The sequence below is a fragment of the Zootoca vivipara genome, chromosome 2 (genome assembly GCF_963506605.1).
Source record: "Zootoca vivipara chromosome 2, rZooViv1.1, whole genome shotgun sequence".
NCBI lineage: Eukaryota > Metazoa > Chordata > Lepidosauria > Squamata > Lacertidae > Zootoca > Zootoca vivipara.
Genome location: NC_083277.1, coordinates 59,625,715 through 59,745,556, shown reverse-complemented (window position 1 = coordinate 59,745,556; position 119,842 = coordinate 59,625,715). Strand labels below are relative to the sequence as shown.

The 119,842-nt window shown below is 41.3% G+C and overlaps 1 protein-coding gene across 2 annotated transcripts; it reads right to left on the bottom strand.

Annotated features, from left to right (window-relative positions):
* Positions 1–15,194: 15,194 nt before the first annotated feature.
* Positions 15,195–82,585, bottom strand: CLINT1 (clathrin interactor 1). Of its 2 annotated transcripts, XM_035105762.2 has the most exons (12): positions 82,318–82,585; positions 47,616–47,720; positions 46,958–47,054; positions 45,315–45,423; positions 44,273–44,437; positions 40,551–40,728; positions 34,285–34,525; positions 29,667–29,739; positions 23,256–23,342; positions 19,429–19,724; positions 18,376–18,580; positions 15,195–17,567 (listed from the first exon to the last, which is right to left on the bottom strand). In XM_035105762.2, exons 1-12 carry the CDS (start codon positions 82,356–82,358, stop codon positions 17,218–17,220), a joined length of 1,947 nt encoding a protein of 648 aa, XP_034961653.1. In that variant the 5' UTR covers positions 82,359–82,585; the 3' UTR covers positions 15,195–17,217. The 2 variants fall into 2 exon arrangements, with proteins under 2 accessions (XP_034961653.1, XP_034961655.1); XM_035105764.2 differs by lacking the exon at positions 23,256–23,342.
* Positions 82,586–119,842: the final 37,257 nt, after the last annotated feature.

Here is a 119,842-nt window from a genome sequence, read left to right as displayed (position 1 = left end):
GTATTTTGATCGAAAATGACTATCTTCATACCCGGTAGATACTTACTGGAAACAAGCTTCTCCTATCCAAAATAAGGATTTTCTATGGTTGACTTGATAAATGCCTCTTCTTTTGCTTCCCTTGATCGCGCCAACCAGATTTGTAACATCAGACTCAATATAATGTGTCCTATGCCGAAGACAGTGTAGTAATCCTGCTAGCCTGTTTGTTCTCAGTCTTTGTTAGTAGGATAAAGCCTTACTGTTGGATAAAAGGAATCACAATATAAAATGCTGGCATTGTCAGCTCTTATTTTATATACATCAGAACCCAAAACCCATCTCTGCAAACATTCTTTAAGGAACAGAAAAGGCTTTAACTTTTTTTGCTAGTCCATCCAAAATTATTCCTGATGTACTCATTACTACTGTCCACTAGATGGCAATAGTTTAAAGAGAAATGACATTAGCCTCTTTCACTACAGTCTATAGAAGGTTGGCAAAGCACAGGGAAGAGCATTAGATGCATATGTTTGTTTCAGCCAAGAGCCCAATTTAAAGTAGAAAGAGAATCTTGGAGGAGTTTTGGATGAAAGAGCTGCTTTTGCTGCTTGATTTGATACAGGTAATTTTAAAATAAAGTAATATAGTTTAATTAGCTTTGAACACACACACACCAATGACATCCTTTAGTTTTATATCTTAAGAAGCAAATGTTTCCATCAGAGGCTCTTTGAACAGAGCCCAGGCGGGTGCATATCAGCTCTAAGTCATTATGCAAATTGCTAAGTAGAATAGCCTTTTGCAAACATTTCAGCCAAAACCTTGGATTTTTCAAGTTAAGGGGGGCAGTTTGGATACCCTATTCCATTCCCACTCATTGCATCAGATTTATTTATTTATTTATTTATTTATTTATTTATTTTATATACCTTGAGGGGCACATGAGCAGTTCCTTGAAATGTTTCACCAGAATCATGCAGAACCGGCCTCCGTCTTGCTTCTGTGGTGCAATGTATTTTATGGCATATATGTATGGCGCACATCTGCCACAAATAGGAATGTCACTCTGATGCACCTTGCAGTACTACCTACAGAACTATCTGTGCCTTGGAATGGTTTGTTGAGGGCAAAACCAGATGCAATGTGAGGGACATGTGATCAGATATCCTGACATGTTTTAATTTGCTTAGACGTCGCTTTGCAGGTACAGAGGCAGCTGGTTTGGATGGGGTCCATTACACTTTGGGGAAAGGGGGTAACGCTTTCCTTCCACACACAAAAATATCCCCCTTCCTCAAGCTGCAGAGGGTTAGAAGCTGAGAACAATATAGGATATTTGGATAGGACCTGTATGTGTGGTTGCAACACAGAATTGTGTGTATTCCTTTCCCTAATTTTCCTGTGGTTTTCTATCCTCTCCACTGCAGCCCAAATGCAACATGATGTGTTAGATGCATATTTCTCTCGCAACATATTTTTATTCAATGCGGCTGCAAAATTGGGGGTATGTTCTCCTGATACCACCACAAATTCCAATCCAATGAGGACCAGTTAGACATCACAGAAACTTCCCCTTTGGCTGTCAGTAAAATGCAGCGTGCACACATAGTTGCCTTGAAACCAGCTGGTGCTACTGCAAGCCCATCTCTTGGAAATGAATTTCCCTAGTTTTGAAAAAGACAGAGGCTGTGAATACTGTCCAGGCAATCCAATACAGTCATACCTCGGTTTAAGTACGCTTCGGTTTGAGTACTTTCAGTTTAAGCACTCCGCGGACCCATCTGGAACGGATTAATCCACTTTCCATTACTTTCAATGGGAAAGTTCGCTTCATTTTAAGTACGCTTCAGGTTAAGTACAGACTTCCGGAACCAATTGTGTACTTAAACCGAGGTACCACTGTAGTGTTATGGAAGTGGCAGTGAGTTCAATGGGACTTACTCCAAGGTAAGTGAATATAGGATTGCTGCCTGAGTTATATGGAAACTGACAGCTTTGAATACTAATTTTGCCTGATATTATGAGCTCTTAGTCAATTCATGTGTGTGGATTTTTGTCTGAACTTCTTACCCAATGACTTCCTTGTGCAATGAAACTGTGGGAATTAATTTGTTTCAAAAACTGCATAGAGCTTGTCAGCCTTCATTGGAGTGAAGATGCTCAGAGTTTGCCTCTTCCATTAGACCGCTATTTAATTAAAATTTCAACTCCTTAAAACAGGTCTTCAAGTGCCTCATTGCATTGAATTGTAGTGGGTAGCAGAGTGTGAATCATTCTCTATGAACCAGTTTAACTCTCAGCTCTGCCTTTATCACCCACCATCAGCGAACAAACAAAGCTCCAGTTTTTGTTACAAAAGCTGGTGTATGGGTTTTCAGTCAGCAGTTTCTCAAAGAGAGAGAGAATTCAACAGGTTGCCGCTCTTGGCCTCAATAAAGACTTCAAAAGAACGTGCATCTATTGAGAAAACGAAACAAAACCAACATCCCATAGTGGGTTGATAATATAATTGCATGCAAATGTCAATAAAATATTAAGGCAATCTTCTGCTGAGTTGGGGGAAATGGCATCTTTGTTTCGCACAGAGCTCTGCTGGATGATACCGAGATTGGTTCTTCAATCAGTATAATTTATTTTATTTATTATTGAACAAAATGATTATAATAAAACCTCTAAGCAGCTTACAAGAAATATTAAAATCATTGGTGAAAACATTTTAAAATAATTCAAAACGTTTTTAAAATAATTAATTTTAACAGTAAAAACTCATCAACATCTATGTGTCTGGATAGGCTTGCCTATCATACTGGCTAACAAAAACAACTTTACTGCTAAAGTATAGAAGAGGCGTTTATACATCTCAATGAGACAACCTAGAGTTGCGCTGCTTCACTCTGACATTACAGAGAAATGTATTAAGCCTCCTCAGGTATTTTGGACAACAGCACCCATCAGCCCTGACCATTGACTATTTTGTTAGCTGACATTAACTCATTAAGGAAAGGAACAACAACAACAACAACAACAACAACAACAACAACAACAACAACAACAACAACATCCCACCCATCTTTCCTCAGCCACTAGGCGTCTTCCAACACATATAAAAACATAAAACATTACACATTAAAAACTTTCCCATATAAGGTTGCCTGCCTTCAGATGTCTTCTAAAAGTTGTATAGTTGTTTATTTCCTTCACATCTGATGGAAGGGCATTCCACACGGTGGGTGCCACTACTGAGAAGGCCCTCTGGCTGGTTCCCTGTAATTTCACTTCTTGCAGTGAGGGAACCGCCACAAGGCCCTTAGAACTAGATCTAATTTCCTAAATGCGTTAGTAAATACAGTAAATAAGTCATGGTTACTGGTGGAGCCGACATGCTAACTTTGCGTAGATTGCTGTTTTCCATTGTCTTCTTTGTAAATAAAAGTTAAGGTTGATATTCCAATTTAAGTGAAAAGCGGGTAGTATAATATTCTGGAGTATGTATCTTGTGATGTAGAAGGAGCTGGCAGGAAACAATGGCCGCTGGAAGTCAGCCTCTTAACTCGGGGATTTCGTAAGCTGTAATTGTGTTAAGGGCAATAAGAGCTCCAGCTGAATACAGTGACATGAAAAGAAGTAGCCAGCAAACAGCACTGATTGCACTTCACCCACTGTAAGCTTTAGAATGTCGTCTCGGGAAATCCAACCACACATCCTAAGCGAAGAAAGTTAAGTCAGGTTTCAACTGGCCCTGCTCAAAGCAGAAATGGAACCCCCCCTCCCCCTTGCTATTAGCTGTGGTGGTGAAGAATATCACTGTCAAGACTGCTCAGAGAACAATAGGCAATCCTGCAGTAGCTAGAGCTGTTTCATTCAGGCACAGAAAAGAAGCTAAAGTTCATTTGCCCCTGAAAAGCTCCCCCCATCTCAGGCTATGTGTTGAAACCAGAAATTAGTATACACCCAGACACACGAGGTTTTTGGTAACCCACCCTGCCATCACCAACATTTTGTAGAAAAGACTAATTGCCAAGTACCATATGCATGTGGGACCATTAGTAATTCTGTAGCTATGCAAATTAAAACAGTGATGTATGATTTATAGCTTTAATAATGTTCTGAAGGCTCTTAAATTTTAATCACTTGCAACATCCTTTTTAATATTCAATTACTTTATTAACTAATTAGGTCACTTGCTGAAAAAGCACATAAGGTTGGTGCTATTTTAATATCAGCTGAGCCTCACAAAATACCTTTGAAATGGCGTCAATGGTTTATTTATTTTAAACAGATCATTAAGATGCTATCATTAATAAACCATTTATAGGCAGGAAAGCCCCCCAAAAAACCACAACCCCAAATTGCAACTGCTGTGTCCAGAGGCTTCACCACTGGATAAGAATAGTCACTCAGGTGCGAGACTCGGAGGCTCCTGGATGAAGAGGAAGATTGGCTCAAGTCATAAGAGTAATCTAGGGTTCCTGGTAAATGGAACCGTAGGGCTAGTGATCAGTTTGCAAATATTCTTGGAAAGCACACACAGTGCTAGTGACCAGAAGCGCTGCCATCTCTGCCTTCCTTCCTCTTGGGAGAACATGGACTTGGGAACTGTCATTCATGCCATGGTGACCTCTAGGATTGATTACTGCAATGTGCTGCATGTGGGATTGCTCAAGATGGTTGGGAGGCTATATGATGTGAAATGCCTGGGTGGTAGGTAGGCCACCAGGACCATACATGAATCTGTGGTTGGTTTGTTTTTTACAAGAACTATTTGAGCCACGCTGCCTTTGCTGCTGTTTTATCTTTGACTACTTTGCTGATTCTAGCATTTTACTGGGTTTTACCATTTTGAATATTGTCATTAGTTGCTGTTGCTTATTCATTTTACTGCTGCTTATTTCTGGTTTTTAAATGTATTGTGTTGTGATGTTAGGGGAAGCTGCCTTGGAAGGATTCTAACCCTAAAATATTGGCTTGTAAATATTTAAAACAGAAAGCCAATGGGAGCCAGGTGCAAGAAAGATTCGATTAGCATGAAAGAGCAGGGTACCACTGGGCATATTCTGAGACTAGGAGTTGGTTTTCCCATACCAGAAGTGAACTGAGCTCACCGTCCCTTTTAAGCACAAGTCTTTCTTCATTTCATCAGCCTAATTTTGGCAGGAAAAGTCATTTTGTTGCTACTGTTGGTGAATTATTGAGAGTGAGAAGCCCTTTATAATCTATTGCAAAATAGCCAGAGGTCTGCCAGTAGTTTCTAATATCCCCTCATGCCTTATTGGTTCAAATGAAAGTTTTGTCTAGCTCGGCATCCTGCTTCCAACAGCAGCCAGCCAGCAGTCAAAGAAGAGCCTATGAGCAGACATGAGAACAACTATAATTTCAGTTCAGAGATATACTTCCTCTAAACATGGAGGTTCCATTTGGCTACCATGGCTAAAAGCTGCAGTTTCCCTGTAACCAGCTGTGTGGCTTGGGGACATCAATTCTTAAAGGGCACCTTTCTCCATAATAATTTCTTTTCATCTATGGAAACTGATTTGCTCAGGGTTCCACCTGTCTATGAAGTACTGAAATTTGCTAGGGTATGTAGAGTGAGGTTGCCTGACACATCAGACACCCCCCCTTTAAAAAAAAACACCCTCAAATCTTTTTATTCTTCTTCTGAAGGCAACAAAGTCTACACAGAGAATTTCATTGCAGCAGACTCCACCCTCTGTCCTCAAATGAACTAATTGTTGGTTCTCATCCAGATAATCCTTGATCAGAGTTAGAAAAATCACAGTTTATTCATTACTTCTCCAACATGTATGGCTTCCTTATGCTAGAAAGAAAGTTTTAACCACAAGTAGTTTCAAATGCTGCATATACCAATAACGTCTTAGGAAAGGGGATTCATTTTCCTAAGTATTACTTAATCTTCAACATTTCCTGGTAAGCCGACCTTAATAAACTAAGCGTAGAACACAATCTTAAACTTATGCAGAACACATTGGGACCATACCTTTTTCCAACACTTAATCTTCCTTTTTAGAAAATGTACATATTTTCAAACTAAAGTAAGCACTATTATTTTCTGTGCATATAATAGGTTTTCTGCTGCATAATTTTGTTTTTCTCTCACTTTTCTTCAACGCGTCTGATGCTGGAATCTTAGACATGGCCTTTGAACAAAGCTACTTTGGGGAAATACGAGACTTTTTAAAAACACAGAAATGAAGCCAGTGTCTTGTTCTCTGTGTTATTCATGTATGGTAGCATTCCGTTAGGGCTGACATACGTCCGGATTTTCCGGGACACTACTGGGATTTCAAAGGCAGAATTGATGTCCAAGAAGAATTCCCAAAAGGCGACACTTTGTCCTGGATCTTAGGCAATTCAGACCTCAGGTCTGAATGCCATCTGTCCCATAATACATTCATTACATGGCCTTGGGGGGCACCTTGCTCAATTCCCCCATCACCACCAAGAGGAAATGGACTTCAACAGACCAATATTCAGATGCCATTACATCTGAACCAGCAAACCATGGTTTACAATTCCGATTAGGAGGACGAAAGCAAACCACAGGTTGCCCATTTGAATGTAACAGCAGATAGTGTGTTGTGAGGGAGCTGGGATGGCAGTGAACAGAAACTCTTTATCCAAGCCTCAACTGCCCTACTTTCATCCATATGAGGATAATACAGTGGTACCTCGGGTTACAGACGCTTCAGGTTACAGACACTTCAGGTTGCAGACTCCGCTTACCCAGAAATAGTACCTCGGGTTAAGAACTTTGCTTCAGGATGAGAACAGAAATAGTGCTCTGGCGGCGCAGTGGCAGCAGGAGGCCCCATTAGCTAAAGTGGCACCTCAGTTTAAGAACAGTTTCAGGTTAAGAACGGACCTCTGAAACGAATTAAGTTCTTAACCTGAGGTACCACTGTATTGGGTTGTATCTAATGGTGTCACTCAGCTGATGGTAAGACTTCCATCAGCAGAACAAGATGTAAGCCATTTTTAGCAATCTTCCCATCACCCAAATCTGCTCTGGAGGGTTCCTCAACTGAAAGAAACCTGACCACCAGCTGAACGACAGCATTGGACACAGCCCACTGTTACAGCTTGCCTGACGGTTGCAAGGATTGCAACATCATGTGAAGCACTTTGAGCATTTCACAGCATTGTATATAAATTATATAACACTTGTTTTTTATCCTTCTTTAATTGTGTACTACAGTTCCATCTAACTTCAGCTGATTGATTAAATGGGATCTGAACTTATAATCAGAATGTTGCCCTCGTCCATTTCTGATGACATTGGGTTGTATTCAATGTTAGTGATACTCATAATAAATCTACTGAAATTACTGGCATGACTAACTTAAGTCTCTAAACTCCAAGGAGTCTATTTTGACTAGGACTAACATACAAACAACCCATTGGTTTGCCAATTACAGAGACTAAAGGTTGTTATGTTTGCTGTGTCCAAAAGTTAATTCAAATAAGATGAATTCTGTGGCAACTGCAAATACAGCATATTGCTATTGTGGGGTTTCAAAGATTTTAGTCCATTTGTTTGGAAAAACCGGGCAAATTCTTTTCAAGTTATAATAAGCAATTCAAATTGGGGGGGGTTAAAGCTTAACAAATTTCAAGAAACACTGCCAAAAGCACAGCTTTTCTTTGATTAAACATAACATATTTACTTATGTATGATAATAGCTTTGCGACCCTGTGCGGATTTCAGCAAAAATCAGAAACAAGCAGGAACACATGCAGCCTCAGGGCTTGTACAAGTCCTACATAATACCTGCAGTTTTGAAACCAGGGGGCATTGTACCCCCCAGAGTTAGGCTGACTTAGAGGCATCCATCCTTTTCACATCACTAGTACATTATTTCAATTCCTTGTCCAATTCTTTCACCTAAGGCTTGGGGCACATTAAAATATCATATTGGTTTACTACTTGTCAAATGGGATTTCTTAACCACATTTCAGGACATAAACCTCCCAAGACAATTCACAAGCATTTTTCATTAAAAAATAATAATCAGGTGCTATTATTTGTATTAAATACAAATTGCTGAAGTTCAATACAATTCCCTAGACATCATACAACAAACCTCATATAATGAAAAATACAATCTGTGGCACAAAGGGCCAGTGTGTCTGGTTGTTAACCAGAAGGCTGGTGGTTCGAGCCCACTCAGGGACGGCTGTGGGCAGGATTCCTGCATCACAAAGGGTTGGACTAGATGACCATTGAAGTCACTTCAAAATCTGCGATCCTATGATTCTAATAATTAAAAAGATTAATAAAAGCAACATAAAATGTCCCCTAAGAAGCAGAACAAAACGAAGTACAACTTAGCCTATACTACAAGAGCATAAGGTTTATTTAGAACCACAATAAAACAATGAGATCCTAGGCTTTGTTTTATAGCACAATTTTTAAAGGTGTGGGTGCACAAAATGGTCTTCATCTGCACTGAAAAGACCTTTCCCTCTTCCCTCCCTGACCATTTTTCCTTGTGTGCCATATTTCTTTAGATTGTAAGCCTACAGGCAGGGGACTGTCTTAATTAATTGTATGTAAGTCACTCTGGAGCCTTTTTGTCTGAAGGGAGGGATACAAATGCCCTAAACCAGGCATCCCCAAACTTCAGCCCTCCAGATGTTTTGGACTACACTTCCCATCATCCCTGACCACTGCTCCTGTTATCTAGGGATCATGGGAGTTGCAGGCCAAAACATCTGGAGGGCCGCAGTTTGGGGATGCCTGCCCTAAACAAACAAATAAAGTGGCAGGAAACTGTTCGGCAACTACTGGGGTGCTACCACAGAGAAAGCCCTTTTTTCTAGTAGCCACCTGCCTCGCTTCACCTCGCCTCACCTCATTTGGTGGTGGCTCATAGAGTGAAGCCTTTGAAGAGGATCTTAAGGTTTGGGTAAGTATATGCAAGGAGGCAATTTTTCAGTAAAATTACAGCAAGCTCCTGATTTATAGGCAGCAAGAAGAAAAGTTCAAAGAACAGCACTATGCGGATTGAAATAGGAAAGTTTTCAAGGATCTCTTAAAAGCCATTAAAGATGGGCCCATGCATATCTCCTTGGGAACATTACAAGAGGCAAACAGCAAAAATTTGGCAACTAAGCTAAACCAAGCTTTTTAAAGAAGCAGAAGCGGCTTTGTATCACTTGGGCCTGGTGCAAATTTGTATCCGGCCAAATATATTTATTCACCTCTTTTATTACAACCTTCTCTAAGTCCAATGAAGCAACAGGAGAGTTTCTCCAGCCAACCAACCCATCTCCATAACCCTCCCCCTACATTGCCCCCCCCCCCCGGCATAATTCCAAATCTGTGTTTATAATGGAAGGGAATAAAAAAGGGCTAAGGAAGGGGCTAATGTTCTGAAACAGGGATGGGGAAGCACATCATAGAATCATTGAATTTTAGAGTTTGAAGAGACCCTGAGGGTCATCTACTCCAAGTCTCCATGGCAGACGGACATCCAACCTCTGCTTAAAAATATCCAAGGCAAAGGACTGTACTACCTATCTCCATGGAAAACTATCTGGGGCTGCATTCCACAGTCGGTGACACACAATCACCAAACACTTGACACAGACACAAAGCTATTTCCCCATTAAAACACATGCACACATTTAATTCTTAGTAACTCCTGTCAAGTTTCACCTTCTATTTCCCCAAAATGCTTTGGGAGGGGAATGTAAAGAAAGATATGAACACTTTTGATCTGTTCTGTATTTGCAAAAAAGTTTTTTAAAAAATCATTAAAAATTATGGAAAACAGATGCAAATAACATCAGGTCGCAGCTGAACTGCAAGCCTTGCCTTACCTAGACCCTTAGACCATCTTTGTGAGACCTCAAGATCCCCTCTTTGAGGGACGCTGGTGTCAAGGGTGAGAGCCTTTTTCATTGTGGCTTCCCATCTGGGGAATGTTCTCCCACCTAGCATCTTCTTTAGCACATTCACACAAAAAAACCTGATTCTCCACTGCTCATTGTCTTCAGTTCAGCATCCAAAGCAAGATGGGGGTGGGGGTGGGTGGGTGTTGCTGTCGCTAAACAATTTGTTAAACCATTCTAAATATGAAAGCCCAGCCAATCTACTGCTAACCACCAGCAGATCCTAGTTTTATCTTTTGACCACCCCAATACATAGCACTGCTTTTTGAAAACAGTAGTGCAGTCTCCCCTAGCCTGGTGGCCCTCCAGATATTGTTGGGACTACAACTCCCATAATTCCTGACTAGTGGTAATGCTGAATGGCTCTGATGGGAGCTATAGTCCAAGAACATATGCAGGGACACAGATGGAGAAAGCTGTAGTACTGGATAACAGGTTCCATCTGAACTCTTACTGGCTTGGAACCTGGAAAGGAAGCAGAAATATATGTATTGCATCCAGCACACTCTTATCATAGTAGATTAATATGCCTTATGCTGGCATCAGAAATCAGACTTTGCTGTGCAACTATTGAATCGAATTGTTTTATACCACAATAGGAATTAAATGTATTTCTTTGCCCCTGTGAACATTTCCAGGAAGGGCTTTAAATGATAAATCTGTTCTCTTTCACATCAGCATGTTTTATTGCAACCACTATCTGCCTACCCATTTATTTGTAGGCTCTTTTTAGTTAATTTGCATTGTTAAAATAAGCCGGTTTTGTAGAATGTAGAGAGCACTGTTTTAGTGGTGTAAAGGAACAGGGAGATGCCAACTTGAAAGGATACTGGCGCCCAGCATGCAGCTGGGCACCAGAAAACGAAAAGGGAACAAAACGAAACAAATACTCTTGCCAGCGCTGCCCATGCTTCACAATGGAAGGAAAATCGGAGTTCTGTTTGCAGAGACAAAGGCACGGGTACCAAACAGTTGACTGTTAACCTCACCAGCCCAATTCAATGTGACAGTGACACTTCACAGCACATTGCATCCAATCTCTTTTGAAGCTGACGAAGATTGTTTCTGTTTTATATCTATTGGTTTATTAATGGACCACAGCCTCTTAAACAGATGCATATTCATTAGGTAGCCAGCTGTTCGGAGGTTCCCAGATGTCGAATGTAGCTTTGTCTTAGAATGTGTGTGTGCTTTTCTTTCTTTTCTTTTTTTAAAAGCCCCTTATCATGAAACAAAGTAATTCAGGCCTATTAAAACAGCTAGTTAATTACTAAACTGGTACCTTATGGCACCCAGTCATTCTTTTGCCCCTTTTTATGATTTGAGTCATAAAAACCCTGGGGACTTATTTAAGAAAGCCATCCAATACTTTAAAATGAAACACTACAGAATTTTAGACTCCTTTGTGTAATTGTATCTACTAGAAAAACTCACCTAAATTGGCAGTTGAGTTATACATTATGGGCCGAGGTCAGAGATAGCACAGATTCTCAAAACTATGGGGTGGAAGCCTTACCCACAATAGCCTAGAGAAACAGAAGTAGGCAATTTGCATTCAATCTCTGCTGTTGCCATTGAATATTGGACTTGAAGATTGGGGGGAAATGCAAAGAGAAATTCTAGCATGCCTATGGGAGGTTATGGTACATGCAGGAGCAATATACATGGTACAGGTCTGTGCCGTAACTGGGCGAGAGGTATTCATGGCTCCTTTGTAATGATTTGTTTCATACAGTGAATTTCCCACACATTTGAGCAGTGCTAAGTCCCTTTTCAACATCAACCGAACCCTTCAACTTGAATGGGGAAGTAGAAATCCAAGAACTTTACAGATATAATACCGTAGCTGCCATTAGAGGAATTGCTTCCTGCAGCTACAGCTCTGCCCTGCCCCATTCATGGTTTTTATTTCCCCCACCCAAGCAGGCAAAAAAACCACTGGTTTGGAGCAGAGATGGCTCAGTAGGATGCAAGAGCTCTAAAGGATAGAAGAGCCCTAATACCTAGTGGCTATAAAATCATGGGACTACAATGCATGAACATTGTTACGTAGCTGGATTCTGTTGCATAAGTAAAACCTTATCACACAGATATGCAACCAATCATGAGAGTCTCTTTTTAAGAATTTCTTGTAATCATAATTTCTTACCTTATGTGACTGTTTTGCTCCAGCTTTACACAAACACTGGCTAAGGGCAGCTTTAATTGGGAATTTTCATTTTTCAGAGCCATTTTTTCTGCATTGGTGTTTCAAGACATAGCACTCCATTCCATGCATTATCGTCACATACAGCCTTGTCAGAACTTGTCAGAAAGTGACACAGAAAATGACCATGTTTGATAGACACCAGTGTTTGCCCAGTACAGGACAGGCTGATCTTCCTTTGTTGGTTTTCTTGCTGGAATAGCAGTTCATGGCTCTTGTTCCTTTGGCCAATGGGTGGGGTCAGAAGGATTGCAAAATTGGTTGTGAATGGGAGTAATGAGGGAGGAGTTTCTTCCTGGCAGCTGCCCTCCTCTTCCGTGGAAGGTCCCTCCCACCCACTGGATAAAAAAATAATAATATTCCTGATGCTCATCGATCAGAGTTTAGTTAGTGAAAAAGTAAAGGAAACATATTTGAACGCTTTTTGCATTTGCCCTTCTTTTCCTAAGTGTCAAGAGTATCATATTCTTACCAATTTGACAGCTGAAAATTTATAGCCCAGTTGAATGCCAATTGAGCCCTAAGTCAGTCATCTAAGTGGGTTTAGTGGAACTTATTCCCAGGCAAACAGGCACAAGATTGCAACCATAATAACTATTGGAATACAAATTAAATTGAGAGAATAAAAATTGCCTTCCAAAGTAATTTGTAACTAAAAAGCGGCAATTTGAGCACATTTCAAATCAAAGCTTTTATTACATTTCATGTTCTACCTACACACACACACACACACCTCAATCTGTCTCAATCAATCTCAAAGTAGCTGTCTTACTACAAAAGAATTTCAGAAATAGACTGGAAAGAGAAGTTGCTGAATTACAACTTATCACCAAGCTCAAAACCATGGAGGGACCTGGTTTGAACAGAGATATCGGATTCTTATCTCATTATACATGATAAGCGATCTTCAGCCATCTCAACCCTTGCTTTTTCATGCAAAACCATTTGCAGTCATTTTCGGTCATCAACAGCTATCAGTCAGTCAATCACCCACTTCCACCACCCTTCTGAGTGATCCCCCCTCCCCTCCCCATCCCCACCCCTTCTCTACATAAGTGCTTGGGGACTTCTATTTCACTGTATCTGAAGAAGTGTGCATGCACACGAAAGCTCATACCAAAATAAAAACTTAGTTGGTCTTTAAGGTGCTACTGAAGGAATTTTTTTATTTTACTATTTTCCTTGCACCTTCCTCTGGTCCCTATTCAAGCAGTCAGCATTTTGTGCCAAATGAACAGGTTAAATCCTCATCAAGCAATTTTCTTTGTTCCCCAACCCCCCCTTTTAATTTTTTTTTAAACAAACAAAAAAATCTACTTCTGCAACCATTGAGACTCTTCCGAGCCTGCTCATGTTTGGATGTTGCTGTTTGGGCTACATAAGGATCTAGAATCAGAGTATGATCCACTATAGCAGTGGTTTTCAACCAGTGTGCCGTGACCCCCTGGGATGTCTTGAATGATGGTCAGGGCTGCAGTGGGCAACACTGGCCTCTGTCCCTCTTTTCTTCCCTCCCTCCTCTGATGCCCTCTTGTGTATCTGCCTCCCAAAGGCTTGCACAGCTGTTTATAGCTGCAGCCCTGGCTAGAAGCTCTGCAGTCAAATGGTGCCTCTGGGAGGCACCTCTCTTTGGGTGGGGGCAGCTCAGAGACCAGGGACAGCAGCAGCTACCCAGAGGACTCTCAAGGAGAGGAGAAGAGACTGAGGGAACACTCCAAGGGAGGGTGTTCAAAAAGGGTGAGAGGCTGCCAGCTCTGCAGGCAAGGGGTGACATAACTGGGCTCCTGAGCCCCTCAGCGTGCTTGCAGAAAGAAGGTAGTTGGTCAAAGGAGCCATGGACTCAAAAAGATTGAAAACCTCTGCATTATAGGATGACAGTTGCTGCACTGAATACCTAGGTAAGATAAAGTGTCCTGGAATACACATCTCTGGAAACCCGAGACCTGGGAGAATATAAATGGTTTTAAGCGCTGGTTACATTTATTGTTGATATCACCTTGAGTGCAGGATGCCTGCTTACATTATGCAAAAACTTCATTGATAAATCCCTCCTGCCCTCCTCCTCTCCACCAGAAGTGTCAAGCTCCTCTTTGCTGATGGATCGAGATGAAACAGATGCTGCCATAAATACTCTTGTTTAGTGGTTTCAGATGCAGTTTCTGTTTTGTAGAACACACTGAGTGCTCAGGTTATCAGCAAGCGTGCACCTGTGCCGTTTATGCCTTTGCTAGGTCTTAGTGTTCTGCGATGGCATAGTAAATGCATTCCGAAAGACAGCCTTACAAAAAGACCCAAGCATACTGCTTAAGTTGCATACAACATGATCATCTATTTTGGGTGGAAATTCTATATCTGACACATACCAAGTACCTGATGAATGTGGGCCTTGTTGCCTTCTTTGTACAATCTTTTCTTATTTTTTACCTGCAAGTCCCATGACATCCCAATGTGAGCCTATAAGGCCTTATTATATTGCCAAGCCTCTGAAGGTTGCTTTGCAACTATCTGCTCTTTCTTTTTCCTCTGAGCATTTGTTTATATTTGGGGAATTTGTGAGATCTGCACGCCAAGGTGGATATTCTTGATACCACCATCCATGGTGGTTGGTTGAACTTAACACGATTAAAGTAGAGAAGCAAGCTTCGGGAGTATACACTTTTATGGCTGTCCCTTTTCTTGAAAGTTTGACAATACATTTTTCACAAGCAAACACAAGTTACCGTATGCCCTAGCACCTCGTGGCCAGGTTTAAGAGGCACTGGTTTTCAATGTTTTTTATGCCTGCTTTGAATGTGTCACTGTTACTGTCTGGACCCCTTTGGAAAGCAATAGGATTCAATCCCAACGCAGAACAACTACCAAAATACTTGAAGAGTTTCACAACATTTCCCAAAGAAGTAAATCTAGTCCAGTTTCAACAGTACTTGGTTCCAACTTGCTTTTTGAAGCATTCTTTTAAAGCCTGAAGAGGCACATCCCAGCCTTTCATTGTATTGTATTGAGAATTGTATGGAGAATGCATTATTGGAGTTTGGTGCCTTGACACTGTAACAGTAGAACGAGGTTTTTAAAAACAGGTTGGACAACTCCTCTGTTCCCCCTGAAAACTGGTTTGCTCCCACCTCCTGCAGTTTTGTAGGTTCATTTTTATTTTACTTTTTTTTTTTGCTTTTGCTTCTCAACATCTGTCACAAGACAAAGTTATGAAGACAATTCCCACAAAAAGTTCAAGGGTTTCAAAACTGGAACTGAAGAGAAGGCGATCTGTCCTGCACAGCCAGTAAAGCTTGTCTTGATTACTTTGATGTAACAACACTTGAAAGCTCCTATTCTTTGAAACTAATTTAAACACATTGAATTGTTGAAAGATTAAAAACCGCAGTCAGCTAATTACACTCACTCTCATCTCTTATTCAGCAAATGAATCACTTTTCATTACCACTTAGCTGAAGTACATGAATTTCTGCCTAATTAGAAATGTTGTAGATGGAGCATTAGCAAGGCTGGAGTGGGTCAAGATATCTGCGCTGCTTCATTTTTAATTCCTAACAGTAGAGTCAGATAGGGAAGGCGGGAGATAAAAAGTCATTAAACAATTTTAAATTATTTATAAAAATTACTTTGCCCAAATTATAATTATTTCTCCCCCCCCCAACTGCTCTCATGAAATGTCAAATGGAATGAAAGGAGAAGCAGCCCCAACACTGTTTTTAATGAACACTTTAATGTTATGTATAACAGAACATTATGAATACAATGGAAATAAAGTTTTATCAATTTAATAATAATAAAAAATATCCAACATAAGAAAGGGGAGCCAATAAAGTTTTATACCTAGAATATAGTACTCATTCTTAGTAGCAGCCCTGGCTCTGTGAATATAAACTGAACCTCTGCATCCCAGACTAAAAATCATGATCTGTGTTTGAACCTAAATACAGAATGATAGCAGGAAAAGAAAAAGCCTTTTATTCATTCATTCATTTCCTTTATTTTCATCAACTCATAAAATCTGACTGCTACAGGTTTCCTTTAATAATAATAATAATCTATATATTTATTTATTCATTTATATATATTTATTTAATCCCTTTCTATTGAATTCCGCAATTGCTAAGGCCATATTTACATAAAACAAATGAAGTCACCAAATGTATAAAATTTAGAATCCAATGCTGTTGGATTAACAAAAAGTTTAGAGGTGTTCTTTATTAATTTAAAGATGCTGTTTCTCTTGTTTGTGTTGCAAGAAAAAAATTCTTGCATTTTGACTGTCAAGTGATGTAAACAGTGACCCCAGAGACCCCAAGGGAGGCTGCCACTTTTCACTGGAGTATGGCTGCAGAAAAACCACCCCAACCAAAACCCAACCATATATATATATATTCTCTAGAGTTCTCTGAAAGGAAACCATACAGCAGTCTGAATGAAGTTTCTACCAGTTCTGCATTGCGTATTAAAGCAGAAAGAGGTAGGAAAACCCCACCGCTCCCACCTTATTCATCAGCAAATCGCTTAAAGAGGTCTATAATAAAAATTTGGATAGCATAGCAGTGTTGCTGGAAGAGTAGCAAAAGTATATATACATTCCAGGTCCCTTTGAATTAGCCATAATCACATATGTAAGCCATTTTTTTGGACAAAAATATATATATATATATATATTCTTATAAAAAATTGATCAGCATACTTTGACTTCAAATTTGACTCAGTGGTAGGAAAAGGAACGGATCCAATTATGATAAATAGATTCCAGGAGGGGAAAAAAGAAATCAAGTATAAAATTAGATTCACACAGATATACCCAGCCCCCAAATTCCAGAGTTTCCACAAGTTTCAAAGTTAAAACTGGTTCTGCCATCTAAGAAAGGCTTTTAATTCTCTTGTTAAAAAAAGTGATTGCAATGTCAACCATATCACTTGATGGAGGACGTCACCAAAACTTGAACAAAAGTAGGTTGGGAGTTTACAAAATGACCTTTGGGTTCTTTATGTGGGCTCCTTTAAAGTAAGCAATAAAAGAAAAAGAGAAAGCATTTGATCAGCATTTTCAACCCTTACCCCAGCTTTATTTGTGCAGCTAAAATCCTTCATTCAATCTGATTGGTTTACAATCTTTATTTGCTAAAATTTGCAAAATTTGCAAAGGCATCTTGCTTAGGTTGCACAGTTCCGGGACTCATGGAGGATGCCACAGCTATATTAGTAATGCCCATGCCTGACAAACCCATTCCAGAAGTTGGCATTGCCATGTTCACATTCATTCCCAACATGCCCTGATTCATCATAGGTGTGCCTCCCATGGAAGCCATCCCGATCGTGCCAGTCATCACAGTGGGCATTCCCACAGGAACAGGCCCGCCCATCAATGGGTTTGCAGGAGGTCGAGCAGGCATCATGCTGGGTGGTGAGTTGAGGCTCATGGTTGCAAAATTCTGAGACATCACATTCATCGGTTGTTGCATATCTATGGGGTGGAAAAGAAGTTTTAAATGTTAAGGTGATTTTTAAATGATATTTCTATCATTCAAAGAAAATGCAAGTATATTCCCACCCAACATATTGGCTGCATATTTTTTAAAAAAGCTTATAGTAATTCTAAGCTGATCCTTAAAGGCACCATCTAACATATTTCTATATGCCTGACAACTGAAGTCCAGCACAAATCCTAGTTGTCATAGTTCCCCTTCCTCTCAATTCTCTTCTTCTTTCTCCACAGCCTAACCATGCTTTGTCTAGATACCCACTTATTTATTATGCTCAGGGATCCACAAATACAGTGTATTCCTTCTACATTAGATCTTTTTAAGTACAACTTTACTAGCACCTGGTTTAGAAACTGAGGGAAAGGCAGAGGGAAATGAAAATTCTGTAGAACAAGAATCCTCTTTCACTGCTTGGGGGCTGACAGTTCAAGAATTTGGGAGGAGTCACCACAAAAAGTTTTTAAAGGCTGCACCATATCATTAGATCAGGGTGAGGAAAATTCAAAGCACAAGCAGGCTGATATAGTTTGTGATCCATCAAGCTGAATCCAATGAATGGCTGGTCAATCAAAAGTTGTGCACACTCAAGCAAGAGAGTTTTTAAATAGTAGAAGGCTACAAAGCTGCATATAATATACTCTGGTCATGAAAAAGAGACAATTTATAGGTGCTGAGGAAGTCTAGTGTTTTGGGTGTTTTTTTAAAACACCCACCCACACTTTGATCAAGAATATATTGTGAAGAGTGAACTCATTGAAATACATGCACCGCAAGAATTGTATTACTTACTTTGTTGCTGAATCATTGTGTTGAGTGATGGTTGCTGGGGCTTGGAAGGCTGCATACCAGGAACTAAATTGTCCAAACTGATATTTACACTAGGGTCTGACCAAGTGGATGGCAGGGTTTTGCCTACATTTTTGGGGACCATCTCTGTGCCCATATCATAAAGTGGATTAGGCTTCTGTATCATTGGGTTAACACCGTGCAAAGGCTAAAAGCATTAAAGAAAGAAAGAAATAGATCTTTAGAGTTATGCTACGAATTGCCAAGAGTATTTTACAGCTATAATTTATCAGAGAGAGGAGTTCATCCAGTCTTCATAAAGAGAAACAGATGGACATTTATGTTCTCCTAAGAGAACTGAAGAAAGTTGAAGTTCATGCTCATAAAATTCTCAAGAGCATCTCTTTAAGTACTTTACCTATCATCTGGTAGTCTTCTGGAACTGTGCCAAGAGTGGTAATTCAGAAGTGCCTTGCTCCCCCCTTACCTAAAAATACTTTCTCTGAACCATCCTTCTATTTTAGATGCTTTGGAAAATTAGTTTTCTTCTTCTTACATTTACAGTATATCCCTCCTTTCTTCCACCATGGAACCCACACAAGTAATTCCCATGAGGTCTTCTTGCACTGACCAGACCCTGACTTGATTAATTTCAGTAGGTTAGTGGCCTCATGCGACTTCAGACCATACCTGATCAACTAGTTGCTAAGTTTTCCTAGTCAAAAGACTTGTTTTCAACATCCAACTACTCTTAAACTGGGTAAAACTATATGTGAGCCAGTTTGCCAGAAACAGGTGGCACTGCCCACGCTCACCCCCCTTGCTAAAATCAAAGTGCCACAAGTTTGAAGTCTACCTTATGTTCTACAACTCTTAGATTACTTTAGGTGCTTCCTCTCACAATTTACTTGAATCTTGAAGAAAAAAGAGGGGCCAGTGAAGCAAAAAGGCAAGAAAACACTTTCAGAGCTACACAAAAGATGCTTTAAGTTAAGCGTGTGTCAAAACTATCCGTTGAGTAAACAGTAGTCAAGGGACAGCAGAACAGCACTATACCTGTGACCTTGACATAGGCAGATTAATGCTGACAGTGCTGGAACCCATCATAGATAAATTCATGCTTTGGGAAGAGGTCATGGTGGCTTGGGATGTACCCATCAAATCAAAGAGGTCAGAAGGATTTGAAGCAGCTGGAGGCTGGCCAAGGCTCTGCTGAGCAGAGCCACCAAAGAACTCAACAGCTGGCTGAGCAGAGCCACCAAAGAGCTCTCCAGCTGAAGCAGCAGGGCTTGGAGAGGTTTGGTTGAAGGCACTCCAGTCGCCAAACTCTCCATTCCCACTTGCAGTTGTACCTGGGGAGGGAAAAGAAAGGTAAGAGTCTTTATGAAAAGCACAGAGCAAATGCCACATTCCATGAAGTGAAACAAATGAGAGCCGATGTATGTCCATCCAGATTAACATCTGCAGGTAGGATCTCCATCTGGACATTACTCTCCCTCATGAATATTCCAACAATTTTAACAGGATAGCAAATGGGGGGGGGCACACACATGAGAATGAAACAGCCACACCAGTGCTAAAAAGTATGGCTGGTTATGTGCCACCTGTGGAGTCCACATGAGTGGGACATAAATTTCCTAACAGGAAAATCTGCAGGATCCACTTTCAACACATAAGAATGTGGCAGGCACAAGAGACACCTGAAGCACAGCAGAAGTTCAGTATCTAAATTGCCAGTAGCTCAAAATTGGGAGCCTTAAGCAAAGCTATGAACATTAACTCATTGATGTTTTGAATCAATCACTGTGAACAAGGCTGGTCTCACAGTCGTAAGAAGTCATAAAAACAGCAATTTGTTCAAACTCATCTGATTACATATACATTACTTGCTGTATAGAGTTATTAAACCGGTACAGCTAAGTGGGATACCAATAAAATAATGGGTTTTCAAATTCAGTTGCCTCAGGGTGTTTATCTCACCTCTGTTGTGCTTGTTAACAGCATTGTGTCGTATTTATTTAGCGCTCTATGGGAGCTTTGATAAATATGCATTCAAAGCTCACACATGCTCTCAAATCTTTGTACAGCATGTGCTTAGAGAACTGCAAGACATTTAGTTCTTTTAATAAAAGTCTGCCTGTCTTTACATATTTTAAAAATACACATTTTACTTGAATAAACTTGTGAGTGAAGCTCCAAGGTGTAAAGATAATGAGAAAATAGATGTCTGGTTTTTAAAGTGAATGAGCTTTTGGTATGATCATCAATTGCTAGCCACTGGTGAAGTGCAACAGTTTTGTAGATCTTACTATTGTAGCCTGATGCACAGACAAAGGCACGTAGGGGCATACATGCCAGCACTGGTTTTCACACAGTTGAACAACTTGCAATTTACATTTAACTGTTAGGCCTCATCAGTGCAGACGGAAAAGAAAGCATTCAAAATTTTAAATCAATGTTCACCTGACAGGTTTAGGTCTGAGAGATAAGAGACCCTGCTGATTTCAGAATAATCTGGCCTGTACAGCCAGCTAGGAATTAGTGAACTACAAACCTGCCTATTACTTAGAATCTAACTCACCTAATCTTAAAAAGGTTGCAATAATTTACATTTCATGTCAATACTTCGTAATAGTACCTGTTCGCCTGGGTATAAAACCCTTGTTTTAATTAATTTCTCCTCCACAGGTGGATTAAAATTTAAGTAAGGAAGGGCAGGGAGGGAAAAGTACATCCATCGCTTATCTGTGCACTACAATCCACTTTAACGCAAGTACTGGGCTAGAATTCATTAGCTTGGGGCCACAGTGAAACATTTTGCTTTGATCTCCCTTACAAAAGGGCCTTTATTGGGAATATTTCAATTAGTACTGCCTATTAAAAATTTAAGCACACTTAAAGTATTCCTGATGGATAAGTAAATGCTGATTCTCCAGTTACGGGATGCTCATATCCAAACACAAATAAAGGAAAGGGGGAGAGGACAGAGGCATTTGATGCCACTCTTCGGGGAACTTTACCAAAGATGATTAATCAGCAAAAGATTTCGGGGGGGGGGGGCTTTATTGTTCAAGAATGATTAATCATTGCTGGCTGCTTGCATAAAGGTGATTGGTGGAGATTAATCATATTAACACTGATGAAGGAGTATTATCAAGCTTAGACTGCATTATTAGCATAATAGGATTTGAGCACCACAAACCTAAATTTTCAATAACCTGTAAAATCAAGGCAGAACATTATTAAAGCTTCAAGTATTTAAGGGCACAGTTCTCAAGTCAAATCCTATCCCTCAATACAATGCATTTTATTACTGATGGCTGCAAGAAACACCACACTTTCTTCTATGCAATATGCTTTGTGGTAGAACAATTGTTTCAGCTACTGCTAGGTTCAAAACTCTTTGAACAATCCCAGCTCTGTTGACCAGCTATCCTTCCTCAGTAGAAAAACATTCATTCATTGTCTTTTAAAAAGTAATTTGGGTAACAGCAATTATTATAGCAGTGTGGCAAGAATACAACGAAAGAGTAATTTAGGGCCAATCATAACATTTGTATAAGTTTCCTCACCCCTACAAGGAGCTCTTGCTGTGAAGTTTTTTGGTTTTTTCTCCCCAGTGGACAATTTTTAGTTTGTGTGGAACTTAAATAAATCAGTACATACAAATTAACAGGCCCCCGTCCCCACCCTCTTCCTAGACATGTAACAATCCTGCCTTATGCACAGCATCTATTGTCAAATTCTAAATGTTTCCTGGGTGAATTCTAGCCTTCTTCCAAGAGAGTACTTTAATATAAAATGTGGACTTGTAACATACAATTCTTAAGAGGCTTATTGCAGATTACATAAAATGTTACCATTACAGGTGAAATGGGATGGAGTACACAACATACTTATACTATAGCAATATCTACAACTCAGCATTAATTGGAATTCATTGTTGGTACCTGTGAAAATCATTCCAGCCCAGTGTTTCAGTTAGCTTCAATTAATGTTAAAGGTGTTTGTGAGGGGAGACAAAGTAATGATCATTACTGCTGCATTAATTCATTTAAATTCATTTTGGTGCTTGTAAAAATCATCCCAGAGCAATTATTTCGTGTGTGTGTCCTCTTTGCTGGGTGTGTGCATATGTATGCTGCTCGTCCCCATCCTTCACCTGGGTGGATTTTGCAAGTGTGTGTGTCCAAGTGCACACAATACTGTATATGCAATCCTCAAAGGTGTAGAAAACGCTTGAGGTGGCCCTTGAGCTGGAAAAGGTAAGCCACCCCCGGGCGAAGGGGCAAAGGAAAAGCTCATTCCTCAAGTTACAGGTAGGTAGCCGTGTTGGTCTGATGCAGTCAAAACAATTTTTTTTTTTATAAAAACCCTTCCAGTAGCACCTTTGTTGTTGTTTAGTCGTTTAGTCGTGTCCGACTCTTCGTGACCCCATGGACCATAGCACGCCAGGCACTCCTGTCTTCCACTGCCTCCCGCAGTTTGGTCAGACTCATGTTCGTAGCTTCGAGAACACTGTCCAACCAGTAGCACCTTAGAGACCAACTAAGTTTGTCATAGGTATGAGCTTTCTTTTTTTGGTATCTGAAGAAGTGTGCATGCACACGAAAGCTCATACCTATGACAAACTTAGTTGGTCTCTAAGGTGCTACTGGAATGATTGTTTTATCTCATTCCCCAAATAATTAACCCCTCTACCCCGAAAACGGAGCTGATTTTATAATGAAACTGCATCACAATACAAAGCAGCAGAATCTAGCACCTTTAAAATGAGAACTCGACATAGAATTTAATCTATTTTGGAAGAGAAGACACTTTCAAGTAGCAAGAGACCAAAATTTGAGAGGTCGTTTTTCTGTTCCACTCCCTTGGCACTGTACCTTGTGATGGAGGGCAGCCAGTGGAGGCAGAGGCGGCGGCAGCAGAGCTAAAGTCCGCAAACCCTCCGAAGGGGTCAGTGGCTCCACCTACAACCAATCAAAGGACTTGTTGTAAATTAGTGAACACAGCCCCACTCCAGTAGCAGTTCACATCAAATATTAAATTTTATATTTAAATATCTTGTACGTGGTGTCAAGATATACAGTTCTGGGAAACGGTGCAATCCATCAAGCGTATTGAAACTCAGTTCTCAGGGCACAGTTCTCAAGTCAGATTATATCCCTCAATATACGATATTTTATCACTGATGGCTGCTGTACAAGGATGGTTGTCATGGTACAAAAACTGAAATATGTGGAAATCCTGCAAACTGGGCTGCAGGAACAAAACCTGGGTGTGCATGCAATTGTACTCTTGTGCTTTCCTTTAACTAGTTTGTGGGGAGTTTCCACCCTCAACTTTTTCACTATTCTGGCATGCACAAGCATGGAAGAGAGCACCATAAACGATCATGCATTAAATGAAGATTGATTCAGAAGGGTGATAGTCCAATCAAAACAAAATGTCACAAGGCATATACATGGCTGAAGTCTTTCTTTCTTTATTTTTTGTACACAAACAAACCTGTCAAATCGAATTATGCCTGCTTTTATGGTTCAGTTATATCCCACCACTTGTACATCAATGAAAGTGGTCTATATTCAACTTCGTAATTTAAGTAATAATTTACCAAGGTTGCATGGAACGCAAAACTGGTGAAGAACCAGTGTAGGCTTGGAAGAAATATCACACAGTAAAGATTAATGCAATTCTAATTCAGGTACTAGATATAAGAAACAGAATAAGTTTTTTATTGGAGAAATGCCTTTATTTGCTTATTATGTTGCATAGAATGAAAAATTTAAAAAGGCCTCCTTACATGTTAAATCTTGTGAGACTGAAAGCAGGAATGAATTGCACAGGATTTCAGATTCAAGGTTTTAATGCATAAAACTTGCACTGGTATTCATTTTTTAATAAGTTTGCTTCCTTTTCAGAATAAGAACATTAAAAGTCCCAGTTGTAGATACTAATGATTTATTTACTAAAAAATACAGTATCTTTACTATTCTTTCCTACACAATTTTTATCAAAATAGTAAAGATTCACAGCCTCTGCACTGGTCATTGTTCTGTACATCTCCGTGCGTCAAGTTTAAGGAGCAAGCAAATAGGATGATTGTCGCAGGTGGGGATGTCTGAGCAGGAATGGGAATGCTATACACAAGGAGCGCTTCATTTAATCAGAAATGCTACAGTTCCAACAAAAACCACCCCTCCCAAGCTATTAGCCCTAAAAGGGAAGCCCCCATTCAATTTTTTAAAATAATTGTGGACATTAATTGGCCCTCTGAGAGAAATACATACAAAAAATAGGCACTTTCTGTACATATTTTTTTTCTGTGAAGGAAAATGTCTGGGTGAAGCAACTCTCCACCACCATCTCTTTAATAAAGGGCTTTAGGCTTCTATTTGGCAGTTTTCCCCTCTGAAAGTACCAAAAAAGTGATGCAGTTTGTCCTTAAAAGATTTCACCTCTGAACAGTCACACCCTTCCAAGGAGTACCAGCCGCTCAATTATTCTGCTTTTAGTGTTTGCGTACATTATATGGGTTACATCACAGCTGCTTAGCCTGCAGTGCTTAGAAACTAGCCAGGTGGGACTGTAACATCTGTGTTGCACTCAAACACCACCAGGGACAGCTTCCAACATCTGGTGCCATTTCTGAATTGTCTTATCGCTGCAAGACATTCTGCTCCATCTGCTGCTCTCAACTCGGTTAATTAAACTAGAACCATCGCCTTTTTAATAAATGGCTGGCAGTAATAAAAGGAACAATTCCCTTTCTAATACATGTGTACTTGTATTTCTTTTTAATGCCATTTTACTTTAGTCAATTATTAGGAAGTCATACTTCATTTTCAGACAGGAACGTCTCCCTTCAGAATGTACACGGATATGTTATCGAATAGGAGATATTAACAACTGCGGTAACAAGACCCTCTTAAAGTCTTATAATAGGTGAATTATGTTGTAGAGCATATCCAAAAGACAGACAGATTGGGCATTTACCAGTATAGATCTTAAATCATTATGGGAAGCTGTGATGGAGTTTTATGCAAAGATAAGCATCATTTTTATCTAAGCACTTGAGGATGCTTCTGGATTTGCGCTATCCAGAAGATAGAAACAAACAGTATTTACATAGCATTGCATGGCATATGCAACCACGTGCACATGTCATGTCCGTAAACACTAGCATACTTAAATGATTACAAATTTCAAGGTGATGGTTACTTGAACAAGCAGTGCTAGTTTAGACAATATAGGTAAATGATACCAAATAATCAATTTAAAAGTAACAATAGTATGACAAATGCTTAAGCCAGTTAAAAATCGGGTGAAGTCATTTGGGATTAATCTGCTTCTGCACATATTTTGGGGGGCCCATGCTCCATCTAGTTGCTTCCTCAGAAAACACAGAACTTTTCTTCAGAGCTAACAGCAAGTCTATGAAGATGGGTTTCTTAGGATGCAGTGCCAGCACAGTCACCTGGTGCTGTTAGTCGTGCAACAGGGTGAGCTAACAGCTACCATTTCCATATGAGGCACTGCACAAAGCTGTTTCATTTTCTTTTTCTATCCTCTATTAAATGATGGAGATTTGTATTAGGCATTTATCCCCCTTCTTGGGGAAGAAATGCTTCCCACTGTCTTGGTGTGGACTAGTTGCTTGGCAAGCACCTCCACAAAAACATGAGATTTCCATGCCACTGTCTTTACAAAAGAGACCAATGCCTATTGTGGCCTCTTTGCTATTTTGTGTGTGGCACAAGCTAATGGAGCCAAGCTCTTTACAGCAAGTAACACACTGGTTGGGGAAAGTGACCTCCTTAGGAAGGACAGTGCTAATCTTCACAACATCATTAGCTAGCCTCAAAGACTCCCAAGTGAGAGCTGTCGTTATAAATTAACTCCTTCCATCTGTCTCCTTAGGGCAGTAGAAGATGCTATTTGTGGTGGCCAGCTGGTAATGTGTCTCATCTCTAGGACATCTTCTAAATGCTGATGTGGAAAGAGCGGGTAAGCTTAACTTCCACTAAAGAAGTGAAAGCAGAATAATTGGCATTAGTCAAATGGCAAATCCAGAAAAGATTTCTCAAAAGAAAGATGAGCATGCTCTGTTCTCACAGCAACAGTCTATGTGATCAGGGTTTTTCCAGATCGGGATTTAAATTAATAGTTGAGCACTCCTTCAAATTATGGGATACCAGCTGTGGCTGAGATCCAAAGAGCTTCATACACAACTGGAAAACTGCTTTGCGGTTGGGGGCATATTCAAGTCAAATCCTATCCCATAAATCCTCTGACTTTCAGGAGATACTTTTTAGGAAGTTGTAAGGGAGTGCAATAAAAACAGGAGCTTGAAAACTCGAACCTATTTGCCTCTTGGGATTCTCAATCTGTTTAAGTTGTTGCATCAATTTTAGATTTGTGGAGAACAAGGGGAATATCAACATTATTTATAATAGATGATCTACCTGTAGATAACTGGAATGAAAATAGAACATTTTATTATATCCAGACATGTTTCAAGTGTTGTAAGAAATGCTCCTCTCTCTGTATTTATTTGTAAGACCAAATATATATGCACATATGCTATTGTCAATATTATAAGGAGGATTGAGCAATCTGCCCATTAACACCCCATTTACATATGAGGCAGTGGGAAAGGCAGGTAATACAGCATCAATGCAAGGAAGATCAAATACAAGGCTAACCTATTTGAACAAAGGTGCCCTTTAGATGAACTTGTAGCCACCTAAGTGTCATTTCAATGCAGCCTGAGCTGCATAGGAGCCACTCAGAGTAAAGTGTTTCCCACACAGCTGCAGATGTGTCTAGAACTCTAACCCTAACCCATCGTGTGTGGTCTAGAACCCTAACCCTAATCCATCCTTTTCTTTATCCACAGGGATGGCTCCATAGCTGCCAAGTTCTCCCTTTTTTTACGGGAAATTCCCTTATGCTGAATAGGCTTCCTCGCGAGAAAAGGGAAAACTTGGCAGCTATGGATGGCTCTCTGCCTATAAGATTATCAGGACTTTAGTGAGTGCTTCAAATCAGTGGGAGCCCAGTTTTCTCAAACAAAGTCCATGGTAGTAGAGAGGTATGGGTCATGTATGCAATGGCTCTCGCTACAAAGCTTAACAGAAACACACAGTTTCAGTGAACCATACATGAAAAATATTGTATTCCAAATATTCTATCACTGTAGAATACTCCATATGCCAAAAATGAAGCAATGTCTGTCTACAATGTGTTATGATCAGGTTTTAAAGGGAACTATGAAACCAGATGGTAGAGAAAAACACAATTAAACCTAAAAGTACAGTAGAATGTTTCTAAGAAGACTGAGATGAAGAACTTAAAGATGTTGAATTCCTGCATTAAAACACAACTTTAGGAAAGTGGAAGGGTTGAGCACTGTTCATGTATGTTAAAAACCCAGTAAAAAAATTACGGTAGACAAACTGAAGAGATATTTGCTGGGGAAAGAATCTCAATGCCCAGTAACAAAGACTCCGCAAAGAGACTCCTTAAGTGTCTATACAATCACAACAAACTTTTATTGCCCTAGCCTAAGACCATGGCCTCATCCAAAAAACAGTCTAGATATACGTATTTCTTAATATCGACAGCTTCCAGTCACATTTGCTGCCATACACCTACAAGAATTCAGAATCCAAAAGCATACTAAGTACAAGGATATAATGCCGACTCTCATTCTCTAGTATACTCAGAGGAGGAGAATTCTTGTGCCTCTGCAAAGTTTTCAAAGCTGCTGCTTGCATTTTCTAAGGAACCCTTCAAAAGCAGGGACTGGCAGGGGGCAAAAGGATAAAGCTTAACAGCTGTGGCCTAAAGTCCTGCTTATGAGGAGATAATTTCATGTTGTTATCACTATGTAATTGGTATACACAGGGAAAAATAATAATAAAATAACAGTAATCCCGGGGGGCAAAAAAATGGTTGTAACTGTTTGAAATGTTGCTTGGGTTTAATACATAGAAGTTCTAGATTTAGCCAATCATTAGCCAATCATGTATATACTTGCTGCACCCAGAGAAGAATTCACACTAAGATGTTTGTGCAAGGCTTACCAAATGTCCCCGAAATGCCAGCTGTTTATGGGTCATGGGACCTGTTTGCACAAGGTGCTTCAATTTCATTTAATCCCCCCTTTATTATCCCACACTGTTCCAGAGCATCCCCTGCCCCACTGGAGCATCTTTTTAGCTGCTGTTGGAAGAAGATGGCAGGAAAGTCTCCTTGCGGGAGCACTTCTATGGAACCAGCCCCATGTTGAAAATTTGTACAAGAGTAACAAATTCTGGCAGAATCATGACAGTTCACATAGCCCAAAAGTTACAACCAAACCACACCTTTTCAGAAGCTGATTGTATTATAAATGGGGTGTGTGTGTGAAAAGGAGCGGAAAATAATCTCTCCACTAACAACGTTAATGCTGTGTGCTGAATCTGTTGAGAAATTCTTCCTTCAAGAGAAAGCACTGTTTCAGTTACACAGCTCTTAATCCTCTTCTTAGCTCACAGGTAATGTGGATTATAAAACTGCAGCAGCTATCAACATTCAGCCACCTAATATAAGATTGATGATTCTACGATCATGCCAGCAGAGCAGTGAAGATATGTAAATAGATCCATCTTAATATTTCATGCCAGCCACAGACAATCTTCCTTACTTTGTCCTCATATGGCTATTCATTGTTTTTTTAAAAATATACCAAACATGCACTCCATTATAGAAAGTAACATTTACTTTACTGAAGCCTCAGTTTCACTAGTTGCCTACAATGGAGTGAATGAATTGAACAGTTTTGAAGGGACCAAGAAACATAGTTATTTCTGAGGTCACCCAGGAGTCAATGGACAGGAAACAAAAATAAGAAGTAATAAGGTCACTTTTGTTGTACACATTAGATGTGACTTGTAAGTCAGCTACTCTCACCACTGCCTCTCTCTCCATATGTAACACGAGAAGTGTTGAAATCTGACTGGATTACATGCTTTTAAAATTAATTATGAATAACATTGCATTTCAGCCACCAGAGTTCCTGACAAACTGACTTAGCCGTGAATCTTTCTAAGGTGCTATGGTTATTATTAATCTATACAATATGGTAATTTGCATGTGGTTCTATGAATAAATACACAGCTCTACATTTAACTGACTGGTACCATTTTCCTTCGTTCCTAATGCACATTTTTTTTATTTCAGAAGTAATAAAATGTACTAGGCTCAAAGCTACAGCTACTGCTCAAACAGAACACAGAAATACATTTTACCTGTTGAGACTGATTGATCAGTGCCATCAAACAAAAGATCGACCAGGTCACCGGATGACTTGCTGCCGGGAACCTAAGGACAAGCACAAATGAACTGTTTTAAGAAATATGGTTATGAATATGCAAAGGTGTGTGTGTGTTTAAATTTTTTAAAATTGATTTTATAATAAGACAGCATAACAAATCAAAACATAATACAACAAAATAAACACTAACAATAAACAATACAACAATGACAATACTTAAATTTCTTAATTATCCATCTCTTTTCTTAACATTGTAGGGTGACTTCCTCAGATCCCCCCTTTCTGCGCTTCACTCTAAAACATCTTTAGCAATTTCTAAATCATAATTTTTACTCCATTGTGTATCTTATTTTTACATCATTTCTTACTTCATCTATTTAATTCATTTATATAACTTTTTCTTATTCACTAACCACTACTCTACCCCTACAGCCTATGGTGTGTGTGTTTTAGGCGGGCATCTGAATGAGGACTGTTTGTGGCAAGGAATTGGAAAACTGGAGAGAAATACAGATGTATAGCATTTATGGTAGCCTGCATCAAACATTGGTTGTTACTGGAAATCAACTTATATTAAGAGTATTACAAAACTGAAGAATATAAAGGAAGTTTTATTATTGTGCAGTTTGATAACAAGGATTCTTAGCTGTTACCTCCCATCAGACAATGTGTGTGGAAAGGTGCAAAAACATTTTTTAGAAAACACACCCATTCCACATAACTATTAAACATAGCAGAGGCTGAACCATTTCTTAAAATATTCCCCACCTTTATAGTTTTGCTAACATGCAAAAAAATTCATTTTGAGACATTCAAAATACTAGAAACATCATTTGGTCAATTGTAAGCTGCCTAGAGTTTTAAAGCTTGATATCTTTCTGCTTATAACTAAATTTGTATAGCCTTTTTTGTGCTTTACAATAGTTTTTAATCCTCTGGTTATTACTGCCTTACCTCTGGGATTATTCCAATTAAAATGAAAGGCTGATATTAGGAGTGTGATGTCTAAAGGCACCAAAGAAATTCAAAGTTGACTTTGAGATTTGAACTCAGCATCCCAAGCATGAATATATTTAATTGGAAGTAACTTCTTCATTTCCTGAAGTAATTACTTCTAAGCAACTATGGTTAAAACTGCATCCCACCCCAAGTAGGCCCTTCTTCTTTTCTTGGGAAATTGGAATAAAGTGACTGTTATACCAAAGGTGGAAGGGATATTTTAGGTTCTGCTTCTTTGATAAAATTAGCAAAATGCTAGATTCCCGAATACTAAAAGCATAATTTAAGAAATTTCTGTCACAAAGTAGAGGTAGTATGATTTCTTCTTCTGCTACAAGGAAGGAAATGTATTTACCAACACAATCCATGCATTAAAAATCACAATATTATCTTGTTGCATGGGTGCACTTTATCATTGATGACTAAATCCTAGATTTTTGTACACGTTCATAAAGGACGGCAATGGATGAAAAGTTGCTTTTCCTGGAGCACCATGCCATTTTAATAGACCATAAACCTTGGCACAAAGACAAGTACATCTATGGTAAACTCTATGCACCTGGGGGGTTTCTAGAAAACTTGCTCATTACAACATTAGCGATTATGCAGACACAGGGCTCACTTTAATTTTCTTTTTAAGAAGTTCCCTCCAGTACACTTGTTGAAGACTCTGACTCTTGGGTGGATGGGGAAAATACTTGGAAGCAAAAATTTTTTTCCAGGATAACAAGAGGGGAAGGATGCAATATCAAACTTAAGGTTGCAATCCAATACACACCTGCCTAGGAGTGAACCATTGAAAATAGCAAGACTTCCTCCTCAGCCAACATGTAATGGACTGTACTGTAAGTGCACCTGTGGATTTAATGAAGTTTGGGAGCTCACTGGAGAACAAAATTTGTCCCATCTAAGCAGCAAGCATGTGCAGTAGATTCTGAACTTGGGGCGCAACTTGGAGAAGTAGAACTTACCTATGCCGCAGTGCACCAACATCTCTTTGATCCTGGGCCCCCAGCCACTACACATGCAATAACTCACACAGGCACAATGTCTGCCCAGGGTAAAGACATGAGGCATAGAAACAGTGCACAAACAGGGAAACCTTTCCAGTTTAAAGCACAACCTCTAGACATGTGCAAACCCACATGGTTAAGTTCTTCTTCCTTGCCCTATGCCAAATATACTAAATTGGTAGCAAAGTACATGTCTGGGTATGGCCTTAAAGGACAGGGCAGACCCAGAATTAATCATTTCAGGATATAGTAATACAGTGGCCCTGCCATGTATGCAAGGGTTCAGTTCTGGAGGTCCTCCCACAAAGGCAAAATCGCATAAAGTTAGGAACCCCCAGAGCCCCAACCCCCGCAATCACTCCCACCTCTCCAAAACAGACCTTGCTTACTGGGCTCTGACAAGGTCATTAAAGGGCCCCGACATGCTCCTCATGCCTCCTTTCCAAAGTCTGATAAGCAAAGCAGAGGGCTTAAAAAACTTATTAATTAAAAGAAATTGTACCCCCACAGTTGCTTCCAACAGAACAAAATACAAATAAAAAAAAATCAACTACACAAATTAATTAGAACTTTCATTTCTAGATCACATATTTTCATGCCTTTTTGTTTGAATCAGAGTTTAAGCTTTCTCTCTTCTTAAAGTGACATTCTTATACAAAGATCCTTGCCTTTTCTGAGGGCATCTTCAAAATAAGTTATTGAACAAAGAACACTAGATGCACACGTTAACTGCAGACAATTTAGATGTAAAGGATCTGCTTGCTGGTGGATCAGTGCACTACCATATGGTCTTTAATTTAGGGAATACTTAAAATTTGTGTACCATCTGATTATAACCTCACTAAGTTTAACCATCAGAGCCGTCAAACTGCTGTTTCTACAACTGGGCTAATTCAAATAGTCAAATAGTTACAGTGGAAAGGGAACACTATAGCTTTTCTTCATTGTTTCCTGACTTCCTTCCTAAGTAGCATCACTTTCAGAGACTCAGCAGTGCCAGAAAAGTAATATGCATCCTCTTTCCCTCCATCTATGTGGGCAAGGGAAAAAAACCCCCACTGCATTACGGCAGAAGTAAAACATGCTTTCACATTATGGTCTTAGTGTACTTACCTATGTAATATAGATACAATCTCTAGTATTCTAGCTTCCCTGAGGCTGACATGGGAGTTTTTAAAACTGCCCATCTGTTCACTTCATGTCTTCAATCTCCCTGCAATTATGAGCTTGACAGATTCCATCAAACAATGACTTCTGATTCCCCTGGTCTTCAGACATTAAGTGATCCTTCCACTTCTGGAGAATGCTTGCAAAGGTGTGGCAACAGATTTTATCTCTTTTCTCTACTTTATAACAAATACTGTAAAAACTTCCAACTGAACTGAAGAGGTGGAATGCTCAACCTGGATTACATTCAACATACATTATACTTATGTTGTGTTTGATAACAACCTGGATTACAATACAAAATGGAAGTAACCCTAACATAGGCGTCCACAATTTTAGCCTGGCTAGGTTCCAGCCCCAGGCAAGCTTGGTAATACTTGGTGGAGGTTTTGAGAGTGCCTTAGTCCAGCAGCAGCCAAGGAAGCCTCCACTTCTCTTTCCTGCTATGCAGGAGGAAAGGATGAGAGCAGGAAAGGATGACAAGAGGCTAAGCTACTCTTCCGCAAAGTTGGGAAGAAGGATGCTCACAGTACATAAAGCAAGCGAAAAATGCCAAATCCTGGACTGGTAGGTAATCACAGTGCTCCATAGTAGGTGGGTCCTTCCTGTGACAGATGATTCAGTAGTTTCCCTGTCTGCTGAAGTTAGAAACCTAATGGAACGCCTAGGTCCCTCCGCCTTTACTCCTTGATAAGTAAGTGCCAGAAGCAAGGTGATTCTTCTGCTTCTGGAGAGGAGACATCTAGTCATGCTGATCATGCTTTTGCAACTTCCAGGATCAACTACAGGCAGCAACTATTTTAGGCACATCTGATATGTGTGTGTGACCACATGCACATCGCACTGAACCCAGAAGTGAACCAAAAACATCCCCAAAGGGGGCGGGGCAGAGGGGCCATCTGCAGGCTTTTTCAATGGCGTTTCAAATATATTTGATTTCAATTAAACGTGTGGTGCCTTGGAATGTAACCCCAACATAAATTGGGAGTTGCCTGTACAGGTAAACAAGTTCTACATGGAGCTTCCCTTGAGACTAAGAAGTTCCAACTAGTGCTGAATGCTTATGTCTCTGTGTTGAGAGGCCAAACATACTTAAACCTATTCTACAGCAACCTGCCCTAGTTACCAGATAGTTTCTTACCTTTGAAGCCCTTCACAGCTTGGGATTCAAACACCCTGGAGACTGTCAAAACCTGTATCAACCTAGGTGCTGCGTCATTCTTTGGTCTGAGCTTGTTCTATATGCCTAAATCATATGAGATGAGGAGCGACTGCTTAACCCAAATGCAGTCCCAGTGCTTTCAGTGAATTACTCCCTGTGGCACACTTGAAGACTCCAGATTTATTACCTTTAATGAAAACAGTACTTGATTAGGGAAAATGCAAATTCAAATGTACAGTTGTGCCTCCTACCTTTGCTGTCGATTGCTGAGTGTAAGCATTCTGGTCTGGACTTCCTTTGTCCCCTGTGTAATGTGCAGCTGCTCCCAGGTCAATGGTTTTGGAAGGATTTGCTGTGCGCTTGTGTCTGGTGGTGGTGGTCTCTGTGGCTTGTGTAATATGGATGTGTTTTGTGGTCACTGTCTCCTCCTCATCTTTGAATTCTCCTTTAGGCGATTTACCTTTTCTAGATCTCTTTTCCTCATCGCTATCACTGTGAAGGGAAAAAACAACAAAAACCACATTATAGACCAAAAGGCGAACAAAAGAACTTGAAAAGGTAGATAGCAAAGGTATCTTGTCATCAACATCTTTTTGATGACATCTATTTACAATATTCATAAAGTTTGTGCAGACCTCACAGTGTCTGCCTCCATATATCTAGTTACAGGTAGGATAGCTGTGTTGGTCTGCCGTAGTCGGAACAAAATAAAAAAAAATCCTTCCAGTAGCATCTTAAAGACCAACTAAGTTTGTTATTGGTATGAGCTTTCTTGTGCATGCACACTTCTTCAGATACATTGAAACAGAAGTCACTAGACCCTTATATATAGTGAGAGGGTGGGGAGGGGTATTACTCAGAAGGGTGGTGGGAATGGGTGATTGGCTGATAGGTTGACGACTGTTAACGACTGCAATTGGTCTTACAGGAAAAAGCAAGGGGTGAGATGGCTAAAAATAGCTTTATCAAGTGTAATGAGATAATAATCCAATGTCTCTATTCAGACCAGGTCTCTCCATCATTTTAAGTTTGGTAATAAGTTGCAATTCAGCAACTTCTCTTTCCAGTCTATTTCTGAAATTCTTTTGTAATATGACAGCTACTTTTAGATCTTGTATATAATGTCCTGGGAGATTGAAGTGTTCTCCTACTGGTTTCTCTGTCTTGTGATTCCTGATGTCAGATTTATGTCCGTTTATCCTTTGGCATAGGGTTTGGCCTGTTTGTCCAATATAGAGAGCTGAAGAGCACTGTTGGCATTTGATGACATACACAATGTTAGAAGATGAGCAAACAAATAGTCCTGAGATGGTGTGTTTGATGTTGTTGGGGCCAGTAATGGTGTTGTCCGGGTGTATGTGGCAGCAAAGTTGGCATCTGGGTTTATTGTAGGCTCTGGTACCAGTGTCCATGTTAAGTCTGGTGGTTGTATTATTGTGGGTGAGGAGTTGTTTAAGATTGGGTGGCCTTCTGTAGGCAATGAAAGGTCTTCCTTCCAGAGCTTGAGAAAGAACTGTCATTGTTTAGGAGAGGTTGTAGATCTCTGATGAGGCGTTGAACTGTTTTAACTTGGGAACTGTATGCAATTACTAGTGGTGTTCTGTTATTTTCTTTTTTGGGTCTGTCTTGCAGCAAGTTCTCTCTGGGTATCAGTCTGGCTCTGTTGATCTGTTGTTTAACTTCATTGGGTGGATATTTTAGTTCTAAAAAGGTTTGCTGTAGATCTCTTAGATGAGAGTCTCTGTCTGTAGAGTTGGAACAGATGTGGCTGTAACGTAGGGCCTGGCTATATACAATGGATTGTTTGGTATTCTTGGGATGGTAGCTAGACACATGTAGATATGTTTGTCAGTTGGTTTACGGTATAAGGTGGTGTCTATATGCCCATCCTGTCTTTTTATAGCTACCATCTTCTAGCTACCATCCCAAACATACAGTTGACGCAAATAGCAGCTTCTTGCAAAACCATGGCCTGCAAACTGAAGAACAGGCTTTATCTTCTACCTTCCAGTGCAATTCCTTTCCTTTCTGTCATCAGCCTTAATCATGATTTAGCAATACATTTATACCAACAGTAACTAGTTTTAAGGCTAATGCCAGCTTAAGCAGTGTTTGCAAATGCACTTGAAACCATGATTAGGATAGGAAGGAACCCAGGCTGGTACAGTGGTACCTCGGGTTACCAACAGTTCTGCTTACAAACACTTTGGGTTACGAACTCCACAAACCCATTAGCAGGTGCCCAGGATACAAACGAAATCTGCTTCCGGGGCCACGGGAGGCCTATGTAGGGAATGTGCATCTCGGGTCAAGAATGCTTCAGGTTAAGAATGGACTTCCGGAACGAATTCAGTTCGTAACCCGAGGTACCACTGTATTGGCACAGATACTATGCTATACTATTGCTGAGGCCAACAAAGAAATGGAATTTGGAAATTCATACCGGAGGCAGATTTCTGATTTGGATATCATAGTTTGCAACTTTATAAATTGTTTTGAAGAGTCATTACTTGACCAGTGTTTTCGGCGAGGGGCAGGTTAAGTCTCCAGCAAAATTATGTTAGCCAGAGCTGTACTTTTATTTGGAAGGTAATCAATTTTTACATTGTATGTTGTTTTTCATTATTAAGGTATGCAATTGGTACAGGGCAAGATGCACTGAATAACACATGCAAATGTAACTTGAAATATAACTTTGAAAGGTTTCTCTGTTTCAATAAGCAATAGAGCACTGAGTCACCTAATTTCAGAAAGGCTGTCTTGTTGTCAGCATGGAGGTAACACAAACTGCAGTATGCTCTGTGGGGTAGCCTTTGTTCTCCACTAACAATGGTTCAGGCTTTGCCTATTATTATTATTACTTAGTTATGCCTCCCACTGCATCTCAGCATATTATCTGCTTGCCAGCAAAGGTCATTTAATTCATTAAGATCAGTGAACATAAATACCCAGCATTTCATTTTCTATTCCAACAGAGATTACAGATGCAAAGTAATAAGGGGGCCTAACAGCCCCAACCAAGTGTAGAGGGAATAAATTTGCCAAGCACTGTTGCAGAGCACACTCTCTTCCTTTCAAGAGGGTTTGCGCACAAACGCAAACCCCAATGCGGTGAAGAAATAACGGAGCAAGTGTTTCTGGGTTTGCTGCCCCCACACAAAGTAAGGCTCTGCCAGATTCCATGTAATGATTTTACTTATTCATTCCTGTCCCATCTGTAAATTCAGAAATCTCATGACATAATCAAATCATTACGAAATATAACAAATACAATGCTGATACAAAAAGAGAAGAAAATTAAAAGCAGATAGCCCCCAAACCCCTAAAATTGGCATTCATTAAAATATCATGCTAATAAAAGTATTGACCTTCACCTATATCAACAGTGAGCAACTGAGGATATTTCAGTGTTAGGATGCCATCACTGAAAAGGCCCTGCCTCTAGTCATCAATACCCCAACTTCCAAAGGCAGAGCTGGGACCACTGAGAGATGGGTTACAAGGGGTACTGATGTACCAGTCCCAGAGCCAGCTCTGAGTTGTCATTAAAAAAAGAAAATCTCTGGAAATAAAATTGTGAAGGGAAATGTACAAGGATGCTTCTAAGTTATTTCTGTGAGAAGAGCCAGCATGGCTGCTCCCACCTTTCAATGTTTTTAGCCAATGAATGAAGTCAGAGCTATGACTGATGAGTTGTTTGAACACCAAGCAGTAATAATCCTTGGAATTTTGAAGAGCTGCTGTTGTTCCCTCCTCTTTAGTGCACTTCTACAGCTTCTGTCTCATTTTCCAGTCCTTAGAATCTCTCTAGTTTGCCTTCTGTTTTTTCCTAGCAAACTGAGTGGTAGGTTGTTAGCCTAAGATTAGGTACTCCCTAGAAGTTCTTTCCTACAAATACTGCTAAAGAGTAAGTTTATACACTCATATTTTTCTTCATCCTTAAATTCTTTAGAAAGACGTATTTTGTGCTCTTTCAACACTTGATTTTTTAAAAATAATTTCTGTTCTTTTTTTAAAAAAAAGAAGCATAATGTTACAAAACATTGTTAGTTTTTTCTCAGATTATGTTGAATAAATGTTCAAATGAAGTTCAATTTTTCTGTGGGTGGGGAGGGGGGGAGTGAAGACAAGAGTTATTTTCACTCCTGCACTTTGTACTATACCCTGCTATAGTAAGCAAAAGCTAAAAAATATCCATCATGTGAGAGTATATTCCTCAAATTTCCATGTAAAATGAAAATATGCTGTCTTATATTTTGTTAGAGAAACAAAAATATAGCCATGGAAACAGGAAAAAGGGCCCAAATAATTGTGTGTGTTGCCATTTAAAAATCTCCACACATCATATAAAGATTCAGAACGGAGTGGGATATATTGTAGATTTAGTCTGATTTGATACATCTGGTTTAACATTTAATACACTGCTAAATTCCCCTCTCAAGATCAATTCACCTTTCAAAAGAAAAAGAAAAAACCCACTGGAAAGAAGTACAACTTTAGCACCTTAATGAATTTTTTTCCAACATGCTGTTGTGAAAAATATTAAATATATGAGAGCTCCTACTGCTTTAATCTCATCCAGATGAGATTTGTGTAAAGGCTTCCACAGCAATATCAGAAACTATTAAGTATCAGTTTGATCTACTGACGATAAAGTTCAATCCACTTGTTGAACAGATCAACTATTGGAGTTTGCACAGCAGGCAAAACCTCCAAAATGTTTTCCTTTTAATGTAGAGTGCATTTAATGATCTCATAAACAAGTGTCCACTGTACTTTATGAAAAGGTTAGCTGAAAAGTAAGCAGCCATTTCTTTAAGCTAAGAGAAAGTAGCAAAATGTTCTATCTTTCTACTTTTATGACTTGGACACATTCAAAACAAAAAAGGTAAGCTCTTTTCCTCCGTACACTCTTAATAATCTAAAAAACCCAAGATACCCCTTCACTCCATTTTCCTGCTAAAGAAAAAATTAGGCCCCTACTACAGCAGTTCGAAAGCACGTCAAAGTGCAAGTAGATAAATAGGTACCGCTACAGCGGGAAGGTTAACGGTGTTTCCATGTGTTGCTCTGGTTTGCCAGAAGCGGCTTTGTCATGCTGGCCACATGACCTGGAAGCTGTACGCCAGCTCCCTCAGCCAATAACGCGAGATGAGTGCCGCAACGCAGAGTCGTCACAACTGGACCTAATGGTCAGGGTTCCCTTTACCTTTTACAGTTGAGACAAATGAAAGCTTTTTTCTGGGTTAGAACATACAGCTTCTCTACGGAAAACTTCCCCAGAGTTTTTGCCATTTTTTAAAATGCAACAATCTGAAAGTGATTTCTTTATTTTTAAATGAAAGCCAAGATGATTGGAATTTTAATAAGCTATTCAACAGGGTCCTGATTAGCCTTACAAGTGTAGGCTAGCAAACTCCAGAAGGCAATTAAAATTGTTGTGGGCTACATAGATTTGGGATGTCTCATGTAATGTGTTGTCCACTTCAAGTTGTTCTATATTGCCTGCTTTGTGTTGTGCCCGCCTGCAAGGAATGGTCACACCCCTTATTACTGAAATAACGGTGCCAACTGTAGAGGTATGCACATGTAAAAGAGGTAGAAGAACAACAGAATCCAAACTAAATCCTATCTCTTGTGATTTATAGGGTCTCTTGGACATCTTAAAAACTTGGATTACCAGGGAGGCTGCAGATCTTCTAGCTGACTCAGATGAGAGCCAGATTTTCATTGAGTTCATTGCAATTTCTTCTTGGTACTTTGGCCACTGAAAGACTAGATTTTCCAACAAATTACCTACAAGAAGGAAATCTTAAATTCTGTGCTACAAAATCTACAAGGCTATGACCAGAAAAATTCACAAAAAAAAATACAACCATGTGCTTAACTATTATTCTCATTGGCTAAAAGAAGTGTCCTAGGACACAAAGGGGTGGGATCTAAAAAAATCCATATGCAGAATTGTATTCATGGAATGCTCACACTGACGGAAGGAGGGAAGATTATTTTTGCTGATTTCCCTCTTACTCCTCCTAATGCATAGCAGGTGGTTGGGGGACTACATGGGAGGAGGTGCAGGGACTTGTAGGGATAAACAGGCAAATCTTTTATTGCTGAATTCCCTTGTAAGTCTCCACTAGGTCAAAGGCTCTTCCGTGGGCAGAAGGAACCCTTTCGTTTAGATAACGGTCTACAAATTTCCAAGCTATGAGTGTGCTTAAATTTAATTTATAAAACAGCATGGGGCCCTGAAGAAGAGATGGCACAATGCTAAGTGAAGAAATCACAATGGTACCCATTCCTTTTTTTAGATGCTTAAACCACATGGGGAAGCCAGCCCATATGTTTTCAGCTTATTCTTCCATAGCTATAAGGACTCTAATGCTTAAAAGATGAAAACCAACATTTTCAGGATTTCATACTTATCCCACAATTACAGGAAAGAAACTGGGAAAAGCTAAAAAGAGGTTATGAAAAGGACAATCAGTGCAGCAACAATGTAAAAATAAGTAAGTACCTGCATCTTTCTGGAGAATCCTCTCTGTCTTTCCTCCGGAACTTGCTGATGGTGTCATCAATTGTGCTCCCAATTTTATCACTCAGCTCACCTAACTTATCACTGAATGGAAATCCGCCTTTGTTTTTATCCCATTCTTCATCCCACTTGGACTTTGGCTCAGTATCGTATCTTTCATCTAAATAATATAGGTAGATAGTAAATATTAAAGGGGGGGGGGAGATTTAACCAAAAATGCCGCTAATTCTTGTCAACAGACCTTTAACAGTTTTCAAAGCAAACAGAAACTTTCATGATGCTGCAGCAATATTATTACCAAGAGAAAGCATGTTATGCCAACAGTTAATTGGCCCAAAATGTATTCAAAAAATGTTGATGAATTGTAAGGCAAGGTATTGAAGTTCAGAATAAGACCAGACATTGTAGGAGCAGGCTAAAAGGCTTCCCTCGCCGAAAGAAATGAACCCTGGCTTTATGAGCAACTTGTGAGAAATGAACCTGATTTGTTTTCTAGCCAGGCTGCCGTAGAAAACTGGAAACCTTTCAGAGATATGTTTCAAAACCTCATGAATACAGAAGGTTGTACCAAACCCTGCAAGACAAGTGTGAAAACAGCTGGCAATATGTCTAGCCTCAATTGCCAATTTTAAAGGCTCTTTAAATCTATTAAGGAAAATGCAGCATCTTATCCCCTTATGGGTTACTAGGGACACATTGATTTCTCAACATTGTATCGACACCAAAAATTTGCCACCTAAACGAAATTTGCTTCACAATGCCGAGAACAGAGTACTCCCAACTAGCTGCTAAGTAAGAGTATGAGACGGCAGCATTGCTCAATTGTCTTTTAAACAGTGTCTCAATTGGTGCAGCAATAAAACTGCTAGCACATTTGCAAAGCTTAGCAGGATTCCTGCACCAGAGAGAGCTGGACTAGATGACCCTTGGGATCCCTTCCAACTCTAAAATTCTATGATTCAATGAATCCCATAAGGAATTTTAATCATCAATTTATCTTCTGTGTGCACTTCTTATTAAAAAGTACCTTAAGAGCTAATATATTGAAGCTTTAAAACTATTTCATTACAAATCCTCCTGCATTAATCAAATTCCTAAATAAAACAAAGGCTTAGCTTACCAAATATTCTAAAGAAATATTACAGATGTGTAAATACAGATGGGGCATCTTGGTGAGATAGCTCAGTTGGTAGAGCATGAGACTCAACCTGAGGGCTGTGTGTTCGAACCCCACACTGAACAAAAAGATTCCTGCATTGCAGGGGGTTGGGCTAGATGACTCGTCCTTTCCAACGCCATGATTCTATGTTTCGCCTTCTGTGTTAATGCTCCCATTATCTGAGCCATGGTGATTCATGACATCCACCTACCTAACTTCTCAGAGGGACTATCCTGCACACAGTGACCCACTCAAATCAGGAGTATCCTACTCCTAACCGTGATGGTGCATATAGTGAGTTCACCCTGATAACACATATGCAAACCCCACTCTAGTTTATACATAAGCAACCCAGCTGATTCAAAGCACATTAGGAATCCCAGGTGCAAGGCTACACCATTCACATAAGTGGGAAACCTCTTTATGGATGGTAGAATATAAGAAGTTCCTGGAGCAGGCCATTGGCCCATCTAGTCTGTCATCCTCTTCTCACAGTGGCCAACAAGATGCCCAAGGAAAGCCCAACAGCAGGACATCCCCAAGCTATGCTCCCTTTATAGAAGGAGGATATTATGCAGGTTGCTTCTGGGGTGGCACGTCAAGTCTCAGTTCCCCTCTGAGGAAGGTACGCCTGACATTGTATTCTTTATAGTTCCAGTTTAAGACGTTTATTTGCCCAGCTATGTGAAATTATTGTATTTTCAACTAGCTGATCAGCCTTACTCCGCTAAATTTTATCGTTTTGGGTTTCCTGTGTTTTTTTAAAAACATTCCATTGTAGATTTTAAATTTCTATGCATTTTCAAAATTTCTATGCATTTACATTTCTATGCATTTTCTATTAATAACACCCCCACTGTACCATGGCATCAGAGTCCTATAGAGAAATGGGTTGCAATGAGGGTTGTATAACCCAGAATATGTATAAGCAAGCTTCTATGGTTCAGCTACCTTGAAAGGACCGAGTTTTTCTGTAAGAGATGGAGTTCACTGCAGGGAGTAGATCCCCACAACTTATGGCTAGCAGACAGACACCTGTAACTCAAATACTCTACAACACATTGGGCAACCCCCCCCCTTCTGACCTCCTATTCAAATATCCTATATTGGGGTTTTACAAGATAAGGAAGGATTCCAATGGGTTCTTCTTCCCACAGCCAAAGGCCAAAGACTTTCAACATAATCTGTCACTCTTGTTCATTGTGGTTGGAACACGAGCTTTTTGGGGATGGGACTGGCCCACACAGAAGCAGCTCCCATGATGCAATGGTAAATATAAGAATCAGGCCTCAGGGGAAACTAGTTCAAAAGTGTTGCCTTATAATGTTAGACAAACATTATCTGCAGTTTCGAGATCAATATTGTTCCACACACAACGCTGAATAATTCCAGACATTTTTACACTCCCCCCACACACTTAGCCCTGAAAAAAGTATTCCCCCTGGTGCAACCCCATGTGCTACAAAGTATGTGTATGTGCATATGTGTCACAACAACAAATAGGAATGATCCACATGGCCAGCTTGCCTACGTAATTGTCTTATTCACAGAGACATCTGAGCCACATAGGAGAGCATAATGGAGAAGTGGTCCCTTGAGTAGTGTGGGGTGGGAGAAGACAGCTTTGTTTGCAGTCCAAAGCACTCGACAGCAGTAGCAACTGTTAGGAGAGTCCGAAGCTAATCACTGTTTGGATACAAACAATCTGCGTTGCCAAAGAATCCAATAAGCTTATCCTTATCTAGCTAACTGTAGGGATTTTGAAAGGAATCTTAATACAAACCTCTTCCACTATATACTGTATTTTTCTGTGTATAAGACAATTCTTTTCTTCCATTTTTTGACTCAAAAATGGGGGGGTCGTCTCATATACGGTTTTTGGCAGGGCGATCAACAACTTTGAGTGCTATTGCCCCCCAAAAGCTGAACAACTTTGGCAACCTAAAAATATTGATTTAATTCTGGGTTCAAAAAAATTGGGGTTGTCTTATACAAAGGGGCGTCTTATACATGGAAAAATAGGTACTTACTGTCTCCTCTATGCTATGAGCTAAGGTTACTTCTCTCTGTGTCTAACTTTTTTACTTCCCTCCTCAATGAAAAAGCTTTCAGATCAATAAAAGCAAGACAGCCCCTGCCCTTGGGATTATAATCCAAAAAGACACAACACAAAAAGAATCAGATTGGGAGAGAGAAGGAAAAACATAAACTCAGGCACTGCTTCTTAACGTTACGAAGTTCCAATAAGGACCCGTTTTGGTGGAAACAGTTCACAGAGAGGAGCTGAAAGGAGCTAGTCTCTCAGCAAATCCTGCTTCCCCTTTTCTCCATCTTCTGCAATCTGAAGGAAAGGCTGTAAATTTAATCTGCTAATCCCCCCTCACTGTTCAGTCATATGAAGGTCTACTTCCTTCAGATAATGACACCTATGTAGATTGGTGATGGCACTCATATATTTTTTAAGAACATGTATTTATTATAGCATATCCACAAAACCAAGCTAACAGTGCAATATGCCAACTACTGATTACAGTGGTGTACTCACTGTATCTGAATCCTCCAGCATTGTCTGAAGAAACCCCAATGTATTTATCTTTGTTTTTCTTTGCCTTTTTCCTCTCTTCACGAAGTCTATCATCGTCCTGGGCAAATTCTACCATTTCTTTCACCTTCTGACGTATATTTATACCTTGGTCCTTGCCATTCTCATCTGTGTGAGCGTATATAAAAAAGAAGCAATTTAGTAGAAGCAGTTAACCTCAGGCATTAAGTACCCTGGAAAAAATTAGATATAAAAAGAACACAAAATATTTTAAGGTTATGGTATTCCAAAGCAATTCTCTGTAATGAGTGAACAGCACAATTTTTTTTATAACCAACATTTCATCTTAATCTAAGGGGTAGCATTTGAAAACAATGTCAACTGAGGAAGCTTCTTAAAAGCTGATGATCCTACTAAAAATATTTAAAAAGATTCAAAAACAGAAACACATTTTCTGTCAATTTTAACCCATTTAAAGCAACCTCCTCTCTCAACCTTTATGGGCAGGAAGTTTTTATTGAAAATACTAATTGCTATATTTCTGTCTTGCTTCAAAACTGTATTTTAAAAATGCTGTCAGCCCGAGTGCACTACAAACTAAAATTTGCTTCACTTCTCTAAGCCTCTTTCTTATTCAGAACACACACTGGCCTTGCTGCCTTTCCACTGTAAATATTATTTGGTGGGAGGGGGAAAAACCCCAGCTTCAAACAGATGTGTATGTTTTGGAGCTCTAACCTTTTCTTCCCATATGATTAAAGCTATTCCTTTACACACACCACAGGGGACCAGTCTCTAGTGCATATTTTAATATAAACCCGAACACTCATGTTGTGTTGGTTCTGTTGTTATTAGCCAGTCTTTTCTGCAAGTTCTTGTCTTCACTAATTAATACTCTAGGGTCCCACGTCTTGAATTCTGCACTCTTCACACAACCGGCAACAGTCACATTCTAATTAGAGCGGGGAAGCTTCTAAGCTGGTTCAGGTGACTGACAACTCCAACTACTGTTTTAATTTGCTTATAAGATTTTTCTATCGCTCACCTACAAAGTGGTAATTTTCCAGGGATCGCAAATCATAAATGTGTTCTCTGGCACTTGTAACAACACGCTCTGATCCGTTCCTTATGAGGTAAGATAGGAGCAGCAGAGACTATAAAAATACAAAGCACCTTATTATTGCATGAACAAAAGCCATCAGTATTTTTAACTGCAATAAAAAGAGAAGCCTAAATGCACAAAAATTAGTAAACAAAAGCAGGATTTGTTCCCATTTAAATAAGCCACCTTGAAGATTGTTGCTCCTTGAAGCAAGAACCACTCATAATACAGTGGACAAATTTAAAACTGCATTTACTCACTAAGACAAAAAATGTAGAACATTAAATCATAAGTTATTTGCCTGAAGAATGTTCTCCAGGAGGGGGAAATTATGGTTAAGGCAATTTAAGACGAAGGAGGAGGAAAGAAAAAAACACCCTGAACTCTACAGAATGAAACAATTTTCTTTTGTGTCTCTCTCTCTTTTTTTGCAATTGCCTTATTCCCAAGTGTTTTCCATTTAAAAGCATTTTTATGGCAATTTATCTATGTAGCTTTCTGCAGGAAATGTGTTGATGTATGAAACTCACTATTTTCAGGTAAATTTAAACAAACTTCAAAACAAAAATAAAGTTGAAAAGTATTTTAAGTTTGTGAACTTCCTCCAATTTCCAGGCTTTCCCTTGATTTCGAAATCATACATAAATAAGTCATTTGGATGCCAATAGATGCATGTTTATAAATGGCAACGATCTGAAACCAGTAGATAAATTTCAAGTATCCTTAAGAATGTTAAATCCTATGTATGATAGCATTAAAAATTAATTTATATTATGCTGCAGGGAAAACAATTACTATAAGGTAAAACCTACCGGGGCGGGGGGATAACCTTGCCTGAGAATTAAATACATTCAGTGTACAATATTTTAAGTCTTAAGGCCCTTTTCAATGCTATAGGAAACGGGGGGGGGGGATGTATCATTATGCATATGCTGAATTTAATTGAAAATGCAGCTGAAAGAACACAAGGGAACAAATACTTTATGGTGAACAAGTAACTGGCTTTCTCTTCAGTTAGTTACAAGATAAAATGTAATTAGCAAAGTTGTGCATTGAGGGGAGTCCAGTACAATGTGTGAAATGTATTGGTGGTAAGTGTATGTGTTCATTTCCAGATTGCTTCAAATGTAAATTGAGTTGCAAAAGAGACATTCAGAACAAATATCAAAATGAGGGTCTCACTAGTAGGCCAGTAAAAGGGTTATTTCCCAGTTTTAAAAGATCAAATTACAGACAAACCTCTATTCGGTATTTAAAGCAGTAATAAAAATAAAAATTGCTGGAAGGCATTCATTAAAGAGTCTTTGTAGAGAAAAACCAAGAAAATCACTGTTTTTCAACAGAGACTTCTTATCTAAAAACATAACACTGGAAAAATCAACTTGGTTAAAATCAAGCTTGTACTAACTGCACACAAAGGATCCAGAAACCTGTGAAATTTAGCATGGATATTATGTTAATGATAGCACAAAACTGAATTAATTACAATAGGGCACTGTTGTAAAATTAAAGCATTCAGTAAGTGCCATATTTAGAACAAAATTAAACCTTGAAGAAGCTCATAAAAAGTAATTTTATATACATACTTTATAAACTCTCCGCCAGTTCTTTTTGTTGTCTTTCAGCATTCGTGTCCAAAGCATGTTCATAAGTTCCGGAAACTGTTCATACATAAAGGTAGCCCTAAAAACAAAAGAAAGGCAAAAGGAGGAATTAGCTGTTTTCAGGAAAAGTCTGCTAGGCCTGCATTTGACAGCAGGTGGCAGACTTGCTCTAAATTAGAGTTTCATTCCCAAATACAGAGCTACCTACTGACATTTGTACAAAAGCATTTCATATATAGAATTACTCACTAGATTAGCAATGCCGATAAGGTCTCTCCCCCCCCCCAAACAACGGAAATAATGAAGAACTAGAAGTTCCTTGTTATCTTAGCCCATCATGCCATTCATTTGCCCTTCTTGAGAAAGCATTTATGAAGGAGCACCAACTTCCTAATTTTGTATTTCTAAAAAATGCTTTGCTAGACCCCTACCCGAAGGAAATCTTATCTCCTACAAGTTACAATGCTTCGTGAAAATAGGTTTTAATAAACAGTTGCTTGTGGCCATCATTCCGAGTACCATTAATACTGATCTCTCCATCTCATTTATTCTTCAGAAGTGGTGAAGCAGGAACAATTTTTACATGTATTTCTGCATAAAGATGTACCTTCCTTCACTGCTGAGTCAAATTATCACTTACTTGGCAATCTCTCCCATGAGTTGCCCTGAAGGTCCCCACGGATCATCGTTGGTTGCTTCTCGAACCTTAGACTCGATTTCTGAATAATTCATGACCACATTGGTGCTGCAAAAACAGAATTAAACACATGCATAAAGATTAGCATCAAAACTGAGAAACACATGAAAACTTAATAATGACACTAGTGGGTACCTTAATGAGATACCTCTACAGGGTGGGAAAGAACACATCTTTAGTGGAGAAGCTACCCCGAGGACACCGCAACACATTTAACTATCTTTAAGAAGGTTTTACTATTCCATTAGCCTTCCAGAATATAGCTTAGAGACTAAGGATTGCATTAGACTTGGAACCATTCCAATAAAAAATATGGCTTATGGACAAATTAAAAGTAAAGCTGAACCACTGAAGACTGGCCATTGTTACTTTGCTTGTACATATAAACACATGGATGCTACAGCTATTTACCACACATCTAGAACTGAATCAAATGAAACACCCCTATGATGAAAACTAAACAATAGGTCTTATTGTAGCAGCTGCCAACAAAATTAAAAGAACTGAAGTAGAGGCACCAAGTATCACAGCCTGAAAAAGGTGGGACAACATGGGCAAAATCCATACAAACTCCTGTCTTCACCTAAAGATGGTTTTAAATATCATCTACAAGGATTAATAAGGGACCCAGGTGGTGCTGTGGGATAAACCACAGTCTAGGGCTTGCTGATCAGAAGGTCGGCGGTTCGAATCCCTGCAACGGGGTGAGCTCCCATTGCTCAGTCCCAGCTCCTGCCCACCTAGCAGTTCGAAAGCACATCAAAGTGCAGGAAGGTAAACGGCGCTTCAGTGCGCTGCTCTGGTTCGCCAGAAGCAGCTTTGTCATGCTGGCCACATGACCCGGAGGCTGTCTGCGGACAAACGCCGGCTCCCTCGGCCTATAGAGGAGATGAGCGCCGCAACCCCAGAGTCGGACACGACTGGACCTGATGGTCAGGAGCCCCTTTACCTTTTTACAAGGATTAATAAATGAATGCAGGAACCAAAAATGAAAGGTTTAGTATCAACTACATTTAGTACCTTATGGCCAATACTAGGCCTTTTATTTTTCTTGTATTTCCACATAAACCCTTTTAAAGAGAAGACTTGGCTAATTAGTATGCCTTTAAAATTTGCAAACACACATTCGTCCCCATAGAATATTATGCTCCACAGAGTAGGCAACTAGGAGAATGAAAGGGAGAGATTTGCCACATGAGGATTTCAAAATGAGGGTCACTTTGGAGCCGCTGAGTCTGAAATAAGAGACATCACCCAACTCGGGAAGGAAGAAAACGAGCACATTTATTTCTCTATGCTAAAAACTGCCAAACTGGCAAGAAACTGAGATGTACTTTCAGATACAGCCTTGCTACTGGGAAAGTGGCAATATTTTTTCCATTTACATTGCACACAGGAATGCATGTACTGTTGTATATAATATGCTTTCCCTAGTCCTCTTTAAGCTTCTTCATATATAATGTGCCCTTTACAGACACGTGTGATGGACAAGGGGAAAGAGACTCTGCAGAGTATACAGCTATTTATACTATGATATGAAAAAATATGCTGAAGAGAGCTCTCATGGATTCTCCTATCCAGAGGCACAGGCTTCAATGAAGCACCACCAGTGTCCAAAGAAATTGCTACGCTATATTTAAGAACCTTTTGCTACTGATCTTGAAATTTCAGATGATGCAGGGTATATCTAGAAGACCTTAGCAATTACTGGCCAGTCTCCAAGTTTTCAGTCCTGCAAAGTTTTCCATTCTTCAACTTATGATTTAGCAGGAAGTTGTGGCTCACTCCTTCAGACCCTCCTCCATCTATTTTAATAAAGCTTCAGGCTACTTTTGGGCCTGGATGGTATTTCTGGATTTTTCGGCAACTTTTGATACTAATGCTCCATTTTTATTTTGGGATCTGGTAGGCAGGCATCTCGCTGTGGTTTTAAATGAAGTCTTAAAACTATTTTCAGTGGACAAAATTTAAAATGAAATCCAAAATGGGAAAAGAACGCAAGGTGTGCATTAGAAGTGGCTTGGGCCAGTTTGTAGCAAGGGGTGCTCATGGAACTATCGCTGCTCCTGGATGCCTGGCATTATGGGGATGATATCAATTGCATTTGACACACCAGATGCCAACATGGAGAGTGAATCCAAACAGGATGGTGGGACAACTCCAGTGGCTCTGGGAAGAGATTATGAATATGTTAACGTTAGCTATGTTTGCTGGCAGAAAATGCTCCTAAGTTCACTTTTATGATCCTCGTGAACCACTTGATGCTGGCTGTGGGCCAGTAATAAGTTTTATTCAGGAACATCCAGTATCTAGTCAAGTCTCTTTCAGAAGAACAAGGTCCTTTTTACAGATATCCATGTCTTTATAGCTGGGGGTAAACTATTGCACTGTACTTCACATGGGATTGCCCTTGAATTTTTTTGTCTTCAAATTGTACCAAATGCTGTCCAATTCCTGGCAGTTGTAGGAAAATGCAATAATTAAACCGCAGCAGCAGCAGCAGCAGCAGCAGCAGCAGCAGCAGTTTCTATTCTATTGCAGGTAAGTTTCTATTCCTGCATCAAAGTACATTTTTAAACCTAGGAAGGGCTTCACAGCTTCTCAGCCCTGCACTGATTAGCGAATGTATGTTGCTCTGCCAGTACTTCACATATCCCATGTTAAAACAAGCTAGGAATGTAATGGTTAGAGGAGGAGGAGGAGGAGGAGGAGAGTTTGGATTTGATATCCCACTTTATCACTACCTGAAGGAGTCTCAAAGCGGCTAACATTCTCCTTTCCCTTCCTCCCCCACAACAAACACTCTGTGAGGTGAGTGGGGCTGAGAGACTTCAGAGAAGTGTGACTAGCCCAAGGTCACCCAGCAGCTGCATATGGAGGAGCGGAGAAGCGAACCCGGTTCCCCAGTCTACCGCTCTTAACAAAATAGTTGCAGGACAGTATAGACAATTCACTTTGGTGATGGCATCAAGTTTACAGAAAACATTCCAAAGTGAAACCTGCCAACACGCCGTCGCCCCCAAACACACAGACACTAGGAAAAAATATGAGATATTTTTACTGCAGTGGTCTCTGTTGTTGTTGTTATTCTAGGACTGTTTTATTAGGATTGGTCTACTGATGTTTAAGACTTACTAATTTCCTGACACTATCATTTGGCTTAATTTTATTTTATTGGTATTTTAATATGCTTTGTAATTCTGGATTGCAATGATAAGCAGCAAAAGAACTTGATTTTTTAGAGAACTTAATAATTTTAACAGCCATAAATCCTTGAAGCCAAAAGCTAAAATTCAATTTTATCTATTCCATGCCTGAAGAACAGGTAACCTGCATGTTTGAATTAAGTCAGTCAACAAATGAAAACCATTATTTGCACCAGAATGTGTGTCAAAACAGATCTGTATGGCTGCAATTAGAACTATTTATTCTCTTTACTATCATCCCACCAAAGCACACAGTTCAAGGCTATGGTTCTGCATTCCCCTTTTAGTAGAGACGCATATTAACCTAATGCTATTTTTAATTCCCATTCATATGGAACTGGTTTTCAAGACAGGCATCTGAGGTTTTATAGCTTTCAGTGCACTAGTTTCTTTGTCCAATGTAAGGAATACCTGTGGATCAAATGGGAAAGGTTCTGTTTTTACAACCTTCCCCAAGCTCTTGTTTGAAGGGCTGGAGGAAAAGACTAAGATGAAGTGTTTCCTACATTTTTCTAGGTTAAATGCTCAAGATTTTCTAGGTTAAATGCTCAAGATATGCAGGAAAGAAAAGCCACAAACATCCATTAACATGCACCCATATCAGTTCAGTTAGGAGTGATTAAAAAGTTCAGGAGTAAAGCAATCTGTGAGGAAGTTAAAAGAGCAGATTGGGGAAATTTAGAACAACACACAACCTAACTACTAGTTATAAACAGCACTAAGTAAGGCAGCACACTCTATCTCTGAATCCATCCTGCTATAAAAATATTATTCCCAGCAAAACAGGGAAAAGTACTAATAACCCCTCAAAAGAGATGTAGCATTCCAGAACAAAATCTTCAGCCGCATTTCATTCAGCACCAAACGTAAACCGAGGGGCGGGGGGGGGGGAGGTTGTGTAGTTTGGCTATGTTCCAGGTCATTTAAAAATAACTATTTCAAAAAAGGTGGAAATCTAGTTTTATTCTTCCTTTCCCATGTTTTCTATGGCCCTCAATCCATGCCCTACCCATGATGCCTGTGACCTTTAGAGCAGCTTTTTTTTTTAACTTCCAGATGTGAGGGGGGAAAGTGACTGGTTTGATTGCCAAGACTTCCTGTGATTGATATAAATTTGATATCTGAGGACACTTTCAGACACCAGGGGGGAGGGCCTCTCTGGTTAGTTTATCCTGGGCCTCTTCCAAGGAATCTTGCTGGACTTCATAGAGAGAATTCTTTGCAATGGGCTACACAATAGCTGGATTGACAAATGGACTGAGCACGTTATGCTTAAAGCCTGCTATAATCCAAGGCACTGTCTGGCAGGGACCAGCCTGTTATTTTAAAACCTGAGCAATTAGAATATTTGTCACGAACCATTAAAAAAAAGTCCACATTAATAAAACTAGATGAAACTCACTTCTAACCCCATTACTGTTTCGGCAAAATCAATATGGTATGTAGCTATAAAAGAAAGCAGAAGTTTAAGATAGGTTTAATCCTTATTTTCAGCTTCTTCTTTTGTGAGACCTACATGAAATGGGTTCTGTAAAACCAGGAGCAGCTGGCGAATTAGTTACCCAGAATGTGTATGCTACTCTTGAATCTCCTTTGCCTGCTTCTGTGTAATATATGAAAAAGCTGACAAGACCACAAAGATAATTTGTGCCAAGTTTATGAATAGAACACTGGTAAACAAGAGCGCCCTGCTGTTTAGTTGAAAACCTGCAAAGCAGAGTAGCTAATTTGGAGTAACCAACCTACCGGTAATTCAAACATCAGTATTTAAAGTAAGAGTATTTTATTTATTTATTTACTGGATTTATATCCCAGTCTTCCTCTCGAAGAAGCCCCAGGCAGCCCAGTATCCCAGAGTCACATATAAATTTTCCATCAAAGCCCCTTGATTCATGTGCTATGAATGTCTAGTTCTTGCCAGCTTGGGTGGCTATCTAATATTTCATAGAATCACAGTTGGAAGGGACCCTGAGGGTCATCTCTTCCAACTCTCTGCAATGCAGGAATCTCAACTAGATAATACATGACAGGTGGCCATCCAATGTCTGCATAGATGCCTCCAAAGGAGGAGAGTCCACCACCTCTCATGGGAGTTGGTTCCACTGTGGAACAGCTCATACGGTCAAAGTTCTTTCTGATGTTTAGTCAGAATCTCCTTCCTTGTAACTAGAATCCACTGGTTCAGTGTCCTACTCTCCGGAGCAGGAGAAAACAGACCTGCCGCATCCTCCATGCAACAGCTCTTTAGGTCAGTGTTTCCCAACCTTGTGCCTCCAGATGTTTTTGGATTACAATTCCCATAATTCCTGACCACTGGTCTTGCTAGCTAGGGATGGTGGGAGTTGTAGTCCAAAAACATCTGGAGGTACAAGGTTGGGAAACACTGCTTTAGGTATGTGAATATGACTATCATATCCCCTCTCAAGTCTACTCTTAGTCTGAAGATCATTTATATCATATAAACATCTTCCCATTAAGTGTTCTCTTCCTTTCAGAAAAATAGGATTATATTCAACATGACTAAGGTAGGTTGGTTAATTTCAATGGGTCCACTGAGTAAAAGTTGATTACTACCTATAGCAGTAATAGCGAACCTTTTAGAGCCAGAGTGCCCAAATTGCAACCCAAAACCCACTTATTTATCGCAAAGTGCCAACAAGGCAATTTAACCTGTATATCTCATTTTTTCTGTTTGTTTCACGTTTCTTCTTTATGACTGCTGCTGTAATAAATAATCCTTCATAAAAGTGATTGCACTACATTCTTCATTAAATTATCTTTCCAATGATATCTAATTTTATTGTTTAACTCAGTGCTTTTTGCCTTAAAAAAGTTTAGGGGTACTCTCATTTTGACTCAAGAAAATCACCACCGGGGGGGGGGGGGGGAATAAATACAGTCATACCTCATGTTACGTCTGCTGCGGGTTTTGTCTTTTCAGGTTACGGACGCGCCAAACCCAGAAGTCCTGGAACGGGTTATGTCTGGGTTCAGCGCACGTGCAGAAGCGCTAAATCGCATCATGCATGTGTGCAGATGCGGCACTTCAGGATGCGGCCTTTTCATGTTGCAAACGGGCCTCCGGAACGGATCCCGTTCGCAACCAGAGGTACCACTGTACAGTGGTACCTCAGTTTTCGAACAGCTTAGTTCTCGAACTACTTGGAACCTGAACACTTCAAACCCAGAAAACAGTGTTCCGGTTTTGGAACTTTTTTTGGAAGCTGAACGTGCACTGTTCTGAGTATAACTTCCGTTTTGAGCGCCGTTTTGAGCGCCGTTTTCCTAGTGAGGGAAGGCTGGCTGGGCGGCAAATGAGCAGGCAAGGGATGCCGCCGCCACCCCCCACCTGCTCCTGCTTGCAGGCAAGTAGGAGTGGGATCAGGCTGCTCCACTAGGCAGTGTTGCTGCTTGCATGGGAATAGGAGCTAGATCAGGGCTGCTCAGCTGGGGAGGTGCAGGCTCCGTCAAACTTTCCAGTGAGGGGTTCGTGGCTGCACTCCCCTCAAGGAACCCCCCCATTTCCGCATCAGATCCTCTGCAACCCCGTGAAGGCAGCCAGGCTGAATAGTTGCTGGGGTTGGGGAAGGTGGAGGCAGCCCGGAAGCTGCATCAGAGCCCCTGCACCACCTAAGGCAGCCAGGCGCTCCTCAGCTGAGCTGCCTGCTCCTGCTCCTAATTGCGTGCAAGCAGGAATGGTGGCGGGGATCTCTCAGTCCGGAGCCTCCACTCCACTTCTGAGAGATCCCCACCTCCACTGCTGCTTGTACACGAGCCCTCCTCTCCTCCCCCCCCCCCAGCACAGAAGCTGCAGCCCTGCTGGGGTGACAGTGTGTGTGCCCACAGAAAGGGCTCTGAGTGCCCTCTCTGGCACGTGTGCCACAGGTTTGTCACCACTGACCTAAGAGTTGCCATACATTTGTCTGTCTGTCTGTCTCTCTCTCTCTGTGTGTGTGTGTGTGTAGAGTGTGTGTGTGTGTATACTCCATACATATACATATACACATATGCACACATACCTTCCTAATCTTCATGATTTCTGACCTGATCATAGCAGCCTCATGACTGAGGGACATGTATTATTATAAATGCAAAATATGCACAGTCCTCAAAGCTCCCAGTGGGTCAATCATGTGGTTTGCTAAAGGTACCTCTAGGCTTCTCTGAGGCAGCTTGACAGAACTTCTACAACACTCTCAAAACAAACACCCAAGTGGAATGGAGCCCATAGCTGAAAACAATTACATTAATGCAGGGGAAATGATATCAGGTTTTTTTTTTTTAGTTTCCAGCAAAAACAACAACTCTGGGCAGAAAGTTTCAAACACTGTGAGGTAAAAGTTTGACAATGAAGCCTGAGCGTATACAATGTTCTGGGTAATAGGGCTTCCCCTGAAGACTCATGTAAGTGTATGGAGTTTCTCTTCAAGTGTGTGCATACTCCACATTTAGGATTTGGATAGGGAAGGCTCTTTTAAAGAATGATCTCAACTGTCGAAGTGCACTTGAGGCAAGCCTCTCTCAACACGCATGTGAATACAAATACTGTATAATCCAATCACTTTAAAGGACAATGTCCTTAAGACGGTTTTTTAAAAAAATTCCATATAAACAAACAAACAAAGCTCATTTATCCAGAGTTGCCCTCCTATTAATGGAAGGGCTCTCTTTATTTGTGCTAGGACTCTGCTCCAGCAGAGGTCAAACCCAACCTACTGTTCCAGAGAATCCCCATTCTCTCTGGGGAAGCTCTGGAGAGCACACAGATTAAGAATGTGCTGGGTGAAAATCCTTTCCCTCCAGCAGAGTATCGTGTAAATTTGTCAGAATCCAATCCACTGTCTCTTTAAAAATAACCTCTGAAGCAGTCAGGGAAACAAGCAGCGGAAGTGGGAAGCATGGTTACAGTTAAGTTTTTTATTGTACCATGTATACAAAAAAGCAATTGTGGTATTGTGCATGCATGAAAAATATAGACAACAAGTATATGAAATCTGCAATGAAATATTATTGATTCTGAAGTGTCTGATATTTGCTCAAATCTTGTTCATCCATGTGCAAAATAAATATATAGTTTAACCCTCATTGCATCCAAGCAGCATCCAAACTTGTACAATGTTCCCCAAATCTTGTTCTGTCAGCTCAGAGTGACTGTCATAAATCTAGTGGAAATCTTGAAACTGAGGCTGTAATCCTAAACACGTGTCTCTAGTTCAGAAGCAAGTCTCATTGAACACAGTGACTACAGCACAGTCATTTTTTGTTAGTCTTCATTCTTTTTATAAAAAGGCTGCATGAAGAATTGACAGCTTCTGGAATATATTTTGCATATCTTTTGCTACCTTGGATTGTAGGCAACATTTATAGTTGAAGTGTGTGCTTATATTTCAGGATTTTCGGGTTTGTTGTACTATGAGTTGCAAATGCTGAACACTATAAAGAGAAAATTGTAGTTGCTATTTCACTCATCTATTGTATGAATTAGTACATGAGTCAACCAAAATAGCAGGGAGGAGAAAACATGCATGTTTTGCAATATTAAGATAACATTTGCAATGAAAGGCTGAGTGCCTCATGTTTCCCCGAGAACCACTTTCCACCCTTTAATACTTTGGTTATTAAAACTCTTCAAACACAGAAGTTGCATTTTTAACAGGTAGAGTACATAAAACATGCTACAGAATTTTCTGTTTTAAATCAAAATCAGGTGGGTGTTTTTGTTTTGTTTTTTGCACTTAGTTTTCATCCATTCAGTTTGATACAGTAACATAGTAGAAGGTTGATGTTATACACAGATGATAATATCATGACAACTATATTCAAAGCACATCAAACTCTATCACAAAGGCAATTTCTGTGGCAATGTTATTTTAAAAATGCACTCTATGCAGAGGTGGGCAAAAGGCAGATCAGGATCTAGGATCTCCTAACAAACCTCAGGGTGATTAGAAGCAGACCAAGGATTTCCATTTCCCAAATATTTTAACAAGGGTAAACGACTCTCACTGCCCCCATTATACAGTGGTGCCTCGCTAGACGAATTCAATTCGTTCCACGGGTCAATTCGTATAACGAAAAATTCGTCTAGCGAATCCCATAGGAACACATTAATTGAATTTCAATGCATTCCTATGGGAAACAGCGATTCGCTAGACAAATTTTTCATAAAACAAATTCATCTAGCGAGGCAACCTCCGCTAGAAAAATCTCTTCCTTAAGCGAAAAATTGTCTTACAGGGCATTCATCTATCGAGGCACCACTGTACTTCTAACATGAAGAGAGAGAGAGACTGTGTGTGTTTGAAAGAGAGAGATTTTGTGTGGAAGACTGAGCTCAGTTCAAATTTGGTACTCAAAATACAAATTCATAGACTCAGAATTTTTTAATTCTAAGTAATGTTGTCTAACTGGCCCAGTTGGTGGATCTCTCTGTTCTATTAAAAAACAAAGTGGATGCAGCAAGCCTGAAATAAGCCTGAAATCTACCCTCCTTTGCTCTATGTATACACATACATTTTTATTTTTGGTTGTGTAATGTATAGCTGCATGGGGTGAAAAAGGGTATATCCCTACAGTATTTTAAAAACATTTAATGGCTTAAAGTTTATCCTTCTTACAGGGATAAGAAAACCTGATTTTAGATGGTCTATCCCAGCCATGGACTAGTTTACATGCATGGATGGTGTTGCTATCCTCCCACCCAAGTTCTTCTGAATTAGCTGTGTCTGTCAATAAGAGTCTTATTATAAGCAGTTTTCCAGAAATATTTTTTTATTTGCTATAAAAATAACTTATGTAATGCTTCTCCAGCTGAGCCTGAAATGTCTTCAACAGAGCATTTAATCAGTAACACGAGAAACTTGGGCTCAAGAACCCCAGCACTGTTCATAAGCCACTAGAGGCCAGCAAACCATGTGAGAAACATTAACATTGACAAAGAAGGAAAGTTGTGTAGTTTAGCTGTATTCCATCTCCTATGAACTGATTGCCATGGCACCACTTCTGCCAGAGAGTAAGAACAAATTCGCCAGTCTCTCAAAAATTTAAGATGTTCACATTGCACTTTCCAGGGAAGCTCACACCCAAAAGATTACACATACAAATTAAGGCTGCAAACCAATAAATAAGATCATTAAAGGTGTCAGGAACCATTTCTAACAAAATATATTCACAAAACAGCAGATACACAAACAGGTACAGATACATTTCTGCTTCATTTCTTTTAAAATAATGAAGGAGTGTGTTTGCATGCATGTTAAGACTAACAAAACCAGAAAAAAAACACCATGGCCCAGAAGCATTTTCACTGGATGGTAAAATCTATGTCTTCCATCTGCATTCATATTTTTTATTTAACTTTGAGACACAATGACATCATGGGGGCATCATCAATGTGTCTGCTGCATTCACGTGTAAAGCATGCACGTGTTTAATCAGAGAGAGGCATAAGCCCTCTCATATCTTATCTTCCTGCACCTGGTTGCTCCAGGAACTTCTCTCTCTTTCTGGCATCACTAGTGAAGTGAGCTGATCTGATCTGGGGACTGTGACAAGCAGCTAGAGAGCAGCGGTCTTCAATGCCATATGCTATGACGACTGTTCAACTGGCCTTTGGAAAGGAAACCTAGCACTACTGCAAGGAAGATCATCACCCTTCTTCTTCAGGTTCAAGCTGCTGTTTCTAAGGGACTTAGTAGTCCAGCTGCAACAAGAAACCCTTACTACCATCCCGGCTCTAAGTATGGAACTTGTCAGCAGTTCCTCACACACGTAGTGGGGCTGCCAATGTCCTCCAAATAACTCTGAAGCAAAACACAACTATAGCAAAGATCCACAGGCCTCTCCCCTATTCCAAATTTGATGTCTCATGAGAAGGAACATGATTAGAAAAAAAAGATAAAGGGCAGAGCCTGACCAAAAAAGGGAGGCAGAGAATGATCTCGTATGCACTTAACGCTTAGCCATGATTTGTTTAGCTTAACTACGGTTTATGGAACTATGGAATGTGCAAAACCAGTCCAGCAAAGCCATGTTTTGTTGTTAGCTTACAAATCATGGTTTGTTATTGCTGTGGTTTGGTGTTATGTCTAAAACCAGCAGTCTTGTTTAACTATTATTGTTCATTTGGCAACTGCATCCCAGATACTACAAAGACATAAGGCAAGAGCAACCGGAAAACCACCCAAACTCTGGAAAAACAAGACACAGTGGTGTTTCCATGGTTAAAACAAAGCATAGTTTTATTTTTATGTTTACACTGCAGCCACTGAGTTTCTTCTTGTGTTTCTGCTGTGTAGGAATTGTATAGAGGAATAAAAACCAAATAAAGTGCATAAGTGTGAACTCGCCCTTCAGCAACACCGAGAAGCCTGCAACTTGATTTTTAACGTTATTCCTAAATCTTCAAAATTGCTTCCTAGTAAGCGTGCTGTGAAACATTTCTCCATCTGCTTGCTACCAAGCCAAGAAATACCAGACCATTCTACAAGTACCAAAACACCAACAATTATCTCTTCTAACCAACAATGCCAATTTCACCCCAGCACTGTAAGAATCAGGTTTTTTTTATTTCCATCTTTGGAAGTGAAGGTTCAATAATTTATGTGGCAGATGTGCAAGACAAACTGAAATGAAATAGATAAGCCAAGAAAAACATCCTGATGTCTACAACTGAGTTATGGCTTGGGGGAGGAAGGAACTATAAAAGCTATTTCCTGCTCCTCACAACTTTTTGTGATTTAAAAAAAAGTACCAAGAAAACAAGAAAGCCCATTATTCAGAACCCCTCTTTCTAAGCTTTCAGAACAGCTGAAAACTGAGATCATAGGTTTCATTCTGGTCTCAGCCCACAGCGCTAGAAACTCTTCGTTGTTAATGAAGAGCTTCCCTTTCAAGCTGAGTGTTCAGGTTATGAAACCAGTCTCTCAGAGCTTCCACATTTATCAGAATGGTTTAGAGAAGTTTGAAAGATTAAATATGAAGGTGAGGTCTTTTAGATAGCCCTTTGATTAAAGCTATTATTTTTTTGGCAGAGCTCTTTAAAGGCCACAAAGGGCTTGCTTCCTGTATTGTAAGGGAGGAAGTTGCCTCCTGCTGGTAAGGTTTTAAAAGTTATTTGGCAGAGGGGAAAAATCCCATCAGATTGATCTTTCCTATCCATTGTAGGTCATTTTTACCAATGAATAGAGAATGAACATAGGACAAGAATGTGAACTTTGTCCTTTTAGCACTTTAGCTCCTTTAATTCTTTGCCTTTCAAGCCTGTATCTTCTCATTCACTGTTTTTGTCACTTTAACCTTAAGTACACCATGAATTATGTTTCAAGGTGTATTCTTGTGGAGCATTCTGCATCAGGTGAACTAACAATTTTTTTAAAAAAGCAAGAGATCCTGTGGCACCTCAGAGACTAAGTGATTCATTGCAGCAGAACCTTTTCATAGCCAAGGGCCCACACCGAGTCTGTAGTAACTTGCAAGAAAGTGGGGCACTGGGTTTTAAAGCATACACTTCACATTGCTGGCCTAGTGAAGGGGTTCTGATCAGGTAGGCTGTACCCTGTCTATGTGTCCTTTGCAATGTGTACTCAGCAATTTAAGAGAGGGAGGGAAGACCCCAAAGTAAGCCTATGCACTGAGGAAAGCTGAATTCTGCAACTGAATTAAATTACAGAAATTCAGCCTTTTAAAAAATCCAGCCATGAGAATGCCAAGGAGCCACAAATAACACTGAAGCTCCACCCGCTGAGCTTGTGTTATGTCTTTCTGTGTGGCCCAAAGACTATAGAAGATAACAATCATATCTTCTATTTTGGATTTGTACAGACAACATTATCACAGTAACATTTGTTTCTTCATTGTACAATAAATGCAAGACTAAAGCTAGCAACAGAATGGGAAACCATGCTTTCCTTCTATGCGAAGAAGCCAGGACGAACCATCCTTCAGGGGAAGATCAAGTGTCTACTCTCAAACTTAAATTAAAGCACAATTCTTCATTATGTCAAAATTCAGGAAAATTGGGGCCTTCTAAAACTATGTTTAGCAAAAACAAGCAAACATAAAACAATACAGTGATACCTCGACATCTGAACGACTCGACTTCCGAAGTCAACAAACCCGGAAGTATTTTTGCTGTGCGTGCGTTCTGCGCCTGCGCAGAAGCGGGGCGCACAGTTGGCGCAGGCGCAGAACGGGTGCTTCAACAACCGAACACTTTGACTTACGAAGAGCGCCGTGGAACGGTACCACTGTAGTATGATCTAGCTGGAACTCTGAACAGTAGTGTGCCTGTTATAGGATGAGGATATAATGCAACTCCCCCCCCCCGTCTCACTTCTAGTAATGCTAACAAAGCGCTATACATTAAGTGTCTTGAACTCCATACCCTAACTGCATTATATTTACAGAAAGGTAGGAGACCCAGAAACATGTGTTTGACAAAAAAGAATCTGGCATGAACACTTTTACAAAGTTTGCTACTCCACCCAAAAACGTACAGTAAGGTGTACCTCATCTTCATACAATGTTGTTCAATGGACAATCTTAAATGATGGCCTTTTGATGCCTGGTAATGAGCTCCCTTGGTAGGGTTCCATTAGAGATTACACCAAGCTTTGCTAAGGAGATCAAGACCATGTGATTAAGTCCTACTGCCGGATTACTAGTAACAGAGCATGCCAAAGAAAGTTATGAAAGTAAAAATATTGGGGAGGGATAATATTAGCTGAATGATTAAAATACAGGAGACATCGCTTTACAACACCAGCAGTTCCAGCCTTTGGAGGTAGAGAGCGAGAGAGTAAAAAACAATTCCAAAACCTTGAGCATCACAGGAATTGACTTTTAAAGTTAACTCAATCTGTTGAGCTAGTGGGTGGGGAATTTAGAGCTGAATTTCACAACACTGTTAAAGTTCATTGTAAATTTGCAACACTTCAATGCTTATGAAATCAACTATACATTAATCCTTCTTACCTAAAGCACTGGTACGGCTCCTAACCAGATTAAATTTGAGCAAGGCATTAGCATCAGACATTTTTCAATACCATTATGTTCCCACTTCTGACCAGAACAGAAATTTCAAAGGGTGGCTTTTATGTGTGAATGTTCTTATTCACCAAAGACTGCCCCTTCAGACAGGACTTCATTTTATTTAGCACCCATGTTAGTTTCCAGGCAGTTGTTCGAAACTCCCATTGTTCTAGAGCATTCTGCGAGAGGGAATTTCATTAATGTGAGAGCAGTTTCTGAGCTCTATGCCCATAACCTAGGTTTAAGGTGCCATTTAGTTCCTGGCATTCATATCTGTTTCTAACACTGTTTCCAGGGTAGTTATCCTAGTATTTGGAAGCTGCATAATCCTCACATAACTTCCTGAACAGTGAAATTTTTAAATCAAGTACAGTACTATTAAAAACTCAAGTGCAGCTAGTTCTCTTCCATAGTCTGTATGTCTGCTCTGGAAATTCTCCAACATCCTGCCATGTGAATATCAACCCCCCCCCCCCAAAAAAAAACACCAATAGCATAGGGATCACCACACATAAACCATAAGAACCAAAATAAAGATACAGAAAAGAATAAAAGCAACAACCCCCCTAAGTAATACCCCAACCCAAGGAGAGTAGTTCCACCGTTTGGGGTTTCTATAGCCCTCTATAGCCCTCTCCTGGGCCACCAATTCCACAGTGGCAGAACTACCAAGAAAGCCTCTTCTTGCTGATCTTAATACCAGAGAAGGTTGGTAGGAATGGAGATGCTCTTCCATTGGCAGGGGTTGTAATCCAGTCCCCCTTCTTTTTAAGTCTCGAAGTATACAGAACAGGCATCCATTTGGTTTCAAAAATAACTACTCAAACTAGCCTTAGAAATTTTTTAAAAAGTGTCACTGAGAATTACTACCCAAGAGCAATCATCAACTAAATATACAGCTCTTTATTTCCTTTTTTTTACTTCTAAAAATTGGTAACACAATTCTAGACAAGGGATGTATGTTGTAAACTGCATACTAATATCTTGGCATAAAACTGTACACCAACATCATATTTTTCATGATCAACATTAAAATTTTATCTACAAGAGCCATCAGATTCTTCTGGCTCTGCCTATTATGGAAACAGGTACATAGAGTTGGAAGAGAACACAAGGGCCATCCGGTCCAACCCCCTGCCAAGCAAGAAACACCATCAAAGCATTCCTGACAGATATCTGTCAAGCCTCCACTTAAAGACCTCCAAAAAAGGAGACTCTACCACACTCCTTGGTAGCAAATTCCACTGCCGAACAGCTCTTACTGTCAGGAAGCTCTTCCTAATGTTTAGGTGGAATCTTCTTTCTTGTAGCTTGAATCCATTGCTCCGTGTCCACTTCTCTGGAGCAGCAGAAAACAACCTTTCTCTCTCCTCTATATGACATCCTTTTATATATTTGAACATGGCTATCATATCACCCCTTAACCTTCTAAGTTCCAGGCTAAGCATACCCAGCTCCCTAAGCCGTTCCTCTTAAGGCATCGTTTCCAGGCCTTTGACCATTTTGGTTGCCCTCTTCTGGACACGTTCCAGCTTGTCAGTATCCTTCTTGAACTGTGGTGCCCAGAACTGGACACAGTACTCCAGGTGAGGTCTGACCAGAGCAGAATACAGTGGTACTATTATTACTATAGCCTGGCGTGCTATGGTCCATGGGGTCACAAAGGGTCGGACACGACTAAACAACAACAACAACATTACTTCCCTTGATCTAGATGCTATACTCCTATCATTCAAACGTAGGAGAACTCCTGAAATTCTTGCCAAATGACACTTAATAACTAGAGCTTCTTACGCTATTATGATGACCGTAATTTAGCTTTTCCACTCTCCAATCTAATTAAGGATAAAGAGACTGTTAACGTAAGAGAGAGACATGGCAAACCGCTTGAAATACTTGCTTTAAATATGAAAAGCCGAATTATAATTGGCAAGTGTAAGCTCTTTTTTGTAGGGCCCAAGGTTAAAATTAAAGTCTTCTAGCTTTTATTAAAGGTAACACGTTATTTGCTTCCCAGAGTAGAATCTATGAAATGGATCCTAAGTTCCTGCGAATGGGATACTACTTCTGGTTGTGAGCTGGGAGAGTGACTAGGATTTCACCTACAGTCATACCTCATGTTGCATCCACTTCAGGTTACGTCTTTTCAAGTTGCGTCCCATGGGAAACCGAAAGTACTGGAACGGGTACTTCCGGGTTTCGCCGCTTGCGCATGCGCAGAAGCACTAAATTGTGTCGCGCATGTGCATAGATGTGGCGCTTCTGGATGCGGACGCTTTGAGTTGCAGACGTGCCTTTGGGACGGATTACGTCTGCAACTCGAGGTTCCACTGCATTCCCCTTTTCACCATCAGCTCCCTGTGCCCTCCAAAAATCAGATTTGGGGGGTTGGGAACCACCCAGAACAACAAAGCAAATGACAGTGGGGGCTGCAAAAGAAGAAGGGGGAAATCACTGTACATTACCTTCCACCCCCTTCTGCAGTGGGGACCTTCACTCGACTGTGTTTCCAAAAAGGGAAACACAACAAAGGGAAATGCTTCTGCTATCAACTACTACCAGCAACTGCAGGTGATACAGCACATCCTTAATCAGAACGATCCAGGGTGCTGACTCGTCCTAAATTTATTCATTCTTCAGTAACCATTTTGGCTCTGGTGTGTAAAAGCAGCCTATAGTAGCTAGGTAAAGGTAAAGGGACCCCTGACCATTACGTCCAGTCGCAGACGACTCTGGTTGTGTTCATCTCGCTTTACTGGCTGAGGGAGCCGGCATCCAGCTTCCGGGTCATGTGGCCAGCATGACAAAGCCGCTTCTGGTGAACCAGAGCAGCGCACGGAAACGCCGCTTACCTACCCGCCGGAATGGTACCTATTTATCTACTTGCACTTTGATGTGCTTTCGAACTACTAGGTTGGCAGGAGCAGGGACTGAACAATGGGAGCTCACTCCGTCATGGGGATTCAAACCTCCAACCTTCTGATCGGCAAGCCCTAGTCTTTGTGGTTTAGACCACAGCACCACCCACACCCCTATAGTAGCTAAGGACCCATCTTTTAACAGGATGCAGAGTTTTGGGCAATTCTCCAAGCCAGGGATGGGAACCTCCGGTCCATGGCACTAATAATGTCCACCAGGCCTCTTAATTTGGGCTGCAAGACATTTTTGTGCAAACTACAGCCACCTTTCAATCACCTGATGTTATACAATGTCAAGGACAGAGATCTATTACTGATGTAAGAACTAAGTGCTAAAATCAGAGCTAAGGGATCTCTTATCTCCAATCTTAGTGCTAAGTGCCACAGTGCTAAGGCAGGAGATAAACCTCTGTCTGTTCTCAGCATTTCTCTTCTCTCTGACCACAGCACTAAGATGAGAGGTGCTTGGTAAAAGGCAGAAGCAGAGGTTTATCTCCAGTCAAAGCACTGTCAAGAGTGCAGCACTAAGATAAAAAATGAGCCTGTGCCTGCTCCCATGTTGAAATTTGAATCATCTGACATCACAGAACATCAGGTGATGGAGAGTGGGCCAGTTTTAGATGCTACCCAATGGCCATTCTCTACCAGACTCCCTGCCTTTATATTCATTGAAGACATGTCCTCAGGCACAGCAAGGGGCAGGCCTGCTATTCTTAGCCGGATTCAGCCCTTCCTCCAAACATGGAAACTAGGGGTACAGAAATGCAAAGCTTTGCCCTGGATTACATTTCTTGGATATGTCTGGAGTACTGGTTTTTAATTTATCAGTTTTGGAAGTATATGCAATATAATCTTCCCTTCCTTCAATCTGTGGTATCTTTTGTGTACAGTCGTACCTTGGAAGTTGAACAGAATCCGTTCTAGAAGTCCATTCAACTTCCAAAGCCTGGCTTCTGATTGGCTGCTGCAAGCTCGTGTAACCAATCAGAAGCCCTGTTGGACATTGTTTCCAAAAGAATATTTCACTTCTGGTTTTCAATCGTTCAGGAGATGGAACGTTCTACTCCCAAGGCGTTCGGGAGCCGAGGTATGACTGTACTATATATTCTGATCTTTGAGATAAACTTTGCCTTCCTTTTTATTGTCCAAAAAAAGGTACTTACCTTGCTGCTATGGTAATAATTTCTATCTTACATCTTATTAATAATGCACTTTTTAATTTGTTAGTAAAAATTCTGTATTATAAAATGCTTACCAGAAAGCAGTGCAATGAGCTGTTCAGAGTAAATACAGGTTCACATTTGCTCTGCAGTAACTATACCAGTGGCTGCATTTTCAGGAAGTCATGAATTTCATTCCAAATCCTTTTATTATTTCAACTAGCTACAAATACAACTACCGGTAAGCCTGCTAAACAAGCCTCCATCAATAGGCATTTGCAAAGTTGTTTTCTTTAGGAGGCTACACCCTGCTTATCATCAGAACAATGTAAGTCTCCTCCTCTTTCAGATAGCATTTGTAAAACTGGTTGCACCAGCTGCTTAAACAACCACAAGAGTCCTAGAATGACAGCTTGTGACAGTTTCATTTGGCATGTTTTTCATTCAACAATCAACCAAGCAAATTCATGATAAAATAACCTACCAGATGGTAGCCTGGTTTTAGTGTAAGCTTGCCTAGCTTCCAAATTCTACATGTATCTAACCTTTTCAGCTAGACCCACTAGCTAGTCAATAAATTTTCAGTGTGATAAGATGAATTCAGTACACCTCTTATAACAGTAAACTTCTATATTGTGAAATCACTCCAACAGTTCTGCACAACAAATCGGAATCATAATAACCATTACTATATAAAAAGTCCTTGCCATTACAGCAACGTAACAGGCAATATATCCACTAGCAACTAGCCTCATTACATCAGCATCCTCCAAAAGGATGAAGAGGCAGGTCCTCTGGAAAGCTCTCCAGAACTATTCCATGCTCAGATATTTGGGGATGTTTTCAGGAAGTGGGGGAGCAGGAAACTCATGGATGCATTTATAGACATTTGCACATGATCACAGTTATCACTTATTTCTGGAAGATACTAGAAGAAGAAATAATTATCAGCATGATATATAATCAATATATACCAGGAAAAAAAAATACCCTGCATAGCATGTCTGGGGAGAATTGCTAGAGTTTCTTCCTTATCCAGCTGTTATTTCAACTTGTGTTGAACTTGAAGGAATGTTTCACTTTTAAATGCTCCTTTCATTCACCAACGTATTCATTAGTCAAATGAAGAAATACACTGACTAGTCAATCTCTCCCTTGCCTACAATGTGAAACATATTTTATGCTGTAAGATGGAACATAAGAACATAGCCATAATGTTGAAACACCCTCTAGGGTACTATGTGGTTTTAGGGCCATTCAGTTTTTTGGAAGTCCCAATGTACAGAGGACTCGTGAAGTAACATGAACAAAGAAATGTTAACCATTTGCCAGTACTGCACACTAATCTGAAAAAAAGGTTGAGGAAAACTTAAGACTCAAGTGATATATTAATAAGCCAGAGTAGCATAGCAAAGGAGGCGGAGGCTCTGAAATTAAAGATGAGTATTAACTTTCAGTAGAGTGGTTTCATGTGAAAATAAAGTCAAACTGTTTATTTCATAGGAACGTGGTATTTTACCAATTTTGAGTCAAAATATAAGATATAAAAAAGACTGGGTTTTAACAGCAAATTTGAAAATTGTTCTGCATGTTAAAGGTGTGTTGCTAAATTCCCTTTACTTCAATGATTACTTCAAGCAGATGGCCTTTAATGTCACCTCACACATACCGCCACAGTGGTTTTATGCTGTCCTGTTAGGCCATTACTATCAGCATCACCACTATTCTTACTCTCACCTGTCAAATTAAATGCGTGAAGTCCAGAGGCCTGGAACAGATGACTGGTTTCTTAAACGGGCCCCAAGCAAAAAGTGGAGGGATTTATTCTCCCCTTGATGTACGTAAGAAATGTTAAGGCAGTACAAAGCAATTCAGAGGCGTTCACTGTTGGTCACATAAAACCATCATCATGTAGTTACCAAAAACTACAGGGAGAAGCAGAGCATGAAAAATTCTACTCTCTCACCTCAATAATGAAGCTTATTCTTCAATAAAGGGCCAGGGAGAATTAATGCTACCCCTTTAACATCTTCACTTAAAGTGAACAAAGAGGCTCATGCTGCCACATACCAATTAATCTAAACTTAACAGTTAGTGCTTTTCACTAACTCCACAACCCATGCTGCCCTTTCATTTCAACTAATAGCCTTCATGAAGAAGTCAAACTATTTAGCTTTAATTTAGACAACTTCAGTGATTGCATAGAAGTTAACTGCTGAAAGGAAAAACAACCTTGATTAGAAATCAGAAAGTATGTTAGAAAGGTATGCTAGCAACGAGTCTGAGGCTAAATGCCTTACTTATGTACACTGCCTTGCTTACAATACACAGCAGAAGACCAGATGACTTGAAGGAATTAACAGTTTCCTGGTTCAGGAAAGTTTAACCATGGCTCTGACGCAACCTTAATGCCATGTGACCACCCAGTGAGTTCAATCTCTCTTTTTGTTGGTTATTCCCAGAACACTTAACAACAGGAATACATAACTTCTGAGTGCCAGATCCTTGACAAATCTGGTTCTGCCACTGGTCAGGGACAGGAGGTCAGCATTTGGCATATCACGATAAATAGTAGGAGGGCAGCATTCAGCTTAGTGGGTCACAAAAATGTCTGACTGATAGAACTAGATGATACGACTTCTTGAATGTATATTGATTAAGTGGTTTGCACAGCATTTTAAAACCAGCCACAAGCATTATGATCCTTCTATCTGATGAAGAAGAAGAAGAGGAGTTTGGATTTGATATCCCGCTTTATCACTACCCGAAGGTGTCTCAAAGCGGCTAACAATCTCCTTTCCCCTCCTCCCCCACAACAGACACCCTGTGAGGTGGGTGGGGCTGAGAGACTTCAAAGAAGTGTGACTAGCCCAAGGTCACCCAGCAGCTGCATGTGGAGGAGCGGAGACGCGAACCCGGTTCCCCAGATTACGAGTCTACCGCTCTTAACCACTACACCACACTGGCTCTCTTGATAACCCCATATCAAGAGTTTCATAAACTAATGATCTTTCCTCAGACATCACCTTTTCCCAGATGATTATGTATTTCACCAGAAGGCATCAAAGGGTAGGTGTTCTAAAACTGACTATGCCCAGTCCCACTTTAAGAACAATTTTCTGCCGAGTTTGCTGCTTTTCTGCTTGCAAGGGAAAACAGCAATTGTCATCAAATGATCAGATTCCTGATGTTTAGTCAGAGTCTCCTTTCTTGTACAGTGGTACCTTGGTTCTCAAATGCCTTGGTACTCAAACAACTTGGAACCCAAACATGGCAACCCGGAAGTAAGTGTTCCGGTTTGTGAACTTTTTTTGGAAGCCGAACATGCTCCATTTTTGAGTGTCACATTTCCATTTTCAGTGTTACGCTGAGGCTGTCTCTTTTTGCTATTTATTTTGTGTTTTTGTAGCTTTTTTTCTGTGACTGTGTGGAACCCAGTTCAGCTACTGATTGATTGATTGTGTGACTGCAGTACATTGTTTATTGCTTTCATTTTATGGATCAATAGTCTTGTTAGATAGTAAAATTCATGTTAAATTGCTGTTTTAGGGGTTGTTTTTAAAGGTCTGGAATTGATTAATCCATTTTGCATTACTTTCTATGGGAAAGCACACCTTGGTTTTGGAACACTTTGGTTTTGGAAGGGACTTCCGGAACGGATTAAGTTTGAGAACCAAGGTACCACTGTAGCTTGAATTTATTGGTTTGGGTCCTCCCCTCCAGAATAGGAGAAAACAAGCTTGTGCCATCTTCCACAATCAGGACCAACAGGATATAGCTGACTAACTATGGCACGCATAAAGTGGTTTTGTGTTATGCCATGCTGCCCACACAGCAGCTATTTTACTATAGGTGCCCACAGCACCCTCTCAAAATTTTAGATGTGTCTACTGGTCCAAAAAGATTGGTAACTCCTGATCTAGTGCCACTGGATTAGCTATGATGGAGACTGCAGCTGAAGTTCGTTTTTGGACTCTGATTATTGGTTCAGGCTAGGAAATTCTAGAAGAAGCAGGTATCTGAGAGATCACCCTAACTGGTATATGCCCAGAATATTACTGCTTTCTGTAGGAGGGTTTCTCCTTAAAGCCCTAAAAAATTCTGAAGCCTGCACCACAGTAGCTCATAGGAATGTTTTCAGTGTGAATGTCCCTGTTTGTGGAACAGTTTCCCTACTGAGACATGACAGGGAACCCCATTTGTACTTTCATGAAACACAATACATTTTTTTGTGAAAGCTGGATGAAAAGGTTGCGGCTTAGGTGTTCAACTTTAATTGCTTTTTGTACTTTTTTAAAAAACAGAATTTACCTGTTTTTATTATATTGTAATAAATTATTATATTTATCATATGTTTGCAAATCACATCAAGACATATATCACATTGAGACGTATGTAAAAGGAAACTCATTCATTAATAAACAATAATATCTGAGTTTAACCCCCCCCAAAAGGACAATGATTTACAAATAAAGCCTGCGTGTGTGTAGCAGAGAAGTGGCACTAAAGCGAACAGGACCTGAACAGGAACTAAAAGGCCACATGGGAAAAGCCATGCATGCAGAAGCCTGGCAGATAGAAGCAAAGAGATGTCTAGGTTGCAAAGAGAATGTAATTAGAGGCATGCTTTAAGAAGCAAAAGAAACACACCCACCTTTTAAAGCCTCTTGTGATAGTGGCAGATTCAAGGTGTATACACTTAATTTTTAGACAGAAGTACTTCCCCAAAGAGGCTGCAGGTGGTGCTGTGGGTTAAACCACAGAGCCTAGGGCTTACTGATCAGAAGGTCGGTGGTTCAAATCCCCGCAACGGGGTGAGCTCCCGTTGCTCGGTCCCTGCTCCTGCCCACCTAGCAGTTCAAAAGCACGTCAAAGTGCAAGTAGATAAATAGGTAACGCTCTGGTGGGAAGGTAAATGGCGTTTCCGTGTGCTGCTCTGGTTCACCAGAAGCGGTTTTGTCATGCTGGCCACATGACCTGGAATCTGTACGCCGGCTCCCTCGGCCAGTAAAGTGAGATGAGCGCCGCAACCCTAGAGTCGGTCACAACTGGACCTAATGGTCAGGGGTCCCTTTACCTTTACTTCCCCAAAGAAGCACTAACTGAACTAGTTTCCAATATGTTATCCAGATCAGTGCTCTCTTTGGTAGTGAATACTTCGCTGAGCTTCCAGATACAAGGGCATTGAGAAAATACTGCCTGTGAAAACAACCTGATAAGACATTCTTATTTTATATGGATGCATTGTCTACCATGTTTTTAAAATCTCTTTATAGAGACCTCACTAAGTTCCTTCTCTTGTTTGCACCACAGGAGAGCTAAGCAGACACAACTAGGCTGGAGAACTATCCACACTTTGCATGTAAATGCACCATTGTTTGTTTGGTGTGTGGTTTGTTGTTGTGTCTTTTTTTCCGGAGAAAGCACCAAAATAGGTCATTGTTCCTCAGCATTATCAGCAGCTGGCGAGGTTAGCTCACACAGCGGAGGGTTAAATGCCGCCTAAATATCATGATCAAGCTGTCCCCTTGCTTTAAGATTGATGTCTTATGCTGACCCAAATAAATCTTGAACACAAAGTAATGTTAGATGACTCTGTAAAAAGGAAGTTTTCAGGTAGGTTAAATAGGAGGAGATAAATATGAGGCTGCAATTTTATCATCAGCTGAATAATGTAATCTGACAGATCACTCATCATAACCTTTATATATGATGTTTCTAGGCCAAGAAGTAGAACCTACTCACTAAATAGCTCATACCATGTAGACAACTCAAAAGACACCCGCTCTCAAAAGAAAATATGAAGAAAATATTTTGAAATATTGCAAACTTACATCCTCTCTCACTATTGGGGTGGCAACCTAACAGTTTGTAATGCAGTGACCTATAACCAAACTGCTATTACCATTGTACTCCCAACTTTACTGTACGCTTGTGAAACATAACCACTTATAAAAGCCATCTCTAACCCCTCAAAAGATTTCATAACGGTGTCTCCGAAAATTTTTACATATCACTTGGGAAGACAGGCAGACTAATGCCAGTGTACTGGAAGAAGCAAAGATCACAAGTGTCAATGCAATGATTTTTCAACATCAACTTTGTTGAATTGGCTATGTTGTTTGAGTGCCTGATTATCATCTTCCAAAGCAACTACTCTATTCCCAACTTAAGAATGGTAGGTGTAATGCCAGAGGACAACAACAGAGGTTTAAAGACGCTCTCAGGGCAAATCTAACAAAAAATGTAGTATAAACACGAACTGGGAAACACTGGCCTGTGAGCGCTCCAGTTGGAGAACAGCCTTTACTAAAGGTGTTGTGGACTTTGAAGATGCTTGAACCCAGGACAAAAGGGAGAAATGTGCTAAGAGGAAGGCACGTTTGACAAACCCTCACCATGATCAACTCCTGCCCGAAAACCTATGTCCCCACTGTGGAAGGACATGTGGGTCCGGAATTGGCCTCCACAGTCACTTTCAGACAAACTGCTAAGACCATATTCATGGAAGACAATCTTACTCAGCTACGAGTGATCGCCAAAGAAGAGACCATTGAAATAAATTTGATTATGGCCCAGAAGTAAATGGAAATGAGGCTAGAGGGGACAAGTAAAACTGGCTTCTCAATGCTCCTGGAAGAAAACTGGGTATCCTCATGGTTGTAGTCATCAACAAGTAATTTATGAGCCACCACCAAACATGAACCAAACAACAATGGTAGTTAGTAATAGGTGACTGAAATAAGAGATACATGATTACAAGAAAAAGTACAAGCACATACAGCCCATAATATGAGGAAATGTAAAGAAAAAGTGAGACTGTTAAGTAAAACCTAAACACAGGACTGATTTAGTGAATAAATCTCAGTGTTCTCAGTATTCATGAATACTATGGTGTCAGATATGTATGAAACTTCACTACTTCACATCCAGAAGTTCTGAATAACCCATTTCCAGGTTTTGTTTAAAAAAGAGACTCTTCCAGGAGTTATTATTATTATTATTTATTTATACCCCGTCCATCTGACTGGGCTTCCCCAGCCACTCTGGGCAGCTTCCAACAGAATATTAAAATACAATAATCTATTAAACATTTAAAGCTTCTCTAAACAGGGCTGCCTTCAGATGTCTCCTAAAAGTCTGGTAGTTGTTTTTCTCTTTGACATCTGGTGGGAGGGCGTTCCACAGGGCGGACGCCACCACCAAGAAGGCCCTCTGCCTGGTTCCTTGTAACTTGGCTTCTCGCAACGAGGGAACCGCCAGAAGGCCCTCAGCACTGGACCTCATATGTACAATACATGCATGTGTGTGTTTGTTTCTTTGTACTTTTTAAGCGCAATATTAATTTTGGCACTCTTACAAAAATTCACGTCTTTGTTTTATTGAAACTTATTACAAACCTGCTGTTCAAGACAGCTCTATCAGCTGCTGCATTCTATGAATTGCATTCAGCTGTGGCACTCAGCTGATGGTAAGGCTTCTGTCAGCAAAACACAGGAGGCAAATATCAACAATTCTACCCCACCTCTGCAGCCCCCATGCCCTCCATAAATCTGGTTTCAAGAGACTTCAAACCTCTGGAGCAGATTTTAAAGCGGGGTGGGCTGCAGTGTGGGGACACTGAAAATTGCTTCCTTCCTCATTCTACTGACCTTACCATCAGCTGAGCAACAACACTGCATACAACTAAACCCACCACTCTTGAATACAGAATAATGCAAGTCTGTACATGCCTACTCAGAAATTAGCCCCTGCAAATTCAATGAAACTTGCTTCCAGGTAGGTCTTCGCAGAATTGCAATCCACACATATCTTCATTTTGCCATTTGGAAACCTTCATTTTGTGTGCCGTAAGTTTGTTATTATAAACTGGGTTTGAAAACAGTATGTACAGCCTGAGGACTGCCAGTGGGGACAGGTAAGTGGTCAATGCCTTCTTACAACAAGTCAGGGTTCCAGAATGCCTAAATGAGGCAGTTGGGTTTTTTAAGCAAGAAAACATAGAAAAGAATGTTGCTATAATGTAATTATGAAGTAGCAATAAATCTGTATAGTCAGTTAAACTTCATTAGATTGTGAGCCAGTAGTACATCATTATCATATACAGCGTGTGTCATGGTAACTGGAGATAAAATTAGCTATCCTCAACTCATATTTATTTATATCCTGACTCATCCAAGTAAATAATATATTCTTGTAAATACTAACATAACTCAAGTTGATTATAATTTATAGAGAAATAAGCATCTGATAGATCCATGACGTCTTATCTTGAAACTTCAAGCTAAGCTTCATGGACTCAGAAAATGGCAGCTTTGAATATTTTTTTCACATGTACATGTATCCCTTGTGTGATTTTATGTTCATGTACACACACAAATATTTTCAAATGCTCATCAATTTTTTCACTTGATGCAGAAGATGGAGAAAGCAAGTGGCATGTAAGGGTTAGATCAGTAATGGGCAACCTTTTGAACTTGGTGTGTCAAAATTCGCCAAAAAACCAAGCATAACTTGGGTGGTGTGTCACTTCAAGAAAAAAACCATAATTTCACTATATTTATAGTTTAAATAACAAAAATGTATAATTGTAATATATAACTGTATTTAACAAACAAAAAACTAATTATTTAACCAAACCAAACCAAAAACCCCTTATTTATCACAAAGTGCCCAGAGTTGTTGAGCTTTTTTGGGGGAGCTGCTGCCCAAAGTTTTGGAGGTTTTTGGGGAGTGCAAAAGTTGCTTTGCTTTGGGGGGGGGATGCCCCAAAGCTGCTGCACTTTTTGGGGGGGAAAGAGAACAGAAATAAATGACGAATAATACTTTCGCTGTAACTAACACACAGCACCAAAGCGCCAAAAAACCAGCACAGAATGGGTTAAAAAACGAACGCTGTTACACCCAATCATAGTCTGCCAAAGCGCCAGAAAAAACAGCACAGAAAGGGTTAAAAAACCAATCTCTGGCTACCAGCAACAACAAGAACAACAAAGGATCTGGGGGTTTAACAGCGGAGACAAGCTGTAGCGGAGACAAGCTGTAAGAGGAGCGGGAGAACAAATGGGGGAAAAACAACAACAACAACGACAACAACAACAACAACAACAGTGCGAATGGGCCGATGGGGCACGTGCCAGCAGTGAGGGCTCTGCGTGTCACGTCTGACACGCGTGTCATAGGTTCGCCATCACTGGGTTAGATAGAAGCTGTGTTGCACAAAAGGCTTTACAACCATGGTGAAGGAACAATATGCCTGGAAGACTCACAGATTGCCCTTGGAAGCACTTTGCCAACATCAGGGCTTTGTAATCTAATCAAATGCAGCGTATCAAATGACTAACAACTGTTTCCAAACATTGCTTTAAAAGGTAATTTCATTTAGCACCCTTAAAGAAAAGAAATGTATGAATTTTCACCTGTTTCCCCAAAAAGTCAGTGTTTTCCATTTCAGCCATCAGAAGACAAAGGGAAAATAACATTCCTTCCTTAAGTTCCTTGGTTTTTCCCAGGCCTTCACAAATCTGCTTCACAACAATGATCTGGAGATTACACTGTATGTTTGTATTTTGGAAACAAATGATACTGGAGGAAGAACAATCATTTGTTTCCATTGTACCAAGACTCTCCCATTTAAACCATTAAAAACCCAGAGTTGTGGCTAAGGCAATGAACCTTGCTTTATCTGAGCATGCGAGTGCACTCTAGCACAAAGGATACAGAGTTCATTTTCTAAGCACTTTACCTTCTCCACCAAGTGACCAAAAACACTTGCTAACTTTTTCAACGTCTGCAGGTTTTTAAACAATTTTAGTGAAAACCAAGATATGCAGGTTACTTGAACTGGTAGACAGCTTCATGAGAAACTGTAATGCAAAATGCTTTTTAAAAGTCACAATAATGCCCCTTCAGAAACGGCAGCCACACCTTACTTCATGAAGTGCTTTTACATCCCTGTATTTAGCAGCACTGTCAGCAGTGTGCAGTTAAACATGGAAAGGCCAAGGGTGGAGGTGGCATGCAGAGATAGCATTTAAGAGTACCTGGGAAAGACTCTTGAGTTCCTCCTATCCGAGATAAACCACTATTCCATAAGTATGTACAATCTAGATTCCAGGGGTTGTAGTCAACCAAGGTGTTCTATTAGCACAAGGACATATGCCTGCACAATGAGACTTTCTCTCCTCTTCCCACATACCCCAAAATCTGTTCCAGGGAGTTGGGGGGGACACACACCCTCAGAACAGACCTGAGACAGGCATATGAAGTCCTTGCACTAATGGGATGACTTTGTTCAATAGAATCCCCAATTTCCATACGTGTTGTAGAATGATGTCTTAATACAAAGAGGGAAGGCATCAGATCTACCAAGTCCCCACAAATCCATCTAGATCTCTGTTAAGACCAGATATTCTAAGACAGGCATAGGCAAACTTGGCCCTCCAGATGTTTTGGGACTAAATCTCCCATCATCCCTGACCACTGGTCCTGTTAGCTAGGGATGATGGGAGTTGTAGTCCCAAAACATCTGGAGGGCCCAGTTTGCCTGTGCTTGCTCTCTAAGAAGATGCGCGCCCCATATCTGTTATTTTGCGTTAGACATGATCATACCATGAAATGAATGACTGGTTGTTCCATTTGGAACAAGGTCCCTATACCAGCTGAAAATCACTACCTGTGTCATTGCAACAGCTTGGCAAGCAGCTCCAAGTTGTTACCAACAACATAGCAGTTGCCATCTATTAAATATACAAACTCAGGTAGGTGAAATATATTTGAGCAAGAGTTTATCACAGAAAGTGAAGCATCCCCCTGTGGCGGTTCACTCCACCTGCACAGAACCCCCGAACGTTTGATGGTCCGTTGGTACCTGCACCAACCATTGATCAATTACCCGCTGCCACCAACTAGTAAATGCCAGATAATCTCTTCATTCACTCCAATCAGGGATAATGTTGGAACAAACTGTGTTTATTGAAATTCAGTACATAAGCATGTGGTTTCCAAATGAATAGTTCTTATTATCTTTAATAACAAGACTTATACAAGCCTATACCTACAGCTTTTAATCAATCACAGTTCCAGACTATCTCTCCCTTCTTTTTACCTCACTACCTCTCTCTCCCCCTGCCCCTCTCAGAACGCCCCGCCACCCTTCCTCAAACCTCCCAGAACCCCCTCTTCTTCCCAGGGTGGGTTTATATAGTCCTCCTAACTCCGCCCCTACGATTCTAACTGGCTAATCCCTTTAACTCCTTCTATGCTGTCCCTAAATTTGGGGTGATTGTCACACACACACACCCCACTCTAATTTCTGTGAAATGAACCATGGAATCCCATTTTAAAAGATAAGAAGCTTAACAACAGGTGGATTGTTTTCTTCCCAAATCTGTATGCATAATGCTTTAAGTTAAGGGAAGACAGCATGATTCAGTATCTTGCTCAACAAGTCTAAAAAGGAGGAAATTCTAAACACGCACATTACAAAATACTAACTATAACTGTGCAACCAAAGTGTAGAATTGGAGTGCACAGAGGTGGATGAAGAAAAAGACTGTCATTCTTCAACACAGTTAACAGCGAAGTCAGACCAAAAGAATCTACTATGAAATCAGTCAAGTAGTATTCATTATGGAGCTGTCACATGAGTCAACCACCATGCAGTACCCAGATCATTCTTGATCAAGTAGGTTAGAAAGATTTAAGTTATCAACTTGACTAAACTCTGCTTAGCTTAGGATAAATGTTTCTCAGTGTTATTCGTTATTTGCTGCTGTGCAATTTCACCCAGTTAATAAAAACTGCTTCAAGCTCATAAAAATCAAAGGTTATGTTTGTTCAAATGTTACAAGTTTAAAATTAACTTGAAAGACTGTAATTTAGCCCAGAAAAGACAAGTACACTCAGATGAGAGGGCTGCAAGCAGCAATTACATCTTCAGGCAGACAGTACCTCACTCTAAAAATCGACACACTAGAGGAATTCTTGTATAGCTCTTGTGGTATGTGGCACTATTTCCATGATGAATTATTTCTAACTCCGCTGTATGTGAGCTACTCCATTGGAAGCAGAAGGGATAAAATGAAAGATACAAAATCCTCTTGACTATATATAGCAACAGCTACATAAGCTGGTTGGTTGGAGCCCCAAACTACTCCATAGCATCCTGTGGCAAGTACAATCTTTTCTTTCACTAGTTTTTCCCTCCACACTGAGAAGTTCTACTCAACTCTGTAAAATAAAAAAATTCCTTCAGTAGCACCTTAAAGACCAACTAAGTTTTTATTTTGGTATGAGCTTTCGTGTGCATGCACACTTCTTCAGATAACACGAAAGCTCATACCAAAATAAAAACTTAGTTGGTCTTTAAGGTGCTACTGAAGGAATTTTTTTATTTTACTTCGATCCAGACCAACACGGCTACCTACCTGTACTCAACTCTGTATTATTAAAACCAAGCATCACCTTGAGCAACAAGTTTTACAAACCCTGTGTTTAATGGACATAATCACAGGGAAGTATGAACAGCATTGCAGCCTCAAGGAATTAAGATAAATCAACAGTAGCAACTTTTAGTCAGAATTCATAAAGGAATTATGCCAAGCAGAGGGGAATGAGAAGATAAAAGCATTCCCTTAAGCCTAAAAACAGAGGTGGGAAATAAGCAACAAGCATACAAACAGAAGTTTTTGCCCCTTTCTTAAATCATCTTTAGATGAAACATTGCCAACTCTCATGCAAGCTGGCCCATAAAATGAGAAAATTACATTGAGATCCTTCAGCAGGTATCCCATCTTCAGAGTTTAGGTGGGTAGCAAGCAGTGAGGGGTTGTTTTTTCGGTGAAGGCAACTTTCTTCTCAGCATATTTGCCTGGTGGTCAGTTATCTTTTTAGACAACAGACTCAGACTGCCCTGTTCTGCCATGTTTTTTTATATATATATATATTTAAGATCCCTTTATTAGGTTTTTAATGTGCTGTTTGTTGCCTTTACTGGCATTTAATTTTGATAAGGAATTTTATTGTTTTTATGATGATTTGCATAAGCCACTTTAAGATAATTTATGTTGAAAGGAGGGATATATCCTATAAACAAATATAGGGGCTACTGGTGGGAGCAACAATTGACAAACACTTAACTAACTGCCATAACCTGCAAGCTAGTTGGGGTAGGCATTTGTACAGTGCTGAGCACAAGAGTATGTGAACCAACGTCTTGTTAAATAATGCTGACAATGCAGGAGAGCCAAAGCAAATTGGAAACAGCAATCCCAAGTCTCTAACCTATCACACTGGAGGGAGTTTGGCTGAGGTGGATGTATCTAAAGTGGTCCCTGCTCTGCTCACTGAAAGTCCAAGTGAGCAGTATCTACACCAGCAGCAGCCAGCATAAAGCTCTGAAACAGCTTTCAAGGGTGCAAAGGGGGCAGAGCTGGAAAAACCAAGGATCTCTTGAATCCCAAGACAGACAAGCAAGCTGCAAATTGCAGTGCAGGGGAATAATCTGGGTCCATTTGCTGGTGTATGAAAACAACCTGCTTTTTGGCGGCTGGTGCACATGGGGAGGCTGAGGATGACACAGTGACTACACCATCAGTTAAGCCCAGCTGTTGCGAAATAAGTAACACAGTGTCAATTCAGATATCGAACTTTGCAGCAAATCTTAAACACATGGGGGGATTATGGGTATACTGAGATCATTTCTCAATCAATATATTTTCAGCTTCATGGTTTCTGTGAACTTCTGGAAGAATCCAGTAATGTACGTCAGATGCTCTGTGTGGTTTCAAGGTCAGAGTAGGTCTAAAAATAAGCAAGCCTTTTAAAGCCAAGATTGATGTACATGAAAGCACTGTTGTCTTCACTTAGAACTGATGCTATTCTTTGAACAAATGTTACCTACATTCTGCCCTGAAGTTAGCATAGGGTTCTTTTTATACAACAGCAGAGAGCCATTTTGAGCTGTCTTTAACAGTGTTGCAGGCATTGCTTTCTGAAAAGTTACCCAAATCCCAATCACATGTCTTCTGAAAACTTTTTAATGAAGCTTTTAGTGCACTGGCATGCATTATGTCTTGGATTTCAGAGTATTTTTTGGAGGGGCAATTCTTTTGCCCAACTATGATTCAGCATTCCTATTATAGGTAGGATGATGAACTTGTAGCCCTCCAAATGTTGCTGGATTCCAGCTCCCATAAACTCTGATCACTGTCTAGTGACAGAGGCTGATGGGAGTTTGAGTCCAACTACATCTGGACGTGGGTGGCGCTGTGGGTTAAACCACAGAGCCTAGGGCTTGCCAATCAGAAGGTCGCTGGTCCAAATTCCTGCAACGGGGTGAGCTCCCGTTGCTCGGTCCCAGCTCCTGCCAAACTAGCAGTTCAAAAGCACGTTAAAGTGCAAGTAGATAAATAGGTACGGCTACAGCGGGAAAGTAAACGGCGTTTCCGTGTGCTGCTCTGGTTCACCAGAAGCGGCTTTGTCATGCTGGCCACATGACCTGGAAGCTGTACGCCGGCTCCCTCGGCCAATAACATGAGATGAGCGCCACAACCCCAGAGTCGGTCACGACTTTACCTAATGGTCAGGGGTCCCTTTACCTTTACCTACATCTGGACAAGCTATAGGTACTGCAACGCTACTATATGCCAACAGCTGACAACAGCATCTTACCTTCATTTACAACATATTTGCAAACCTGTAAATACAAACTACTACAGGAACAGAAATAAAACCTGTGATATACATTCTCCAATATTAGCTAAGATATGTATGTCAAAGTAAATTACTAAATTTGAAAACACTCACACTATCCCACCATCAATGTAACAGTGTGTACAGAAATGTTAAATGCTCTGTTTCCCACATTCCTCTGCTCAATTACTATGAAACCAAGGCTTCTTTCTCTTGTGATAGATAACACAGCAATTGTCTTGTAATGTTTTCACTGCAGAGAAGCATCTGTAACTCACAATTATTAAAGCACCAACATATTTTGATGGATTAAAACACTGTATATAGTCTCTTTAAATATCAACATTCACAATGAACACTGTAACCACAAAAGTTCACAATGTGTCATTACATATATGGAAATTTATTTAGCAAATGTTCTCTTCACAGGTCTCTAAAAGTAAGCTTTGCTTCTGCCTCTACAGAAGTTTCCACTGGGTAGTGCAAAGTAGTGCAAGGTGCTGATAGCAGGAAGAATTCAAGGCATGCTTCTTTTGCCTTTTCTAACATTGATTAAAAGACAAATCATGAAAGTTAGCGTTCTTGAGAATTACATTACACAAGAGCTGCACTTTTAGGTGGAGCGAGCATGTGTGTTGCTCCCTGCCCACAAGCAAGGGTGGTGCAAAATATTGTGGCTGTGGTGCTTGAAGCAGGTTAATTTAAAGGAATGCCATGATCTCAAAATGGTACCTGGTACATATAGTAACCCCCCCCCCCTGGCCAACCCTACCTTAGCTAAAATTTCAGGTTTTTACTTCCTGCATGAAGTTCCTTTTCCTCCACTTCACTAAGACTTGGTGAAGGGGTGGGGGGAGTAGAATAGTTTAGGTAGCCTAGCTATTTCTAAAAATGGGAATATCACTGCCACTCTTCTAAATGCTGACGGAAGTTCAGAGGTTGCTCCAAATCAGCAAGGACAGGCTCCGAAAGTCATGCGCCTCCACGGAAGGTTGGATATGAGTTGCTCACAGATAAGATCTGCAAGTATTGTGGCTTAAGAGGCGTATGGTGCTGGGAAAAGAAGAAAGAGATCCTCCGAAGGAAAAGCAAAAACTGAAAGCATATGGGCCCTAGTAGAGACGTTAAGTTCCATGGGGAGTCAAAGGGCCAAGATCCCCAAGAAGTAGCAAAAATATCACTCTTGTGTATAGAGTCAACTACAAAGAGGCCGAAATCCCACAGGAAGGGAAAGACCAGGTCGTGAGCACGGGCAGGTACATGTATCAGTTACAGTCAAGTGAAACGTAAGAAGTTTCGGCGAGAACGACAAACTGCAAAAGAGGGCGAGGGGGAAGAAAGAGCAGGCGCAGGGGGCAGCACGGGAGGGATCCTGAGTAGGACCGGGGTCGGGGAGGGTAGGAAGGAGGGCCAGCGGGTGAGACCCTAATACGGGGTGGGGGCAAAGGTGGGCGTTACAGAAAACGTGGCTGGGCAGACGGAGGATAATGGGAAGGGAACTGGAGCAACGGAACGCGATCGAGGAGTAAGGGTGTAGTAAGAGTTGAGTAAGAGTTTAGTAAGAGTGGGGGCGCGCGGGCTGAGGGGCAGCCAGACAAGACATACAGATGTTCCCCCGACACCCCATAATACTCACGCCTTGTCCACCAGCTCCCGGACTTTCCACATATTGAGCATCTTGGCCGTCGTCGTCGTCGTCGTCGTGGCGGCGCGGAGAGCTTCCCCTCCCGGCCTAGGCCCCTACTCGCGCGTCCCCGGTCTCCTCCTCCTCCGCCTCCTCCTCCGCCAGGAGTCCGGCTAAGCTGCTTCTCCGCCGCGGCAGCGCCAGGCCCGTCTCGCCTCGCAGCACCTCCTCAGCTTCGCCAACGGCACAGAGACGGCGAGAGAGAGGCGCTCGGTCCTGCCCCCCGGAAACCGGCAGCGCTGGGCCGCAAGGCCTGCTGGGACAAGAAGTCCGGCCGAAAGGCGGCAGGGAACGCCGGGCCTCGTTGAGAGAGGGGGGGGGCAGAGGGATTCCGCCGCGCAGCATGCTGGGAATTGTAGTCCGGGGAGAAGCTTCTTAGAGGGCGGTCCCCTTCGCATGGCTTTCTGGGAATTGAAGTTGTTTCTTTTGGGGATCTTGCCCTAGACTTCAGTTGGATTTACTGTACAAGCGGAAAAGAAACAGTGGAGGAGGCGTCGGCAGAGAAGAAGTTGAACTTCTGTAGGCCAACGCTTGTCCTGTACAAACCAGTGCGAGAAGAAAGGAGAATAATCTTTCCTGAATTATATTTCAGTTTCATAGTTGCTGAATAGTTAATTTATCTGAAGCTCTCTGTTGCAACCATGCTAGCTAGAATCTCAATTCTAAAAAACTTATGTATTGTCTCTGTTGAGGCATAAAACTGCAGCAACCACACTGATGACAATCTAGAAAAACCAGGAGTTGTCCAACAAATGTAAGAAGAGCTGGATCAGGCCAGTGGCATATTAAGTCCAGCATTCTGTTCTCAATCAGTGGGCAACCCTATACTTGCGGGAAACTAGCAATAGGATGGGAGCACAAGACCACTCTGTCTTTCACTGCTTTCCAGCGACTGATATTCAGAAGCATTGCTGCCTCCGACTGGAGGCAGAGTATAACCATCATGGATAGTAGCCATGTATAGCCTTATCCTCCATTTCTAATCCTCTTTGCAGCCATCCAAGCTGGTGGCTATCACTGGCTCCTGTGGGAATGAGTTCCATAATTTAGTTATGTCCTGCATGTGTAATAGTTGTGGCGCATGGGGATTATTTCTCTCATCATTACAGTACAGGTGCTCACAAACCATCCATAGCTGGGAAATGGTACCATGTATGCAGTTCATATTTTGCTGATTCTATACAAGCAGAGGTAACCTGAAGTTATATGCTTACAAATTGGCCATGCCAGGTAGGGTGTTCTTTGTGAGTGAGGATGTCTACCAAAGATTGAGCTAGAGAAGGTTCAAAACATCATACGAAATGTAATCATTTCACTAACCCATACTGTATCTTTGGCAATGGAGATGTGAGAGGCACATTTCTGGAGTGGCACTTCAGGGAACATATTTTATAGGAAATTTTCAGCTTTATATATATTTTATTTTAGAAAGCAAAGTATCAGCTTAAAATGTTACATTTATTGTGTTTTCACTATTTCTCTAAGCTATTTCAGTTGGCCTTTCCCTGTTCTTCAACATTTTGCCTGGATTGATACCAAGAAAAAAGAAGAATGTGAATATCTACTTGAGGTAGTCATAACGCTATCAAGGAAAACAGCTGCAATGCATATATTAGAGAGCTGTGTTGGTATTTACAATGGCACTAATACCGCTAGTTTGTAACACTGAAACTATCTTTGTTCCCAAAGGATTCACACTTCTCCAGTTGGATTTCAATACTGCCAGATGAGTCAGGTTTCAGAATGCCCCCAACTACCTTAATCAGTGTTAAACTGAAAATACAAATGTTTCTGGGATTCAGAGCAACTATTTATTCATTTTCAAAGTACATAGGGTTAGCATCTATTATTTCATTTCACACTAGATGTGAACTGGGAGCAATTCAGGGGAAATAGAGGTAGATAAATAAAACCTGATATAAAAGTGTGTGGGGGGGGGGTCCTCCTCCATTCCTTCTGTAGTCTCTTTCTGCCAACATTTAAATTGCACTTCCATAACTTTGATGGACTGTGCCTTTATTTTGGAAGTCGTTTAAACATTTCCCCCTGCTCGTGGCTATCAGATGAGAAATGTAATGGTCACAAAGATCACAGCAAATCAGAATCCTGGTCCTTAAAGCTAAAGCATAGCATTGATTGGTCCAAGCAATGCAATAAGGAGGAGGAAGAAGAAAGTGAAATTTATGTTGGTACATGTTAGAGAGGGGTGGAAGGGAGAAGCGAACTGTATGGGTTTGCTGAACTTCAAAAAGCACTAGGCTATTCAAGAAACTGTTTAGAAAATCTAAATAAGTGAGTTCCAGAAGAAAACCAGAGATTAAAACCTGGGCATTGTCAGGATCATGTGCATGCACAACCTCCTTTTCTTCCCATGAAATCGCAAACAAATGGAAGGGAAGGCTATGAGGACTCAGGCATTAAAACTATCTCAAGAGAATATTGGCTCATCCTACTTGACAACAATACATTGCATGATTTGTCTTCAGCTATTACACAGCTATTCAGGAGTACTAAGCAGTTTTTATAACTACTGTACTCTCTTACGGTATAATGAACAGTGTAGAGTTCATACTCATAAATCCTTTCTCTACCTAAGTTTCTCATCCAAACATGACTTCATCTTTTTATACCTCATATTATTCCTCAAACTTTTTCAAAGGAGAACCAGGGAGTCATCATGAAAACCAGGGAGTCATAATGAAAACTGGATCTCTTCGTATATTTCCCAGTTTAATGTATGGGATTTCACCTGCTAGAGTTGCATAAGCATGTGTTCATAGAGTTGATTTTGAGATTTCCCCCTCCCCCTTCATGCTCTGTTTCATTCAAGATAATTGCTGATCATGATGTGCCTTAACTACTTCATCCCACATAACAGCCCTCCTGATACTCATACTGAGCACACTGAAGGCTAAGGAATATCTTGCAACATCACTGAATGTTCAAGTCTTGGCTTGCGTATCTGGTCTCTGAAGCTCTCACCATTCTTTAAAATAATTAAGGATGGGTGTGGTGGGAAAGAAGTTTGGGTAGGTTTTACTAGGTACCTCTGAAGGCAACAACTGGATTAGTAATGATGAAAAACTACATTGTCCCTTATAAAACAGAATAAAAATAAAATCAATTAGAATACAGCTCAAACTGCACATTTCTGCTGATTTAACCCTAATACTGTATTCAAGTCAGCATAAACAGATAGTATCTCAACACTTCCCCCCAAATGTTCAGCCTTTGACTGAAAAGGAACCCCATAACTAGATGGGAGCTGTCCAGATGTGATTTAAGGATAGTGCTTCGAAGAGGGCACCTTTGATCAAATTTAGAGTTTGCAATGAGGCATGGAGGGAGAGGAGGTACAGTATTCTCTAAAAAGTGTGTTGCATCATGTAGATCCTAACCTCATCATTACAGGTGATTAAGGAAATACAGTATAGCAATCCAAACATGCCCTATAGTAACTCAGGCTTGAGTTTATGTAAGTGATACAACTGCATTTCACTTCCTTGTTTGCTTCCTGGTTCAGCCTTGCCTCCACTTCTGTGTCTGGGTTTTTTGGTGTGTATGTATAGCATAGCCGTACAGAACACATACATCACCACAGCAGCAACTATAAAAAACACAGACACAGATCAAGAGAGATATTATTCTGTTGCAGATCTACAAACAACCCTGAACTTAAATCAGATGCAACTAGGAGTAGAAGTATTTGGGGGGTTTGAAGATAGGTAAACTATTGTTTACTTCCCTCCCTGCCCCTTATCCCTTTTGTGTCTTTTTTTGAGGGGGGGGGTAAGCATGTTTGGAGGGGCTGATTTGTTTGGACTGTATAAACCGCTCTGGGAGACCTTTTGTCTGAAGAATGGAGTACAAATGTGCTAAATAAAATAATAAAATAAATGAATACCAAAAACAGAAATAAGCAACAATATTATAAAAAGCCAACTTTAAAAGAACAAGATGCAAAGGACTGGATTTTAGGGGAGAACATTTTTAGAATCTAGCCTTTGGCTCTTGCGTCATGGTAACTAAATTTGAGAGAGCGTTGCATGAGGAAAGGCCCTGGCGGAGGGGAATTGATCAGTGAAAAATTGCAGAGGAGTGTATGGTAGGGACCGGATTAAAAGATTGGAATCTAGGGGACTATTTTTAAATACATTTTTGTAATGGTATCTGTCAGAGGGTCGTTGTGGCTACTCAAGAGTAACTCCGCTTGAGTCCAGTTTGTCTTCAAAGACGTTTATTGTGCTAATTATTTACAGTGTAGAGACAGCTTAAAACATGACCTCTCATCCCGAATAAGAATCCTGCAAGGGCGTACATCTGTTCCTACGCCAGCAAAGTAGTCGGGGCGCCCTAAAACGCCTCCCCCTTGACCTGCGTTGCAGCACTCTCCTTACTTCTTGCGCCGGAAGGAGCAATGCCCTTTCAGTTTCCTCCCTGAGCGGTCGGTGCCCTGGCTCTCCAACATCCCTGAGCCCCTGTCTGCATCTCTCCGCCCCCCCAAGCTTTCCCATTGTTCCTCCCTCTGATTTCTCTTCCCCTCCGAGTTTCTTCCTCCCCCTCTGGCTGCTTCAGAACCACTGGTGCTCTCTGTATTTGACGAGGTGGACGTCAGGATGGTGGGGGCTGGCTCCCTGTAGGGAGTCACCCTTAGAGCATCGGACATATCTTTGGTAACCAATGCAATTACACCATGCTCAGCACTGGTTGTTGACACTCTGCGGTTGATATTGTTTATTTTGTAAATATAAAAGGGTCATCTTCAACATCGCACTCTTCCAGTCATTCCATTGGCACAAGTGTTTCCATTTGCCCAACAAAACGACCCCTCCTCTCCTCATCCTGTGTGCTGTTCTGTGATTAAAATAAATATTAACATACAGAAGGGTGGTGGAAATGATCTCTGTCTGCGGGTCAGAGAAATTTTCCAGAAACTAAGAAAAACGAGCTGAAACTGAAAAGCAGCCACACTCATGGTGTAAGTATATTTTAGACTAGTTACTGTGCATGGGTGCAGTAATGGGACAAAGGAAGGTGAAGATTGTTTGCTGTCAGTCATGCAACGCAGCAAAAAAAAAAGGGGGGGGGAGGCAAGTTCCTTCATGAGACTTAATGCTATGCGATTGATGATCATCCAGGCAGTGTCCTTCTGTCAAGTCTATGTAGTATGCATGAGTATATTTATAATTTCTGCATGATGTAAGAAGCCTTTCAAAGGCATAGCTTATTTGGAACCAATGGAATAAGACTTGACTGGTGTGGAACTGAATTGACATCTTAACTAATAGCAGTGCAAGTTGTGTTGGAATGATGTATCATGAAAAGAAATAATACCTTATTCTAGGAAAAGAGTATAGTTCTTTTTAAATAAGGAAATGTGTATGAATGTGTGGAGGGGAGTTTTACAGCTTATTATGACAGTTCAATGCACTGGTAAAATATCTGCCTATGGAATATATTAAGTGTTGCACTTAAATTGACTTGACCCTATTAACACCAACCGCAAACAAGTTCAAGTCAATATTATTATTTAAAAGCAAAGGAGGGACTGATGAGAAGCATAAGAAAGGTCACTAGTAGTTTCATAGCTAAGGTCAAACTGCGGTTTCATTTAAAAGTGTGAATTAAACCACCAGTTTATTTTCAGACTGCGCAATTTAACCGAGTCACCAGATTTGCAGGCCTGCTTTCTTTCTGCAGTGCTACATTAAAATAATGTGGTTTGTATAGAGCAGTGAAATCATCCTTATGTTTACTAAGAAGTCCCATTGTGTTAAATGTGCATACCACATTATATGTGGTACCTATAGTGGAATTCAACAGGAGAATCACCGTGGTAAGTTGTTTCATGGGGAATGTGCATCTGTTTTGAGCCCCTGTAACATCTTCGCAAATTATGAAGATAATTTTGGCCATTTCCTTTCTTCTTCCACCTTCCTGCTATAGTGCATGATAACACATGTGGTAAAATTCTCTGAGCCACTTGGCAGGACATTGTGGAGACTAGCTTACCAAATTGGGAGGGGTGGCTAATACCCCAGAGGACAGGATCACACTTCTCAATGACCATAACAGATTAGACAACTGGGCCAAAGCAAACAAAATGAAATTTAACAGGGAGAAATGTAAAGTACTACACTTAGGCAAAAAAAATGAAAGGCACAAATACAGGATGGGTGACACCTGGCTTGAGAGCAGTACATGTGAAAAGGATCTGGGAGACTTGGTAGACTACAAACTTGACATGAGTCAGCAGTGTGATGCAGCAGCTAAAAAAGTAAATGCAATTCTGGGCTGCATCAATAGGAGTATAGCATCTAGATCAAGGGAAGTAATAGTACCACTGTATTCCGCTCTGGTCAGACCTCACCTGGAATACTGCGTCCAGTTCTGGGAACCACAGTTCAAGAAGGATACTGACAAGCTGGAACGTATCCAGAGGAGGGCAACCAAAATGGTCAAAGGCCTGGAAACAATGCCTTATGAGGAACGGCTTAGGGAACTGGGTATGTTTAGCCTGGAGAAGAGAAGGTTAAGGGGTGATATGACAGCCATGTTCAAATATATAAAAGGATGTCATATAGAAGAGGGTGAAAGGTTGTTTTCTGCTGCTCCAGAGAAGCGGACATGGAACAATGGATTCAAGCTACAAGAAAGACGATTCCACCTAAACATTAGGAAGAACTTCCTGACAGTAAGAGCTGTTCGACAGTGGAATTTGCTGCCAAGGAGTGTGGTGGAGTCTCCTTCTTTGGAGGTCTTTAAGCGGAGGCTTGACAGCCATCTGTCAGGTATGCTTTGATGGTGTTTCTTGCTTGGCAGGGAGTTGGACTGGATGGCCCTTGTGGTCTCTTCCAACTCTATGATTCTATGATTCTAAGTGGTTACATTACAGTGATACATTACTCATGAGGTAAATGGTCATCTATTCAACCAGACTCACTTTAGGTTTTTCAGTCAGTACTGTACTGACATTTCAAGCAGCATTTATTTATTTAAAAAAATCTATAATTTGGCCTTCACCTGTACTGATACCAGGACAGGAAACAACATAAAAGAAATGTTAACAAACAAAACTAGTTCTTAAAACACATGCAAACAAAGGCAATTAAAAGCAATTAAGCAGCAGAAGGCTAAAACAGTCCCTTGGAATCATAGAATTACAGTCGTACCTCGGTTCCCAAATGCCTTGGGAGTCAAACATTCCGGCTCCCAGACGATCAAAAACTTTGGAAGTCAAACGTTTCGGAAGTCGACTGTATAGTCGACAGTATATGACTGTATAGAATTCAAAGGGACCACAAGGGTCATCTGCTGCAACCCCCTGCAATCAGGCCCGTCTTAACCTTATCGGGCGCCGTGGTGCAGGGATCCCTCAGGCACCCCCCACCATCCAGGGAGCCCTGGCTGCCGCGCCGATGGGAGGCTCGCGGCCGGCTTCCCCGCAACGGCGCCTGCAGCCCGAGAAGAGGCGAGTGAGCAGCACGGCTGTCTGGCAGGCGCAGCATGGCGCCCCGGCGCCCTGGCGCATTGCGCCACTCAGCCTTGCCTTAGGGCCGGCCCTGCCTGCAATACAGGAATCTTTCCCCCAATATGGGGCTTGAACTCATGACCTTGAGATTAAGAATCTCATGTTCTACCACCTGAGCTGTTGTTGAAAATGTGTAAAGCTTGAGTCAATGGGTACATCTTCAGCTGGCAGCAAAATGACAACAGTGTCAGTACCCATCACACATACCTGTAGCAGGAGGATATTCCACAAACAGTGCTCTGGTACAAAGAAGGCTTATTCCATGTTAACACTGAATGAGCCTCCCCTAAAAGTGGATGCGAAGTGGAATGTTAATTATATATTACAGGCATACTGATATAGGGAAAGGAAGATTATCAGATATATTGGTCCCAAGTTGTACCTTGAATTGCACGAAAATGATCTCAATGGGAGTTTACTAGAGCATGGACCACTGTGACAAGGCTATGCCTATCCAGGTATGGTCATAGCTGGCATACCATCTGAAGCTGGAAAACCTTGCTCCTTTTCATTGAGATAATGCTGGATCTAGGAGTAGTCCCAGGCTACATACCCGTTCCTTCAAGTGAAGTGAATCCTACCCAGAGCAGAATGTACACCGAATTCCTGGACAGAGGAACCACCTACCCCGTATGGCCTCCCTCTTGTCAGGATTCAGATTCACCCACCCATTACTAAATCTATAGGGATTCAGAATCTGCACAGCCATACCTGACTAGATTTCCATATTGCTAATACATGGGACTAACACCACATTCTTCCAGTGTGAAATGCCCAACAGAAACACTCGTTCCCTTTTTGTCCAAAACATGTATTAAAGGGCAAGCATGGCATGGCAATGTTAAAGTCATTAATATTGCCAATGTTATGGAGTTCTGATTATCTGAATATTATCTGAATAGCCAGGGCAAGGTGTTTTGAATAGGTATTTAAGGTTCTGGAGTGATGGAGAACTACATAATTTGAGTGAATTACTGCCTGAAGAAAACCGGTGAGAGTGTATGTTTTAATGCAATTGATTTTATGCTGATGGATCTACTTAAAATGCTTTCGTAGTTGGACTCCTGCAGCCTGCTGCCTTCGTTCCAAAGTGTTTTTGTTTTAATGGAGCAAAATGATGCTCAGCCCAGCCTATTCTGTCTAGCATAATTGCAAGGTTTGCCTTGCCAGAAGACATATACAACAAAAAATCATACCAACTGAAGAAATGTCATGTCCTTTCTGCTCATAAGCCAGCAGCAGTCCCGACGATTTTGTAATAGGTTTAATTCCCTGGCCCCCTCAAACAGAATGGGTTTTGTTACTTCTCATGCTGGCATGGAGTTAATGCAAGCCTTCCGACTCCAAGATTCGAGACCTCGAGGGAAAAATGTTAATCTCTTAAACTACTTGGTTTGCCAGAGTTTTCTGATGGGGAACCTATTTGCTGCACATCTCTTTTGGTACACTGGGGCACTGGGAGGGGGAGGGGGAAGTGATGATAAATGGTGCTACCTGGAATAAAAGGTTTTGTTATCGAGAAGAAGGAATAAAATAGGAAGAGGATCAGCAAGGTATGAACTCTAGAGAGGCAGGAGTTGTCAGAAACCTTTCCCCATCAAACAGGCTTCAGAGAGCCACTGCAGACGGGTTTTTAGTAGCAGTCAGTCGTAAGAGTGTAGGAAGTTGACTTCCTGTCCCTCAGAGAGCTGAGGTATTGACAAAAGACATGCAAACTTGAAAAACGTACATTTGTGGAAAAATCCATCGTGACAAGAGACTGCACTTAAGTCACCAAATGGACTTCACCCCTGGGACAGAACTCACTTATGGTTGTATATCCAGTGAAGCCATCCATGGGATTAAGCACACAGCCAATAAAAGGGGAAGCATTTGGCAATCAGATCTTTCAAAAACTATTTGGCTTTTAAACACGGAGGGCTTGCTGTCATTGACATGTACTTCCCCGCAAAACCTCAGTGAATCCATCAGAAGTGCTGAGCCATTTGGAGCTGTGCTGAATCACAAACATATCATTCAAATGTCATTTAAAGGAATCCCTCAAATCTACCTTGTTGTAATCCTGACTAAGCCTTTCAGCCACTGTTTGCATAAAATGCATAGAAAAATCTGAGATTTTGGTTGGTGCTGCTGCTGCTGCATGCTTCTACCAGCTAGTTGATTTTAAGGGACTAATGTTGTGGCCCTTTGCATGTCTACTCAGGAGTAAAGCCCGTTGTGTTCAATGACTTACTTCCATAGAAGTGGGTATTGGATGACAGCCTAAAGCTGAAATTTCAGATTACATGGCTTTCCTGTGATCCTTTCCTCTATTTTCTTTAAAGCATGAATCGGCCAGGGGCTAGCTGCATCTGGGACAGAAGAGGTTTCTTCTGCAGTCATTAAATCACACTCCCCAGGCTGCTTTTTTCATATTTTAGAGGAAGGCAATGGGGAAGATACAGAGAACTCATATCCTTCAGTCACAGAAAATAAAACTAAAAAATGGATTGGGAAGGATTTTGAGTTGAAAAAGAACCAGACACAAAACATTTTAAGTGGCTTCATTCCACACACCCTTCCTCTGCTTCGGGTTTCAGCTTGCCCAGGCTGATTCAGTTTTTTTAAAAAAAAATACACCAGGGGAAAGAATAATGGAATTTTGTATGCTACGTTGTTTGAGCTTGAGTTAAATAGTTTATTTAGGTGCTTGCCAGAGGAGTTCAGAGTCCATCATACCCCTGGGTTGATACTGACTTCTGAATGCAAAGTAGAAAAATATGTCTTTGGTAGAAGTATACTAAAATAATATTGATTTTTGTCAGAATCGTACTAAAATAATATCAAAACATAATGAGGCACCTGGTGAAGAAGGCTTTGGCTTGGAAGAGCTAATGCTACAATATATTAGCAGAAATCCCTCCCTGTGTATGACTGATTGGCTCAGAAAATAAGTGGGATTCTTTCCAGTTCATTGTTGTGAACCAATATAATTTATTTTTATTGATATATTTTATTAATTGTGTTTTGGTACTTATTGGTAAACCTCTTGGTGATTTTATTTTCTTGAAAAGTAGTTTATGAATCCTTGGAAGCCTGAATCATTGTCACTCTGTGACATTTTGTTTGGTGTCCTAATAAAGGTAGTAACATACTGTGGATTGGGGTTAGTGTCTGGAGTACGCGAAGGTATTCGATCCATTATTTGCAATTAACAGTACAGGTGTCATCCCAAAATGCACTTAGAATCATAGAGTTGGAAGAGACCACAAGGGCCATCCAGTCCAATCCCCTGCCAAGCAGGAAACACCATCAAAGCATTCCTGACAGATGGCTGTCAAGCCTCTGCTTAAAGACCTCCAAAGAAGGAGACTCCACCACACTCCTTGGCAGCAAATTCCACTGCCGAACAGCTCTTACTGTCAGGAAGTTCTTCCTAATGTTTAGGTGGAATTTTCTTTCTTGTAGTTTGAATCCGTTGCTCCGTGTCCGCTTCTCTGGAGCAGCAGAAAACAACCTTTCTCCCTCCTCTATATGACATCCTTTTATATATTTGAACATGGCTATCATATCACCCCTTAACCTTCTCTTCTCCAGGCTAAACATACCCAGCTCCCTAAGCCGTTCCTCATAAGGCATTGTTTCCAGGCCTTTGACCATTTTGGTTGCCCTCTTCTGGACACGTTCCAGCTTATCAGTATCCTTCTTGAACTGTGGTGCCCAGAACTGGACACAGTACTCCAGGTGAGGTCTGACCAGAGCAGAATACAGTGGTACTATTACTTCCCTTGATCTAGATGCTATACTCCTATTGATGCAGCCCAGAATTGCATTGGCTTTTTTAGCTGCTGCATCACACTGCTGACTCATGTCAAGTTTGTGGTCTACCAAGACTCCTAGATCCTTTTCACATGTACTGCTCTCAAGCCAGGTGTCTCCCATCCTGTATTTGTGCCTTTCATTTTTTTTGCCCAAGTGTAGTACTTTACATTTCTCCTTGTTAAAATTCATCTTGTTTGCTTTGGCCCAGTTGTCTAATCTGTTAAGGTCATTCTGAAGTGTGATCCTGTCCTCTGGGGTGTTAGCCACCCCTCCCAATTTGGTGTCATCTGCAAACTTGCTCAGGATGCCCTCAAGCCCATCATCCAAGTCATTGATAAAGATGTTGAACAAGACTGGGCCCAAGACAGAACCCTGTGGCACCCCACTAGTCACTACTCTCCAGGATGAGGAGGAGCCATTGATGAGCACCCTTTGGGTTCGGTCAGTAAGCCAGCTACAAATCCACTGAATGGTAGCATTGTCTAGCCCACATTTTACCAGCTTCTTTGCAAGAATATCATGGGGCACCTTGTCAAAGGCCTTGCTGAAATCAAGATAGGCTACATCCACAGCGTTCCCTTCATCTACCAGGCTTGTAATTCTGTCAAAAAATGAGATCAGATTAGTCTGACATGACTTATTTTTCAGGTACCCATGCTGACTTTTAGTGATCACAGAGTTTCTTTCTAGGTGCTCACAGACTGTTTGCTTAATGATCTGCTCTAGAATCTTTCCTGGTATTGATGTCAGGCTGACTGGGCGGTAATTGTTTGGGTCCTCTCTTTTCCCCTTTTTGAAAATAGGGACAACATTTGCCCTCCTCCAGTCTGCTGGAACTTCGCCTGTACTTCATACTGTACAGAACTTCATACTGAGAAAATTGAAACTGCTGCACATTTGTAAGTATGCCCATCTTACTTTGAACATATGGATAACTAAAACTGGGAACGACTTGCAGAGTGATGGCCATTTTAGTCAGTTGTAGCAAAAACAAGAGTGTCTTGTGGCACTGTGAATACCTATTTATTTTAGTTATTTCATAAAATTTATATACCTGCTTGGTTGTTTTTAAGAAAACATCAAAGCAGTTTACAAAAAAGTTGAAACAATAAAATTATCACTAAGAAAAATTAGCAATAATCTGAGACATACGGAAAGTCAAAATAAAAACAGACTAAAAACAAAACTCACAAATACTGGAATGGGTGTGGGGAGATCTATAGTTTTTCCTGGGTCAGAATCCATTGGATGCATTTGATGAAGTAGATGCTGGTCCACAAAAGCTTATGCCGTAAGTTTTGTTTGTCTTAAGGTGTCAACTAAGCCTCATTGGGTTGGATGCAGAGTTAATGGTGCTTACTGTAGACACATTGAAATAAGTATTGATTTCACTGGGTCTTCTTTGAGTATGACTATAATTGGATAAAGGTAAAGGGACCCCTGACCATTAGGTCCAGTCGTGACCGACTCTGGGGTTGGGGCGCTCATCTCGCGTTATTGGCTGAGGGAGCCGGCGTACAGCTTCCAGTTCATGTGGCCAGCATGATAAAGCAGCTTCTGGCAAACCAGAGCAGCACACAGAAACGCTGTTTACCTTCCCGCTGTAGCGGTACCTATTTATCTACTTGCACTTTGACGTGCTTTCAAACTGCTAGGTTGGCAGGAGCTGGGACCAAGCAATGGGAGCTCACCCCATCACGGGGATTCGAACCGCTGACCTTCTGATTGGCAAGCCCTAGGCTCTGTGGTTTAACCCACAGCGCCAATTATACTTATAAGTACAGTAAGTATAATTGGATATCACACCTAAACTCTGAATATATTTTTTTTAAAGAACCATAAGTTGCATGGTTTAAAACTTTGACCTCCAAGTTGGTTGGCTTGTCTTTTTCCACAGGGCTTTGCTCGAAATTTTTACAGCACTATTGGTGAAGCCAAGTCCTGGATGTAAGCAGAAAGCTTTGGCACCATTGGGCAGTCCATGAGTTCTGTGGTGCCTTTTGGATTCCATAGACTTAGTCTTCTGGCAGCTTAACAAAGCATTCTCTCCTTCCTTTCCTTTTTTTTGGGGGGGGGGGACCAGAATAATAATGATAATAAAAGATTGGAACAATAGATGTCTTTAAGTATGGGAACACAAATCCTTTATCAGTCTCCTGGCCATGCACAATAAACAAAGCTGGATATGTATTTCATTTATAGCTCAGCCTTCAGAGACTGTTGCTGCTGTGTGTGATATACCCAAAGAGTTGAATTTGTCTACACATTACAGCACCCAACAGCTGTTTTCTGGCTAATAGCAACAAAGGCCGAGGGTACACAATTGGCTGGAAAGCCCTAATGATGAGTTCTCATGATCTAGTCCACCCACAAGCTCATATGGTAGTGTAGATAGGAGTTTTAATTAAATAAATGAAATAGAATATTTGGAAATGGGGTTGTTGAAATGTCACTATGGTTGGCCCACTGTTTTACACCATGCCCTTGGTTCTAAGTAAGTAACTGAATGTAATTTGTTCAAGAAAAAACAAAGTTTAATGCAACACAATTGTCTTAAGGGGTGAGGGGCAACCTTGCTGTCATTTTAAGCATGTCCACATCTCTTGACTTGAGAAATCTCTACCTTGTCTGGCGAAAGTGTGCAGATGAAAAGCCCAGGAACACAGGGGAAGAAAGCTACAGTTGGAATTGTATTCAGCACTGAAAGCTACAGTTGGAATTGTATTCAGGTACAGTTAGCTTCAACCCCTGCAGGGATTCTGGTTAGAGAATACCTCAGAGTCTGACCTGATATGAAGCAGCTTCCTATGGAAACTATGTAAAAAAAAAAAAAACCAACAGCAGGTATGGAATCAAGCAGGCAACCTGGGCTGGCATTGGTGGTTGTCATGGGACTGGGGTTTCAGCAGGAGTTCTTTTCCAACTGTGACCCTGCTGCCACCAGAGATGTGGCAATGCTGTTGCTTGCTGCTGGCACTGTTGCCACTGCCTCAAGTCACTCGGCTGCACCCATTTTTACTTGGCAGTGGTATTTATTAGGGTTGTCCAGCAGCTTTAGACGAATCCCAGATCCCGAGCCAAAGCAGGGTGCTTCAGAGGCTTTTCTGAGCTTGTCCAAGGCAAAGCACAATCTGCACGAGGTGCCTCAAGTCAAAGCAGAACCTGCCAAAGCACTTGTTTTGCATTTAACAATCTATTATATTTTAATATTTTGTTGGAAGCCACCCAGCCAGATGTGGGGGGTATAAATAAATTGTATTATTATTATTATTATTATTATTATTATTATTATTATTATTCTGCAAAACAGAAACGCTGCCAACAGGTGCCTGCAAAAAGTGAAACCAAAGTCTCTAAACTTAACATCCTGTACTCTATATGGAAAACAGCAGGGTGGGGACTGAGCAAATTAGTGAGGAGTGGAGATTGCTGTGTTGTGACTAATAATTGCTGTGTTGTGGCTGATAATAAGAGGGAATGGTTTGTCCAGGCTCTCCAGTCCCAGTGCTTTGTGGGGAGGGATGTTTGCAGAAATAAAACATCCTCTTGGTCTTGGTCTTCTTGCTCTGTGAATGTTGTTCTGTTTCTGAGGAGCAGCAGCATTCAAGAGTTGGGGGATTTTGTTTACCACACATATTTCCAACCCAGCCGTATTTATACCCCATTCATTTTCTTCCAAACTGTAACTGCCATGATTACTTTGTTTCTTTGGATTTAATCTTGCTACGGTGTGCATTCCTGTTTGAGTAAGTGTTGCTTGGTTGCTCCTATTGGAATCAGTGGGTGCCCCCTGCACCTTCCATTTAACATAGTTACTGGAAAGTTCAGGGTGCCGTCTTCTTTCATCTGTCTTGAGTGATTTTATTATTTTATTAACTTCTCTTCTCTAATTTGCCTTATTAATTATTATCAAATTATTACCTTTGCCTGTTTCACACAAACACACCGGCTTGCTCTGTGCTGGCAGCAGTGTTAGTACATATTCTGTCTCAGTGATTTTACTGTTTTATTAATTTCTCAGCCATAGCATCAAAATTTGGGTGTGTGTCTGTTTTGCACACATTTCAGTCTGTTACTGAACAAAACTGCTATTGTGTGTGCTCAAGCATTTACTGTTGTGAGAAGCAAAGTGTTACACAATGCACATTTTTGTCATTTATCATCATCATCATCATCATACCCATATTGTTAACAATCCATTATTTTGTCAGATAATGAGAAATGCACATGGTGTTCGCAGCAACAACAGGGGAGATTAAGTTGTTGTTGTTGTTTAGTCGTTTAGTCGTGTCCAACTCTTCATGACCCCATGGACCAGAGCACGCCAGGCACTCCTGTCTTCCACTGCCTCCCGCAGTTTGGTCAAACTCATGTTCGTAGCTTCGAGAACACTGTCCAACCATCTTGTCCTCTGTCGCCCCCTTCTCCTAGTGCCCTCAATCTTTCCCAACATCAGGGTCTTTTCCAGGGAGTCTTCTCTTCTCATGAGGTGGCCAAAGTATTGGAGCCTCAGCTTCACGATCTGTCCTTCCAGTTGAGCACACAGGGCTGATTTCCTTCAGAATGGATAGGTTTGATCTTCTTTCAGTCCATGGGACTCTCAAGAGTCTCCTCCAGCACCATAATTCAAAAGGAGATTAAGTTTCCATTTGCCAATTGCCATGGGACTTTTGGGGTTTGGGTTTGGGATGGGTTTTTGGAAGACGCCTGTGTGTGAATTTGGTTTTTTGTGTGGAGATCAGTGCACGCTGACCAACACACAGTCTTCGCAGTAAGGCTCTATTCCGATGAGTATCACGATGGCTTCACGATGGATTCTTATCTGCTGCAACCTTCATCTGCCTTCATAGCCATTGTAACATACCGCTTGTTATCTTCCACCTGTTCTGCTGTTGAAGACTTCTTGGATCATTCTTTGCTTAGCACTTCGCCCTTGACCTTACCGCCTTGGGTGAGGCTACTGGGAGTATGAGGCTCCTGGCGGTTTCGCTCACAAGGATCATAGGAATGTGCAAGCCCACTCACCAGCACGATAAGGCGATGATCCAGCGAGTGAATGTGAAGAAGCATACAACTATTCTGTCAGCAGAGACTGTATTGAATCTCATCAGAACTGAGAAAACCAGGTGAGAATTGGCAGAAAAGGAACAGTTTTACAGGATGCTAAATTCACGTGCGCCTGGTGCTGATCAGTAATGAGTCACCCTTGCCATGGAATGGAGTTGAACTGACCAGAAACTTTAAGGAATATGTACCTTCAGCGATTGAGGAAAGGCACAAAGGCGCAACTAGCTGTAGGCACCAGTAGAGCACTTGCTTTTTCCTACCTAAAGGCTTTTGAGCTTTGCATTCTCCTCAGTAAAAGGGATACCTTGCCAGAGGCAATGGCATTCCACTGCAAGGGGAATATATTATTAGAGAACTGATAAAGAAACAGAACAGCTGTCTGACAGAGGTGAGCCTGTGCGTATGTGTGCCTGTGAGTGATTGAGCTACATACTCATGTACGGTTAGCAAGGCACAGTGGAAATGTGCATAACTTGTCCAGGTTTCTCCTTACTCTATCCAGCTCTGTACCAACTTGTCACTGTTATGGTTTCATATATACCTCTCAGATAATAGCTCTGTTTTAAAATGCTGGTCAGGTGGTTCCTTGCATGCAGAAGCACTCAGTGTTTCAGAGCTAAGAAGCCCAGGTATGGCTTGACAAAGAACTGCAGCAGAGGGGGCAACACCAATTACCTTGCCATCCCAAGTAATGCTAGGAGTGGAGCTTGTTGTTCTATATCACAACAGGCCAGATATCACCCTTTTCTTCCCTGTACCAGCAGCCAGGGAGAAAGTGTTGGGAGAGCCCGACTCAGGTTGATTGTTTCAGCTACCCGCTGAACAGGAAGCAGTGGAACACCAGTCATTTTTCAGCTCCATGACATCCCATGAATTTACAGAGGGGGCAGATACCTTGGGATGCAAGCCCACTGCTACTGTAGCGGAAAGGGAAAGAAAAGGGAAGAAACTTCTTGACATCTCCCACCATTTTGATACACCCAGCCTCAGATAAGGACAGTGTCGTGTGGTTAAACTTTTCATGGGGCAACAGTTAGGGCCAGAGGCGCCAGCTTCCACGGGCAATTTGGTGTGTGTGTGTGTGTGTGTGTGTGTGTGTGTGACATCGTGTGCGTGAGCCAGGCAGAAGCTTCCTGGCCTTTGGGAAGGAGACATCAGAGGAACATTTAGGGGGCTAGCCTAGTTCACCTAGTCTACTGGGTTAGGATTATTCTCCCCACCTCCCCAAACTACCTTATCTGTGTATCCAGGTTTAAAATTTTGAGATGTACAATTGACCTGTTGAATTCTTACAGCCCATTGTTTTAGCTGTTCTCTCTGGCAACATGCCATATTCACCAGCAGGTTCAGAATCTTCAGGATAATATTTTTCTTCTTCTCCTCACCCTCAAATGGAGTACAATTAACATGGGAAGCAACTAGCAAATATGGAAATGAGTCTGCTGCCGAGAAATCTGCACAGACAGGGTTATTGGAACACCCTTAGAAAGTAGATTATTTTTCAGTCCAGTCACATACTGGTTACCTATGTGATTGTGTGTAAAGAAAAGGACGGAGCAGCATCTCTGAGAGTTCTGTCTGTTCCCAGCTCCGCTGTTTGAACTGCACATCACAGTCCAGTGACTGACAACTGCAAAGGCATTAGCTACTAGCCATGGGAGAAAGGACAGGGGGAGAGAAAGAACCCACATTGATTTTGTATGATCAGTGCCCTAAAAAGTTGTTTACCTGTATCTGTGAAAAATAGTTTGTGCAGCTAGTTTTCTTGGAGAAAACCATGCTGGAGAGAAATTCACAGTTTAATATTTTTCCTTGCTTATACTGAGAGCCTTATATCTTGCCTATGAATAGTATGTTATAGAGGATCCATCATCGAATCACCCGAGCTCCTTGGAAGATAGGAAGCTGCTTGTACTGAGTCAGACCATTTTCTAGCAGAATGTTGTCTACACTGATCCAGGCAGGGAATATTTCCAGCCCCACCTAGAGATGGCAGGGACTGACCCATCTGCAAAGCAGATGCTCTAACACAGCCCTTCCATCTCTCCCTTCTCCCTTTATTCATTTCAATGCATCTGTAAGAAAATGAAGGGCCATTTCCCCCCTGCAACTGCAACGGGATGTTTTTCAAGCAGTGGTTTGCTGCCAGGCATCCAGCTCCTAAGACATGTTGCATTAGCAAACTAGCCTTTGTGTTTGTATTTAGTGCACAGAGTGACAGGCTCTGTTTTGTTTTTTTCTTTCCTCTGCCCCCATAACAAAACTTCTTAATTTCAGAATTTTTTGTTTCGGAAAAGGGCAATCAAAATGATCAAAGGGATGAAGGAGCAACTCTACGAGTGAAGGTTGCATTATTTGGCACTTTTTAGTTTAGAGGAAAGCTGAGTAAGACGTGATATGATGGTGTCTGGAAAATATTGGGGCTCAGTACCCAATACCCTGTGGGTTCAGCCTGGATGGCCAATAAAATCCAGTTACCAATTGTCAGTAGAACAGAACATTTAGTTAGGCTTTGCAAGGCTGGTGCGACAGAAACTCAACCAGCTACTGAGGTGGGGCGTGCACACCAAATATAAAAACAGCACAAGCAATTATACATTTACAAGCAGAGGGAAGCAAAGGGACATTTAGGTCCATATATGGTGATCCTTCTACTAGCTTGTACTGGTTTGATCAAGAGGCATAGCGAGTCTCTTATCTTTCTGTCCCTCCTGCTTCCTCAACAGTTACAGCAAGAGCTCTGGCGTATGTGTCGCTCTGCCCTTCTCTTGCAACACAACCTTCACATTCCAGCCTGCACTCATTCACCCTTCTCTGACATATTTCAATTTTTATTCTGTAATTTCTTCAGCGATACAAGTTCATAAAATTATGCGCGGCATGGAGAAAGTGGGTGGGGAAAAGTTTTTCTCCCTCTCCTAACAGCAGAACTCTTGGACATCCAGTCAAGCTGAAGGTTGGAAGGTTCAAAAAGAAAGCGCTTCTTCATTCATGATTCAGCACAAAGTTCCTTCCATCCCTCCCACAGAAGGCAGCAATGGTCACCACCTAGGCTGGCTTTAAAAGGGGATTGGACAAATTTGTGGAGGATAAGGCTATGCTCTCCCTCCATGGTAGGAGGCACTCATGCGTCTGAATACCAGTTGCTGTAAACCACAGGGGGGAGAGTGCTCTTGTATGTGGGTCCTGCTTTTCGGTTTCTTTTATATATATAAAATTTTTATTAAAATTTCTGTTTGACGATTTAAAATACTCATTTAAACATCCTTAACATATCAGTGACTTCCGTTCTTCTCTTTCCATGGTTCATTTTGCATATCATAAATCCCTGCATATTTTACAAAAACTAAACCATTCAGTATTCCATTACAGTACTGCATTCATCAAAACTTATTTACACTGTTGAATTTATCTTAATGCTGCCAATGTTTTCAGGTGTACACAATCCCCCCCCATATATTCAATAAAGGTTTTCCAATCCTCTCTCTAAACGTATGTTCTTCTTGTTCTCTTACTCTATATGTTAAATCTGCAAGCTGAGCATATTCTGTCAGTTTAAATTGCCATTCTTCTTTAGTTGGGACCTAACTTGTTTTCCATTTCTGGGCTAACAAAACACAGGCCGCAGTAGTAGCATACATGAATAACCTTTTTTGACACCCGGGAATTTCCGTCTGAATTATCCCCAACAAAAAGGACTCTGGTTTTCTTTTCTTTTTTTTTTCTTTTTTTTTTGGGGGGGGAGTACTTTTAAACATTTTTTTCAGTTCATTATGGATTATTTCCCAGTAGTTACTCTTTTACCCTTTTACAAGTCTACCACATGCGAAAGAATGTTCCCTCAACCACTTTGCAAGTCCAGCACTTATCTGATTCAGTCTTATACATCTTAGCACTGCTTTTGGGTTTCCCACAGGCATCCGGTTCGCCACTGTGAGAACAGGATGCTGGATTAGATAGGCCATTGGCCTAATCCAGCAGGCTATTCCTATATTCTTAATTTCCTCTCATATGCATTTTAAACTTTTTTTTTTTAAAAAAAGTGTTATACTTTTCAACAGCAAAGTCAATTTAAAATGAAACTTGACTGAATTCACACAACTTCTCCCACCTGAGGAGAGATGCATATCTGAATTGATTTGCATATTTATTGCATATGTGTTTCCTAGGACGGCCACACTGAGATGCTGTATCTCATTTGCAGCATCTTCCTGCTGGTTTGGAGGCTTGTTAAAGGAGGGGGAAAATCTGTTTTTTTTTTAAAGGAGAACACATTACATGTGGACTGCAAACATAAAAGTGACTCAAGTAGGAAGCGAAAGAGATAGATTGGCAGCCTGGAGTCATAATAAACCATTAAACCGTTTACAGGAGCCTTACCACAGCTTGCTGAGTTTGTTGTTCAATTACTGTTACTGATGAAGAATGCCAATAATTATGATTTGGAGCTCTGTATGACATTTGTATTTGTAAAAATAAAAATTAATCTGACTAAAAAATCAATTGAACAACTGTGGAGTGGTAGCTACCTCTACATTTCTGGCAGCTAGCTTGGTTTTAGACAAAGAATTATGATTGTATTAAAGAAACATGGAAATGGCAGAGAAGTGCAGCTTGCCAGAATCCTGCATTTTGTGTCGGAAGGTTCACACTGTAGCCCGTGATGCTACCTGTGCAGAAGCTTCTGGCTGGCTATACAATGATTGTCTCTGATATTTGCTATAGCCCACAAAAGAGCCAGCTAAGACTGGGGTAGCATGTAACACCAGAATTTAAAAACGAAAAACCCACACACTGTTTTAGGCTTCGCTTCTGTACCCATTTAAGTGGGATTAAGCCTTGATTTCTAATGGTTGCACCAGTAATGCCTCTCAACCGCCTCCACCCCATTTATCTCTATTTCCTAGGTGAGGATGGCGATCACTGGACCTTCTCACTTATTTTCTAGGTTCTCACAGATGCAGTGCCACCCACTGTGTTCATTAAGGCTTACTCCCAGGTAAATGTGCTTTAGAATTGTAGCCTTAATTAGTTTAAGTTTCTGCTTTCTCTGTGCCTTTGACCTACATTCCACATTAATCCAACCTGCCAACAGGTATTTATATACACACTTGGCATCAATTCATTTGGACACACTTTTTTTATTATAAAGGATGGTGTTAGCATAAGATTTTGGAAGTCATAAATAATATTACATTCTTCTGACTATTGTTCTTCTTTGGCAACACATGAAATAATAAGCTTCCCCCCCCCTGTATATATATAAAAACAACCTCAGGTGAAGACAAATGGGGATTAGGAGAAAAAGACAAATTGGAATAATGAAGGAAAAGTCATTATAAGAGAAAAAAAGAGAGAGATTTGTAGAATCTTCTAAAATTTAACCTAGAAGAGAGAAACATGAGGTGAAAAACTACATCATGTGGAGTGCAATGTGTGTTTACTCAGAAGTAAGTCCCACTAAGCTAAATAGGGTTTCTAGAAAAACTCAGGCCCTATTATTGCTGCCTGCAGGGGTTATTTATATATAAAAAAGGGACCAGAATTTTCTCTTCTGGAAGAAAATGTGCATACAGATTTACACTAAGGTTAGTGAAATATATTTTGTGACCAAAAAACAAAAACAAAAAGATGTCACAAGGGGCCACACAACCCTCATTTCAATGCAGCAGTGTTTCTCAATTATTGGGGTGAGGAATGGTTAGTGCATAGGTGGCGTGAGAAGTAAAATACAGTGTGATTGGAGACAGCACAGCCTTTTAGGAAACATTTCGATGCTACTATAGCACACTTCACACAAAACCCCTCACAAAGTCCATGAAAGTGTGAGGGGTGAGCCAGACCATGGCTGCATGCGCACCATACATTTAAAGCATGTGCATTCCACCACAGAATCCTGGGGACAGGTAATGGTAGCTCTGTGAAGGGTGAACTACAGTTCCCAGGGTTCTTTGGGGGAAAGCCATGTGCTTTAAATGTCAGCTGCTGATATTGACATGCTGCTGTGGCCACAAGTCTCCTGGCATCACTATTCCACTGAATGTGCAAATACGCACACCTTCCATATGTATCCAGAAACCTGCGCATTCAGGATTCCTGTGCATAAAAGCTATGTAAACAGCTGTATGTGGGCTTCAACTGAACTGACACCAGGAGCATGGTTGGCCATTCCCCTGTCATGTGCTCACTGAGCATGTGCCAGACTTTTTTTTGAGTCTGTGCTTATGAGGTTACAGGCAAAGGAAGTAACCTCAGCTACAATGAAACTGGTAAAATAAGGCCACTGCACAGAAATTTATCTTACAAGAAACTCCCCCCCCTCCTTCTCATAGATTTGTTTTACATATATTTCAGTTATCAAATTTTCATTTACACAAGCCGCCCTGGGGATTTATGTTGAAAGGAATTTCTAAAATAAATAACACAGCATATGGCCCCTACACAGAAGAATTTCCCCCTTAATTTCTGAACACTTTCTGGTCTCTCTGAAGGTCTGGATCGGCTGGCACTTCCTGCTTTCCTATTAGTTGATGAGGCCTAAATATAGAAATAGGCCCTCAGCAAACTAGGAATGGCTGAAAAATATGTTATGAGACTGTAATCTAGAAATCTATGGTGAGTGAGGTATACTCACCTCACTTAAAAACCATTCAGCTCTGTGAGGGAGGAAGCTGAGCTTGAAACATTTCACAGAATTACATAGGAAACTGACCTAGACCGAGTCATTATAAGAAAAAATGAGGCCATTGGTCTATCTACTGGTAGCTCAGCACTGTTGATGGTGATTGGCAGTGGTCTCCAGAGGTTAAGATGGGAGATCTCTAGCCCTAACTAGAAATGTTGGGGGTTAAAATGATGATCTTTTGCATGCAAAGCATGCACTTAATTCATTTATTTCATAAAATTTATACCATCAAATGATCAGTAAGAAGAATTAATAACAATTTAAGACTTTGAAAAAGTTAAAGTTGCAACAGACTAAAAACTCACAGCAACTTTTTATACATCTAGGTAGGCTTGTCTGAACAAAAAATGTTTTTAGCAGGCAATGAAAAGAGAATAGCCACACACACACAGGGTAAGGCAATCTTGCAAGTAAACTGATACTAGCAGCAGTACTTTGAACTTGGTCTGGTAATAAATCGGCAACCAGTATGGAACTTAGAGCACAGGTGTTGTATCACAGGGTGATGGCCCTTAACCTAAAACTACAACTCTGTTCCTGTAGAGCAGGCATCCCCAAACTGCGGCCCTCCAGATGTTTTGGCCTACAACTCCCATGATCCCTAGCTAACATGACCAGTGGTCAGGGATGATGGGAAATGTAGTCCAAAACATCTGGAGGGCCGAAGTTTGGGGTTGCCTGCTATAAAGCCAGTCCCATAAGGTCTGCAATGATGCTACTGAGTGCTTGTGCTCCAGCCATCTCTTTCCCAACGCATCCAGCAATGCCTCCTCGAAAAACTGGATGAAAAGCTGATCAGGGGCTGCTAACCTGAACCTCTTGTGAAATTCTGGTGGTTTCCTGAGTCCATGCCATCAAAACATGCACTCCACCCAAGCATGTAAAAGGAAGCGCACTCAAAAAGCAAAAGCCCTTCTTTGCTTTTCAGTCAGGGCACCCAACCCTCTGTATTTATACTGTATATGTTTTACCATTTTGTTGGTTTAAAAAGGGATGGATGGGGTGGGGCGGGGGAGGGAAACCTTAACAAAACATTCCCTATTTTCCCGAGGAGTCTATTGCTGCCTCCTTGCCTCTGATAGCACATTTCCTCCCGCTAAGAGAGTGATCAGTGGCTCCCTTGGGCTTCTGGGAGGAAGAAAAGTAGGGGAAGCTGGGGACAGATTCACACCTGCTAATAGATGAATTGTCAAAGCAGGTCACTAGGGAAAATGGATTCCCTCACGGAAATGCAAAGAGTTAAATAATTCCGGGTGTTTTCTTGCATGAATTATAGCCTGCTGGAAAGCGGGTAGAGAGGTCTCTTGGAAGGGGAGGGGAAAACCCCCTCACATTCCAAAGGAGACTGCTTGGTAATATTAAGAAATATATCTCTACTAGCTCGGCGCTCACTAACGTATGTTAGTGACAGTGCCTTTTCCCAAGTACTGAACAAAAGGATCTTTGGTGTGGGGTATGTGTGTGTGCGTGCGAAATAACAACACAGGAGCTGGGGTTGTGAAGCTTCTTCTTCATTGTACATCACATTCTTGCTGGAAGGGAGGGTCCCCCGAGTGAAAACTACAGCCTGGCCTTGAGTAAAAAGGGCTAATACACACCAATACACTCCCAGTGTCATTTGCGCTGTTTTCAAGTTGACAGCTAACACTAGGACTCTTGCAGTGTCTTTCCTGTGTCTGGAAGAGCTGGGATGTCAGTCATAGGGGAGGAAGGACAGGCTTGGGCACCCAGGCATGAGCAGAAAGAAAGAGGGATGACATGCTCCTAGTAGCTACTCCTGGGTGTCACCCCAGACCTGACCTTTAGAATGCAAAGCATTTTGTCAGATAGCTGGCAAGAAAGCCAGCTCCCTCGACCCCTGGGAATTCAGAAAAGGAATGGGACTATTCTTTCTCCCCCTCCCCCCTTTCTTTCTCACACATGCACACACTTTTCTTCACATTTATCCCCTTACTTCAAATAATAGAATCACAGAATTTTAGAGTTCAAAGGGACCACAAGGGTCATCTAGTCCAACCTCTTGCAATGCAGGAATCTTTTGCCCAACATGGGGCTCAATCTTAATCTCTTAATCTCATGACCCTGAGATTAAGAGTCTCATGCTTGACCTACTGAGCTATCCCAGGTATGCTCTTCCTGAATAGTAGAGGTTTTTTTGTGTGATTTGGTCCATTAATTTATTTGAATTATTAGTCACTTACTACAAAAAGGTCTCTAAGTGGCTTAGATTCAGCGTCTAAGTCTTTCTAAGATTCAGAGCCAAAGGTACAACATAAAAACAGAAACAATACCTTACAATGAACACTATTATAATGAACCATAAACAGACCCAGCAGTAGACAGCAGAACATTTACTGTGATCCATCATATACCTGGGGGGAGAGATAAGCTGAAAGGATGTTAATGATGGTGCCAGGTAGACCTCACTGGGGAAAGCATTCAACAAGTGGGGAGCCACAACAGTAAAGGCCCTCTTCCTTGTTGCTACCCTCCAAACTCCCTCAAATGGGATACCCAGAAGAGGACCTCAGATGAAGATCAAAGGATAGGTCCTACCCTCAATGCCACACTTAACATTTGAGGATGCTGGCCTGAAAGAAGTGCCTAAAGAATAGCTTGTTGGAGAAAACCAAATAATTTTCCTTCTCTTGAGTTCATAAGTAATGCATGTGTAACTTTGAACCACCAGAGGGCATTGTTTGTTTATCAGTCTAGCCAGCACTTGTTTGTAGCTCTCTAAGTTAACTCCACCTCTAAAAGCTGAACCATTTTATTTATTGTTCTCTTCCAACTTGTTGAGACAAGTTGCCTGCTATTTTCTCTCTCTCATCTCCATCTAACCAATAAATGGTTCCTGCATGAATACAGCCTTTGAACTCTGCAAGCTGTAAGTGATTATTCCAATCTAATTCACCCAAGTTGCAAGGTCTGCCAACATAGTTAGCATTTGGTCACCTCACACCAACAACCATTTTAAAGCAGCTGCTCAGCTGTGTGCATGTGTGATGTGTGAAATCCATGTCCACATGCCCTTAAATGACCTGTAAGGTTAAGGTAGGGAATTAGTCATTGTCGATATCTGAGGAGCTTGAAAAATGAAGACTGTGTGTTGAATGAGAGATGCATTCTGGGGCATTTCCAGAGAGTCATGCCATTAGAAGAATGCAAGGTAATAAAATGGCTGCAAGCATAGCCGAGACCTAAATGATTAATGTTGATTGTGAGCTACTAGCAGCGATGTATTGACCGGGAGTTCTTTGGTATCCTAGCAGCCAGTGTGTACTGGAGAATTCAGCAGACACTTAACTCCACTCTCCACGGCAGAGTCAATCAGCCATGCAGATCTCTTGTTCTAGGAACCTTGTCAAGAGAGCACCACTGTCATTTCTCCAGTGACACACAGAAGGCACCCGAGTTATAAATTGGGTTTCAACATAGCCGAAGTCAGAAGAGGGTAAAGGAGAGCAGCAGTCCTGCATGTGTCAGCTCAGCAGCCACAAGAAAGTATGGAGCGAGTTAAGAAGCTGTTAATCAAATCCAGGCCGTGGATCTGTGCTCTGTGGTGACATCTAGCGGAGCAACTGGAACATGGCGCCAAATGCAAAACAATGGCTTGTTTCACTGACCGGGTGCTGCTACATACAAAACGGTTTACTCCACCAATCACTAAAACAACCGTAACAGTTTCCATTGTGCTTAAAAGCTGCAGAAGAAATGACTGTACGAAACAGTAATTTGGCTTGAACAAAGCTAGGTCTGTTAAAGCTCCCGCTTCTCTCAGATCGGCTGGCAGGAGCATAATCTTTTAGCTCTGGCACAGTTAAAAATGTATCAGAGATTTTGAAGGCTACAGATACTGAACAGTCGCACACAGTAAACACATGGTAGAACCCAGCCAAACTTTAGCACTTTAAAGTCAATTCGATTTCTGTGTGCCACTGTGATAAAAGGGTGTGTGCTTCAGTCTCCAGTGAAACCAGCGTTGTCTCAAGAGTGCCTCACTGGATCATGCCCATAGCTCAATCTGGTGTCTTCAAGTTGTTGTTTATTCATTTATGAATCACTTCCCACAAGGCATCTTGAAGTGACTTCGCAACGCAGTGAAGACGCATATAAAATACCGTAATTGCACATATAACAACTGTTAAAACAGTTGCATATATAAAAACAATTAAAACAATTAGATGGTTTTTTTTTTTTTAAAAAAAAACCTATTTCAAATCTCATACAGATACCAGCTATATCAACAGGCTTTGGGGAACCTCAAGGTTTTCAGAAGTATATTCATATTTCTGCTTACTCTTCATCCAATGCTTCATCCAAAAAGTAGTTTTTGAAGCTGCATTCACACATGCACTAGGATCCATAAAGACCCTGTAATTTCTTGACAAATATAGCTGTTTGTTGCATCCCCCCCCCAATCCACCTTCAATCCAATCAGAAATCTAGATGTGGAACATTTGAGGAGGTGGTTGCATATGCACAGATTACTGTGCATGCACAAATAACATTGGGCGGGGTGGGGGTGGCCATGCACATCAGGTGAACACATCTTCGCCCCTTTCTCTGATGTGAACAACCCCTTGCAAATGCGGCTTGAGATGCAGCAGAGGAAAATGACCTCGTTGCGTCTTCACTGTCTGGCCTTCTGAGCTGAGGGCAATAGAGTCTTACAAATGGATTTAGAGCATGTGCACTTGCATCTGCCCATCTCCAGGTGTGGAACCTGGCTGAATAGTGACCTTTTGCATTTTTGTCACAGCACATGTGCTTTTGGCAGAAAGGGACACACATGTGCAAGAGCTTCCCATCTGATCCAAGGGAGGAATTCTGATCCCAGAGAAACTCCTGAGAAACCAAGCAGGGTTATTATACGTGCTGCATATAAAGTAATGAGGTAATTCTCCATCAGCGGGGATGTTCGGAAGCTAATAATATCCTAAACTTCCCTTTTGCCAAATACAGATGAAGGAGGCATTATGTCTATTTTGACTGCTCCGTTTGGCTCCCTGAACACGGCTAAAATAGATACTTTCTCAGCAGGAAAGTCAGGCTCCTGCTGCTAACTTAACCTGATCTTGTGTCATATGGTCTTGTTTGCAGCAGATGCAGCACTCCTCTGGATGAGTCACGTAGACAGCAAGGCTGAGACTCCTTAGTCATGGTTAAGTTTGCCTGGTGCCCCCCCCCCATTACAACTATTCACTAAAAGGTAATGCTAGGCTTGTGACCCAAGGTACCCACAACATACGTTTAAAGCACATAGCTTCCAACAAAGAATATTGGGAACTATATTTTACTCTTTGCAATTGCCAGCGTCCTACAATTCCCCCCAAACCCACAGTTCGCAGGATTCTTTGTGGGAAGCTATGTACAGTATGGATGGGCCCCTAGTGACTTTTTATTTGTCAATACATACACACAAACGTACTTAAAAAGCCATAGCATTTGTCCTTCTAAAAAGGTAAAGGGACCCCTGACCATTAGGTCCAGTTGTGACCGACTCTGGGGTTGCGCGCTCATCTCGCATTATTGGCTGAGGGAGCCGGCGTATAACTTCCAGGTCATGTGGCCAGCATGACAAAGCCGCTTCTGGCAAACCAGAGCAACACATGGAAACGCCGTTTACCTTCCCGCTGTAGCGGTTCCTATTTATCTACTTGCATTTTGACGTGCTTTCGAACTGCTAGGTTGGCAGGAGCTGGGACCGAGCAACGGGAGCTCACCCCGTCACAGGGATTCGAACCGCCGACCTTCTGATCAGCAAGCCCTAGGCTCAGTGGTTTAACCACAGCACCACCTGGGTCCCATTTGTCCTTCTAGATGCATATTATCTACTCTGTCCTCCAAGGGCTGGGGTATTGTTCTGCCCCTGGTAATTCCTTATGCCCTAGATAGAAGAAGGGGTGGGAAGATCTCGAGTCAGTAGTGGATGATGTGGTAGGGCGAATAGGCTTACAGAACCTCCCAGCAGGTGAGTTGCTGCTATTTACCCAGAGGGGGAGTGGCAAGGCAACAGGGAGGGTGGGTCAGGGCAAACACACCAGCTGGAGCACCAGATTGGCTCTGCTAGTGTGTTTGCCCTGTGCTTCCCTCCCTGCCACCCTAGCCCCCTCAACTCAGTAACTCACAGCAATGCATATGCCAGGAGGGAACCACCTCCAGCACACCACACTGCTGCTTGCTCCAAATATTTTCTGTGGCCAAGAAGCTCCTGTTGGGGATACAGGGTCATCTTAGTACATCTCCTACACTGAAACAGATCCCTCCCTATTTCTAAACAATACTAATATATAAGTTGTAAGCAGATCCCACATCTAATGATACAAGGGATCAAGATCTAAAACAGTAATAATTAATTTTGTTATTGATGCTGTGCAATGGATGGAATTAAGTTGTGGGTAATTTGTAAAAACCTGGGATCATTTGTTGTAATTTTAGAGCAAATTACCTTCCTGGTGGGATGCGGGTGGCACTGTGGGTTAAACCACAGAGCCTAGGGCTTGCCGATCAGAAGGTTGGTGGTTCGAATCCCCGCAACAGGGTGAGCTCCTGTTGTTTGGTCCAGCTCCTGCCAACCTAGCAGTTCGAAAGCACATCAAAGTGATAGTAGATAAATAGGTACTGCTACAGCAGGAAGGTAAATGGTGTTTCCGTGTGCTGCTCTGGTTCGCCAGAAGCAGCTTAGTCATGCTGGCCACATGACCTGGAAGCTGTACGCCGGCTCCCTCGACCAATAAAGCGAGATGAGTCAGTCACGACTGGACCTAATGGTCAGGGGTCCCTTTACCTTTATCGTCCTGGTACACATTGGTTGCCAAAACTGAACAATAAATAAAACAGAAAGATAATTTTTTTTTAGAAGGATTAACAAAATACTTCCAGGAAAAAGAATAGCATTCCCCCCCCCCCGATTTTCTTTAGAAGACTCTTACGTGAGCACACAGATGGTATTTAGCTTGAGTTCCTTTGCGTTATGTTCTTGGATTTCATTTAGATCTGACCCTGCATAGAATTTGCACCAGAGGGCAAGAAGAAAAGATGGCGCACTGCAGGCAGCTTGTTAGTACTAGAGAAGGTAACAAAGCAGAAGGGGAAGTATAGAATTGAGAAAATAAGGCAAGGTTGTTAGAAGTAAATGGACAAGGGGGAATAAGTGCTGTTTCTGCACGTGGAGATCATGAAAAACAACAGGAAGAGGCAGAAGTGGAAGTCACACATGGAAGAGAATGAGGGCTTTCCCACACCTCCATTTGCCCCATTGCTTTTCAGTTGGGTTTTCTGTAGATTGCCATTTGTTCCGATTTATCATTAAAGTGCAGGTTTTCTGGGGGATAGTGGCAGGGCAAAGCCAAGACCGCTCAGACCTGTACTTTCCAGGCATGGGGAAAGCAGAAGTGTGGACAAGCCCTAAATGAGTTGTTATAGCAGAGCAGCATAAAGAATGACGTTTTGGCAGGGCTGAAAAGAGGAAAACGGGCTTCAGGATACAGCAACGTGTGTTTACATGCATGCAATATATGACTGCAACAAAAGGGTTGACAAATGCTTGCATTATATATGGGGAGCTGGGGCAGTTCACTTGCAAGTGCCAGTGCATAATATGTGAAGAGGCCCTGTGATATGGGTTGATGAAGCGAAAAAGAGGCCTTTTATGGAGAAGGATGTAACTAGTGCCAGTCAAAATGAAAACACAATGTAATGCACGTGTAAGAGCATAAGAAGACCCCCTACTAGGTCAGATCTAATGTCCATGTACTCCGATGTTCCATGTCTAACTTGCTTCTCGAAAGTTCATCAGAAGGACATGAAGGCAACAACCTTCCAACACAATTTCCCTCTCAGCTACTGGAAGAGTATCACTTAATATTCTATTAAGCCTGGGATGGGGAAACCTGTGGCCCTCCAGAAGATATGTTGTCATGTTCACAGTTTCAACCAAGATGCTGTCATGTTCATGGTACCAACAAAGATGTTGGGAATCTATTACTTTTGTTATTGATCTGAGAACATTCCAGTCTTTAACCACAAGTTGACTACGTCTCAATGTCTACTTCTAATTCCCATTTCCTTCTTACAGGGAACCACAATCTATTGGGCCCCAACAATCAAGGAACCATCTTATATGAGAGCAGATTGGTTTTAGGCATATCTGGTTCCCTTACAATGGCTTAAATCACCCCTGGCCAATGACTGTGCTTCATTCACCATCAAAGCACCAAGCCATAATAGCTAATAAAAGCACAAGAGGAGAGAGCGTACCAATGAACCATCAACCAACCAACCAACCAACCAACCAATCAATCCTTATTATGCTCAAAGACCAGACAACAGAAATAACAATAATAGCACGTATATCTCTGCATCAGCACTAGTTAACAAGAAGTACGTACATGCTTCTTAATCTGGAATTTTCAGGAGGTATGGTGTACAACAGAGCCTATATTCCACACTTTTGTCATGATTCCTATGCGAATTCCTAGTTCTTCTCTAAAGGTAAAGGGACCCCTGACCATTAGGTCCAGTCGTGACCGACTCTGGGGTTGCGCACTCATCTTGCATTATTAGCCGAGGGAGCCGGCGTATAGCTATGTAATTGCCCCTGTTGTCACCTACCCATGTCTGGTAGATAGTAGGTTTGTGTTGCAAACACACAGTTGTCACTTCTGCAGATAAGTTTATTTAAAATTTGGTCACACTACAGATATCTTAATTTAATTGAGTTTTTTTTTAAAAAAAATAAAAAATAAAACTGCCACTGCATGCTAATTAGGAACAGATTTGATTGTTTTAAAAAATATTGTGAAGTTTGTGTAATTGGCTGCAACGGTACTGAATTAGCATATACTATCTGTTGCTGCTCTTCTAGGATATAATTGGGCTTTTACTGTGCTTAAAATTGAGATTGATGACTTTAAAGAAGAAACCTTCTCTCCTCCATAAGCCACAGCAGCTCTATTTAACAGGAGCAGGTGTGTTTCCACCATGTACTGAACAAATAATGACCACGCTAGTCTTAATTAGACTCTTTTCCCTATCAGCAATGTCTGGGGCCTTTTAGTTTAAAAATGTGAGGGGGGCAGGATATGATAGAGGTGCTTAAAATTATGCATGGTGAGAAAGAGGATAGGGATGTAATTTTTTTCTCCCACATAACACTAGAACAAGGAAATATTACATACGGTGTAAACCTAAATTATGGAATTCAGTATCACAAAATATAGTGATGACAACTGACTACTAGTCATGACTGCCATCAAGCTACCTCCATGATCAGAGGCAATGTGCCTCTGAATACTAATTGCTTGGGGGGGGGGAGACAAGAAGAGAAGGCTATTGCCCTTCCGTCACCAGTTGCCAAAATTACTTGTCTGGCCTTAGGTACTGTGGACCTTGACTTTTGGGGGTAGTGGCTCCATTTGCTGTTCTGCCCCAGGCAACAAAATACATTTGGCCAGCCCTGTTCTCACTGTGTGTGTGTGTGCGTGTGCGTGTGTGAAATGTGAACTTACAGGACTTTAGCTGGTCCTTGGACTACATCCCAGGCCACACCTTCCCTCATCAGGCCACACCCCTCCCTGGCTCTGCTTTGCACCCCATCCTCCTGGCTAGAATGTGTCCTTGAACTCTGATAATGCCACTTGTTTGCCTAGAGCAGTGGTTCCCAACCTTTTTTGGGCCATGACCCACCTAAAGGTAAAGGGACCCCTGTCCATTAGGTCCAGTCGTGACCGACTCTGGGGTTCCGGCGCTCATCTCGCTTTACAGGCTGAGGGAGCCAGCGTTTGTTCGCAGACAGCTTCCATATCATGTGGCCAGCATGACTAAGCCGCTTCTGGCGAACCAGAGCAGCACATGGAAATGCCGTTTACTTTCCTGCTGTAGCGGTACCTATTTATCTACTTGTACTTTGATGTGCTTTCGAACTACTAGGTTGGCAGGAGTTGGGACCGGACAACGGGAGCTCACCCTGTCGTGGGGATTTGAACCGCCAACCTTCTGATCGGCAAGCCCTAGGCTCTGTGGTTTATCCCACAGCACCACCCGTGTCCCATGCCCCACCTACGCATCTCTAAAATTGTGATTTCGCCCCCCCCTCCATTCAAAACGTGGAGGAAGCCTAAAAGGCCATTAACTGTTAACAACTCATTGTTGAATTGCTCCCCTTAAAAATCAAATTGCCCCCAGTGGGGCATGTGCCCCACGTTGAGAACCATGGACCTAGACGGAAGATGGAGAGGGGTGTGTACAGAGGTAAAAGTCTTATCCATTGTTTGTTTGCTGCCACATACACCCGGACAACACCATTACTGGCCCCAACAACATCCAACATACCATCTCAGGACTATTTAATTGCTCATCTTCTAACATTGTGTATGCCATCAAATGCCAACAGTGCCCTTCAGCTCTCTATATTGGACAAACAGGCCAAACCCTACGCCAAAGGATAAATGGACATAAATCTGACATCAGGAGTCACAAGACAGAGAAACCAGTAGGAGAACACCAGTAGGAGGTGCTACGTATATTTTGGTTTAGATTCATGCTTTTAAAACAAATTAGATCCCCATTAAGCAAATCTTCTATGTTATTCCTGCCTCTGAGTTCCCTGCCTATTTAAAATTCTGTTCCATGAGCTTACCTGGATTGAAGCACAAGGGTACAGTATCTTCACAGGGATAGCATTTAGTGACTCTAAAAGTACAACATGACACATTCAACCTACTTTGTATTTATGATCAGGTACATTTTGGAACTTTCTGGCATGTTTTATAAAATTCTTTTTTCTTATACAGAGCTAGGTTTCAAAGTACAGGTAAGTGTGTTCAAAAGCTGCCCTTGCACTACTGTCATCATGACCAACCACCTAAGCAGCATGACATTTGTCTGTGCATCCTCACATAGGTTCTGCAGCTAAGGAACTTCAGAACTGGCTCGGGTTTTTGTAGGTTCCAAAGCAAAAGCCATCAGTGAGTTTCTGAACGCTGTCATCCCAAAGGGAAAACCCCCCTAAAATTCCTGTTTGTGTTGTGTCAGAGATATATAGCCTAAGCGGGGGCTTTTGCACCTCTGGAGTTTTGTTAGAATCTCAGTTAAACTAATAAAAGTTTCTAAACTCTCATAATAAAAGTTAGAGGAGATGCAGTTATTGTAACGTCTGCTTTGCAAGGAGAATGTGCCAAGTAGTCCTTGGAATACAAAACTTTGCCTTATTATTGTGCCTCTTTCTATAGCTCCTTTCTTTCACTTTCATCTTTCGCTTTCATTTTCTGCTCCTTTCTTCCTGAGCATAGTGGGAAATTTAGTCTCCTTAAGGCTCACACAGGAACACTTTAAGAAGGGGTGGCTGATATTTAGCCTTCCAGATGTCAATGGATACAACTCCCATAATCCCTAACTATCTGGCATGCTGGCTAGGGTTGATGGGACTTGGAGCCTAACAACATCTGAAGGACCAGTCTAGCCACCCCTTGTCAGGAGCGAGCCAGCAGTTCAGGGCAGTTGAGCAGACAAAACATCTCAGCTCCGCTGCCCTTTTATACTCTGCATGCTGATTGCAGAATCTGGGCTGGATGAGGCTTGTGACCCTCACCTTTCCTGACCCCACTCCAGCTGAGGAATCACACACCTCCCAGAGAGCTGAGATGTCTGCTCAACTGCCCATGTTGAATTGGATGTGCCGGGGCTGTGCTTTGGGTTTGACTCTGGACTGCATCCTGACTGCTGGACTTCAGACTTGGCTACTTGGATGACCCTGAACCTTGCTTTGGACTTCACTTGTATGGTTCAACCCTCCTACTGACATGTTGCCAGGTAGGCCAGGGGTTCAGGACAGGTGTGTGTGCTCATGTTGCGAGTTTGGTAACCCATTCATAAAAATGTAATTAGATCAGATACTGCCAGGCTTAAGCTATCTTCTAACCTCCAGCATTTGGGAAAGAATAACTGTGTATTTTGCTGTGATGTTACACACTTCCTCAATAAAGTGGGTCTGTGTACTGTCAGGTATAGGATATACGCTGTTGCTCTGACTCGGTATAAAGGGCTATTCTGTAACAACAATACTGGCAGGAACGAAATTTATCTTGGCTGTGCGGTTTTGTTGTTTGTGTAGTTTAGCTCTGGGGGTCCATTTTCCTATTTTGTGTCAAATGACAGCAACTGCAGATCCCACCATGACAGCGTGCATGAACAGATAATCTTTGTCATTGTTGCTTTGTCTAGGCATGTTACTTTTGAGAGCACTAACTTGTAATGATGTTTCAGGAGTTTTATCACCATATTATTGGGTGGCAGTCAGAAAGCAGCTTAATGGCATTTGAGGGTTTATAGGCTGAATACCTTTCCGCTTAGTTAAATTTCATGATCTAAATTATGGCTGAGATTCAAAGAAGAGCCTGGTGGACTGCCTCAGTCTCCTCCTCCTCCTCCTCCTCCTCCTCCTCCTCCTCCTCCTCCTCCTCCTCCTCCTCCTCCTCCTCCAAAACCACGTTGGAAACTTCCATCAATTCCAAAAGCAGCTTGAAATGGTGTGTGTGTGTGTGTGTGTGTCTGTGTGTGCAATGCTGTTTGAGAAATCGTGTCCTCCCTAAAAGAGGGCACGTGTTGCGGTGAGACCTTGAGACCGACCTCCTGTGTTGTGGGTGGGTAAGATTGGTCAGCCACAACACCCGATCGGTAGGTCCCTCGATGCTGGGTTCAATCTGGTCAATGGGCGCAGTCCAAACGGATCGAGGGACCTATATATACCCATGCACGTGACCCAGAGCTTCCTCTTTCGGTGCATGCATTTGGAACACCCGTCCACCTCTCCCTACTTTTAGGGCTTTGTTGCGCTTGACCGTGCTATGCCATTGTGTGTCGTCTGTCGTTGGGACAGGGGCATGGCAGGAATTTCCCCCACTTGGCTGATTGGCTGTTGCCATTTGGGTTTCGCCTGCTGTAAGATTGCGGATAGGCACTTGTTCAGGTGATAGGGATGGGAGAACGCTCTCGCCATCCCTATGTGAAGGGTATTCCGTTAAAGGAATCCAGGGACTCAAATGGTTTGGTCAACCCCTGTGAAGGGGTTGTTCCCGTGCCTGAGTCCAGGGGGACATCTGGGTGGTGGACATAGCCTGTTCCAGGCTTTCCGCCTATCCAGGTGTTCACCCTTGGCTGACCTATGCTGGTGCCCTGGGTCAGCGCTACCTGCAAGGGTGCAGGGAGCTAGTCAAACCAGAGCCTATGCAACCACTCACTTTCTCTAATCAATAAAGTTGTGGCCTAAATTCTGCCCAAAACCAAACTAAAATTTGAGTCAAGTGTGAATTTGTTTAGGGGGGAGGTTTCTGGGTCTGAACACCCAAAAACAAACTTAGTTTCCTGGGGCTCACAGAACTAGTTTCATGTTGTTTTGGAGCCATATGTGTACCAATGAATGAGTTTTTGGTTTCATATAGCTTCTTGTCTTTGTTTTTAAAGCAAGGTAAGAAGATCCCTGAAGCATCAGACCAGTGACCCATCTAGTCCAGCATTCTGCTCTCACAGTGGCCAGCCAGGTCCCTAGAGGAAGCCCTCTCCTAGCTTCCCTGCATGTCTCCTTTTGGAACCTGCCAGCTTTTGAATTACACTGCTGGGTTCCCTGTCAGAAAAGACTAAGTAGTTTGCACAGTAGAGCCTGCTTAACACATTCCCATGAAAATATTCTGTAAAACTTCCATGGCACAGAACGATGAACTAAGAGCTGGAAACGGCCATGGAGCCATGCCTGGTTTTGAGCTGGGGATCTGGTGGATGATACAGTCAATGAAAGTGCAGGGAATAATTTCCCATCATCCTGTTTTTTAAAAAGTATGTGGTATGCCTTTGTTGATCAGACTGATTTCTACCTTTTCCACTTTCCTTTTCTCCCACGTAATCATGAATGGGTGCATTAAAGGGTTACGAAAGCCCAACTTGGAGCTTGAGGTTATGATTCATAGGGATGGATCTTCTGGCTCTGAGGGCAAACTGCCAGCAAACTGGATGAATCTTAGGCATCAGTGTGAGGGATTTTATTCAATGTCCCTGCTGGGGATTGTGCTAAGCCCCAAGCCATAACCTCCATGTTAAGGGTCTGGTCTCAGCCTGACCTCACCTTCTCTGCCATGCATTACAAACCTTTCTTTGGAGTGTGACATTCATCTTCCTTTCACATGTAAATGTTTCCTGGAACAGTATCCCAGAGTTTGAATTATAAGTAGTTGAGAAAGAAAACTGCACAGGAAATCATAGAACCATAGAGTTGGAGGGACCCAAGGATCAGTCCAACCTCAATACAGAACCTTAATCCCATGATTATCTATATGAGCATGCAAAGCTAAATGCTCTACATTTTGTCTAGTAGTAGCATGGCTTTACATTGATGTTCA

Bases quoted from the DNA above. Each gene is read 5' to 3' on its own strand.
- CLINT1 (XM_035105762.2), bottom strand. From the start codon at position 82,358: ATGCTCAATATGTGGAAAGTCCGGGAGCTGGTGGACAAGGC. The intron at 47,055-47,615 runs GTAAGTGATAAT...TTTTGTTTTTAG, and splicing joins CTCATGGGAGAGATTGCCAA to GGCTACCTTTATGTATGAAC. The intron at 23,343-29,666 runs GTAAAATGTATT...GATTGGTTGTAG, and splicing joins TGATCAATCAGTCTCAACAG to GTGGAGCCACTGACCCCTTC.